Source organism: Theropithecus gelada, chromosome 11, assembly GCF_003255815.1.
Source record: "Theropithecus gelada isolate Dixy chromosome 11, Tgel_1.0, whole genome shotgun sequence".
NCBI lineage: Eukaryota > Metazoa > Chordata > Mammalia > Primates > Cercopithecidae > Theropithecus > Theropithecus gelada.
Window position 1 is genome coordinate 83,998,870 of NC_037679.1, and position 128,997 is coordinate 84,127,866.

Here is a 128,997-nt window from a genome sequence, read left to right on the forward strand (position 1 = left end):
ATCATGGCCAGTGTTGCTTAAACATCTGTTCCTGAAAGAGGAGAAGAAAAAGAAAAAAGCTCCCTCTTAAAAGCCTCCCTCTGCCTCAGTCGAGGACTTCTAAATGCTATCAAGTTTGCTAGGGCTAAGGCTTCATGCAAACGTGTTGTGAAATCTGGAAATATTCATGACTCCAGAGATATTTGGCCTTCACCCTCAGATCTCCAGCCAGCCTGGCTCCTAAGACTTCAGAGAGGAAAATCAGAGAAACAACCGCCACCAGGGCAGTGCACCTTATTCTTCCCTCAGCCAAACCTCCAGGCTTCTCCCTCCCAGTTCTCCTGCCCTCTCTTTCCTGTTTTGTTGTGGGTTTCAGAGATCCAAGCACTATTTTTAGACATGTTTATTCTTACTCCTCTTCTTTCCCTTCCATTCTCGACCTCTCTGGAATGAGCCTGGATGCTCCCCTGCCAGGGGCTTTTCTGGAGTGATTGGACATATGCTTGGTATGTGGGACCTTTTTCTAGATGGAGCTGGGATTGGATTTGGGGGAAATGGGCCTTGCAACCTCCTTTCCTCTCCCAGGCTCCTCAGAAGCTCCAGAGCCAGGACCTGTGCGCATTAATTGCCATTGCTTGGAGATGATGTTTCTTGAAGCTGGGTTCCCAAGTTCAGTTTCACTTGGGATAAGGAGTAAGATAAAGTGGGATACCTCAGCCAGCACCCACAGCAAGCTCTGGTTCCCCGTCAATGAGGAGGTATGCAAAGTAGCTGATAAGCATGCATGCCCCCCAACCAGTGGCCAATATTCATATCCAGACTCTGACCCTTTCCAGCCATAAGACCTTGGACAATGACCTCGCCTCTCTGTGCCTCAGTTTCCTCATCTGTAAAATGAAGATGATGATGATAACAGCACTCACCTGGGTTATGATGAAAACTAAGTGAGCATATGCCAAGGGTTTAAAATAGTGCATGGCACTTAGAAAGGTTCGATGAATGCTAGCAACAGTCTGTTCCAGGAGAGCAAGCCAGGATGCCAGAGCTGAGCTTGCCTGACTGGGCTGGGAGTGGCCAGCATTGAGATTTTTTTTTTCCCCCCTTTTTTTTTTTTTTTTGAGACAGAGTCTCACTCTGTTGCCCAGGCTGGAGTATAGTGGCACAGTCTCAGCTCACTGCAACCTCCACCTCCCAGGTTCCAGTGATTCTCCTGCCTCAGCCTCCCCTGTATCTGGGATTACAGGTGCTCACCACCATGCCCAGCTAATTTTTGTATTTTTGGTAGAGACGAAGTTTCACCATGTTGGCCAGGCTGGTCTTGAACTCCTGGCCTCAGGTGATCCGCCCACCTCGGCCTCCCAAAGTGCCGGGATTAGGGGTGTGAGCCGCCACCCCTGGCCCCGTGTTGAGATTTTATATCTTCTGGGCATCTGAGGTTTGGATCAGGATTGCCCATCCCTGGGAGACCACAATCAGCCATTTGGTCCGGACTGTGCGTTCACAAGAACACCACAAATCAGATTTTGGAGAAGATCTTGAATGTACTGTCCTAAGGCCCCACACCGCCAAGATTAAAAGAACTGTGATAATTTCCCCTTTTTAAATCTTGCCCTCTCTGGACAGGGTTCATTAAGAATTTTGCAAGCCCTGTAACTTAACAAAAATATATTGCAGGACTATTTCATGTACGGAAGCTGTTAAATTTTTACATGTAAACATACAAGAGAACATAGTTCTTGCAGCCCTAGTTCATTAGTTTGTCATTTTTTATCTTTGCTACGTACAGACCCTGAAACAACAGACGTTTCCCACCCCTGGGACCGCCAGAGAGACCCGGATTGCTGGGGCCTCTGCACCTGGATCGGGGCCGCCCTGCGAGGCTGGACCCACAGCGCCCCCTGGCGGCCATAGTCAGCACGTGCGGCCTCTGGCTGGCCCTGGGCAGGTCTGCAGAACTCCCCTCCCGCAACCACCTCCCCAATCTCGCTACACCCCAGATCATTTATTCTTTAACTCAGCAAAGACTGATTTGCATGCATGCCCCATGAACCACGAAGCCCACATAACTCCGGTGGCTGCCTTCAGCAGCGTAAAGTCTAAAGAGGGAGACAGCGCGATCAAATGCTCCCACACAAATAAAGATCCACCTTGCAAATATAGCCCCACCCCTCAGCCTCCGTCTTCCCATCTGTGAAATGGTCCCCTCAAGACTCCCTGCTGCACAGGCCATTGGAAGCTCCATGAAACATGTGCTCCCTTGAGCATCAAAGGGGCCTGCTGTTATTGGTGCTGTAGCTATGTTGGGATTCCTGGTGGTGCTTTCTCTCTCTGGCCTTTCACATTCCAGACGCCCTGGGGGTGGGTGGATTGGGATAGAGGACGAATCCGGTGTGGGTGACACAAGAAACTCAAGGTGCTGACTCCTCCCTCTGCAGCCCCCACAGGGAGTTCACAGTCATTCAATCCATGCTGAGCTAAGCCTGGGTCTGCACTGGGGGATGGCGACCCTACTTGCTCCCAGCCCCACCTTCTTGCCTCCTTCCTCAGTTAGTGGCACCTCCCTCTGGCTCACACCTGTAATCTCAGCACTTTGGGAGGCTAAGGTGGGCCGATCTCTTGAGGCCAGGAGTTTGAGACCAGCCTGGGCAACACAGTGGGACCCTCTTTCTAAAAATAATAATAATAATAATTAATTTTACAATTAGCCAGGTGTCCTGGCATGTGCCTGTAGACCCAGCTACTCCGAAGGCTGAGGCAGGAGGATCACTTGAGCCCAGGAGTTCGAGGCTACAGTGAACTATGATCACACCACTGCATTCCAGCCTGGGTGACAGAGACCCTGTCTCAAAAACAAATGAAAATGGCCAGGCGTGGTGGCTCACGCCTATAATCCCAAAACTTTGAGAGGCCAAGGCAGGCAGATCACAAGGTCAGGAGTTTGAGACCAGCCTGGCCAACAAGGCAAAACCCCATCTCAACTAAAACTACAAAAATTAGCTGGGCGTGGGTGGTAGGCACCTGTGATTCCAGCTACTTGGGAGGCTGAGGCAGGAGAATCGCTTGAACCCGGGAGGCGGAGGTTGCAGTGAACCGCGATCGCGCCACTGCACTCCAGCCTACGCGACAGAGCAAGACTCTGTCTCAAAAAATAAAACAAACAACAAACAAACAAAAACAAATGAAAACTAACAAACAAAAAGCGGCCCCTCCCTCCCCTTGGCTGTCAGGCTCAGACACTGGAGAGTCTCACTGGGCGCCTCCTCGCCCCTCACTTCCCACATCCAGTTTAGCACCATGTTCTATGAGCTCCAGCCCCTAAAAATACACCCCGCATCTATCCCCTCTTCATCCACTGCCCCACCCTGGCCCAGGCCACCACCACCACCTGTCACCAGGAGGAGGGCCACTGCCTCCAGCCGGACCTCCAGCGTCCACGCCTGCCCCCACAGCCTCTCCCACAGCAGAAACAGCAGCCCTCCCCGACTGAAAAATCTCCAGTGGTTTCCCACTGTACTTAAAATCCTAACTGCAAGACTCCCCGGCTCCCCACCTCCATCTCCCTCCAACCCCTCCCACTGTGACAGTGGAAAATATTTATTTGGTCTTCTGCCCCTAAAATCCTTGGAATCTCCAAAGTGATGTCCTTTTGTTTGCCAGTGACTCACTGGTGGCTGGCAACCCCTAGGCAGCTTCAGGATGGGGACTGGCCTCAGAAAAAACCAAGTCAGTGCTAGAGGGCTGGGACTTTCAGCCCCACCCCAACCTCCAGTGAGGGGAGAGGGGCTGAAGGTCAAACTGATCACCAAGGGCCCGTGGTTTAATCCATCACACCCACGTATACAAAAAACATACACAGAGAGAAAGAATGAATAAGACCTACTATTTGATCACACAACAGGGTGACTATAGTCAAGAAAAACTTGATTGCGTATTTTTAAGTAACTGAAGGAGTGTAATTGGATTGTTTGTAACACAAAGGCTAAATCCTTGAAGGGGTGGATATGCCCTTCCCATAATGTGATTATGTCACATTGCATGCCAGTGTCAACACATCTCATGCACCCCACAAATGTATAACACTTACTATGAACCCACAAAAATTAAAAATTTAAAATAATTTAAAAAATTATGCCCACCTAATGAAACCTCCATAAAAACTGAAGAGGACAGAGTTTTTGAGCATGGGAAGGCTCCTGGAGGGTGGTGCCCTGGAGAGCATAGCAGCTCCACGCCCCTCCCCGTGCCCCTCCCCCGTGCCCCTCCCCATGCCCCTCCCCCGTGCCCCTCCCCCGTGCCGCTCCCTAGCATCTCTTCATCTGTCTCCTTGTGACATCCTTTATAATAAATAAGCTCAGTGCTTCCCTGAGCCCTGTGAGCTGCTCTAGCAAATTAATTGAACTCCAAGACAGGGTCGTGGGAGCCTCCATTTACAGCTGGTCTGTCAGAAGGACAGGTGACGCAACCCAGGGCTTGAGACGGGCATCGGGAGTGAGGGGTCGCCCTGGGGTCTGAACCCTCGACCTGTGGGGTCTGACACTGCCTCCAGGTAGACAGCGGCAGAATTGAGTTGAATCAGAGGGCCCCTGGCTGGCGTCCACTGCAGAATTAGTTGTTCATTTCATCTGTGGTGGGGGAGGCCCCCATATTTGGTCACAGAAGTCTTCTGTGTTGATTGTTTCAGGGCAAACAGAGGAGGAAAAGCAGTTTGCGTTTCTCTCACCCAGGCCCACCCTCTGGGCTCCAGTCACAGCGCACTGTTTCTGTTCTGCATGTCACTACCCCAGGCCCTTTGCACATATACTTCCCGGTTCCTGGAGCGCTCTTCTCCAGATTCCCATGAAGCCTTCAGGAGTCGGCACTTCTCAGAGGAAACTTCTGGAAATGCGCTCTCATCTAAGTAGGCCTCCTGCACAGCACCTCTTCTCCAGCGCACCCCCTGCTTTTCTTTCTGTCCTGGCATTGTTGCTTCCCAGAGTGACCTTACTCATACGTGACCTTACTCATGAGTGACCTTACTCATGCATGACCTCACTCATGCATTTACTTGCCAGCTGTCTCTCCCACTAGAAGGCAAGTTTGTGAGGGCAAGGAGCTTTCTGTCTTTGTCCAACTTTGTTGTTGTTGTTTTTCTTTTCTTTTTTTCTTTTTTTTTTTTTGAGATGAAGTCTCGCTCTGTCGCCCAGGCTGGAGTGCAGTGGTGAGATCTCGGCTCACTGCAACCTCCGCCTCCCAGGTTCAAGCGATTCTTGTGGCTCAGATTACATAGCTGGGATTACAGGCACACACCACCACACCTGGCTAATTTTTGTATTTTCAGTAGAGACGGGGTTTTGCTATGTTGCCCAGGCTGGTCTCAAACTCCTGACCTCAAGCAATCCACCCACCTTGGCCTCCCAAAGTGCTGGGATTACAGGGGTGAGCCACCGCACCCTGTCACCTCTGTAATTCTGAAGCGGATACCCTTGGTGTTTTAAGCAGATTCAAATGAATACTCTTTTAACTGTATTTGCACACCCCTGACTTTGGAGCATTTTTGCATCCAAAACCCAAGACCTGTTGGTCTGCCTTTGAGAGCTGTCCATGACCCTGGGCTGCTAGAGTCCCCTTTGCCCTCCTGGGACACTCCCTGGCCAGGAATCTTGGTCTCAGCGTCTGCTTCTGGGGAACGTAACTGAAGCTGATTCGCAATACATATGAGGGTGTGTGGCGCACAGTGAGCACCCAAACAACGTTTGCTGAATGAAGGAATGAATGAATTGACACAGACTTCTCAGAGTTTGACTCTCTCTCAGAGCCCTTGAGCAAGTGCTCTGCACACAGTAGGTGTCTAATAAATACTTGCTGGAGGTTCAGCATTTGAGAGCTTTCATAATCGTCCCAGGCTCTGTACAGAATGCTCACACACCCATTTCTTTTCTTTTTTTTTTTTTTTTCTTCGAGATGGAGTCTCACTCTGTCACTCAGGCTGGAGTACAGTGGGATGATCTTGGCTCTCCGCAACCTCCACCTCCTGGGTTCAAGCGATTCTCGTGCCTCACCCTCCCGCGTAGCTGGGATTACATATGCCTGCCACTACATCCAGCTAATTTGTGTATTTTTAGTAGAGACGGTGTTTCACCATGCTGCCCAGGCTGGTCTCGAACTCCTGGCCTCCCACAGTACTGGGATTATAGGCGAGAGCCACCGCACCCAGCCCTCACACGTCCATTTCGAGTCCACCCTCACAGGGGTTCTCAGAGATTTGTGTAGCAGCAATCTTCACTCCCATCTCATGGGAGGCTCAGTGAGGTTATGAATTGCTTCAAGGCACCCAGCAACTTGAGCAGAGCAGGCAGTAGCACGCAGGTGCTGGGAGCAGGGAGTAGCATGCTAAGGAGAAGCAGACATCGTGTGACCCCGGTCACTCTGTTATAGGGGTGTCACTCTTGTTCCCAAGATCCCAGAGAGAAAGGGTTAAGATCCCTTTGAAAATCTGAAGACTATTGAGGAAACGCTTCCCAGAATAAAACGCCCAGACACACACGTAAAATACAATATCTGGGGGTCACGGGTTCCCGACGCCAGACTGTGGACCACAGCCTTCCCAGTCTAAAATCAATCCACTCCGTTCTAGGAACCGGGTGATCCGCAGCGTCTCCTAGGCAGCAGCCTCTGGACCACCTGTGTGCACAGCTCGCCCCCCAGTGGCCGAGCTCGGAATCGTCCTGAAGTCTCGCGTCGGCAGCCAGATTGTGGGGGATCGCAGATGGAGAGACAAGTGGGGAGACTTTACCGCCAGGATGGGGAAAAGTCACCCACGATTCAAGCAAAGGTGACCTTTGTGACAGATTAACATTTCAGGGTCGCCGCCTGGAGAATGGACGGCTCAGGACACGCGTGGGAGCCGGGAGGCCAGTGGACCAGACTGGCAGAGCCTCAGTGGCTCAGACACAGGGTCCCTGGCCCTGGACCCACCCACGGTGCCGCCACCTCGAGCCCCACGCTGACCCCAAGAGGCATTGTTTTCAGCTGAGGACCCCTGCCCCGGCCCACTCCATTCACACTATCCACTTCACCCATCTCTCCTGGCACATCCCTGCAAAGCAGGTCTGAGTCACCTGCTTTAAAGGGGAGAACACTGGGTCTCCAGACAGGCTGTGTGACTTGTCCAGGGTCCCACAGCTAGTGAGTGGCAGAATTGTCAAGTTGTTTGAGAGGAAGGGCCGCCTCTGCCTGGTCTACAGTTGCACCCCCCGCGCCTAGCACGTAGTGGGCAGTGGCTAAATATGTTGAAAGAATGGGTGTCTGCGTGAGCCAAGGAGTGCTAATGAATGTGAGTAACTACCCTGGGTAAGAATATTCGTTTCCAGCACAGGGGCAGGTACCGGGATTATGTCGCAGGTCCTTGGGGTTTGGGGTTACAGCAACTGGAATTAGGACTTCTTGTATTCTAGAACATTCTAGTATCAACTGAGATACAAAGTGCCCCAGGAGTCCTGAGACAGGGAAAAAGAGCAAGCAGGAGTGATGGGGGAGGGGTGCCTCCTGGAGGAGGGGGTACGGCTGGAATTGCACCTTCGATGATGGCGAAGACTAAGCGAGGCAGAGAAGTGGGGAAAGGCCATGCAGGGGCGACATAGGCCGAGCAGGACGAAGGGCGCATGGGAGACAATCATGGGATGGTACCGAGATCGCAGGTAGCAGGCCGCTTTGAGGTACAGGGAGGAACATCCTTAGTAGTTAGGTATTTATTTTAATGGAGACGGGAAAAATATTACTTGCCCAAATGACCCATAATTTCACAGATATAACTGCCTTCCTTTTAAAATAAAATTCTTTAAGAAAAAAAGTAAGCCAAATTCAAGCAACATAGTAAGTAGTAGAGTCCCGTCACTGGCGGGGGCTGGGGCCTACAGTGAGAGCATGAAAAGAAAGTCTCGCAGAGTCAAAGATGCTCAGAGTCAGAGACACTGAAGCTGGACCGGGTGTCCCGAAGCACAGCCCTCCAGCTGTGGGGCAGGCGGTGCTTCCCTTCCCTGAGCCCTGGCTAAGGTCGTTGGCTGGGCTTAAGACCAAGGATGTGTCCAAACATACACCCTACAAAAAAAATCAAACCTCACTCAGAAGCAAGGTGTTCACCCAGTGAGACACACAGGAGGCTAAGTCCCTCAGAAACACACACACACACACACACACACACACACCCCACACAAGAATGACTTAAGGGCCAGGGCAGTGGCTCATGCCTGTTATCCCAGCACTTTGGGAGGCCGAGGTGGATGGATCGCTTGAGCCTGGGAGTTGGAGATCAGCCTGGGCAACATGGCAAAACCCCATCTCTACAAAAAAAATACAAAACATTAGCTGGGTGTAGTGGCACAGGCCTATAATCGCAGCTACTTGGGAGGCTGAGGTGAGAGGATCGCCTGAGGCTGGGAGGTCGAGGCTGCAGTGAGCAGTGATTGTGCCAGCCTAGGTGACCAAGTGAGACCCTGTCTCAAAAAAAAAAAAAAAAAGAATGCCTTCTGGGGACTGTCTTTTTTTCTGTTTTATGAGCTTATGAGCAGGTAGACCTGAATGCAAGGGTTAAAAGTGTCTGTGATGTGTCGCATGTGCAGGTTAAGTCAAAATCCTCATCGTGGCTATCAAATAACCAAAGCTGGGCTCAGCTTCCCAGAGGATCAGACACAGGGAATTTGAAGGGACCGTTCTCGGGGCCTGGACTCTCTCCTGAGCTTGTCACTTGCTTGCCAGTCCCCCAGGCAGGTCACAAGACCCCCGACCCCTCCACTCTACAGCCAACGGGCAAAGCCTGCCTGACCTCCAGCCCCAGTCAGAGGGAACTTCCCGGACACGGGTTTTCGAGAACCCGTCTAAAGATTGGGTAAGAAACGCTTTTGCAAGCCGGTGGTTTCCACTTTGCTGCTTTCTACAAATCTGAAGAAAGGTCAAACGGACCTGTCAGCTGGGAGATCAGTGAAAATCGCTTCCAATGACAGATGGCTGCGTGACATTCGCATACTAACCAGGAGTATAAGAATTCCACTCCCGGCGACTTCCTTATGAAAACAAGGCTTCTCTGCACTTGCAGCGACGAAGAATTGATGGTAAAAATTGGTTTCATTCTAGCAATACGTGACAGTCATTCACAGATACATGAATTAATCGGGGGTGGAGAGGAAGTCCCACTCATCTCAGGACAAGAAGTATTTCTAAGCAAATAAAAGCCACAGTGAGAAACCACTATGAAGGGCTGAAGGTTTTTAAAATTGAAAATACCAAGATGCTGGTGAGGATGCAGAGCTGCTGGGAAAGCAGGCTGGTACAGCGACTGTGAAACTGGCAGTCCCCCTTAAGTGAAATGCAGAGCTCCGGTTTGACTCGGCAGCCCCACTCCGAGGTGTACACCCGAGGGACATGAATGTATGCCTTCACACACAGATCTGTACATGAACGTTCACAGCAGATTTGTTCATAGTGGCTGATACGGTCTGGCTGTGTCCCCGCCCAAATCTCATCTCGAATTGTAGTTCCCATAATTCCCATGTTGTGGGAGGGATCCAGTGGGAGATAATTGAATCCTAGGGGCGGTTTCCCCCATACTGTTCTCCTGGTAGTGAGTAAGTCTCACAAGATCTAATGGTCTGATCGGGGGTTTTCCCTTTCACTTGGCTGTCACTCTCTCTTGTCTGGTCCCATGTAAGACATGACTTTGCTTCTCCGTTGCCTTCCACCATGATTGTGAGGCCTCCCCAGCCATGTGAACTGTGAGTTCATTAAACCTTTTTTCTTTAAAAGTTACCCAGTCTTGGGTATGACTTTATCAGCGGCGTGAAAACCGACTACTACAATTGCCAAAGGCTGGAACCACTCTACATGTCCCTCAATAAGTGAACGGCTGAAAATCATTGGTGTGTGCACCCCATGGAGTTCTGCTCAGCAGCGAAAAGAAATGAACTATTGCTACACACGACAACACGCATGCATCTAGAGACGGTGCTGAGTGAAAGAAGCCAGGCTCAGAGGGTTACAGGTTGTAGATGTAATTTAGAACATTCTGGAAAGGTAAAAATAGCTAGTGGCCAAGGGCTAAGCATGGGGGCAAGGGACTTCCCTACAAAGTGGGAGGAAGGCAGCACAGGACACAGGCTGGGTGCAGTGGCTCACGCCTGTAATCCCAGCACTTTGGTAGGTTGAGGTGGGAGTAATGCTTGAAGCCAAAAGTTCAAGACCAGCCTGGGCGACACAGCCAGACCCCCATCTCTACAAAAAAAAATTAGCCAGGTGTGGTGGTACACATCTGTGGTCCCAGCTACTTGGGAGGCTAAGTCAGGAGGCTCTCTTGAGCCTGGGAGGTGCAATGAGTAGGCTGCAGTGAGTCAAGATTGAACCATTGCACTCCAGCCTGGGCAACAGAGCGAAACCCTGTTTCAAAAAAAAAAAAAAAAAAAATTATGGGAGCCCACTGTAAAACAAATAAACAAACAAAAAAGAGAAGGCACGAGGAAATCTTGGGGAATAATGAAATTGTTCTGTGTCTTGATTGTAGGGGTAATGACTCAACTCTATCCACGTGTCAAAATTCATGGAACTGTACACACACACAACTCTAATCTGTAAATGAAAAATATATATAAAATGCATACCAAAATGCATACCAAAAGGACATGCATTCCTATAAAATTTTGCTTCGTTGATATGTAACATAAAACATAGTGATATAGTTTTGACCAATCGTGTCCTGAGAGTTGAAAGGCAATCCAGATGGTATAGGCTAAATGTTGTGTTGACCCAGAATTCCTATGTTGAAGCCCTGACCCCCAGTGTGGCTGTGTCTGGAGATGGGGCCTCTAAGAAAATAATTAAATGAGGTCCTGATCCGATAGCATCAGTGTCCTTATAAAAGATACCACAGAGCTCTTGCTGTCCCTCTCTCTTCCCTGCTCCACACCGAGGAAAGGCCGTGTGAGGACACAGAAGGCGGCCGTCTGCAAGCCAGGAAGAGACGCCTCACCAGAACCCAACCCTGCTGGTACCCTGGTCTCAGCCTTCCAGCCTCCAGAGCTGTGAGAAATATAAATGGTTTAAGTGACCTACTGATGGTATTTTTTCTTTTGGAGACAGTGTCTTGCTCTGTCTCACAGGCTGGAGTGCAGTAGCATAATCACAGCTCACTGCAGCCTCAACCTCTTGGCTTCTAGCAGTCCTCCTACCTCAGCCTCCTGAGTAGTTGGGACCACAGGCGCCCACCACCATGCCTGGCTAATTTTTGTATGTTTTTGTAGAGATGAAGGTCTCACCATTTCACCCAGACTAGTCTTGAACTCCTGGCCTCAAGCAATCCTCCAGTCTTGGCCTCCCACAGGGCTGGGATTACAGGTGTGTGCCACCATGCCCGGCCTTGACGGTATTTTGTTATGGCAGTCCCAGACCTAAAAGAATTTACCCTTGATGGTCACAAGAAAAAAAAAAGCATCAAATATACATATCATTTAGATAACACTTTAGGAGGGAAGAAGAAAGGAAATACAAGTTTAAGGGGAAAGGGGGCATAACATTTCTGATCATAAAAGAGCTTGTTCGTGTATTCCTTGAAATGTTTGGCAGTGAATATCCTCTCCTGTCCTAGTTCGATCCAGAGTACACTTAAATACTGATGAACTGGTCTCATATTCAAACATCAATGATGATGACAATCCGAGAAAATTCCATCCTTTGCAATGATCTACACTTAAAATGAAAACTTTTAGATGCCTCCAAGCTGTTCTCTTACCCACTTCTCTTCTTCACCATTTATGTAACAAGCAAAAAGCAAAGGCCTAGAACAACACGGGGCATGTCCCACGGGCACCAGAATTTGTAGATAAAGGCACAGAAACACATCCAGGGGCCCCACGCAAAAGTGGCAAAGGCGTCTGCACTGGGGGCTGTGGGCATGGCCGGGGGAGGGGGGAAGACGGAACTCAGCCCTGCTGCTTCTAAACAAGGGCGTACTCATGCAGTATTTCTATGAAACTCAACATTGCACAAGGTTGAAATTTAAAAACAACAGGAAGGTAAGCCAGCGGCCTAGCCCTGGGAGAGACGCTCTTGGCAGCCACCAGAAAGGAGCTATTGACCAAGAGAAGAAGAGCCCAGGACTTCCCAGAGGCCCCCACTGCTCCCCCAACCCCAGCAAACAAGGCTGTCACAGAGGCCAGCATCAAATTTTTTTAAAGGTTTATTACTTCAATAGTGAATTATTTTTCAAAGATGATAAAACTCATTTCCAGTAGAAAAGGGTCACAGGCTGGCCCCAGGGTCCAGGAGCGCCCGGGAGGCAGGGCCCCAAGGCCTCTTCACCTCAGCCTGGGCACCTAAAATCTGAGGGGCCCTGTGAGGGGGTGGGGGCAGCTCAGGGGCACAGCCTGCTGCCACTTCGGCCAGGGAGTGGCCGGCTCAGTCCGTAGGATGATGTCAGTTTAGGCTGGAGGAAACGGGCAGCAGACACCCTGATGCAGTGCCTATGAAGACTTCGGGGAGATCAAGGTCCGGCCAGGGTGGGCGGGGAGCCTCAGGCAGCTGCACGGGGCATCTCGTGCTCACCCCGTTGTTTTCTGAGGCCTGTGTAAAGGCGCTTTGCCTGGCCTGGCAGCTATTTGGCACAGGAAGCCAGCACTCCCAGCCTGGCCAGTCCTGCCTGGGGAGTCACTACGCCGGGACTGCAGTGTTTCACCCTGAAGGGGAGGAAGCCTGGGCCCAATGGCTGAATGGGACAGGCCAGGCTCACCCAAGGAAGGGGACACAGTACCCACAGCCCCTGTGGTCAGGCCTGTGGGCCACGTGGAGAGAAGGTTCCAGAACAGTGCTTGTCGACGAGCCTCTCCCTGCAAGTCCCTTCAGCAGCAGCTCCGTCCCTGAGTGTCTGCACAGGCCTGCATGCATGTATGCAACAGGCACATGGCAGCTGGGAGGTTCAGGCTGTGGGGCTGGGGGGCTGTCCGCTGGGAGAGTCCGGGAGAAGTGGGGTGTAGGGGCTGGGGGGCTGGTCAGGCCCAGCGGCCAGGCCTGGCTGGCTCATGGTGTCCTCAGGACCCTGTGGAGAAAGGCAAAGCTGGGTGACCACCCACGCCCTGTCACCAAACCCCACCCTCAGCCCCGCCCACCCAGGCCCTGTACCCACATCCCCAGCACAGACACCACCCCCGCCACCAGGCTGTCAGAGGTGAGAAGAGGCTGGAGTCGCCTACAGACTCCTGGAACGTCTCCCAGAGGGCCTCTTCATCTCACTCAACACCTGCCTGGCCTCCCCGACCTCCTTTAGGGATGGAGAAACTGAGGCCCAAAGAGGCTTAATACAGTGAGGGGCAGAGCAAGCTGGGGGGGGCCTGTGTGCAGCACAGTCAACACGGAACAACCGGGGCAAGCTCCGTCCCTCAGGAAGAGAACATATGTTCACGTGTTGATTTATTTTTTATTTTTTAGAGACAGCGTCTCTCTCTGTCGCCCAGGCTGGAGTACGGTGGTGCCATCATGGCTCACCACAGCCTTCAATTCCTGGGCTCAAGTGATCCTCCCACCTTGGCCTGCCGAGTGGCTGGGACAATGACACGTGCCACCACCATGCCCGGCTCATTTTTTTATTTTTTGTAGAGACCAGGTCTCACTATGTTGCCCAGGCTGGTCTCAAACTCTTGGGCTCAGGCGATCCTCTCACCTCAGCCTCCCAAAGTGCTGGGATTCCAGGCGTGAGCCACCGCGCCTGGCCTGCATTTTTAAACCAACGTCACAGGACGTATTCAGCTTGAACAGCACTCATGAACAGAAGACAGGGAGGAAAGCCGGCCACACAGCGACACACGCAGCAGGATGCAGCTTCGGCCACATTCAAAAAGTGACCTGTTGCTCATGGCTGGGCACATGCAGATTCAGAGTAAACAAACCCACAGGCCAAGTTCCTGGCAATGGCTACTCAGGGCGCGCAGGACATGGGGAGAGGGACGAGGGCCACACAGGGAACGAGTGAAACCAAGGGCACGAGATGCTGACCATCTTCAACACTGACAGCTGTTAGCAATGGCTGAGTCTGGGTGAGGAGAACTGGCTGCTGTCATTTGTCTAGTTTGACAGTTGTAGAAAATTTCTCAACTTAAAAATTAAAAATACAGATAATGCTAATGATAAGAGTGTGGGGTGAGCCTTTGTCCCGCTAAGTCCCCACCTCCCATGCCTTGAGCAACAGAGGTCTCCCTACCCCGGCAGCTGGGGCTGGAAACCCCTGCCCACCTCCGCACACCTGTGCTTGCTTCACCAAAGGGTAGGAAAATAAAACTCCTGCTCAGGGCAGAGAGCGGGCACAAGGGCCAGGGTGTGCTGTACTGAGCCAGGCATGGGGGAGGTCAGCCCCGCCCCCCACGCCACCCACTGAGGCAGCATGAGACACCCACAGGTGGCTAGACCTTAGCCATGTGGGCCCAAAGAGCCGTGACTTGAGAGAGTCTCACTCAAAAGTAGAAAGGTGAAACCGCCCCCAGGCTGTATAGAACCCTGGTCTTTCCCAAGGAAGACACGTGGAACAACGCCCCCAGGTGCGGAGGGTGAAGCAGGTTCCTCCTCCTCCCTCTCCTCCTCCTCCTCCCTGACACTTGTTTGACTGAGGAACACAGACTTGGAGTGGGAGAAAGGTCAGTGAGAAGCTAAGAAAGGTCCAGGAACATATCCCTGGAGGGCCACCCGGACAGTTGTCCAGGCCGTTCACTGCACAAAAGGATCCAGCTGAAGGGTTGCAGACCCGTGGACACAGTTTGCCAAGCCCCCTGGCCTACAGCAGGCCTCATCTGCCCAGAGGGGCTGTCTTTTCCTTATTTATATAAAAATATCCTTTTTCCCCTTTCTCCCAAGCAAGGCTGCCCCTCAGGGCCATCCCCATACCCAGGTACAGGGCAAGGTGTGGGGCCTTCCCCAGGGACTCAGGCCTGAGACTCAGAACAGGACCCAAGAGGGGACAGCAGTGGCCTGCAGGGGAACCACTGGCCACCACCCAGGTGCCCACTCCAAGCTGAAGCTGGCCACTGGAGGACACTGCATTCCCCGTTTCACATGCCAAGGGCATCCAGGGCGCTGGGCTGGGCTCCAGACCTTCCAGAAGGCTGGGCAGGAGGGTCTTTTTAAGTCAAACACTTGTCTCATCACCTAAAAATTGGATTCTGTTGGCAAAATAAAGGGGAGACCCCAGTTTTGTTTGGGGGGCGGATGACAGGACATCCTGGTTATGTCCAGGGAGGTGCAGCCATGGGGCCCTGGCCACTGTATCTGTGCTAAAAGTGAAAAGCTCCCTGCTCTACACTGACCAGGCCCTGACCAGCCCCCACCCCTGTACCCTGGGAATCCCAGGCAAGTTTCTGCAGAAGGGAGCAGTGGCTGGAAGGAGCAGGGACACCGAGGGGGCCAAACAGTGCACAGCACAATAGTGTCCTGGGGGAATCCTGGGAGACAGGAAGGGAAGAGGGGCCCGGCCAGAAGGCCTTGTCTGCAAAGCCTGGGGACCCTGTCCCGGGGAGGTTCCTCTCCAAATATTAACACTCTACCCGAACACAGTCAGACTCTACCCCCTACTCCCAGATGGACAGGAAATCCCGTTAGGCAGATGAATAAAAGCTTAATATGTATATAATTGGAATTCAGTGGACCCTTTCAAACAGTGCTGAGATATTATCACAGTAATTTGAGTCACTAGCAATTTAATATATTTATCTAGTTGGTGTTCTGGGGGAATATGTGTCTCTATTTCATTGGTAGTTCAGTGGTTATGCAGAGTCCGTCCTTCCTTCCTTCCTTCCTTCCTTCCTTCCTTCCTCCCTTCCTCCCTTCCTCCCTTCCTCCCTTCCTTCCTTCCTTCCTTCCTCCCTCCCTCCCTCCCTTCTCTTTGTTTCTTTTTTTGAGATGGAGTCTTACTCTGTTGCCCAGCATGGAGTGCACCCCAGAGCTTGAGTGGGGCACGGGGCTGGCAGCACCTGCCAACGCCAACAGGCTCCTGCCCACCCCTTGGCATTTTCTTTTTCATTTCCTTGTCCAGCCCTGGCAAGTGAGATGAGCTAGAGACAGCCAAGTAGCCCCAAAGAGTGGGGCTGCTGCTTCACGTCCCCACAGTGTGGCTGCCTGAAAAGCTATTTTCACCCAAGTAGGCCCAGCCTCAGAAGCTCTCGAGGGCAGCACATTTTTCAGAAACTAAAATAACAGCTCTCATCAGAGGCACCACTTTAGAGCGATTCATCCCTGCCCAACCCCAAGCTGTAGGGCCTGCAGCTCTGCCTGTCTCCTCCCCTGGCAAGGACACCATCCCTGGCCACGGCTCCCCCACGACCTCAGCCCTACAGAAACCTGGCCAAGGAAATGGAGAACCCCCAGGGGCATCAGCCTACTTCCCCGGCAGATAGGGTGGCCACATAAAATCAGGACGCCTAGTTAAATGTGAATTTCAGGTGAACAACAGATAGGTTTTCAGGATACGTGCGTCCTATCATTGCACGGACACAATAAAAATTACTTATTGCGTACCAAAAATTCATATTTACCAGGCACCCTTCTGTTGTTTCTTGTGTTCCGTTTGTTCGTTTGTGCTCAATCTGGCAATCCTACCCTCAGATCCAGTCCTAGGTATACAGTTGGTGTTCAATTGATGTCTACATTATTTGTTCTTGGTCAGTCATCCCAGATTTATTTATTTATTTATTTTAGTTTTATTTTTTTAAGACGGAGTCTTGCTTTGTCACCCAGGTTGGAGTGCAGTGGCATGATCTTGGCTCACCGCAACCTCCATCTCCCAGGTTCAAGCGATTCTCCTGCCTCAGCCTCCCGAGTAGCTGGGATTACAGGCATGCGCCACCATGCCCAGCTAATTTTTTTGTATTTTTAGTAGAGACAGGGTTTCACCATGTTGGCCAGGCTGGTCTCGAACTCCTGACCTCAAATGATCCACCCACTTCGGCCTCCCAAACTGCTGGATTACAGGTGTGAGCCACTGCACCTGGCCAGTCATCCCAGATTTAGATCAATGTTTCTCAAACATGTTTCTACATCAGAATCTCATTAGGGTCCATTAAAATACAGATTCCTGGGTCCCAACAAGATTCTATTTCAGAAGGCTAGAAGGCTGCCCAGGGATCTGCATTTCTAGCAGACTTCCCCAGGGGAGTCTATTGCACAAGAGATTCCAGAAGCAGCAGGCCTAAGCCTTGCTCCTGCCTTTCTAAAGTAACTTGCAAATAGGCACCAGCCCACAGAACACAATTTGCCGTCTGGGATCAAAAAAACTGCTATTCACTCAGAACATAGGAAGGGCAGTTTCTCTAAAAGCAAAATACACAAATATGCATCTTCAGACTGTAGACACTCCAGGTGAAGTTGAGGCTGAAGGAATGAGCCGGACCCCAAATGTTTTAAGCCGCCAGCATTCTGCTTGATATGGGAGGGGGCAGGGAGGCGCACGGTGTTACCTGGTACCCACCTACAGTTTTGCTTCCTGCAGCACAGAGCCCTTGGGAGCTGATGTCATCAGGGATTCAGAATAGGCCTGAATGGCCTCCTTATCCTTTGAGCCCTTTTTACTACTACTCCAAAATAAATAGCATTTCTCCTAGAAGATAACCAAGCTAATTTATAGTTGACGTTGAAGCCACATAAAAATGGTTTTACACGGTTCTTTGATTTGCAAAAGGCAAAGAGGAAACAGGAAAGCTACAGAAGTTTAGAGTCCAATAACCCTCAACAATTGCAGGTGGCTGAGATGTGGGGAGCTGCTGCTCTTAGACGGAAGTACAAGCATCTTCGGGAAACACACCTGGGAGGTGGACAAGTCAAGCTGAAAAGGGCTCGTCCACTTGAAAATTTAAACCAGCGAGGAAACAAAGTGGGGAGATGGGCCATGGAAACTGATGACCAGTATACTAGCTGGGGGGCTGTTGAAAATCAACCAGGAACAGACTGTTCTGTTAAAATACTTTTGATTTTTTTTTTTTTAAAGAATGACTTGAGAAGAAAAAAGTATTGCTTTTTAAAATTTTTGAGACAGGATCTCACTCTGTTGTCCAGGCTGGAGTGCAATGGCGCAATCATGGCTCACTGCAGCCTCCAACTCCTGGGCTCAAGTGATCCTCCCACCTCAGCCTCCCGAGTATCTCAGATTACAGGCAAGAGCCACCAAACCTGGCTCAGGAAGAAAAATTTCTCTAAAGAGAAATTAAAATATGTTGAGTTTACCCACATGTGATTTTTTTTTTTAATCAGGACAAATTACATAAAAACTGATAAGGCCAGTCAGGCACAGTGGCTCACACCTGTAATCCCAGAACTTTGGGAGGCCGAGGCGGGCAGATCACAAGGTCAGGAGTTCAAGACCAGCGTGGCCAACATGGTAAAACCCTGCATCTATTAAATATACAAAAATTAGCCAGCCAGGGTGGCGGGCTTTTGTAATCCCAGCTACTCGGGAGGCTGAGGCTGAGGCTCCCGCTTGAACCCAGGAAGCGAAGGTTGCAGTGAGCCAAGATTGCACCACTGCACTCCAGCCTGGGCAACAGAGCGAGACTCCATCTCAAAAAAAAAAAAAAAAAAAAACCTCAAAAAAACAAAAGCAAACAAACAAAAATCTGGTAAGGCTCTGCTAAATCAGATAAATGGGATAGATTTCACTTATGTGGCCTCTAGTGAAACCTGCAGGGAGGGGAGCCACACTGCCAATCATAGCATTCTTACTGGATTTGAGGGTGGGATGCTGATTTGGGGGCTACGGCAGGGAAGGGGACCCTAGCCAGAGCCTAGACATTCTGTGCTTCCTGACCCTCCTTCCCTGTTCCCATTCTGATGGACAGAGAGACAGAAGGAGACAGAGGGTTAAGGCTGTCGCGGCCTCCTCTGGCCCAGCCCCTCAGCCAGTCCTCAGGGACCCCCTCACATGGCTGTGCGTCCTCGCCTGTGGACACCCACAGTGATGCTCTGCCACAGGGAGGTATTCATGGTCTGGGAGTGTGGGTTCTGATTCCTTCTCTCCTCTCTACATAATTCAGTCTAATAACTGGAGGGAGTTCCCTTTTGCTCGCTGGAGTCACAGCCCTGCTGGGTCCTGGCTGCCCCGGGGCAGTAACAGAGAAGAGGGCTCCCAAAAGGGCTGGTTGGACCCAATGATCATTGATCATCGGGAGCTCAAACGCTACAGCAGCAACATGATGACAGCTGGTGTCCAGGCTACCACCTCACATTGTGGAAACCTTTTCCCCCGAGGACAGGAATTTTGAAAGGAAGTCGGGTTTCAGGTCTGAAAGCCAAGGTGAAGAACCAAGAAGCTTTATTCTCACCCAGCAGGCAAGCAAGGAAGCAGTCAAGCGTTCCCTGAGAGAGGGGAAGAGGAAGAAGCATTCACCAGTGCTAAAGGAAGCAGGTACTGCAGAGGAGTCAGGACCAGCAGAGCAGTGGGGCGGCCCCAAGGCCCCCAGAAGGCCTCGGCCTGTGGCCCTAGGAAGATGCAGGTGGGGGCCACCTCAGAGAGTGGCTTTCTGCTCCATGCATCCAAAAACAGCCTTTCCTGATGCCTGCCAGTGGGCAGCATCCCCTCCCCTGCCATGGCAGCTGCTCGCCCATCTCCACTGCCCCTTGAGCTCTGCGATCACAGCTCTCCTGTCCTTCGTGTGACTGTAGTAACTTGCCTAAAGGTCTGCCTTGCCCATCTCTGCTGCTGATCTCATGTTCTGGTCATTTCTGCATCCCCTGACCTGTGCAAAGGACCTTGCAGTGAATGCCATGAACGAATAAATAAATGACCCCGAAGCAAGGAGGTCTCCCCTCTTCTTGCTGCTTCTGGAGGTCTGAAGCCCAGGGCTGGAGCTCTTCCCCCCATTTCCATTCCCTCCTGATAGCAGCTGCCCCATCCTGTTCGAGCCACTGACTTCCTCACCTACTGGGGCCTCCCTGCTGGGCCCAGGCTTCCATCCCTCCCAGCCCAGGGCCCACTTGCCAGCCAGCAGCTGACCTAGTGATTCCCCTCTTTAAAAGCCCCCAATGGCTCTGTCACTCCCAGAGTCAGTTCCAGACTGCTCACTCTGCGCCACAAGGCCCTGGGTGGCCTGCCCTGTCCACTCTCAGACACCACCCCCTACCTACGTCCCTGCCCTCTCTCCCCTCCAGCCACCCTGGCCCTGCCTGACCCTCCGATGTACCTTGCCTGTCCCTGCCGCAGGGCCTTTACAGTGGCCGCTCCAGGCAGCATTCCTCCTGTGGCTGTGTGCTGAACGCCTCCCTGGCCTCCACTTCAAAGCTCACTATCTACCTCTTCAGAGAGGCCTTTCTGGAGCTCCATCTGTCCTTGTCCCCACTTGCCCCAGACGTGCACTGTCCAGTCTGGGAGCTGCATTTGGCTGGTGAGCCCTTGAAACGGAGCCAGTCCAAATTGAGACCTGCTGCACATGTACCATACACACAGGATTTCAAAGACTTCATGCAAAAAAACTGCAAAAATATTGACATCCTTTATACTGATTACATGTTGAAGTGATAATATTTTGCATATATTTGGGTTAAATAAAATTAAAATTAATTCCACCTGTTCCCTTGGACTGTTAAATGGCTATTAGAAAATTTAATCTGAAAACTTCACACGTGGCTCACGCTGTATTTCTATTTGACACCATGGCTCTAGCCCCTCACATTTCCTATCATGGGTGTAATTATCTTTTTTGCTGATTTATTGGTTTTCATCTGTCTCCCTGGCTGGAATGCCAGCCCCCCTTAATCCCCCTGAGCAGGCTCCTCAGCTGTCTCCTCCACTGCTGTGCATCCCCTTGCCCCTAACAGAACCTGGCATCCTGGGTGCTGACTTGATGACTGAACGATGCAAATACCAGGTCTCATTACTCAAAGCCCACCTGCACCCCCTCCAAGGGAGGGTCCCAGGCCTTCCAGAACAGGCAGAGTAGTGGCAACGCGGCATGCAAAAGACGCAAGCCTGCAGCGCAGCCCCCAGCGGTGATCGCTCCCACTCCAGCACAGAAGCAGGACTGCTGCTGGAGGTGGGCTCCAGGCTGCGGTTGGCCAGAGGGTCCGATCTGAGGCCCCCTTCCCCCAGCAGGCAAGCGAATAGCTGTCAGCCCGGGCCACACTCTGGCCAGCACCTACTTTGCTCCGGATTTGGCAGATGACAGGGACCAGCAGCAGGACGCAGCCCAGCGCCAGGAGGACGTACTGGGCATAGTGCATCACCTTGGGCATCAACACCAGCTGGGTGTAGAATGTGTGAAGCGTCTCCCCCTCCATGGCCCCGCTCTGAGGAGGCAGAATGACAAACACATGAGCTGGAGCCACAGGCTGTGGGCTACAGCGCAGATGCCACCCAACACCCTCCTCTGTGCCCGCCTCAGCCTTTCCCCATCTCAAGCTCCCTAGCTAAAGCATGTGTCGGAGCCTGCCAGGGACCGCCTCCCTCCAGGACACAAGGTGAGACTACAATTCCCAGAATCCCTTGCAGTTGGGCAGGGCCATTTGATCGTCTTCTGACCAATGGGAGGTGGGCCTGGCCTCACGTGACTCCCCATCGCTTTGCCTGCCACTGAAAGGAGGATCTACAGGAGGGCGGGGCCCCCGGGGACCTGGAACCCTAAATTACTGGAGGGAGCAGAGCTCTGCTTCCCCATCAACCCACTTCAGACTGGGCTGTGAGCAGGAAGTGAACTTGACATTCGGAGGCTTGTTTGTCCTGGCCATTAGCTAGCCCTGATTTAAAACGAGGTAGGCAAGAAATAATAAATAAAATTTTAAAAAAGATAAAATTAAAAAATAAAATAAAATAGGCCAGAATGAATTCTAAAAAGATGCGAGAGAAGTAAGTTTAAGTAAAAAGCTGACACCTTGGAAACCAACTTCCCCACTTTCAGGAGAAGAGGTTATATGCCTCAACAAAATCATTTTACACCCAGGGCCAGGGACTTGACCGCTTCATGCAGCTTCTGTCTTCCCCATCTCAAGGGATCCCTTTCAACTTGGTGGGATAACTGACATAGGGTGCTTGGACAGTGTGAAATTTCTGATACACTGGTCCACGTCACAGTCCGGTTACCCTGGCCCAGCCCTCTCCCTTTCTACAAGCCGCTCCCCACCCCCTGCCTCAAATGCCCACATTGGCTCTTAACAAAAGCCCCTGACACTGTGCCCAACGCACCCTTACCTCTGCAAACCAAAGCAGCGGCAGGACCACCGGCTCAATCTTCCCAGTTTGTCTGGAAATAAGCAAGGCATAGCTGTGTGAAACAAAGTCTTACACCCAAACCTTGATATAATTCTGCTTGAATACAACATCTAAACGGGTTTAGTATAATTTTGCACACACTAAACCCTCACCACCAAATATAAACAATGAGCTGAAACACTTTAGGAGCCATGTGACAAAACTGTCCCCCGGCTGAAGGTCTCAGTCTACAGCCCTCAATACTACTTGTAAATAAGACTTTAATTCTTTTTATTTTTTATTTTATTATACTTTATGTTCTAGGGTACATGTGCACAATGTGCAGGTTTGTTACATATGTATACATGTGCTATGTTGGTGTGCTGCCCATCTTTAATTCTTTAAAAGGCATTTTTTTGGTTGTTTTTTGTTTTGTTTTGTTTTCTTTAGTTGACAAGATGAGATGTTTTCCCAAAGGGCTGTTTGTCATCACACACCTTTGAACCTGTGATCATAAGTTCTGGGGCCAGGAGGGACTTGATTCTGCAGTCTCAGTCATCCCTCCTTATCCATGGTTTTGATTTCTGCCATTTCTTACCCTCAGTACAGTACAATAAGATATTTTGAGAGAGAGACCACATGCACATAACTTTTATTATAGTATTTGTTATAATTACTCTATTCTTAGTTATTGTTAAGTGCGGCTATACCTAATTTATAAATTAACTTTATCATAGATGTGTGTGTATAGGAAGAAGCAGAGTATATGCTATACAGGGTTCAGTACTATCCCCAGCTTCAGGCATCCACTGGGGGTCTTGGAATATACCCCCGGGGATGAGGGGGCCACGGTACTTGACTGGTGCAGGCTTAGGGAACCAGTGTTTTGATGTGCTGCTAGAAGGAATCTCCCCTGGCAAAGAGCTTGATAATTTGACAATAATCTTTTTATATTAAAAACTCACATCTCCTGCAGGGCAAAGCCCACCAGTGACCCAGCCAAAATCCATTGGTCCCTTTTAGAAACAGAACCCAAATTTTACTCAGGATGGCAATGCACCCAGTGAAACACTCCACCTCAGCCTCTCTTGTGGCAAGTGAGGCTCTGTAACCAAGTTCTGGTTAATGAGATGTTTGCAGAAGCGTTATGTGGGATGGCCGGGAAGGCTGCTTAAAAAGAAGCTTTCACAGCTGAGACGTGAACCTTTTTTCCCTCCTCCCTTTCAGATGCCTGGAACGCAGATGCAAGGGCTGGAACTCTGCAGCTAGTGGGACCAGAGGTGACCTTGAGGATGGAAGCCATGTGTTGGGAAAATGGAACAGAAAGATGAGTGGAACTTGAACCATGAATGTCTCTTGCCATACTCTGACTGTCTGCCTCCAGACATCCTCTAAAAGAAGATTTTTTAAATAACAATATACCTTTGTCCCATTTGGGCAACAACTGTTGAGTTTTCTGATCTATACTGCCAAACCTAATTCCACCAATATACCTCACGACCCAGCAATTACGCTCTTCAGAAACTGCCCTAGAGATGCTCACACATGCACACAGAGGCACAAAGATGTTCAGTGTTGCTTGGACTAGCAAAGACAAACAAACAGACAAATGACAACCTGTATCTTCTCTATGGTGACATATATATGAATGTAAAGAAGTAGGAAAAGGCCTGGAAGGAAGCACAGCAAATTAATGATGGTGGGTACGGCTGGGGATGGCGGGGAGTCACAGGAAACTCTCTTTATTCTTCCCCTCAAGAAGATATGTTCATATTACCTGTGACATTAAAACTTACACGCCAAGTTAAAAAGATAATAAAATCCGAAGGGAGAATAAAAGTTAACTCGATGCTGGAGAAACGTGACAGGCATGACCTCGTCCAGGCTATCAAGGTCAACATCAACAGTGATACAGTATGTTGACGGAATGTACCCTAGATGCTCTGAAACTGGAACTTTCTCTCTGTGGTCTTCCTCCTCCCAAAACCCATCACCCCAGTCTAATCATGAGAAAAGCACCAGACCAATCCCAGGAGAGGGGCATCCTACAAAATACCTGACCAGTGCTTCTCAAAAGTGTCACTGTCATCAAAACGAAGGAGAAATGAGAGACTGTCACAGCCAAGAGCTGCCTAAGGAGACCAGAAGACCAATGCGACACCTGGGATACGGTGACCTGCCACGACAAAGGGGGACCATGCAGATGTGACTACATCAAGGCTCTGAGATGGGGAGAGTGTCCTGGAATATCTAGGCGGGTCCATGCAGATATGGGTACATCAAGGTTCTGAGATGGGGAGACTGTCCTGATATCTAGGTAGGTCCCAGGGAATCACAAAAGTCCTTAAAGAGAAAAGTGGGAAGTCCTCGCCAGAGCAATCAGGCAAGAGAAAGAAAAAAGAAAAAACAAAAACAAATTGTAAAACACCTAAAAAAAGAAAAAAAAATTTTTTTTTTTTTTTTTTTTTTTGAGAAGGAGTCTGGCTCTGTCACCCAGGCTGGAGTACAGTGGTGCGATCTCGGCTCACTGCAAGCTCCACCTCCCGGGTTCATGCCATTCTCCTGCCTCCGCCTCCTGAGTAGCTGCGACTACAGGCGCCCGCCACCACGCCCGGCTAATTTTTTTGTATTTTTAGTAGAGACGGGGTTTCACCGTGTTAGCCAGGATGGTCTCGATCTCCTGACCTTGTGATCCACCCGCCTCAGCCTCCCAAAGTGCTGGGATTACAGGCGTGAGCCCCTGCGCCCAGCCAGAAAAATTAATTTTTAAAAAGAGGGTCTGGGGCGTGGTGGCTCGCGCCTGTAATCCCAGCACTTTGGGAGGCCGAGGCAGGCGGATCACAAGGTCAGGAAATCAAAGCCATCCTGGCCAACATGGTGAAACCTCTCATCTCTACTAAAAATATAAAAATTATCCAGGCATGGTGGCACATGCCTGTAATCCCAGCTACTCAGGAGGCTGAGGCAGGAGACTCGCTTGAACCAGGGAGGCGGAGGTTGCAGTCAGAGGGGAGATCGCACCACTGCACTCCAGCCTGGCGACAGAGTGAGACTCCATCTCAAAAAAAAAAAAAAAAAAAGGCTCAAATCCCCCAATCACAATTATTGGAGGTCTCTCGGGCCACTTAAATAGGGTATTACACAGTGAAATGGGCTCACACTATCACCCTACAGAGGACGAAACACAATGGAAAGACAACAGATGGTACCATTCACTTTGGCTGCTTTTCTCCAAAAGACTTTGTAAGAACCAGTGGGAACTGTATGCAAGTAACATGCAACCCCACTGCCTTTACCTAGTGAGCAAGGAGCACAGAAGCTCCCCCGACAGGTCACGAGACAGCTCTGCTTCCGGCAGCTGTGTCTCTAGACTTTTCCCACGCCATCCCTCGTGGCCCTCAATATCTGCTGTTGAGACCACTTTCCTGGAGTGCCTTATTCCCAGTCTGCAGGGAGGTCAGCAGCTGTGCGGCCCAGAGAGGTTGGGTGAGTCCCCAGAGAGGTTGGGTGAGTGGCCCACAGCAACCGGTCCACAGGTTACTGGCAGGCACAATCCAGCTGCCCGCGTGAACTGTTTGTCAAGAATGTAAATTAGGCCCCGTGCGGTGGCTCATGCCTGTAATCCCAGCACTCTGGGAGGCGAATCATCTGAGGTCACAAGTTCAAGAACAGCCTGGCCAACATGGTGAAATCCTGTCTCCACTAAAAATACAAAAATTAGCTGGGTGTAGTGGTGAGTGCCTGTAATCCCAGCTACTTGAGAGGCTGAGGCAGGAGAATCGCTGGAACCTGGGAGGCAGAGGTTGCACTCTAGTCTGGGCAACACAGCAAGACTTTGCCTCAAAAAAAAAAAAAAAAAAAAGAATGTGAATTACCTCCCAGGAAGTAAAAATTGACAGAGCTCCTGTTAAAATTCAGATTTGGAGGTCCTTTTGAAAAATGCAGAGGATGTGGCCACAGTGAGCCCACATTTCCATGGGGCCACAGTCAGCTGGTGCTGGGAAGGGGCTGTATCCTCGGCCCCAGGTCTCCTCTTCTATCTGGGTCACCCACTTGGCCCCAGTTGCATCCCAGTTAGCAGCCCAGGTGCCACGCGGTGGAACCAGAGGGAGGACTTAGGCTGCAATCGCCTCTTCCATGCCTGGTGCTGTTTCCCCACCCACAAATCCATCAAGAACAAATTCCCTAAGTGGCCTCAAAATATAAAAATAAAATGCAAGGGGGGCAGTGAAGGAAGCGAGCTGACAGTTATTACTCGCTGCCGTGCTCTGACAAAGTGTTATTCTTTCCAGCCGAGAGGCATTTGACAAAGCTGAATAGATGCTTACATTCCTGCAACCCAGGGATTTTTCTAAGAGAATTTTTTTTAATGAAACTATTTCAGATATGCTAAGAAGTACAGACACTGACATAGCAACAAATCAGTGTAATCCCTCACCAAGTCCTAGCAACGTGTAATGCTACAGCAAGTGCTGGTGCGCGTGGGGAGGAACTGGAACCCTGCTGCGCTGCTGCTAAGAATGGGGACAGGGTAGAGGCTGTGCAAAAGTCTGACAGTTCCTCAAACAGTTAAACAAAGAGCTAACATAGGACCCAGCGATTCCACCCCTTGGTACTACCTAAGGAAAATGAGAACAGATGTCCACACTGGGACTGACACAGGAACATTTACAGCTACATTACGCATAATGGCCAAGGCGTGGAAACAACTCAGACATCCATCAACTGATAAATAAATGTGGTCTATCCAGACAATGGGATATTATCCAGCCATAAAATATACTGATCCATGCTACGACATGGATGAACCTTGAAAACATGATGCTAAATGACAGAGGCCAGTCGCAAAAGACCAAAGACCACATAGTATGTGATTCCATTTATATGAAATGCCCAGAATAGGCAAGTCCACAGAGACAGGAAGAGGAAGAGCAGTTGCCTGGGGCTGAGCGGACAGGGAAGTAAGTGTTAAGGAGTGTGGGGTTTCTTTTGGGGGTGATGAAAATGTTCCAAAATTGATTGTGGTGATAGATGCACAATTCTGTGAATACACTACAAGTCACTGAATTCTGCATTTTATTTGAGGGGGGGATTGTTGTTTTTTATTTTTTTATTTTGAATTGTGCATTTTAAAGGGGTGAGTTTTATGGTACATGAATTGTATTTCCATAAAGCTGTTTTATTTTAAAAATCAAAAAGAGGAAATCAGTGGTCGAAAAATTCTTGTAAAATGAATAGTGAAACTAGAGAACGCTGTTTGGTAAGTTTCCATTTTCAAACATTTGGTTTTGCCAGGCTTTAATTTTTGTCACTCTGTCATGTAGGAAACAGCTTGTATTGAAGCTCTGGCTAATTGGCAGGGAGGGGGTGAATGTTAAGAAAGGAAAGTGGAGGCCGGGCGCGGTGGCTCATGCCTGTAATCCCAGCACTTTGGGAGGCCCAGGTGGGCGGATCACTTGAGGCCAGGAGTTTGAGACCAGCCTGATCAACATGGTGAAACCTCGTCTCTACTAAAAATACAAAATTAGCCAGGCGTGGTGGTGCATGCCTGTAATCCCAGCTACTCAGGAGGCTGAGTTAGGAGAATCGCTTGAACCTGGGAGGCGGAGGTTGTGGTGAGCCAATATCCCACCCTTGCACTCCAGCCTGGGCAACAAGAGCAAGACTCCATCTAAAAAGAAAAAAAAACAAAAACAGAAAAGGGAAAGAAAAGTGGCCTTCTGGGGAAGGAATATCAGGATGCAGGTCAGGACTTGGCTCAAAACCAAGACCCCTCAGGGAGAAGATCAGCAGGGAATGGATTCATCCTCAATAGGACCCTCTCCCCTCCCCATGCCTGGTTCCTGGGGTATGTCACTGGAGTCTGGGACCACTGGAGCACTGAGCCCCTCATCTCTCAATGAGCAATGCAGCCCCAGCTCCCAGTCCGCACTCACCCAATGCCTGCGATAGATTTCATGTAGAGGCTCAGCTGCAGTTTCACAGAGCAGTTCATGGGGATTCCTGTGACCTGCGGCAACAAACACAGTGAGGAGACTGGCCACCCCCAGCTCCAGGGACACCACCAAGCCCTCCTCTCCCTGGTCTCAGTCAAGAAGGTGGGCGTCCCAGCTAACTGCCCAGTGGAGCTTGCTTGTATCTGACCTGAAACAAGCCACAGGCTGGGGGAGGGTCCATGGTTCTAGAAATGCTGGGCAGGTGCATTGGGATCTCCTCTCCTGGTTCTAACCCCTTATAGGGAAACAAGTGCTTCCCACACGGTTATGTTACAGCCTCAAGAGGTCCCTTCTATAAAGCAAGCATGTCCCACGGTGGAAAAAACCTAATCACTTTCACCTGTCCTCCTAAGATGGTGTTTCCCCAAGTGCAGAATGGCAATTTGTCGATGCTCCCTCTCAACCTCCACATTCAATAAAACAGACAAGAATCCCTTCTCAATTCACTCCCAACTCCTCCGGATCATTTTCAAGAGTAGTCTCAACCAGGTGTTTGCATGGTCTTTAATGCCCCTGTAATACACCTACACAAAATCTCCACTTTTAACACTGGCGCAGAGAGTTGGCCCCAGGTTCACCCCTGCTGGCAGACAACAATATTTTACATTAGAGCCTAATATTTTTTTCCTTGTTCATTTTTATGGTTGTCTTCTTTCTTTGGAGAATTTTGTAATTTCCTATTTGAGGTAGTAATAAAAACCTTCCCTTGTGCAGAAATTTATTTTTATTTTTGTTTGTTTTTGAGACAGAGTCTCAGTCATCTAGGCTGGAGTGCAGGCAACCTCTGCCTCCTGAGTTCAAGCCATTGCCCTGCCTCAGCCTCCCCAGTAGCTGGGACTACAGGTGTGCGCCATCACATTTGGCTAATTTTTGTATTTTTAGTAAAGACAGGTTTCACCATGTTGACCAGGCTGGTCTCAAACTCCTGACCGCAAGCGATCTGCCCACCTTGGCCGCCCAAGGCGGGATTATAGGCGTGAGCCACCACGCCCAGCCTATTTATCATTATTATTATTGTAGAGACAGAGTTTTACTAGGTTGCCCAGGCTAGTCTCAAACTAGCCTTAAGTGATCTTCCTGCCTCAGCCTCCCACAGCACTGGAATTACAGCCATGAGCCACTACACTCAGCTCTTTTTTTATGACTTTTTTTTTAAGTAAATAACAGAAGTGACACACATGTGTCATCAAAAACAACAGGAAGGTGGTTCCAGAATGAAGTCAGGAAATGATAGTGGAAATAAAACTAGATTTGAGGTCAGAGAACTGTATTTGGTTCTTCTTTACTGAGAGTTGCTTCCTCATCTGTAAAACAGAGGGAATTCTCCCCACCTGACAGAATATTTGCAAGGGCAAAAGTAAGGTATGCAAGATAGCCACACTCGGGGCCATAAATGCCTGGGTTATTATCACATACACTGTAAGGAAAGGATGTTTTCTTCATTATGGCCCAGGATGCTGAGGCCCTTCCAGGCCCCTGTGGTAAAAAAGAGCTCATCAAAGACCTCACTTATGCTCACAACTGGGGAGCACTTGCCCTTGAGAGCCTGGTGGGATGGGCGTGAGTTCACCCATGAGTAGAACAGAGTTCACATCGCAGGCCTGAAGCTGCTCTCCCTAGGAATTCTGCTGGCATCTGGGAGCCCAGATTTCAGGGGGGTTCCCACCATCCCCTAACTGATGAGAGTAGTTCACTGGGCCGAAATTATCTGTACAAACAGTATGGTTCTTGCTCAGCACCTGCTTTCCTTCCCAGAGTCTAGAATTTTGGTACCTGCCAGGCAGAGGTGCCCATGTGACTGGCCCCTAGCAAAACACTGTGGGCACTGAATTTCTAACGAGCTTCCCTGCTAGACAACATCTCCTACATGTTGTCATAACTCATTGCTGAAGACATTAAGTGCATCCTGTAGGACTCCCTTGGAAGAGGACTCTGGAAGCCCCAGCCTGACCTCCCCCGACTTCACCCAAGGTGCTTTTTCCCTTTGCTAATTTTGCTTTGAATTCTGTCGTTATAATAGGTCTCAGCTGTGATACCACCATAGCGGCGTCCTGTTGCGTCCCCTGTCCCCATGCCCTCCCCCAGTTTCAGGAGCAGAAAAGTGGCCACATGGAAGCAGCTTCCAACATGCATTTGGTTTTCAAGGCTAATGGCCAACAGGCAGCAAGCTGATCTCATGATCCCCTCCCCAACGTGCCCAGCTCAAAAAACAAAGAAATAAAGGCCACTTCCTCTCCCTTCGGCCTCAAGCTGATCTGGAGGTAGAATTGGACGCAGCAGCTAAAGTGGCTGCAGCAAAACAGCTCTGTGCCTCTCTCTGGGCTCCCAAAGTTAACCCCCTCTTTCTTGATGTGAGGGGGAGAAAAGAAAATCCCTGCCCTGAAAGGAAAGCAATCAGTGAGAGCACACAGGAGACGGTGTGCATGGCGGAATTCTCCGGAAGCCAGCAGAGCAAGAGAGGCCGGAGGAGAAATTAACTAAAAGACGGAAGGCAGAGACCAGGCCTGCGGCCGGGGCCGAGAGGGTCTAGTCAGTGGCTAAGGAGGCCTGGGAGGACAAAGGAAAATGGTGCAGAACAGCGTCTGCCGCAGAGCTTCCGGAAGGGCCTGAGATGCGCAGCACTGTGGCAAACGCATGGAGCTTCCTCAGACAACGAAAACCAGAACTACCATCGGATCAGTGATCCACTGCCGGGCATCTGCCCAGAGGAAATGAAATCAGTGTGTCAAAGAGACAGGGGCACTCCCATGTACACTGCAGCCAAGATACAGAATCAAGCGAAGTGTCTCAGTGAATGAATGGGCACCGCAAACATGGTGCACACACAGTGGGATACTGTTCAGCGTTTAAAAAGAGGGAAATCTGGCCGGGTGCGGTGGCTCACACCTGTAATCCCAGCACTGTGGGAGGCCGAGGTAGGCGGATCACTTGAGGCCAGGAGTTCGAGACCAGCTTGGCCAAGATGGTGAAATCCCATCTCTACTAAAAATACAAAAATTAGCTAGGCATGGTGGTGTGTGCGTTTAATCCCAGCTACTCTGCAGGCTGAGGCAGGAGACTCACTTGAACCCAGGAGGCGGAGGTTGCAGAGAGCCGAGATCATGCCACTGCACTCCAGCCTGGGTGACAGAGCAAGACTCTGCCTCAAAAAAATAAATAAATACATAAAAACAGGGAAATCCTGTCATTTGTGACAACATGATGAACTTGGGGGACACTGTGCTAAGTAAAATAGGCCGGGCACAGAAAGGCAAATACTGCATGACCTCACTTGTATGTGGAATCTTAAAAAGTTGAATTCAGGCCAAGCGCAGTGGCTCACGCCTATATTCCCAGCAATCTGGGAGTCCGAGGCGGGTGGATCACCTGAGGTCACGAGTTCAAGACCAGCCTGGCCAACGTGGCAAAACCCTGTCTCTACTAAAAATACAAAAATTAGCCAGGTGTGGTGGTGTGTGCCTATAATCCCAGCTACTCGAGAGGCTGAGGCAAGAGAATTGCTTGAACCCAGAAGGCGGAGGTTGCAGCGAGCCGAGATTGTGCCACTGCACTCCAGCCTGGGTAACCAGAGTGAAACTCCATCTCAAAAAAAAAAAAAAAGTTGAATTCATGGAAGCAGAGGGTAGAATACTGGCTAGCAGGGGCTGGGAAGGCAGGGAGGGGGAAGTCAGTCAAAGGATACAAAATTTCAGTTAGACAGGAGGAATAACTTTAGGAGATCTGCTGGACAATACAGCAACAGTCAGTGTATTGTATTATACAATACAACACAGTGACTATAGTGAATAGCAATGTATTGTATACTTGAAAGTTGCTGACCGTAGATTTTAAATGTTCTCACCACTAATACATAATCAGTATGTGAGGTAATACATATGTTAATTGGCTTGATTTAGGCATTCCACAAGGTATATGCATATATCATAACATCATGTTGTACACCTCAAAAATAGACAGCTTTTCTTTTTCAAGTTAGAAAACTAATTTTGGCTGGGCATGGTGGCTTATGCCTGTAATCCCAGTACTTTGGGTGGCCGAGACAGGAGGATTGCTTGAGCCCAAGAGTTCAAGACCAGACTGGGCAACATGGCGAAACTGCATCTCCACAAAAAATACAAAAATTAGCCAGGCATGGTGGCACATGTCTGTAGTCTGGGCTACTAGGGAGGCTGAGGTGGGAGGATCACCTGAACCCAGGGAGATCGAGGCTGCAGTGAGCCATGATCATGCCACTACACTCCAGCCTGGGCAACAGAGTGAGACCCTGTCTCAAAAATAATAATAATAATTTTGTTAAAGGCCCATGGGAGAGACCACAAGTGCCCACTCAGGAAACAGAAAACCACAGATTTCTGAATCAATGGTAGCAGCCACCAAGCCCAACTGGGCATATTTTACAGAGAACAGAGGCGCCAAGAGAAGAGGCTACAGGCTGAAGGCATGTCCTTGGGAGGGCCACATGTCCAGCTCTCTGCTTGTAGACAGAACTTCACACGGGACAAATTCTCTGTGTGATTTATCTGCAAGATATTCCAGGCTTTTCTTGGTACCTGATCTTTATGGTATCTTGACACATCCAGAGGGCTGCCTCCAGCTCACATGTAGGAGACACCCCAGCTGATAAGTTCTAATTAATTTACTGTCTTAGGGCCCATTTATAGAACCCGGTACAGGGATCATAAAACCCGTGAACTATGGGGTCGGGGTGAAGGAAGGAACTTCAGTGGCTTGAGATTCTAGAAGCCAGGCTTCCACCACCCCAGCCCACAGCAGCTCTGTGCTTGGGAAGAGAGGAGGCAGCCAGGTGTGCTCCGACCAGGAATCGCCCACCCCCCACAGAGGATGGCAGGGGCTCACCGGGTGGATGTCCAGGAACAAGGAGTGTGCCTCCTGGTTAGGGTGCAGGCCAGTCACCGCTTCTGCCAGGACCGGGTCGGCGTTGAGGAAGTGAGGATGGGAGAGAAACAAGGGGGCACCTAGAAGACAGAGGGGTGGGGAAGGGACATCAGACAAGGACAGTGCATTGGCAGGTCCTGCCAGGCCGTAGGTCTGCACAGAGCTGTGGTCTGCAGAGCACCCCCGTGGCAATGACAAGATAACCAGACAGAGAGGATCCCTTTCTCCATTCTGTAAAAAGCCCCAGGCCCTACCATGAGGGACAAGCTCTGTGCCAGAGAAGGGGTGAGGCAGGAGCCGCTGATTCTGACAGGAGAGACCAAAAGAAGGAAGAGGCTCTTAACAGGAGCCAGGTGAAGGAGGCCCAGGAAGCACATTGCAGATGGAAGGGAAGGCGGAAGCAAGTGCGGGGAGGGGGAAATGCATGGTGCACGAGGGTGCTAGGGAGGCAGGGATGGACAAGGCATTGCCAGATTTGAACTTGGGTGTAGGGAGGGGAGTCTCGAGCACAAGTCAAGGAACCCACACTGGCCCTTGCAGGCCACGCAGCAACAATCAGAGCTCAGGTGGTCAGGTCTCCCTGCAGCCACAGGAGTGTGTCCTGTAGACACACCTGCTACAAACATGAGCTCAACCTCACCACTGACCAACCAAACCAGGCAAACACTAGCTCACCCTCCGGACAATGGACAACAGGCCTGAAGGACAAGTTAACAAGGAACAGCGAGCGGGCCTCTCTCAAAAGCTCACAAGGGCCAGGCGCCATGGCTTATGCCTGTAATCCCAACGCTTTGGGAGGCCTCAGCAGGCAGATCACTTGCACCCAGGAATTGGAGACTAGCCTGGGCAATATGGCAAGACCCCATCTCTACAAAAAAAAAAAAACACAAAAATTAGCTGGGCATGGTGGCACATGCATGTAGTCCCAGTTACTCAGGAGGCTGAGGCAGGAGGATCGCTTCAGCCTCGGAGGCTGAGGCTGCAGTGAGCCATGACCGTGCCACTGCACTCCAGCCTGGGCAGCAGAGCAAGATCCTGTCTCAAAAGAAAAAAAAATTTTTTTTTTAAAAGCTCACGAGGATCCAGATGGTGCTAATCCACTGACAGAGCCGACAGGTGACCAGGGGCTGGGGAGGGGGCGGGGAGTAACTTCTGATGAGTCTGGGTCTCCTTTTGGGGTGATAGAAATGTTCTGGAACGAGATACAGGTGATGGCTGCACAACCTTGTGACCCTGCTAAATGCCACTGAATCATTCACTTTAAAATGGTTAATTTTATGTTACAAGAATTTTGCCTCAATAAGAAAGGAAAACAAGACAAAACAAAAAACCCGAATCAGAGGCCAGGCATGGTGGCTCACGCCTGTAATCCCAGCACTTTGGGAGGCTGAGGTGGGTGGATCACCTGAGGTCAGAAGTTCAAGACCAGCCTGGTCAACATGGTGAAACCCCATCTCTACTAAATATACAAAAATTAACCAGGCGTGGTGGTGGGTGCCTGAAATCTCAGCTACTTGGGAGGCTGAGGCAGGAGAATCGCTTGAACACAGGCAGCAGAGGCTGCAGTGAGCCGAGATCGCGCCTTGCGCACCAGCCTGGGCAACAAGAGCGAAACTTCATTCCAAAAAAAAGACCAGGCGCAGTGGCTCATGTCTGTAATCCCAACACTTTGGGAGGCTGAGGCGGGCCGATCATGAGGTCAGGAGTTTGAGACCAGCCTGGCCAACATGGTGAAACCCCATCTCTACTATCTCTGCTTTTCTTAGCAAAGCCAGGCACTGGTTTGAAATAAAAGCTGGCATTATCGATGTCGGGCTTCCTCTTTCTCAGTCCTTGTGCATCCCTGCCCTTCAGGTTTCTCAAGCATCATTCATCCCAGTACCTTTTCAATTTCATCACATCTGAATGCCCCCTGCACTGTTATATAACGTGCTGCTCTGAAACAACTGCCAGTGCCTTCCTTAAATCTCTGTATTTTAAAGGGAAGCTTTACAGCTGTGCAAACACTTGCCGCAATTAGAAAGTACATATTTGGGCCAGGCACTGTGGCTCACACCTATAATCCCAGCACTTTGGGAGGCCAAGGCAGGCAGATCATTTGAGGTCAGAAGTTCAAGACCAGCCTGGGCAACATGGTGAGACCCCCATCTCTACTAAAAATACAAAAATTAGCCGAGCATGGTATGGGCCTATAATACCAGCTACTCGGGAGGCTGAGGCAGGAGAATTGCTTGAACCCGGGAGGCAGGGGTTGTAGAGGCTGCAGTGAGCTGAGATCGCATCACTGCACTCCAGCCTGGACGATAGTTTCCAGAGGTTGCAGTAAGCCAAGACTGCACCAATACAATCCAGCCTCAGCGACAGAGCAAGACTGTGTCTCAAAAAAAAAAAAAAAAGGACATATTTGAATAAACACTGTGAAAAATATTGATGTTGTAAGTTCTAACTAGAACCTGTTACTGCACAAGGCTTTAACTGGGAGCCCTGCTCTTTTTCTGTTAAAAGAAAAAATAAAAAAGGTTGATGAGTGTAGAAGGCTCTTCAAGTCCTCAGCATCAACAGAGACCTTCTCCTGCACGTGATGGCAAGGAGGAAAAGAGGATGGACCCAGAAGCTCTCTCTCACCTCCTTGGACCTTCTGAAGCCATCCCAAGCACCTGCAGGGACAGTGTCTTCCACAATTTGGAAAACGCTGCTTCTCATGCCTCCTCCGTGGAGGAGGCAGCCACGGAGCCGGACTCTGGAGGAATCTCAAGCAAGCCCTGGCCTACCCGCAGCCCCAGGTGGAGACTGAGGTGGGATGAGGCAACTTGTCAGCCCCCACCCTTACTTCAGAGGCTGAGCCTGCATGGACCCACGCACATGTTTCTTCCAATTTTATTACCAAACACACCGAGAGAGATCTTCCCAGCAATAAGTGGTAATTAATTTATAGCTTTATGGCATACCTAGCCAGATATAATTGCCCAGGATTACCACGGATGATAATTAGTTGGCTCTATGAGGCAAGTCGGACGCCCTCACGCAACAGGGAGGTTTGAGATGAGGGAGTTGTCTGAGTCCAACAGATTTCAAGGCCCAGAAAGGCAAAGCCATGGGTACCTTTACTCTTTAGATAACATGCCACAGAAACACAGACATAGGTGACCAAATGACACGTGTGCACCCACGAATGCCCACGATGGAACACCACGCAGCAATGAAGACGAGGAGCTGCAACCACTCACAACGTCACAGACAAATCGCACCAGGGTGCTAAGGGGTGCACAGGCCAGAAAAGGAGGGAAAGGAATCCAGGTTTATGGGCTATTCACGTGAAGATGCAAACCAGCTGAGCTCTGGGGCTGGACGCCAGGGCGGTGGGAGGACCGCGAGGGGCATCCAGGGCCTGTCATGTCTGTTTCTCGGTCAGGGTGCTGGCCAAGAAATGGTGCATTCACTTTGTGAAGTTTCAAACCGCACACGTCAGCCAGGCGCAGCAGTTCATGCCTGTAATCCCAGCACTTTGGGCGGGAGGATCGCCTCAGCCCAGGACTTCAAGACTAGCCTGGGCAATATGGTGAGACCCCATCTCTAAGGAAAATTTAAAAATCAGCTGGGCATGGTAGCAACCACCTGTAGTCCCAGCTACTCGGGAGGCTGAGGTAAGAGGATCATTTGAGTGATGGAAGTCAGGCTGCTGTGAGCTGTGATGGCACCACTGCACTCCAGCCTGGGTGACAGTGATACCCTGTCTCAAAAAAAAACAAAGCAAAAAACCCCCAAAACTGCATGAGTCATCTGGGAACTTATTTGTATCTATGTATATTTTATTTAGAAGCAAAAACTAAGCCCAGGCAAGACGGCACAACACCATCTCTACAAAAAAATTTTAAAATAAGATAAAATAAATTAGCCAGGTGTGGTGGTGTGTACCTGTGCTCCCAGCTACCTGGGAGGCTGAGGTCAGAGAATCATTTGTGCCCAGGAGGTCAAGGCTGCTGTGAGCTGTGATTGCACTACTGCACTTGAGCCTGGGCAACAGAGTGAAACCCTATCTCAAACATGTAAATAAAGAAAAGAAAAAACTTTATTGAAATAAGTATTGTAAAATTCCCTTGTGCTTTTGAAATTCTTTTGGCAGATGTGCTAAGAGAAGGCAGGGCACACCTCGTCCCAAGCCCTTGGAGGGGATGGGCATGTCATTTCTCTCCCTTCTCCTGGTACCTACACCCCTACTTACTACACCTTCCCTACTTTCAGCCTTGTGCTTCGAGTGGGGCCAGCTCACCCAGGAGCCCGCTGATCATGTGACACATGCCTGGCCAATCAGCATAGTCCACCTCAGCTACCGTGATTGGTTTACAGCTGGGCATGGGTGCCAGGCAGACCAATTAGAGCAAACCCTGGAACTTCTGCTGGAGCGAAGGAAACATAGGTGGCCCCTTTCTGCAGGACTCGGAGCTGGGCAGAGGTGAGCCTGGAGCCTCCACAGGCAGCCAGGAGGGAGAGCCTGCTTGGCAGCAAAGCCAGTCCGGCAGAAAACTGAGCTGGGACTTGGCAGAGGCAGCTTCCAGGCAACATCTAAGTTCTGGATTTGTGCCTAATACAGGGATCTGCCCTGGAATTTTTCATTACGCAAACCAAGAAGTGCCCTTTTGGCCTAAATCAAGTGGAGTCCAGCATCTGCCACTGCGACAGTTGCTGTAGCACACCTACTGGGTGTGTAACATACTCAACCTTACTAGCAGAAATCCCCACTGATACCAGCAAAGAATGAAGCAAGCAGAGGCCATTGCCCAGGCGGGCCAGACAGGACCAGGAGACAGCAGCGGGCGACCCAGGCCCCAGCTCCAAACCGTTTGCTCACAGGTTGCTCCATTCTGCCTGAAATGGGGGAAAGCATCCAATCTGTTTACAGTCCCTCCTCCTGACCCCCGCTGCAGACCAGTCCTTTCGAGTCACTGTCTCCAGCTGGAGGACGGGGCTTCAACCAAAAAGGCTCCCAGAAGGCAAGACACAGTCAAATAGAGGGCCGCTTCCGGTCCTACCAACCCTGTGACCTTGGTCGCATCCAGCCTCAGGCCTCGATTTCCTAAGTACAGAACACACTCACCATCCCTATATTCAAATACTGTATGAGTATCCATTACATGCGGGGCACAGTTCTAGAAGCTAAGAATAAAACCAAGAAGAGGAGCTTGGGGCCCTGACTACAGGGATGACAGTGAATGGAAAGGGCAATGAGTAAGAAGATAAAATCCACAGTCCATGATTTCAGGGAGCAATGAGCACCAAGAAGACAAGAGGAAGCCATAGGGAGCAGCGGGCAGGAGAGGGGGCAACTTTAGAACAGGAAATCAGAGGAGGCCTCCTGGAGGAGGTGGCATTTGCATGCAGACCAAAAGAAGGTGAGGGAGGATCCACTCAGAAGTCCAGATAAAGAGCTCTCCAAGCAGGGGAAGCAGCCCACGCAAAGGCCCTGAGGCAGCACTGACCTTGGTATATTTTAGAAAAAGGGTGAAGCCATCAGGGCTGGAGAATAATGAACAGGGGACGTGTCGGGAGAAATGAAGTCAGAGAGGCCGGTAGGGGCTGGATCCTGCAGGGCCCAGGGCCATGGTAGGAGTTTGGACTTCACTCTGAATACAGACAGAGCTGCCAGACATTTTGAGAGTACAGTGGCAATCTCCATATTTTTTGAGATGGGTCTTGCTCTGTTGCCCAGGCTGGAGTGCAGTGGGGTGATCACAGCTCACTGCAGCCTCGACCTCTGGGCTTAGGCCATCCTTCCATCCCAGCCTTCTACGTAGCTAGGACTACAGGCGTGCACCACTATGCTTAATTTTTTTTTTTTCTAGAAAGAGGTCTTGCTGTATTGCCCAGGCTGGTCTTGAACTCTTGGCCTGAAGTGATCCTCCCACCTTGGCCTCTCACAGGGTTGTGATTACGGATGTGAGCCACCATACCCGGCCGGCATTGTTAAAAGATCCCTTGGCTGCTGTCGGGAGTGCTACAGAACTTCCTATGATGATGGAAATGTTCTCTATGTGTGCTATCCAAGACACTAGCTGCTAGACACACATAGCATATGAGCATTTAACTTCCGGCCACTGCAACCAAGGAACTGCCTTTTAATTTGATTTTGTTTAAATCAATTTCAATTTAAACAGCCGCAAGAGGCCAGCAGTGACCGCACTGGATGGTCTAGGGGATGGATGGTACAGCGGCAATGCTGCGTTGAGGGATGGGCTGCTGAAAGGACTGGATCACCAGGAAGGACGTGTCCGTGGGCTGGACAATGAGGCGGGGGGTTGGAGTGGGTGGCAAGAGAGAGGAAGGAGTGAGGACTCAACCTGGAGGTCAAGCCATCTGGGCTTGTTGACACACTGGAAGAGCCGGGTGAGAACAGGGAATCAAACTGACACCCGAGGGTCCAAATTGAGCAACTTGAGGCGGGGGTGCCTCAGGGACTGGCACATAATTGAGACACACCAACAATGTCAGGGGACACAACTCTAGCAGCAATCATCACATCTGCCTAGCCGCCCACACCGCAGAACAAGAGGATGTTATGTAACACACAGACCCTCGCCAGCCTCTTTTCATCTCAGAATGGGTGAAGGGTCCTTCCCACCAAGCCTCACTCTCAAGTTCCAAATCACGGTGTGGGAGGGCAGAGGAACAGCCCCCTAGACACGTCCATGCCCTAAGCCCCAGAACCCATGGCTATGCCAGGTCACAGGGCAAAGGGGCACTGGGCCTGCTCAGCAGCTGCCTTGAAGGTTCAGAAATTGGGCCAGACACAGTGGCTCATACCTGTAATCCCACTGCTTTAACAGGCAGAGGCAGGTGGATCACTTGAGGCCAGGTGTTTGAAACCAGCCTGGGCAGCATGGTGAGACAACATCGCTACAAAGAGTTTACAAAAATAAAATGAGCTAGGTATCGTGGCCCACACCTGCGATCCCAGTTACTCAGGAGGCTGAGGCAGGAGGATCGCTTGAGCCCATGAGGCCGAGGCTGCAGTGAGCTATAATTGCACCACTGTACTCCAGCTCTAGGCTACAGAGTGATACCTTGTCTCAAAAAATAAAAATAGGCCAGGCGCAGTGGCTCACACCTGCAATCCCAGCACCTTGGGAGGCCGAGGCAGGCGGATCACTTGAGGTCAGGAGTTCAAGACCAGCCTGGACAACATGGTGAATCCCCGTCTCTACCAAAAATACAAAAAATTAGCCAGGTATGGTGGCGCACACCTGTGGTCCCAGATACTCGGGAGGCTGAGGTGGGAGGATCACTTGAGCCTGGGAGGAGGAGGTTGCAGTGAGCTGAAATGGCACCACTGCATCCAACCTGGGTGACAGAGTGAGAGTCTGTCTCAAAAAAAATAAATAAATAAACAAGATGGGGAGATTGTCCTGGGGTATCCAGGAGAGCACGATGTGGTCTTAAGGGTTCTTAGAACTGGAAGAGGGGCAGAAGAGGGCACAGAGGAAGAGATTTGAGGACACAGTGGATCAGAAGGATGCTGTGTTGCTGGCCTCAAAGGTGGAAGAAGGGCCCAGGAGCCAAGACACACAGAGAGGCCTCTAGAAGCCAGAAAAGGCTGATGCAGATTCTCCGAGAGCCTCCAGAAGGAACACAGCCTCCTTGATCTGAGTGCAGTGAGACCCACACGGACTTCTGAACTACAGAACTGCAAGATAACCAGTGCGTGTTGTTCTAAGCCATGAAGTTCATGGCAATTTATTGTGGTAGCAACTAATAGACCTGGCATTTCTTCCTTTTCAAATCATCTTCCTGCGGCCTCGTTATCTTCAGCCTAATGGGATTATCAAGAGTACAGAGGCCAGAGATTCAGCAGACAGCACGGGGCAGGTAAACCCTCAGCTGGCCCCACCCTCGCGCCCTCCCGCCATCCCAGCACAGGGGACAGCACGTACTGAACCTGCAGGTGCTGACGTTCTGAATTCCAGACTCCAGGCACGGGCAGAAGCCTTCGTTGGGTGGGTAGATGGACCCATTGGCAAACAGGGTTTTGGGAGCCACGAAGCGATAGGTGGGGATGCCTTCAAATACCCCTGGCTCCTTGTACATTAGCTTCATGGACCTGCAGGGGACAGACACAGTGAGAGGGGACACTCAAACCCGGCAGCCAGAGCCAGGCCCTGCCGAAGGCTGCCAAGATCCAGTCACTTCTCCCCACAGGCGCTACCACCTCCCAGGTCCAAACCGCCCCCATCTCTCACCCAGGTAGCTGCAGCGACCTCCTAACGGGCCTCTCTGCTCCGACTCTGCCTCCCTACCCACACCAATGTATTAGCCACAGCCAGAAGGAGTTTTACAAAAGAACAGAGGCCAGGCATTATGGCTCACACCTGTAATCCCAGCACTTTGGGAGGCCAAGGTGGGAGGATCACCTGAGCCCAGGAGTTCGAGACCAGCCTGGGGAACATGGTGAGACCCAGTCTCTAAAAAACAAAAATTGTTTTTGAAAGTTATGAAATCAAAAAAAAGAACAGAATCTATCATGCCCCTGCTGAAAATCTGTGGCCCTTTCTAGTCTAACCTACCGTTAGGATTCATTGTCCTTATCTAGCCCCCGCAGCGGCTCTACTCAGCCCTGCCTCACCTTCCTGTGCCCAGGGCCTCCCTGCAGTTCCTAAGCACACTCACTCCTGCCCCAGGCCCTTTGCATCGCTGCTCCCTCTGCCTAAGACCAGTCTCCTCTCGCATCTTCATCCACCAGACTTCAGCCCTTCAGTCAGATCTCAGTTCAGCTGTCACTTCCTCGGGTGGCAGCACCGTCCCCCACACCCACTCCATCCATCCTCCACCCGTTTATGCTCTTGCACTTTCTCAAAAGCACTTCTGAACTAGAACATGCACTGTGCCACCCACTCTGTCCACGGCAGCCACTCAGCACACGTGGCTGTCCATCCCACCCTTGACATGGGGCGAGTCCAAATTGGGATGCAAGTGTAGAACACATTCCAGATTTCTAACACTTGCTAGCAAAAAAAAAAAAAGAAAAAAAACTCATCAATAACACTTGAAATTATCCTATTTTTGATGTATGAGGTCAAACAAAATACATTATTAAAAATAATTTCACCAATTTCTTGTTACTTGTATTAATGTAGCCACTAAAAAATTTTAAATTGCATGTGTGCCTTGCATATTTTGATTTATAGGAAAGTGCCAGCTTAGATAATAGTATTATGTCAATGTCAAATTTCCTCATTTCAATAACAGCATTGTGGTTATGTAAGAAAATGTCCTCATTTCTGGAAAACACCCACTAAGTATTTGGATGTAAGGGGGCACACAGCCTCCAACCTACTCTCAGATGGTTCAGGAAAACGACACTCAGCGAGAGGAGGGGACGGGGGGCTTGACACAGCTAGTGAACCTGGGTGAAGGGGACATGGGGGCCACTTGTATTTCTCATGCAACTTTTCTTTAAGTTTAAAATTCAGCTTTTAAAAAGTCAGTTGGGTCCGGTGGCTCACACCTGCAATCCCAGCACTTTGGGAGGCTGAAGCAGGAGGATCCCTTGAGGCCAGGAGTTCAAGACTAGCCTGGGCAACACAGCGAGACCCTCATCTCTAAAAAATAAAATAAATAAATAATAACTTAAAACAGTAAAAAGTGGCCACACAGAGCAAAAGCACTGTCACTCTCTGACACTCTAGTGTTTGTGCATTTGCCTGAGTTGCCCTGATGGGACACAACCTCCTGGGGAACAGAGACTTGGCCCACCCTCTCACTGCCAGGCACCTGGCACACAGGGTTTGCTGGAAGGGCAGATAAGTCAAGATCCACATGAGTGAATTCCCAAGTACAGGACTTTTCCAGAGTGACCAGAATGGAACAAGACATAGCAAGGCCTCCAGAAAAGGGCTGCAGGAGCCACCCACTGTCTACTCTTACCTCACAACAGGGACCACGGGACACAGAGCTGAGCCTGAAGGGGCCAAGCAGAGCCAGCTATGTCTCAGCACCCAGATGGTCACGGGGGCCACCAGCCAGACGCCAGGGGGAGCCCACCTCTCGCCTCCATTTCATGGCCCCCTGTGACCTTGACATGTCCTGCCCCCTCCTCCCAGCCCAGCACCACCTGGCTCCAAACCACCAGCAGCAGCCTGTCTTTGGGCCGTGCAGAGGCACTGGCAGCTGGAGTTTGGCTCTTGGTGGTGTGGCCAAAGAGAATTCAAGCTGGTACCAAGGGCTACTGAGTCAAATTCACGATGAGTCAAATGCTTTCCAAGTGCACAGCCAGCACCACAGAATTTGCCCATGAGCTGCCCAGGAAACCCAGGAGGCCCTGCGTCCCAGTGATTACCGGCAGGCCTCAGGGCTGTAGAACTCCAGCGAGGACTCAGGAGTCATGAAGGGCGGCCACATTTGCCCAGCAGTTCCATTGATCATGTTGCACTGATCGGAATGCCAGAAGTCAACCTGGGGGGAAGCATCCAGACCAGACCCCTCAGTGGGGCCAAGGCCCCTTAATAAGGCCTCTCAGGTGCCGCACACCTAACCCACCCTGGTGCACACACAGCCACTCAATTCGCAATACCGGCACGGTGGGAAGCTGGCAGGCTGTGTAGACAGACAGACAGAATGCCTCCCACAGCTTCCCACTCCCACACCTCTGAATGTGTCACTTTGCTGGGGACTCAATTCTTTCATCTGCAAAATAGGCCTATCACCCACATCTCCAGCCTCAATCTGGAAAGAAGTGCAGTGAGCAGGTGGGGTGAGAGGTGGGGCGCGGCTGTGCTCAGCCCTCAGAGCGGAAGTCAACAGGCCCCTCCTAAAAAAAAACAATCGGCACACAGGCAAACTACTTAAAATCATAACGGTGGCCACCACCGGGCAACCCCGAAACAGCACCCATCAGGTTAACTGCTTCTGGGGAGCGAGACCCAGACTCGACAAGTCCAACTGCTCACTTTCCAATCTTCCGCAGGATGAGAAGGTTTCAAATCACGTGTACATGTACAGTATATTGGAATATACAAGCCACAATGAAGGTGAACTCCATCTATCATGAATGGCTACTGCTGGTCGCAGATGGTGATTCTGGCCACTCTGGGCACTGGTTGGGGTACGATTTGTCCCCAGCCCTCAGGGTCTTTGCAGTAACTACCACGGGGAGCAGGTAGTGGGAAATCGCACAATCATTTTCACACATATTGAGAAAAGGTCACGAAGGTGAAAAAAGCAAGTTGCAAAACAATGCACGTAGTATGATTTCTTGATGTTTAAAGAAGAAACAATTCCATATTTCTCTGTGTAAATACAGACGTGCACATGGGTAAAAACAGACGGGAAGAATATATCCCAAACTGGTAACTGTGGGTTTCCTCTGGGGCGAGGGGTAGGGATGGGAGGTGATACTGAGGGCACTTGTCTCTCTCTCGTATTATTTTGAAAGGTGAATCTCCTTTCTTTTTTTTTTTTTTTTTTGGAGACTTAGTTTCACTCTTCTCACCGAGGCTGAAGTGCAATGGCACAATCTCGGCTCACTGCAACCTTCACCTCCCGGCTTCGAGCGATTCTCCTGCCTCAGCTCATGAGTAGCTGAGATTACAGTCATGCACCACCAAGCCCGGCTAATTGTTTGTATTTTAGTAGAGACAGGGTTTTGTCATGTTGGTCAGGCTGGTCTCGAACTCCTGACCTCAGGTGATCCGCCCGCCTTGGCCTCCCAAAGTGCTGGGATTACAGGCATGAGCCATGGCGCCCGGCTTTCAAAACATTTTTGTAAGTAAAGAACCGAAAAGAAGAAAGCACTCCATTCCCAGCAGACACCAGGTGCTCAGTAAGAAGTCACTAACCCCGCCTGCCCCTCTGGCTGGTCAAGATTTAACCAGAGGTAAAATCCCTTCTCCAACTTTGAGAGTGTTCATCCTCCCAGCACCCTCTTCATGACAAAGGAAGAAGAAGCCCTGTGGTCCCTGCCATTCCCGAGCAGCCACGGCCTGGCCCACCCTCCCCTCTCCAGGGGCCCTCGCCTCTCACCCCTCACCTTGCTCAGCCCGTTCCACTTGTCCACGAGGTGGATCCTGCTGATGTTCTGGACCCCCGTGAACACCGTGAAGAGCCCAGAGTCGGAGTTGTTGAGCTGCAGACACAGCAGGGAACAGCATCGTTAAAGCTCGGGCCTACCATTGAGCTCGCCTGGTCTGAACATTCTGGGCTGAGCCCTCCTCCCCCTCCACCAGAAGGAAAGGGCTCCCGGCATCTGGTTCACTGCCACATGCCCAGTGTCTGGGGACTGAGAGGAGGCTTGGGAGCTTTCTAGGAGGAACGGTCCCAGGTTCTATGGCTGCAGTGTTCCACCTTCCCTTCCTAACTCCGGGAGAGCCTAGCTTTCCTCCCAGGTGAATGGCAGATCACCCCCACCATACCCTACTCCAGCATAAAATAAAACGGGGCCAGGTCAGCTCCCTGAGCAATGAAAAAGCAGAAGTGGCATGTCACTTGGGGGGACGCTTTAAGGACTGTGCACACGCCTTTCACCAGGCTCTCTGCTATAGCAGCCATATCTCTGCTATAGCAGCCAAGGAGGTGTGTGTCAAGACAGCCTCCCTTGGCCTGGGTCCCCAAGTGACTACCACAAGCGAGGGTGCCCCAGTCACCCACACTGGACGTGGAGTGCAAGCAAAGGAGTAAGTCCTGGTTGCTCTAAGTCATGGAGATTCTGGGACTGCCTATCACAGCAGCACAACCTGGCCTGTCCTGACCGTCACGGTTTGTGGAACATTTCTTGATGGGGGCCCAGGCTTTGGTGCTTCGAGAGCATTTCCCAGAAGCTGGTTTCTAATCCCAAAGACATGCAAAGCACAAAATGGTCTGAGTGACTAAAGGAAATATCTGGAAGTGCTTTGCAGGGTGAAGCACACTGAGGAGCTCCAAGGTTGCCCAGCCAAGTGGCTGCACCCATCACAGACCTCCAGGGCAGGACCCAGCACAAGTCCCTGGCCCAGCCTCCCATGTGTGTCTGTCACCTGCTCATGTGGAGCCAAGAATAACCAGAGCCACTACATAGGGGAGAATTAAAGGGGCTCATGTGCAAAAAGGGCTAGGTACGGTGCCCCAGGCACAGTAAGAGCTCAAAATGCTGGTCTTTATTTCCATTATTATTGTTATTATTAATAAATCATCACTCAACAGGATCCCTAAATGATATGATAATGGACAGAGAGCATCAGAAACTGCGAGTTACTACCCAAAGCCCACTCTCTCCTTACTCCTTCATAACAAAACCCAAACCATACTCAGAGTATCAGCACACCCAGCTAAAAGGCTACCTTTCCAGCTTCCCCTGGAGCTAGGTGTGGCCACGTGACTCAGTTCTGGCCAATAGAAAGGAAGTGGACGTTGGTTTTCTTCCTCCCTAAGAGGGAGGCAACTGGGACATGCTGTTTTACCCCCGATTCCTCCATCTGCTCCCCAAAGCCCCACCAATTCTTCCTTCCCGCTGTGCTACCTGGAATGTGATGTGATCGCTGACACTCTAGCAGCCAAGTTGGACGATGAGGTTATCTTGAGGATGAAAACCACATGCCAAGGATGGCAGAGCAGAGGAGTAGAAGGCTTCCAGATCACTTAAGACCATGAAGCCACCACACCAACACTGAATAGCCTACCACTAGACTGTTCTTGTGAGGTTTTCATCATATGTGGTCAAACGTAGATTATACTAAACTAGGGACTTTGTAATAACTTTCATTTGCAAAGCACTTCAGGATTTACAAGATGCTTTTACAGAATCATGCCACTTAGCCCAAACTTGCTAATTTACCCACACAACAGGAGCCCGTCACCCTTGACAAAAACATACTATCTATCACATGTAGCACCACAATATCCCCCCCAGCACTCTACTCTGATCAACAGAGACCAGAGAGATGGCTGAGGCTGAAGCAGTCCCAAGAACTCATTGAAACCTGCAGTGAGGGAGCCAAGGTCAGGGTCAGACCCTCCACGGACGAGATGTTGGCTCCAAAGCCCAATCAGTGACCCTACCAGGTTGCCAGGAGTCAAGATTAAGAGTCAGCTTGTGATCTTACTCCCAAGCAGCCATGCCCCCTTCTTCCGGCAAAGCCTCCAATTTGCTAAGCTAAGGCCCAATCACATCATTTGAGCCTGGATCAAGCTGTACCTGAATCCAATCCTAGCATTTTCAGTTCCATGAGCCCCAACATTCCCCATTTCACTTAAGCCGGTTTGAGTCAGGTTCTCGGCCACTTACAACCCACAGCTGCTAGACCCCCAGCCAGCTACAAAGTAAGCTGGTGACCAGTGTCCAGGCTGTGTGAGGGGAAGACAGGACACAGGCCTGAATCTTTGGCTTCTCACCAGGCCACACGTACCTCAGCAAATAATCCGAACTTGTCCTTGAAGGGGAACATGCCTGGAAAGTACTTGTTGATGAGGTTCACAAGGGGGTCCTGGTAGCCCCACATGATCTCCCCCACAGTGCGGTTCATGAAGGCACGTTCGCCGAGGGTGGTGAATGCCAAGGTCATGATGAGCTTCAGGGTCATGGGCTTATTCTCCATCATCACCGCCGCACCCTGCAAGGCGAAGGGACACTAGTGTCAGAGGCTGGAGGTGGCTGGCCCATCCTCCCTCGGCCCCAGCTGGGCCTCACGGCAAAGAGCCCATGAAACAAAATGCTGGGGTGCAGGAGGCCCCTGGAGTGGCCACGTGGGGCGTCCGAGACACCAGAACCACCCTCTGCTCCTCCAGTGCCAAGGCCACATGTGCTCCCAAGGACCCCTTCTCCCCCTTGCACCCCACTGGATTCAGGCTGAGTGAACTCCAGCCCCAGTCCCAGAGGTGGGCCTGTGGCTGAGCCCCCAACAAGACAGCCCCTTTTGGAGATCTCAGAAATGTAAATTGAAAAGGAAAAAAAAATACTTTGGCCAGGACTTCCAAACCAAGACAGGTGGACCCACCTGGGAAACTGAGAACCCACGGAGGGTGGTGGAGACAGCACAGGGCTGAGAGCCACCCACCAGGAGTGAGTCCTCACGCTCCGACCACCTCAGGGACTGCTCTCTGCACAACGGGCAGGCGGGAGGAGAGACAGGGGACGAGGCCAGGGGCGAGGTGGCGGGGGCCACAGGGCAGCCTCACCAAGACCAGGATGTTGGGCATGACGATGTAGTCACTCTCCGAGCCTTGGGACTTGGAGGGCTCAAACTGGAAGGTGCGGTACTCGAGGAAGGACACGGTGTCATTGTTGTTGAAGGTGATGTTGGTCTTGTGCCTGAACTCCCTGTGGGGGAAGCCGGTGGGTCAGACGCCTCGCCCTGCTATGTGGGATGTTTCCCTTGTACTCGCCTGCAGTGCCTGCCTGGGAAGCAGGGGCCCTGGATGTCTGTGCACACCTCCAGCCCCACAGCCAAAGCTGAGCTCGGCCCCTCCGCCAAATCTGTCCCTTCCTGCGCCTGCCCACAGCAGGACATGGTGTTGCCACCCAGCCGGCCTCGTTCTGCTCTCCCTCACCCAACACGGCCATTGCCTCTCCATATACAGAGGGAAGTAATCACAAGCCCTACTTCATGGGGCAGCTGTGGGGATTAAACATCCCCACAGTAAAGCAATCAGATACCCGGAAAGCAATCAACACAGCCGCCGGGTGCAGAGAAAGCACGAGGTAAACATTGACTGCCGTGACTGTTGCCGCTGCTGTCATTATGATCTCTCATCTCTCCAAGCCATTCTCCACCATCCAGAAGAATCTTTGAAAAATGGAAATCAGGTCGGGAGTGGTGGCTCATGCCTAAAATCCCAGCACTTTGGGAGGCCAAGGTGGGCGGATCACCTGATGTCAGGAGTTCAAGACCAGCCTGGCCAACATGGTGAAACCCTGTCTCTACTAAAAATACAAAAATGGCGGGGCGCAGTGGCTCAAGCCTGTAATCCCAGCACTTTGGGAGGCTGAGACGGTCAGGAGATCAAGACCATCCTGGCTAACACAGTGAAACCCCGTCTCTACTAAAAAATACAAAAAACTAGCCGGGCGAGGTGGCGGGCGCCTGTAGTCCCAGCTACTCGGGAGGCTGAGGCAGGAGAATGGCGTAAACCTGGGAGGCGGAGCTTGCAGTGAGCCGAGATCACGCCACTGCACTCCAGCCTGGGCGACAGAGCAAGACTCCGTCTCAAAAAAAAAAAAGTACAAAAATTAGCTGGGCATGGTGGCAGATGCCTGTAATCCCAGTTACTCGGGAGGCTAAGGCAGGAGAATCGCTTGAACCTGGGGGGCGGAGGTTGCAGTGAGCCGAGACCGCGCCACTGCACTCCAACCTGGGTGAGAGAGAGACTCCATCTCAAAAAAAAAAAAAAAAGTGGAAATCAGATCATGCCACGCTCTGGACCACAACCCCACTTTGCATGCAGGTTAAAATCAGGCTCCTAACGAGACCTCTGAGGACCTCAGCAAGGCTCAGGCCTCGTCTCTCCACTGTCTCCCTCCCTCGTAACCCCAGCCGCACAGGCTCTGTTTCCAGCCTTCAGACCTCTGGACATGCTCTGGCTGGGACTCTCTCTCCCCAGGGCTTCTTCCCACCATGCGGGTCCAGTGAGTGTCCCTTTGCAGAGGTGCTCCAGTCAGACCGAGTCCCATGGCCGCCCTCCCTCCTGCACTCCGGCTTCACAGTTTTGTCTGCACAACACTGATGGATGCCTGATTTCCCCTTATTTGTCCACTTCTTTACTCTCTCCCCATCAGAATGTCAGCTTGGTGAGGCAGGGCCTTGGTCTGCCTGCACCCCCAGCACACAGAAGGTGCTCAATCAGTGCTCACAGAATGAAGGAGTATAGAGAGCTTTGGCATTTTTACCCATTCTGTCCGCTGCTGGGTCCCCTGTGCTTAGAATGGCAGCCAACACCTAGTAGGTGCTCAATAAACATTTGTTAAATGAAAGAGCAAATGAGTGAATGAGTGAACGGAATGCAGGAGCTGACTCATGTTTCCTACTCCCAAACCTCACGCACATTTGCTAGGTTTTCATCTTGGCTTTCCTAGAACCAAACTGTGGGTCTCCAACAGCGGGAACACCCTCTGCCCACCCCATCCCTGGAACACCGTGCGCCGGGAGCAAGTCAGCTCTCCTCTCGGAGCCCCTACTCCTCCGCCTGTGAACTGGGAAGCGGGGGTGTGGAGGAGGGGAGGTGCTGTGAAGACTCCAAGAGGTAAGGGCGTTGTAACAGGCACATCCCCCAGCCGTCTCAGAGCTCCACGTGCATCCTGAGTGTCCCGATGACCCCATGAAGGGGCTCTTGTGTCTCTCCAGCCTGCAGACGGGCAAGCTGAGGTTCAGAGGGTTAAGTCACTTCCCCTAGGCCACAGCCAGGGATAGGGCAAGCAGAAAGCAAAGGCACCACTCTGTGGTCCCTGGGCCAACATGTTCCACAAACAGCCGACCCCTTCCCGTGCTGACTTACCCGGTCCTCTGGCCCAGACAGGGTGCGGGGGGTAGGTGTGCTCCTGGTTGTGCGTGTGTGTGTGTGCACGTGTGTGTGTGTGTATGTACGTATGTATGTGTGTATATGTATGTGTGTGTATGTGTGTATGTGTATGTGTATGTACGTATGTATGTGTGTATGTGTATGTATGTGTGTATGTGTGTATGCATGTATGTATGTGTGTATATGTATGTGTATGTATGTATGTGTGTATATGTATGTGTATGTATGTATGTGTGTATGTGTGCGTCTCTGTCTCTCACATATGCACCCTCCAGCCAGACCCGCACCATTGGTCCCTCCCTGCTCCATAAAGAACCTCTCTAGGTAAGGTCTGGTGACTCACACCTGTAATCCCAGCACTTTGAGAGGCTGAGGCAGAGGATCACTTGAGCCCAGGACTTAAAACCAGCCTAGGCAACATAGCAAGATCCCATCTCTACAAAAAAAAAAACGAAAACAAAAACTTCTCTGGGACTAGCACTTCCCCCGAGTATGCCTTGCCTGCTTCTGGAAAAATCTCTGGGGCTCAGTCAGCACCCTCCCCATCCTGTCCACTCTGAGACCCCGCCCCTGCCCAGCCTCAGCCGGCCCCTCCACCCTCACCTGGACACAGCCTCACCTGTACACGTAGGGCCCGCGCTCCTGCACCTGCGGCTTCTCGCCCTTCAGGATCTCGCTGGGGTTCATGACGTCAAAGAAGTAGACGGAGAGATAGAAGGGGATTGGGATCTCCTTCCACATGTTAAAGGACAGGCTGCTGGGGTCGATGCGCACGTTCTGCAGGGGAAGGGACAAGCATGCCTATGAGGAGAGTGACGAGGGCCCCACGCCCCACCACGAGGCTCCAGAACAGCTGCCTGAGCCCGGCCAGGGAAGGGGCTCCTCGGCGGTGGCTCGGGGTAGGAGGTGTGGGAAAGGCCTTCACACATGAGGCTGTCGCACCTGGAGCTTATGGAATTAAACAGGCAACCTATCCATGCTGTCATGATGCTTCTTAAAATACGTCGTGACAGCAATATGTGACACCAGTCAAGGGACTGTGGTAAACAGGGGCCTATGCACCATCTAAAGGGGGTGCCGGAGCTGAGGGTAGTGGATGGGCTCAGGGCAGGGATAGTCCGCTGCAGGAACATGGGCTCCATGTGGCCAGGTGAATCATTCATTCATTCAACAAGCACGCACTGAGCACTACCACGTGCCAGGCAGGTTCTAAGAGCTGGGGATGGGAGAGCGACCAGGACAGACCAAAAGCCCAGCTCTGTAGCGGGGGAAAGGGAGGCACCAAACAACTCAGGTAAAACGCATGCTACGTGACAGAGCACAGAGAAAACACAGCAGGGACTGGGGAGAGGTCGGGATTTGAGACAGAGTCATCACGTAAGTGAAATGTAGGCCAGGTGCCGTGGCTCATGCCTGTAATCCCAGAACTTTGGAAGGTCGAGGTAGGAGGATCTCTGGAGTCCAGGAGTTTGAGACCAGCCTGGGCAACATAGCAAGACCCTATCTCTATAAAGAATAATTTTATTTATTTCTTTTTATTTCTTTTTTTTTTTGAGATGGAGTCTCACTCTGTTGCTAAGGCTGGAGTGCAGTGGCATGATCTTGGCTCACTGCAACCTCCGCCTCTGGGTTCAAGTGATTCTCCTGCCTCAGCCTCCTGGGTAGCTGGGACTACAGGTCCCCACTACCACGCCTGGCTAATTTTTGTATTTTTATTTGTTTTTACTTTATTTTATTTTTTGAGAGGGAGTCTCACTCTGTTGCCCAGGTTGGAGTGCAGTGGTACAATCTCGGCTCACTGCAACCTTCACCTCCCAGGTTCAAGCAATTCTCCTCCCTTGGCCTCCCAAGTAGCTGGGTTTACAAGTTCCCACCACCACACCTGGCTAATTTTTTTTTTTTTCAATAGAGGTGAGGTTTCACCATGTTAGCCAGGATGGTCTCCTGACCTCAAGTGATCCGCCTGCCTCGGCTTCTCAAAGTGCTGGGATTAAAGGCATGAGCCACCTTGCCCAGCCTATAAAAAATAATTGTTTAAAAATTAGCTGGGCGTGGTGCTGCACACCTGTAGTCCCAGCTACTTGGGAGGCTGAGGTGGGAGGGTCACTTGAGCCAAGGAGGTCGAGGTTGCAGTGAGCTGTGATGGCAGGACTGTACTCCAGCCTGGGTATCCAAGAAATACCCTGTCTCAAAAAAGGAGAAGGAGAAGGAAAAGGAGAAGAAGAAGGAGGAGGAGGAGGAGGAGAAGAAGAGGAGGAGGAGGAGGAGGAGAGGAGGAGGAGGAGGAGGAGGAGGAAAAGGAAGGAAGGAAGGAAGGAAGGAAGGAAGGAAGGAAGGAAGGAAGGAAGGAAGGAAGGAAGGGAGGGGAACACACGCAAACACAACCTACACCCAACAGAAGGTAGTGAGGAAGGGAGCTCACGAGTCTAGAAGGTGGGGGTTAGGGGGCATTCCACAGCAGCCACAGCCTGTGCAAATGCCCTGTGGTAGGGAGATGCTGGGAGAGAGCCTGCCTGTGCGGCTGAGTGAGCCATTCAGGGAGGAGTCAGAGGAAGATGAGAACACAGAAGTTTTCCATGAAAACCAGAAATACAGAAATATATACGAAATCTCCTGATTTAAAAACTTTGCAAAAACATGATTTTCTTAAAGGGACTATAGGAAACATGCCTGGGGTCCGTTTGGACTCCTCTCCCAGCTTTGCTCCTCTAGATCTATAATTCGCTGCCCCAGTGTCACAGGGAGGTCCCCCTCAGTCCACCTGACCCCCACCCTCAACCCAGCCAGGATCTCGGGCCCCTCAGTGCCCACACCATGTCAGAGCCCAGGAGGAGTGACCCAGCCCATCAGATTAGAGCTGATGTTGCAAAGCCAGGCAGCCAGGCGGCTGCATCACCTTCCACCCTCTTTCGAACATGGTCTTCTAAGACAAGGACAGCTGCCCCCATTGTCCCCAGACAGCCAGAAGCAATACGCAGAGTCTTTATAGGAGGCAGACAGCTGAGCTGGCCAGTAGAGCCAGCCCCACGTCCCCTGGAAGGAGCAGACTTGGAGGTAGCCAGACCCTGGGTCGCACTCCATGGGGCCACTTGGGCAAGTCAGCCCCTGTGAACCTCAAGTTTCTCATCTGTATGATGGAGCTGGTGACACTGTGTCTAGTTTGACCTACGTGGTGTGTAAATGAAGAAGCTGAATTCATTGTCAAGAAGCTGGAAGATGTAATGTAATACCTGGATTTCACTGGAAGATGTAATGTAATACCTGGATTTCACTGGAAGATGTAATGTAATACCTGGATTTCACTGGAAGATGTAATGTAATACCTGGATTTCACTGGAAGATGTAATGTAATACCTGGATTTCACTGGAGGATGTAATGTAATACCTGGATTTCAGAGTTCTCTTGGAAAAACCAGGAGATCAGAGACTTGCCTTCAAGTGCCATAACTGTTTATTGATAAACGCGTCTTCCTACCCAGCTGCGAGCACCAGAAGGAGCATCTTATGACCTGAGCACCCCATAGGTGCAAACGAAGGCGCATAAACTCAATATTAAAGAGGTAACAGAAGCAAGCATTTCCGGGGTACGCCACGCGCCTGGTGATGCTGTTCACTGTGTTCTCATCCTCTTAACAGCACCATGACTCTGTGAGGCAGCCACCTCCACTATTATTACTCCCATGTTACAGATTAGGAAACTGAGGCACAACTAAGGCTGGAGAGAGATACAACCAATAGTTGGAGGGCACTGAGGAGTCCAGGAGGTCTTCCTGGAGGAAGTGGTATGTGAGCTGGGTCAAAGAGCAGTCCTGCCCCCTCAGTAACACCCTCCCCACCCCATGGCAGCTCCCACCACCCCATGCGACCACAGCTCACAGGCACCAGCTCCAGCCCCTCCCAACTCTCAGGCCCCGATCACCCAGCCCTTCCTTCAGTCCTGGCCTTCACCCAGCCTCCAAGCCCGTGCACTGCAGGTCCCTCTGTCTGGGACAGACCCTGCAGCCCTGGGGACCCTGCTCACCACAGGCCAGGCCCCTTCTCCAGCCTGGGGGACACATCCAGCTGCTGGTGCTCCCTCCATAGAAAACACAGCATCAAAACCCAGAACCCTGGAAAATGTGTTCAGGGAGTAGAGCGCGAACTGTATGTTCTCGCCACAGAAAACAGTGGGGGGCAGGAGGGAACCGTAGCGGTGACAGGTGTGTTCAGCACCTGCATCTCAGGGGCAGGTTTCCCGGTGTGCACACACCAGCCCATCAAACTGCATACATTAAACATGTGCCATTGTTTTATATCAATCACACCTTAATAAAACTGCTTTTTTAAAAAAGCAAAACAAGGCCCAGTGCGGTGGCTCACACCTGTAATCCCAGCACTTCGAGGGGCCAAGGCAGGCAGATCACTTGAGCCCAGGAGTTCAAGACCAGCCTGAGCATGGAGACCCCATCTCTACAAAAAACACAAAAATCAGTCATCCATGATGGCAGGTGCCTATAGTCCCAGCTGCTTGGGAGGCTGAGGTGGGAGGATGACTTGAGCCCAGGAAGCAGAGCTTGCAGTGATCTGTGATCACACCACTGCAGTCCAGCCTGGGCGACAGAGCAAGACTCCATCACACACACAGCCTCAATTTCCCTTTGCGGCCTTCCTCTCCCACCCGGTTTCTCAGCAGAGTCTGCTGGGCTGGAGATGCCTTTCTCCTTTGGAATCTCACCATGCTTTCCTCCTCCCCTGGCCTGCTCGGCCTGGTTCTGAAGATGAATCAGGGCTAAACCACGAATTCCTGGGATCCGGCCGCGTGTCCATGTTTCTCTCTCTCTCTCTCTCTCTCTCTCTCTCTGTCTGTCTCCAACAGAAGAGGCTTTCGGGCCCTGGGTTTCAGTCCATTCATTCAACATTACCCAAAGGGAATCTTCAGAGACCCAGTGCAGCCCCGTCCAACTGGGTGACCAGGGGAGGGTCGCTGACCTTCTCCCAGCCTCAGTTTCCTCAACCATACAACGGGCATAAGGAGAGTGTCGCCTTGTGGGCTGCTGTGAGGTTTGAACGAGTCCATGGAGGTAAAGTGCTTAGAACAAGGTCTGAAGACCCCGGGCACCGGAGGGTCAGCCCTGGAGTCACTAAGTGACCCTCCCTTCTCTGCCCCACCTCCACCTGGGTTAAGGGATGGACTCTGCCCTGCTTTTGATCAGCAGGATGACTTTTTTCCACCACACTAGACCAGGCAGCTGATTAGATAACAGTGGTGGGGACACTGTGGCCTTTTGCCTAACATGGCTGATTCTGTGATTCTGTCCCCACCACCCCCAAGGTCAAAGACCATGGCCCTGGAACACAAAGTTGGGACAGAATGCCAAGATGAGCCTTTGTTGGACACCACTCCCTCCCATCTGGCGAAATAGACCCTTTGAGCCCAGGAAGGCTGCCTGGAGGAGGGGACATCTGAGCTGGGAATTTTAAAATGAGCTGGGCTTTGCTAGTTAAAGAAGATGGTGGAGGAGTGCCTGGCAGAAGACACAGCCTGTGCAAAGGCTGGCAAGGCTTTAAGAGCGTGACTTGCCTGAATGTTCACCAAAAACAAACATGGAATGATATGTCCATATTTGATCGATGGAAACTCAAATATTCATCAACAGATAAATGAATTGCCACACACATCCACACAATGGAATGCTACTTGGCAATCAAAAAGAACCGACCATGGATAAACGCCACAACAACGGGTGAGCTTCAGAAGCACTACCCCAAGTAAAAAAAAAGAAAAGAAGAATCATAAGAATCATACTACACAACACCATTTCCGCGACATCAGGGAAAGGGAAAACTCTAGAGAGAGAAGCCAGACCAGTGGCTGCCGTGGACCAGGATGGAGGACTGATATGAACTGGCCCAGCTATCTTGATTTTGGTTGACATATAGGTGAAGTATATATATCCAATACAACCCATCAAATTAGGCCAGTCATAGTGGCTCATGCCTGTAATCCGAGGACTTTGGGAGGCAAAGCCAGGAGAATTTCTTGAGGCCAGGAGTTCAAGACCAACCTGGGCAACATGGTGAAACCCTGTCTCCACTAAAAATACAAAAAATATTAGCCAGGCATGGTGGTGTGCACCTGTGGTCCCAGCTACTCAGGAGACTGAGCTGGGAGGATCGCTTGAGCCCAGGAGTTCAAGGCTACAGTGAGCTGTGATCATGCCCCCTGCACTCCAGTCTGGGCCACAAAGCAAGACCCTGTCTGAAAAAAAAAAAACAACAGCAACAAGAACACCCATGACATGCTAAATTTACCACTATGGAACAACCTCCAGTATATTTTAAGTAAAAATAAATAAATAAATGAATACTATTACTACCTTTAAAATATAATGCAATCATGTTGATCAAAAGGCAGATATGTGCATACACATATAATCCCATTTATGTGACGTTCTAGAACAGGCAAGACTGACATATCAATAGAAGCCAGAATGGGGTCACCTGGGAGGATGGGGGATAAGGGGGTGAAAATTCTGTTTCCTGATCTGGTTGCTGGTTACCCATGACTGTGTTTACTGAAAAATGTATGGTGTTGTTCCCTTTATATGTGGGCTTTTCTATACGTATGCTACACTTCACTAAAACCCTTTTGAAACTATAATGTGAAATTAAAAAAAATAAAAGGTTAACTGCAAATGGTCAAAGGACTTGAAAAGACCTTTCTCCGAAGAAAATACACAAATGGCCAACAAGCTCATGAAAAGGTGCTTGACATCATCAGGGAAATGCAAATCAAAGTCACAATGGGCCACCACTTCTCACCCTAGGATGGCTAGAATTTTTTTTCATGGAAAATAACAAGTGTTGGCAAGGGTGTGGGAACTGAAACCTTTGGGCATTGCCGGCAGAAGTGTAATGTGGAACAGCCACTGTGGACACCAGTCTGGCTGTTCCTCAAACAGTCAAACACAAAGTTACCGTATGACCCTGCAACTCCACTCCCCAGAACAGACCCAAAAAGAACTGAAAATGGGTATTCAAACAACACGTACAAGAATGTGCACAGAAGCACTGCTCGCAATGGGCGAAAACGACCCAAGTATCTGTCAACACATGAGTGGCTGAACACAGGCTGATCTGTCCAGACGCGGCATCTGACTCATTCAGAAAAGGGACTGCATGCGTTGGTTGTTTACTATTGTGTAAAAAAGAAACGTATTTAAAGAGTCAAAAATATAATTTTAGAGAAAGGAATGTGGCCGGGCGTGGTGGCTCACACCTGTAATCCCAGCACTTTGGGAGGCTGAGGCAGGTGGATGACCTGAGGTCAGGAGTTCAAGACCAGCCTGGCCAACATGGTGAAACCCCACCTCTACTAAAAAAAAAAAAAAAAAAAAAATTAGCTGGGCATGGTGGCAGCCATCTATAATCCCAGCTACTCGGGAGGCTGAGGCAGGAGATTCACTTGAACCTGGGAGACAGAGGTTGCAGTGAGAGCCGAGATCGCGCCACTGCACTACAGCCTGGGTAACAGACCGAGATTCCATCTCAAAAAACAGAAAGAAAGGAATGCGACACTGACACATGCCACCACATGGACAAACCTCAAAAACATGACACAGAGTGAAAGAAGCCAGTCGAAAGGCCACGCATAGTGTCTGACCACACTTAGTGAAATACCCAGAATAGGCAAATCCAGAGACAGCAGATTGGTGGTTGCCAGGGGCTAGGGGAGAAAGGAATGGCGGGTGACTGCTTAATGGGTGCACGGTATGAGAATGCTTTGGAATTAGGTCGTGGTCATGGCTGCGCAACCTTGCAAATGCACTAAATGTCACTGAACTGTACATCTGTAAATGGTTTTGGTGAATTTTATGTTAGCTGGATCTTAATCACAACTTCAAAAAGAAAGATTAACTCCAAATTAAAATGAGATATCATTTCCCAGTAGATGAGAAAAAATTAGGACATCCAAGAAAACAACTACAGGCAAAACTGTTTGGAAACAGGACGACTGTGCACAGTGGGGGTCTGGCCACCAGGGAGTTGCGGACAGTTTCTAACTGGGTCAGGTGTGAGCAAAGTCCCATAGTCTGTGGGTTCCCTGTTCAGACATGGCACAGAGCACCAGCTTCCCAGCTCCTGCCACGCTACGCCCACAACCTGCACACCCACCAGAAGCTTCACGAAGGAACACTCACCTTCCCAGCATGATGCAACTTGCGTTACGGCTCCATTATTCACCCCTCTGATATTCTATCTTATTCCATTCTGTTTTCAAAATGCTCATCCCAGGCCAGGCGCGGTGGCTCATGCCTGTAATCCCAGCACTTTGGGAGGCCGGGGAGGGCGAATTGTGAGGTCAGGAGATCGAGACCATCCTGGCTAACACAGTGAAACCCTGTCTCTACTAAAAATATAAAAAATTAGCTGGGCATGGTGGCATGTTCCTGTAGTCCCAGCTACTTGGGCGGCTGAGGCAGGAGAATTGCTTGAACCCAGGAGGCGGAGGTTGCAGCGAGCCAAAATTGCGCCACTGCACTCCAGCCTACAGAGACGGAGCAAGATTCCGTCTCAAAAAAAAAAAAAAAAAAAAAAAGCTGATCCCTACCCACTCCACTTATTTCACAACCCACAATCTGATCACATCTGACAGTTTGAAAACTCTGCCCTAGAAAGATTCTCATATGTGTGCAAGAGAGCGCCAGAAGAATTGTCAGACCTGAAAAAAAGAACAGAGGGCCAGGCACATGGCTCACGCCTGTGATCTCAGGCCTTGGGAGGCCGAGGCGGGTGGATCACTTGAGGTCAGGAGTTCCAGACCAGCCTGGCCAACATGGTGAAACCCCGTCTCTACTAAAACTACAAAAATTACCCAAGCACAGTGACATGCAACTGTAGTCCCAGCTACTCGGGAGGCTGAGGTGGGAGAATTGCTTGAGCCCAGGAGGCGGAGGTTGCAGTGAGCCGAGATCACACCATTGCACTCCAGCCTGGGTGACAGAGCGAGATCCTGCCTTGAAAAACAACAGGGAGCCCAGCCAGGTTCTCAGTCAAAGATAAGCTGGGCTTCTGCACACACGGTGGCTGCACGGTGAGTAAATGTCATCAACTTGGAGATACCTCAACGGCAGAATCTTGACAGAAAGACAAATACTGCAGGACAAATACTTTTAGATTTGTCTTTTAGAGGCCGGGCGCGGTGGCTCAAGCCTGTAATCCCAGCACTTTGGGAGGCCGAGACGGGCGGATCATGAGGTCAGGAGATCGAGACCATCCTGGCTAATACGGTGAAACCCCGTCTCTACTAAAAAATACAAAAAAATAGCCGGGCGAGGTGGCAGGCGCCTGTGGTCCCAGCTACTCGGGAGGCTGAGGCAGGAGAATGGCATAGACCCGGGAGTCAGAGCTTGCAGTGAGCTGAGATCCGGCCACTGCACTCCAGCCTGGGCAACAGAGCAAGACTCCGTCTCAAAAAAAAAAAAAAAAAAAAAAAAAAAAGATTTGTCTTTTAGAGATTAGGAACCTGAAGGCATTGAACACACAGAGAGTTGAATGGTGCTTCCAGCGCGGAGGCTGGGGAAGGTGGGGAGATGCAGGTCACAGGGCACAAAGCTGCAGTCACATGGGACGGGTGGTCTGGAGGTTGGATGCACAGCACGAGGACTGTAATTAATACTGTACTGTATACTGGAAGTAGATTTCAGGTGCTCTCACCACTAAAAACAAAGAGGTGGCTGGGCCTCATGCCTGTAATCCCAGCACTTTGGGAGGCCGAGGTGGGAGGATGGCTTGAGGTCAGGAGTTTGAGAACCACCTGGGCAACATAGGCAGCCCGTCTCTATAAGAAATACAAAAACGGCCAGGCGCGGTGGCTCACGCCTGTAATCCCAGCACTTTGGGAGGCCAAGACAGGCAGATCACGAGGTCAGGAAATCGAGACCATCCTGGCTAACACGGTGAAACCCCGTCTCTACTAAAAATACAAAAAAAAATAGCCAGGTGTAGTGGCGGGCACCTGTAGTCCCAGCTACTTGGGAGGCTGAGGCAGGAGAATGGCGTGAACCCGGGAGGCGGAGCTTGCAGTGAGCCGAGATTGCACCACTGCACTCCAGCCTGGGCGACTGAGCAAGACTCCATCTCAACAAAAAGAAGAAAAAAATAATAATTCAAAAACTAGCCAGGCACAGTGGCACGCACCTGTGGTCCCAGCTACTCAGGAGGCTGAAGTGGGAGGATCACTTGAGCCTGAGAGTTCAAGGCTACAGTGAGCCGTGATCACCCCACTGCACTCCAGCCTGGGTGACAGAGCAAGACTCTGTCTCAAAAAAGAAAAAAAAACAAAAAGAGGTAACTATATGAGGAGATACATATGTTAATCTGCTTAACTGTAGTAATCATTTCACTATGTGTATATATATAGCAAAACAGCATGTTGGATGCCTTAAATATATATAATTTTTATTATTTATTTAATTTGAGACAGAGTCTCGCTCAGTTGTCCAGGCTGGAGAGCCTTGACCTCCCGATCTCCCCAGATCAAGCGATCCTCTCACCTCAGCCTCCTGAGTAGCTGAGACTACAAGGCACGCACCACCACATCCGGCTATTTTTTTCTATTCTTTATTTTTTTGTTTTTAGTAGAGACAAGGTCTCACTATGTTGCACAGGCTGGTCTTGAACTCCTGAGCTCAAGCGATCCACTCGCTTCAGCCTCCCAAAGTCCTGGGATTACAGGCATCAGCCACTGCACCTGGCCTCAATTTTTATTTTAAAAGAAAAAAAAAATCGAGTGAAGAAAAGGCTAAAGAAAGAAACAATTGACATTGGCCTCTTGATGTGAATTTTCCAAACACGTGAAATAATACTCGATATTTTTTCTGAAGACAAACCCACGTGGAAATGTAGAAAACCATTCAGGGAAATGGAACTTGCAAACAATCTCAGGAGAGGGCCGGGGGCTGGGGATGTGGGAAGCTTTAACTGTCATTGTGAACATGTTATTTCTTGAAAATAACATACGAGCCACCGTCTGAACATTGGCGTACAAGTCCCTCTGCCTGATCTGGCCCCTGTGTTCTCTCTGACCCCACATCCAGCCACTGTCTGCTACTCAGCTCAGCCCCACTGCCTCCTTGCTGTCCTGTCTAAGCAGCCATGCTTCTGCCCCAGGGCCTCTGCACCTGCTGCTCCCTCCTAACCACGTGGTCAAATCCCTCACACCTTCGAATCTCTATTCACATGCCCCCTTCTCAGAAGGCTCATCCGACCTGCCCCTAAAACTCCTGATCTCCCGACCCGCTGTGTTGTTTCCATGCTGAGTGTGGCCATCAAGCGCGTGGCACAACTAGCTTATCAGGTTTATCGTCCATCTGTCTCCCCTGCCAGGCCATAAACCCACAAGGGTAAGATCCTCAGCTGCTTTGTTTGGTGATGTGTCCTCAGGGCCTGGGACAGTGCTTGGCACCTTGCAGGAGCTCTGTAAATATTTTCTGAGTGAATGAGCAAAAGTGAGACCAGAAACCACATAATCAACATGGAAATGTCTACCAGGTGGTAATGCTAGTCCTCCTTTGTGTGTTTTAAATTTAAGAAGGGATTATCTTTTTTTAAATACACAGAGAGTACCTCCTGTTTAGGCCGAGGCAACAGCTCGGTAAATGTGTGATGGATGAGATGAAGATTTCATAGACATTAATTTTTAGCTCTCTCTTCCCACCACCCACAGCACTTTCCCCTGTACCTGGAGAGGCCCCTGACCTCCAAACCTAAAACCCCACTCGCCCAGGTGCCGCCTCCTCCATGAAGCCCGCTGGAATGACCTCGGCCTACAGTGAGCCTGCTCTGACCTCATTGGGATTGCAGTTCATCCCCTGCACAATCACCCGCCCAGGCTAGATGCTATGCTAGGAATTTAAAGACACAAGGATGAACACGATGGGGCCCCTGCCCTGAGGCGCCCCTGCCCTGAGACACCAGGGGAGCAGAATTGTATGGACAATCTGTCCAGCACTGTTCAGGTAGCAAAACACTTCCACCTGCTTCACCTCTTAAATCCTCAATGACTCATCTCACAGAAGCAGACACTGAGGCTCCAAAGCCAAATGCCTGACCAAGGTCACAGGAGCAGGGACAGACAGAGCCCCAGGCTCCATATCCACGTCTAGGCCTGTGCCCTCACACTTCTCTCCTAGGCCATCCCCGCTGGGCTCCTTGCACGGGAGCTTCACAAATGAATCATTAACTTGACCTGGCCACTGAATTGCAGGCCTAATTCCTCCTGTGAGAAGAGAAAACAGGCTTCCAAGAAAGACACCTCTGACCAAATGAGCCAAGAAGCCAATTTGCCGAGACGAAGTCTAGTTCTGGGGCAAGGCCAGGCCCTGCCCACACTGGACCAGCCAGTCAGTCACTGACTACACCCTGAATCCCAGGGCCCCTGGCATCCCCAGCCCCGTGGGGCCTGTAAATGCAGGAATGATCGACGACACAGGCTAATCCAATCTGGGACTTGGGAACACCACACCCTTGGCTCACGTTCCAACTTCTTTTGATTTTTAAAGGACTAAGGTAAGAAGAGTAAAATAAAGGGTTTTTACAAGAAACCCACGCGTGTGAGTTGCTTAAGCAAAGAGGTTGAGTCATTCCTGAGTCCTCCATTTCCCTCCCACCTAGCACCCATCCAGCAGCAAGGCTGGGCTGCTCTCACTTTAAAGCATGCCTCAAATCCATCCACTTCTCTCCAGCACCATCGTGGCCCCCATCCTGGCTTGTGCGGACGGCTGCCGTAGTCTCCTCACTGTTGTCCTGCCTCTGCTCTTGCCCCCCGCCCCATTCTCCCCACAGAATCCAAGTTATCCTTTTAAGATTAAAGTCAGAGCATGTCATTCTTCTGCTCAAACCTCCCCTATGCCTTCCTGTTTATCTCAGAAGAGAATCTAAATTCCTGACAGTGACTGATGAGGCCTTGCACAACCCAGCTCCCTGTAGTCACTCCAGTCTCCTCCCCCCCTTTCCTATCTGCCTCGCTCACTCTGCTCCAGCCACACTGGCCTTGCTGTGCTCCTGAGCCACCAGGCAAGTTTCTGCCACAGGGCCTTTGCACTGACTGTTTGCTCCTCCAGGGCCAATCCTTCCCCTGATGCCCACAAAAGTGAGCCCCTCACTTCTCAAGTCTAAAGTCACCTTCTCAGTGAGACCTTCCCTGAGCACTCTTCAATTCCTCAACTGTCTCTTTTGAGCCCCCACTGTATGGCAGGCTCGGCTCTAGGCCTGGGCACTTCAATAGTGAACAAAATGGACGAAAAGACCATTCGTCCTAAAGCAGCCCTTCCCCCATCACATTGTATTCACCACCCTCTTTTATCTCCCTGACATTATCAACATCTGAAATTCCTATGTATTTGTTGGTAAGTCCCCCTTCCTGCTGCCTGGAATTCAGTCACAATGGAGGGAGCTAGAGCAGCCATTTTGAATCGTGAGACCCCCTTAAGAATGGAAGCCACACATGAAGAAGGGTGGAGCAGAATAGGAGATAGAAGAAAGGATCCCTGTGATTTCCTGGAGCCACACACCAGCCCTGGGTGACTTAGTCATCAGAGAAATGTCCACTAGACTCACAGTGAGATCCCATGCCACACACCAGAACGGCTAAAATGAAAAAGACTGACAATAACAAGTGTTGACGAGGATGTGGAGCAGTCAGAGTGCTCACACATTGCTGGTGGAAGTGTGCATTGGTGCAATCACTGTGGAATATACTTTTTCTACCAAAGCTGGACATTCACCCTACAATATAGCAATCCCACCCCCAGTATTTATCGCAGAGAAATGAAAGCATGCAACCACACAAAGATTATCCACAAATGCTCATAGCAGCCGTACCCATAACAGCCCCAAACTGGAAACAACACAAATGTCTACAAGCAAGTGAATGCATGACAAATGGGGACACACTCATACCATGGAATGCTACCCAGCGACAAAAGGGAATGACCAACTGAGACACACAATGACAGGGTAAATCCCACACAGGGACCACGTGCATGAGTCCATGTATGTGATGTCCCAGGGGATAGCAAAACCAACCCATGGGGATAGAGGTGGGGGCAGCAGGACCTCAGGGGTGGATACTGACAGGGAGGGGTGCGGGGAAGCCGTTTACACTCCGTACAGGGGGTCATTATAAGCATGCATACCTAGGTAAAAATCCATCAACCTCTAACTGAAATTGTGCACTTTTCTTTATGTATTTGATACTTCCATTTTTTTAAGGAAAAAAATTAAAGCAAAAAAAAATTTTTTTTTTTTCAGACAGTCTCACTCTGTCACTCAGGCTGGAGTGCAGTGGTGTGATCTCAGCTAACTGCAACCTCTGTCTGCCAGGTTCAAGTAATTCTCCTGCCTCAGCATCCCGAATAGCTGGGACTACAGGCACGTGCCGCCATACCCAGCTGATGTTTTTTTTTGTTGCTGTTGTTGTTGTTGTTCTTGTTGTTGTTGTTTTTAGACAGAGTTTTGCTCTGTCGCCCAGGCTGGAGTGCAGTGGTGCGATCTCGGCTCACTGCAACCTCCACCTCCCGGGTTCAACCAATTCTCCTGCCCCAGCCTCCCAAGTAGCTGGGATTACAGGTGCCTGCCACCACACCCAGCTAATTTTTGTATTTTTTTTTTAGTAGAGACGGGGTTTCGCCATGTTGGCCAGGGTGGTCTCAAACTCCTGACCTCAGGTGATCCCAAAGTGGATCCCAAAGTGATCCCAAAGTGATCCCAAAGTGGATCCCAAAGTGATCCCAAAGTGGATCCCAAAGTGGATACCCAGCTGATGTTTTTTTTTGTTGCTGTTGTTGTTGTTGTTCTTGTTGTTGTTGTTTTTAGACAGAGTTTTGCTCTGTCGCCCAGGCTGGAGTGCAGTGGTGCGATCTCGGCTCACTGCAACCTCCACCTCCCGGGTTCAACTGATTCTCCTGCCCCAGGCCTCCCGAAGTGCTGGGATTACAGGCGTGAGCCACCGCGCCTGGCCTGATTTTTGTACTTTTGACAGAGATGGGGTTTTACCATGTTGGCCAGGCTGAGATCTCCAACTCCTGACCTCAGGTGATCAGCCCACCTCGGCCTCCCAAAGTGCTGGGATTACAGGCGTGAGCCACCATGCCTGACCTAAAGCAAAAAATTCTTGATCCAGAGATGGGTACTCTTCAGATGTTCCATACATCCTCAAGTGGTGTCTCTAATAAGACAGCACCTGCAGCCACCAAGGCCCAATCAGGGTCGCAGTCCCCCGTCAAGTCTGATTTCTGAAGCAGAGCAGCAAGGCCAGCCAGGAGACCGCCAGGGGCCCTGGAGAGATGTGAGAGGTCTGGGGTCCCCTCCTTACTAGCAAAGGGACTCTGACCACTCCCTGTCCCCTCAACCCCCTGCCCATCCTCCACCTACCAGCAGGCGCCTGATACAACTTCCTGTGCCTCAGTTTCTTTACCTGTAACAAGGAATAAAGAATAGGACCCATGCAGCAGGGACAGGTCATGTGGACATAATGTGTTGAGAACGGCCCTTCGCCGCTGCGATCTTCCTTCCAAAACCCGGAACTAGGGTCTAATCAATAGAAGAACAACGGACAAATCCCGGCAGAGGGGCGTCCCGCCAAATCCCTAGCCGGTGCTCATCAACGCAATCCAGGCCATCCAAAGCCAGGAAAGTCTGAGCACCTGCAGGGACCAGAAGAGCCTAAGGCAACGTGAGGGACAAACGTGATTTGGGGCCCTGGGTGGGGTCCTGAGACAGAAAAGGATACGAAGGAAACCCGAATCCTGTCTGGATGTTAGTTATTACTGATGTATCAACACTGGTTCATTCATAGCAATAAATGTATCCCATTCCATTAAGATGTTAATAGCAGGGGACACTGGCTGTGGGATATGTGGGAACTCAGCACTATCTTCCCAATTTTTCTGAAAGTCAAACTGTTCTAGGCTGAGCGCAGTGGCTCACGCCTGTGGAATCCCAGCACTTTGGGAGGCCAAGGCAGGTGGATCACTGAAGGTCAGGAGTTGGAGACCAGTCTGGCCAACATAGTGAAATCTCGTCTCTACTAAAAATACAAAAATTAGCCAGGTGCGGTGTCAGGCACCTGTGGTCCCAGCTACTTGGGAGTCTGAGGAAGGAGAATCACTTGAACCTGGGAGGCGGAGGTTGTAGTGAGCCGAGATTGTGCCACCGCACTCCAACCTGGGCGACAGAGTGGGACTTCGTCTCAAAAAAAAAAAGTTCTAAAATAGAAAGTTATTTTAAAACAAGCAGGCTCTGTCGCAGCAATACAGGGAGGGCCAAATCAGTGCCTCACCGAATCATATTACAGCTTCAAGCAAAAGGAAAAATGTGCACTTCATATTTATATTTTTCCAAGACATTAAAGTCTTTTTTTAAAAACATTGAAAATTTCAAAAGTTCATATATTAAAACTTACAACATTATTTTAAGCTTAAATATTTTATTTAAGCCCACCCAAACCAGACTATACTATCATGTTAATGGCCTGGCTTTAATGGAAGCATTTCCATTGTATTAGCTTCCCACTGCTGCTGTAAGAATTGACAATTGACACTGGCTCAGATCAATACAAAGTTATTATCTTACTATCTTATAGTTCTGCGGGGGAGAAGTCCAAACTGGGACTCCCCCTGAGACGGGATGAAAGTCATGGTGCAGACACGGTGCTTCCTTCCAGAGGCTCAGGGAGGAATCCATTTCCTTCCCTTTCCCAGCTTCTACGAGGCCTCCACATTCCTTGTCTCCTGTCCCCTCATCACTCCAACCCCTGCTTCTGCAGTCACATCTCCTACTCTGACCCTCCTGCCTCCCTCTGACAAAGATCCTTGTGAAAGCATCGTGGCCCATTGGACAATCCAGGTTCATCTCCCATCTCAAGATCCTTAACTTTTTTTTTTTTTTTTTTTTTTTGAGACAGGGTCTCACTCTGTTGCCTAGGCTGGAATGCAGTGGCGTAATCACGGCTTACTGCAGCCTCAAACTCCCAGGCTCAAGCAGTCCTCCTTCCTCAGCCTCCCACATAACTGGGACCACAGGCACACACCACCACGCCTGGCTAATTTTTAAATTTTTTGTAGAGATGGAGTCTCACTATGTTGCCCGAGCTGGTCTTAAACTCCTGGGCTCAAGAAATCTCCCACCTTGGACTCCCAAAGTGCTGGGATTACAGGTGTGAGCCATAATGCCTGGTGTGAGATCCTCAACTTAATCACACCTACAAAGCCACTTTTGCCGAGGAAGGTCACATATTCACAGGTCCTGGGGATTAAGATACCAGCATCTTTTGGGGACATTGTTCAGCCTGCTACATCCACCCAGAGACCCCAGAGCATTTTCCCACACAGCCACACCTACAGGGAACACCCCTGCACCAGGGAGTGTGACATTTGCCCCGTGCACCCTTTCCTCCCCCCGCAGCCCTATCTCGGCCAGAAGGCAGGCTTCGCTACAGACAAGGTGGGCCCGGCAGGAAACCCAGTGTCCTCTTCAATGGGAAGCTCCACGCCCAGGATGCTCACACATCGCCCCCGCTGTTGCACCCTGCTGTGTTTCGGCCTGAGCTGTCCTAAGAGAAACCCGGGCCAGGGATGATCCGTGGAGCAGGACACTCTCCTGTGGCTGCTTTCAAGCAGCTCAACGGGGCGCTTTGTTCTTGCAGCTGAGATCTGAAAACCGAGCCCTTCGGGGCTGCGGACATGCCCACACTGCCTGCACTGCCTCCTTGTGACTCCTGAGGCCGCCTACCAGTGACACGAGGGTGTCCAGAAACATGAACTGAGGCTCGCCCTGAAAAGGGGGAAGCCAGCTTCATCCTCAGCCACACGGGAGGGAGAATGCAGGCAACAGCCAGCAGGGGCCTGAGGGGCCCTGCAAAGCCAGAGCCCCCTCCCCTGCGCTACATCAGAGCCAGAGGGCTTGTCAAAAGCAGGCCTTCAAAGCCAGTGAGCTCCCACGGGACGCACAGGGGGACAGGGAGGCAGCCAGAGGTCAGAGCCACTCCAGGGTCCTCAGGTTCCCAGACACTTCCAGGCGGGGCCGGGACCAGAAACAGACTGTCACCGGTGCTGATCCCTTTTGCTGGTCCCTGAGCCACACCTCCTGAGGCCCCAAAAGGGGCCCAACCAACAAGGGGCTGAGGGTCCAGGCAGAGCCTCCCGCTCCAGGCATGAGGCCTTGGGCAATTTCCGAACATTCGAGCAGGTCCACCTTTCAAAGCTCATTACTGCCCTACAGAATGAGTTCTGGTGTGAGCATAGTACTGTGGTCATGTTCAGGAATTTTCTTTTGCTTTGTCGTAGTGGTGGTGTTTACCAGGTACCCATTCAGGCAGCGGTTCTTGAAGTGTGGTCCCTGGCTGAGCATGGTGGCTCACGCCTGTAATCCCAGCACTTTGGAAGGCCAAGATGGGAGGATCACTTGAGCCCAGCAGTTCAACAGCCTGAGCAACATAGCAAGATCTCATCTCTACAACAAAATTTTTTTACAATAGCCAGGCATGGTGGCATGTACTTGTAGTCCCAGCTACTTGGGAGGCTGAGGCAGGAGGATTGCTTGGGCCCAGGAGGTCGAGGCTGCAGTGAGCTGTGATCACACCACTACACTCCAGGCTGCACAACAGAGCAAGACCCTATCCCCCCCAGAAACAACAGGTGGTCCCTGAACCAGCAGCATCAGCATCACCTGGGAACTCGATAAAAAAACAGGTTCCCAGGCTCCATGCCAGGTCTGCCGACTCAGACACTCAGGGGGCCTGGTGATCTGTGTTTTAGCCAGCCCTCCAGCGTCCGGACTCCAATGCACCATGAAGAGCCATGGCTGTATTAGAGACACTGATGGATGAGGCAATGTCTGGCATGAGCCCCGGAACAATGTGGAAAAGGGGGAACTGTATGGAGGCACGTGCAGAAGGCAGGACTTGGTATCTCCTCAGCAAGTTACAGGGCGCATGACCATCACACCGGTCTATTTTTATGTATGTTTTAATTTTTTTTTTTTAAAAGACGGTCTCGCTCTGTCACCCTGGCTGGAGTACACTGGCGCAGTCCTAGCTCACTGTAGCCTTGAACTCCTGGGCCCAAACCATCCTCCTGCCTCAGCCTCCTTGTAGCTGGGACCACAGCAGCTTCCGTCACTACACTCAGCTAATTTTTTTATTTTTTGTAGGGGTCTCACTATGTTGCCCAGGCTGGTCTGAAACTCCTGGCCTCAAGCAATTCTCCTACTTCAACCTCCCAAAGAGCTGGGATTACGAACGTGAGACACTGCACCCAGCCCTTGAAATTTTTCATAAGTTTTTTTTAATTCACTCAAAATTTCTTATACACCCCATCCTCCCCACCCCCACTAAAAAAAACACAGACTAGGTCTTATCTCTTCTTGAACCAGATGCCACAATCTGGGCCCATGGGCCAGATTTGACCAGTAGATGGGTTTTGGATCACAAGATATTTCAAAATATTTGAATCTGTCGACAGTATCTTAAACCAGCAGGTAAATTCCAGCCTTTTGGCTTCTTTTGGGAACCTGCGTGATGTCCAGCTCCAGACCTGCATGCCACGTGGCCCAGCCTGCTGGAGCAGAGCAGCAGCCGCTTCACAGATGGGGTATGCCCTCCAGCTTGCAACAGACCCCACCACTCCCTATGACCTCATGCCAGGGCCCTTCCCCTATGTATGTTCCTGCAGAGTTTGCAATCCCTGTCCTATAGTAACACATGATGAGAACGCGGCATTCCTTCATTCATTCACTCAATCATTCATTCATTCCAATCCTGCCTGAGCACCTAAAGCAAGCAATCAGTGCTACAGGGGTAAAGTTAATCCAACAGGATTCCTGCCCTTGTGGACTGAGCAGCAAGTGGGGAAAAGGACATGCAATTCACAAGTGACTCAGGTACACAGTAGGAAGAGCTCAGGGACATCATACATATTCACTGGCACGCACTGACAAGCACCAGAGTTCTCACGCGTGCGTCACTGGCCAGAGTGTCCGTCAATACACCCACCTCGGAGAGCCACTGGGCAAACTCTACTGAGGCAGAGCACGATGTCCTGAACTGCTGAAGGCGTCTGTAAACCACCACCTCCCGTCTCTCAGGAAGCACAATAGTAAACATCTGCATTAGAGAAGCCACTGGAGGCAAGTTTTATGCTGTTTCTAGCTCAAAGCATCCCATCTAAAGCAACGCGTTCATTTATTTAAACCTAACAATTAGGCCGGGTGTGGTGGCTCACACCTGTAATCCCAGGACTTTGGAAGGCCAAGGCAGGAGGATCGCTTGAGCCCAGGAGGTCGAGTGAGCCCCATCTCTACAAAATATTTTTTAAAATTTGCCAAATGTGGGCCTCGCGTGGTGGCTCACACCTGTAATCCCAGCACTTTGGGAGGCCGAGGCGGGCAGATCACAAGGTCAGGAGATCAAGACCATGCTGGCTAACACGGTGAAACCCCGTCTCTACTAAAAATACCAAAAAAATTAGCTGGGTTTGGTGATGGGCGCCTGTAGTTCCAGTTACTCGGGAGGCTAAGGCAGGAGAATGGCGTGAACCTGGGAGGCGGAGCTTGCAGTGAGCCGAGATCACACCACTGCACTCCAGCCTGGGCGACAGAGTGAGACTCTGTCTCAAAAAAAAAATTTGCCAAGTGTGGTAGTGTATGCCTGTAGACCCAGGTACGTGGAAGGCTGAGGCAGGAGGATCCCTTGAGCCCAGGAGATCGAGTCTGCAGTGAGCCATGATCGTGCCACTGTACTCCAGCCTGGGTGACAGAGCAAGACCCTGTCTCAAAATAAAATGAAATAAAATAAAATAGAATAAAGCTAACAATTCATCTGTGAGGCAGGTAGTTATTCTCCATTTTACTGATGAAGAAGGTGAAGTACAGGGAGATTAAACCACTTGCTTACCCAAGAGCACAAACCTGATAGTGGCACAGTCTCGACCTCGGGTCTGACACCAAAGCCTGGGCACTGCCTTGGTAAAGGCCCAGCGCAGGTGTGGCAATAAGGAGCTTGGAACAGCGAAGAGAATGCTGGAAGGCGCACACAGTCCTGGTCCCCGGGCACAGAGACGAATCAAGCACAACCTCTCCTTCCTCACCAAATCAGGGCCTCGTCCTGCTCCCCAGTTGCACTTCCGTGATGGGAACTCCAGGCAGCCCACCTCTACTTGCTTTTTCGGACAAGAACAGTTTCCACCAGGGCTGATCCCAGCCCCACTGTTTCCACACAAGTCAGATAGCGAATATGCCTTCTTTCAAACACCTCAACCTCAATAAAGCTGGCTGTTTTCAAGCAAAAGCATTATTCCTGTCTATTCTTTTTTTTTTTTTTTTTTTTGAGACAGAGTCTCGCTCTGTCGCCCAGGCTGGAGTGCAGTGGCGCGATCTCGGCTCACTGCAAGCTCCGCCTCCCGGGTTCACGCCATTCTCCTGCCTCAGCCTCCCGAGTAGCTGGGACTACAGGCGCCCACAACCGCGCCCGGCTAATTTTTTGTATTTTTAGTAGAGACGGGGTTTCACCGTGGTCTCGATCTCCTGACCTTGTGATCCGCCCGCCTCGGCCTCCCAAAGTGCTGGGATTACAGGCGTGAGCCACCGCGCCCGGCCTTTCCTGTCTATTCTTAGCAAGATTTCAACAAGCTACGGCCTGTGGACCAAAGCCAGCCTGATGTCTATTTCTACTCACCCCACAAGCTAACAATCATTTTACCTTTTGAAATGGAAAGAAGGGAAAGAAAGGAAAGAAAGAAAAGAAAGAAAGAAAGTCAGCCAGCCGGGTGCAGTGCTGCACGCCTGTAATCCCAGCACTTTGGGAGACCAAGGTGGGAGGATCACTTGAGGCCAGGAGTTCAAGACCAGCCTGGGCAACATAGTGAGGGCCCCCCCCACACCCGCCCACCAATCTAAAAAAAAAAAAAAAAATTAGCCAGGCATGGTGGCACATGCCTGTTGTCCCAGCTACTCAGGAGAGTAAGGTGGGAGGATAACAAGCCCTGGAGGTCTAGGCTGCAGTGAGCCATGATGATGCCCTTGCACCCCAGCCTGGGTGACACAGTGAGACCCTGTCTCCAAAAAATATATTAAAAATAAAGAAATAAATAATTGAAAGAAAAATGCCATTTCATGACATGTGAAAGTTATATGAAATTCACATTTCAGTGTTCATAAATGCAGTGGCACTGGCCCACAGCAGCCACTTTGACTTGTATCTGTATCATCAATGGCCGCCTCAGCAATGTAGCAGCAGGGCTGAGCAGCTGAGACACAACCCGTGCAGCCTGCAGAGCTGAACATATTGACTATCTGTCTCTGTACAGAAAAGCACGCCAACCCCAGCCTAGACCACACAGAAATTCAGGAAGGGCCGTCCCTTGCCAGGCCAGCTTCATGGGTGAAGCCGGATCTGGCCATCAGGGAGAGGGCCAGGGCTGCAGACCTAGTTCTGGCCTCCGCTCAGTCAGCCCCTCCCACCCGGTCCCCTGATGTGCCACACGGAGACGTGAGTGCCTCCCCATCCTCCCCGGTAACAGTGCAGAGAGAATGAGATGACCTAGGACATGTGCCTGTTGTAAAGAGGGCACCCGGGTGTAAACATGCCTCAGTGAACTATTGTTACAGGAGCCTCCCTGAGCTCACCACTGGCTCCAGTTCAAGAACACATCATGAAGCCAGCCAAGGTCGTGTAAAATAGGGCAACGGTGGTTTGGGCCTGGAGGAATCAGAATCTCAGAGCTGCCTGCTTCAAAGGCTAAGTCTCTTGCAACAGGCTCAGCATGTTGGAATTCCACCCTGGCCAACAAGCTGGTGGGCCGTCTGGTCTACCATCTACAAACCAATAGCCCAATCCATTCAAGCAGGAGGGGCCGGTACCATTTCTCCCTCCAGGTTAAACCTTGCCACAGTTCTTTTTTAATTTTAATTGGGGTAAACATAAAATTTACCAGCTTAGCCTTTTTTTTTTTTTTTGAGATGGAGTCTCACTCTGTCGCCCAGGCTGGAGTGCGCTGGTGCGATCTCGGCTCACTGCAACCTCTGCCTCCCAGGTTCATGCAATTCTCTGCCTCAGCCTCCCGAGTAGCTGGGATTACAGGCGTCCACCACCATGCCAGGCTAATTTTTGTATTTTTAGTAGAGATGGGGTTTCACCATCTTGGCCAGGCTGGTCTTGAACTCCTGACCTCATGATACACCCACCTCGGGCTCCAAAAGTGCTGGGATTACAGGCTTGAGCCACCGCACGCCTAGCCCAACTTAGCCATTTTTAAGCGTACAGTTCAGTGGTATTAAGGACATTTGCAATGTTGTGCAATCATCAACAACATCCATCCAAAGAACTCTTTCATCTTGCAAAACTGAAACCCTGTACCCACTGAATAAGAGCTCCCCACCCCCTCTCCCCCCAGCCCCTGGCACCCACCATTCTCCTTCCTATCTCTGTGAATCTGGCTACTCTAGGGAGCTCATGCAAATGTAATCGGACGGTATTTGTCCTGTCGTGGCTGGTTTATTTCATTCGCATAACTTCCTCAAGGCCCATGCATGTTGCAGCATGCATCAGAACATCCTTCCTTTTGCAGGCTGAATCCTATTCCAACGTGTGGATGGGCCCCAGCTCATTACACCCACCAGTGGACACTTGGGTTGCTCCCACCATTTGGTCATCGTGAACAGCACTGCAATCAACACAGTGGCCAGATTCCTCTTCAAGTTCCCACTTTCCATTTCTTTAATACATAGAAGTGGGGTTGCCCCACCATATGGTAATTCTATGTTAAATTTTGGGGGGCCTCCACACAGCAGCTGCACCATTCTACATTCCCGCCAGCAGCACACATGGGCCCTGATTTCTCCGCACCCTCACCAATACGTGAGATTTTCTGTTTTCTCAAGTGGCCATCCTAACGGGTATGAGTGTGTCTCACTGATTCTCATTTCCCCAACGATGAGCAAGTGCCGCTGAGTACAATTCCATGTCCCCGTTGGCTATCTGCGTGTCTTTTTTTTTTTTTTTTTTTTTTTTGAGACGGAGTCTCGCTGTCTCCCCCAGGCTAGAGTGCAGTGGCACGATCTTGGCTCACTGCAACCTCCGCCTCCCGGGTCCAAATAATTCTCCTGCCTCAGCCTCCTGAGTAGCTGGGACTACAGGTGTCCGCCACCACACCTGGCTAATTTTTGTATTTTTAGCAGAGACAGGGTTTCACCATCTTGGTCAGGCTTGTCTCGAACTCCTGACCTTGTGATCCACCCACTTCGGCCTCCCACAGTGCTGGGATTACAGGTGTGAGCCACGTGCCCAGCCGCCTGCATGTCTTCTTTGCAAGTGCTTGGCCGGTGTTTTAATGGGGTTGTCTGGCTTTTGTTTTTGAGTTGTCCTAGCATGATTTTAGGACCAGAGTTAAGGCCCAAACTCCATCTGCTCTCAACCTCCCTCCCCTGATCTTCTCATCTTAGAAAACTGCTCTACCATCTACCACGCTCCTCAAAAGGGAAGTCTAAGAACCACCCTTGATTCCTCTCCTTCCCTCGCACCCCAGTCCACTGACCAAACTTGTTGACTCTCCCTGAAAAAAGAAGAAAAACTCGAATCTGTTCCCTTCTTTCCATTTTGAAAACTATCCCCACCCTGGCTCAAATCACCATCCTCTCTGCCTCCCCACTTCCAGCCTGGCCCCCAACACCCCCTTCTCCCGAGAGCAGCCAGAGGGCTCTTCAAGACTGAGTCAGGCCAGGTATGGTGGTTCACACCTGTAATCCCAGCCCTTTGGGAGGCCGGGGCAGGTGCATCACCTGAGGTCAGGAGTTCAAGACCAGCCTGCCCAACATGGTGAAACCCTATCTCTACTAAAAATACAAAAATTAGCCGGGTATGGTGGCACGCACCTGTAATCCCAACTATTCGGGAGGCTGAGGCAGGAGAACTGCTTGAACTCGGGAGGTGGAAGTTGCAGTGAGCTGAGACAGTGCCACTGCACTCCAGCTTGGGCAACAGAGCAAGACTCTGTCTCCAAAAAAAAAAAGACTGAGTCAGATCATGGCTCTTCCCTGCTTAGAACCCTCCAAAGAATTGAAAACCAAATCTGAACTCCTCCAGGTGTCCTACAAGGCCCCGCATGCCTGTCCCCTCTCACCCCCTCCACTCACTTCTCCCAACCCCACTGGCCTGCTCCCTCTTCCTCCAACACAGCGGGCTCCTTCCCACCTCCGGTCTTTACACCTGCGGGCTCCTTCCCACCTCCGGTCTTTACACCTGCGTACTCTCTGCTGGCTGCTCTCCAGCTCATATAGCCCCTCCTCTGAGAGGCCCTCCTGACCCCCACGTCAGAAGGAGTCCCCTCCCCTACCATTGCTCCATGTCAGCTCACCTGCCTTGTCCCCTTCCTAGCTCTTCTCGCCACCCTAGCTCTTCCATGTGCTTCTCCGTGGCCCGTCCCTCCTGCTAAAGCGTAGCTGCTGCGAGCAGGACCAGGTCTCTTTTGTCCACGGCTGTAGCTCCAACACTTGGCACAAGGCCTGGCCTACAATTCACAAGCAGTAAACATGGGCCGAAAGGATGAGTACCCTGCCCTGCCACGTCAGCCCTGTGGGTCCCTCCTCATCCTCCCGCAGTCCTATGTGTCCCATTCGGCTGGTTCATAAACAGCTGCCCGGAGCGGATTCTCCACTGGGTTTTGTCCCATCTGTAAAATGAGGGTTGTAAATGTGTCCAAACAGCCGGGGATGAATGCAAAGCGCTCCATGCCCCGTGTCACTCCCGGCCAGGAGCAAAAGGGCACCATGCCAGTGTTGCATCTGGCCCAGGCAGTCACCTGTCCAGGGGAAACAGGCCTCTAAGGCTCCAATGGCCTCATGCACTGGGGTTCATCATCAACACAAGCTGAGAAAGCCCCAGGAAAGCTGGAGACGCTGCTGGAAATGCAAAGCTGCTCATTCTTCCATCTGTCCCAGCTAAGGGGGTTCAAGGAAGCTCTTCCCCACACACCTCCCAGGGTGGAAGGGGACCTCCTGTCTCAGCGGGGCTCTCTCCCTGGCCCCTGTCTCTTCTCCCTCCCCCCACCAAGGACACTGATGCCCAGGCCTGCTGGCAGCTCCATCACACTTATCTGCACTCCCAGGCCACAGATCACAGCTGTCAGGGCCAGAGGGAGCATGGAGGTCACATCAACCCTGACTCTGGTGTCTTGCAGGAGAAGGGGGAGAGGGTTGTCTGCCCCGAGGACAGACTCTGCCCCACAGCCACGGCTCCCACCAGCATCGCCTGCCCGTCCCAGCACAGCCGCCTCCTGCCCCCCGCCTCCCCAGGTCAGCATGGGATCGTCCCCGCTGGTTCAAGGCTCCCTTGGCACACCACACACCACCATCATCACCACCACAAACGCTGCATGGTTCTCTCTACCAGCACCACTCCCTGAACCCTCATGACAGCTCAGCAAAGTAGATGTTAATGCTATCCCATCTTACAGATGGGGAAACTGAGGCTCGGGAAGGCTAGGGCACTGCCCGAACCCACAACAATCTGGGAGGTCAACACTAACATCATCAACATTACAGATGGAGAAATTGAGGCTCAGAGAAGAGCCTCAATTTCTTGAAATCTGAACCCCTTGAAGATGCCCTCCTGATCACCCTATCCAAAGGGTTCCCTCACCAGCAGTCCCTTGATATCAACTCCGGCCAGCATCACAGTGGCTTAATGGGTAAGCTATTGTCTGGGGTCATGAAAATCTGTGAACACTAATCCTGCCTTACAGATGGGGAAACTGAGGCTCAATGTGGTTAGGGTACTGCCAGAAACAATGGCTAGAATCTGGACCTGTTTTCTTTTTTTTTTTTTTTTTTTTTTTTTTTTTTTGAGACAGAGTCTTGCTCTGTTGCCCAGGCTGGAGCGCAGTGGCCAGATCTCAGCTCACTGCAAGCTCCGCCTCCCGGGTTCACGCCATTCTCCTGCCTCAGCCTCCCGAGTAGCTGGGACTACAGGCGCCCGCCACCTCGCCCGGCTAGTTTTTTGTATTTTTTTAGTAGAGACGGGGTTTCACCGTGTTAGCCAGGATGGTCTCGATCTCCTGACCTCGTGATCCACCCGTCTCGGCCTCCCAAAGTGCTGGGATTACAGGCTTGAGCCACCGCGCCCGGCCTGTTTTCTTTTTTTTTGAGGCAGAGTCTCGCTCTGTCACCTAGGCTGGAATGCAGTGGCCCGATCTCAGCTCACTACAACCTCTGCCTCTCAGGTTCAAGCAATTCTCCTGCCTCAGCTTCCCAAGTAGCTGGGATTACAGGTGAGTGCCACATGTAATCGCCCAGCTGGTTTTTGTATTTTTAGCAGAGACAGGGTTTCACCACATTGGCCAGGCTGGTCTCAAACTCCTGACCTCAAGCAATCCAACTGCCTCAGCTTCCCAAGTAGCTGGGATTACAGGTGAGTGCCACATGTAATCGCCCAGCTGGTTTTTGTATTTTTAGCAGAGACACGGTTTCACCACATTGGCCAGGCTGGTCTCAAACTCCTGACCTCAAGCAATCCACCTGTCTCAGCCTCCCAAAGTACTGGGATTACAGGTGTGAGCCACCACGCCCAGACCGGGTCTGTTTTCTTAGCCCCCACTCTATACTGCCGTGTACACTGAGATAATAATCACAGTAATAAGTGGTATTTTTCATTCTTGTCATTATTACCTCACTTGACAAGGTAGAAAGCCCAAGTGCTGTGACAGGTGAGGAAACTGAAGCAAGAGGTTTATAACAGGCCTAAGGCCTTAAGTGGCCTCTGAACGCCACGGGACACCTGATGGCCCAGATTCCCTCTGTGAACTCCTCCATCACCCAGGACCTCAGATGGCCTCTAGGAACTTACTCCAAATTTACACACACACAAAGGCTGGCAATGAACGTCACCGATGTCCCTAACACGGCCACCTCACCACCCATGATGGCAGCTGAGTCGGCCTCAGGCGGCATCGACGCACGTCCCATCCACCAACCCACCTGCCCCTGCAGCAGCAGCTCTTGAAGCAAGGGCCCCCGCTAGCCCCATTTTACAAGGAGGGAGCCAAGACACAGAGAAGCCCACTCACTTGCCCACAACCACACGGCCGGAGAGCACCATGCAGAGGAGGACGAGCTCAGCTCAGGGACGGCACCACCGACAGCTGCCACACAGCTCTCCCAACCGTCACCAGAGCCTCAACACCTAGATTTGGATGTAAAATCCGCCCCTCTGGTTTTTTGGGGGGTTTTTGTTTGTTTGTTTGTTTTGTTTTTGTTGCCCAGGCTGGAGTGCAGTGGCATGATCTTGGCTCACCGTAACCTCCGCCTACCAGGTTCAAGCGATTCTCCTGCCTCAGTCTCCCGAGTAGCTGCGATTACAGGTGCCCACCACCATGCCCGGCTAATTTTTGTATTTTTTAGGAGAGATGGGGTTTCACCATGTTGGCCAGGCTGGTCTTGAACTCCCGACCTCAAGTAATCCACCCACCTCAGCCTCCCAAAGTGCTGGGATTACAGGCGTGAGCCACCGTGCTTGGCCAAAATCTGCCGATCTTTAATGCTGGCAAACAATTTAGGTTTTCTTAGCAGCGGCATGGGGCAAACAAAACACATTGCCAGACAGGCCTGGGCCCATGGGCAGCCAGGGTACAGTGCCCAGATGGTAGCAGGGAACACAGATTCTGATGGAGATATGGCTTCCCTCCATCACCTGCTGTGTGATCTCCGGCAGGTATCTTAACCTCTCTGAGCCTGTGTGGTGTCTGGCACACAGCGAGTACTTGATCAATGCCAGCTATTGTTAACACCATCCTTCCTGTAACGGGTTGAATGGTGGTCCCCAAAGATATGGCCGCTTGGAATCTGTGAATGTAACCAAAAAAGGGGCTTTTCTGCAGATGTTATAATTAAGTTAAAGGTCTAGAGATCAGGCTGTCCTGGATTAGTGTAGGTCCTAAATCCAATGACAAAAATGTCCTTATAAGAGATGACACACAGTTACTCAGGAGGCTGAAGTACGAGGATCACTTGAGCCCAGGGGGTCGAGGCTGCAGTGATCACGCCACTGCACTCCAGCCTGGGCAACAGAGCGAGATTCCCCTCTCTAAAAATATAAAACAAAAGAGAGAGAGAGAAAGAAGACACAGAGGAGAAGGCCAGGTGATGATGGAGGCAGAATTTGGAGTGATACAGCCAGAAACCACAAAACAGCTAGAGTCACAGAAGCTGGAGGAGACAAGGAGAGAGCCTCCCCTACACCCTCTGGAGGCAGTGTGTTCCCAGTGACACCTTGATTCCAGACTGCTGGCCTCCAGGACTGCAGGAGAATCCATGCCTGATATCTGAAGCCACCACATCAGCGGTCATCTGTTACAGCAGCCCAGGAAGCTCATCCACCCCGAGAAAGCCCTGAACCACATGAGGGTGTTTCCAGCAAGGTCTTACTGGAAAGGACCCCCGGACCCCAATGTTCTAGAGGTGTGCCCCACAACCCCACGTGCCCCTCTTCACTGCTCTGGCCTTTGGGAAACACAGCCCTGTCCTTTGCAGGCTCCTATTTGCAAAGCCCGCTGGGAGACAGAGGCCCAGGGCTGGGATGAGGATGGGTTCTGTGTGGGAACGAGAGATGCCAAGATCCACCTAGGTGCCCCAGCCAAGAAGCAGAAAAGCATGGGAATCGTGCGCCCATGTGGGGCGTGTGCCAGGGACGGGAAGGATACGGGTGTGGGTCCCCCTCTGTGGACGCAAACACGTTTATGGCAGGAAGGAAAAACAAGGAACTGTTAACCCAAGTCACCTCTGGAGCAAAGACCAGCTGGGCCCAGGGGAGCAGTGGCGTGCTGTGATCTTTCCAGAAGGCTGACTCTTTTTCGTACACTTTCAATTTGTTTGATCATATCCCTATTTTACCTTCCTTATTTTTAATGCCAGCCAGGGCTTTCTGGGTAAGAGCTGGGCACACCCAGTGAGAGGCAACGTGACCATCCACAGCTGCTCTCCTTGGCCTCCAGTTTGTTTTGTTTGTGTCTTACTTTCTGTGGAGATGGGGGGTCTTGAACTCCTGGCCTCAGGCGATCCTCCCACCTCTGCCTCACTGAGTGCTGGGATTACAGGCATGAGCCCCTGCACCTGGCCTCGACCTCTGGTTTGTGAGATGGAAGAAGTTGGCCCCATGTGCAGAGGTGGAAATCGGCTTTCAGGAGAAAAGTGAGTTGCCACAGGACCCAAGTAGTAGGACCTGGATTTGAGCCCAGAGTTCTGCAGATCTGAGGACTGGGCACCCGCACACACAGTGCTGGCCAGAAGCATGTAGCCCCCCAAATTCATTCCCACGTAGAGCCTCAGAATGTGGCCTTATTTAAAAATAGGGTCTCTGCAGATGTTACCAAGTTAAGATCGCAAGATGCGGTCATCCCGGATTGAGGAAGGGCCCTACATCCATGCTGTAGGCCCTCCAAGCCCAAGCTGGGGGGTCTAGCCCCAGTGTGCTCTGTGACCCTCCAACAAGGCCCTCAAAATCTCTGAGCCTCAGACCTCCACCTGAGGACTTACGAAAGGAAGAAGACCCAAATTCACACCTAAAAAAAGCACATGAGAACAATGCTGCACCACGTACACCCACCGGGACCCCAGACATTCCCAAAGGCTAAAGCGTCTCGGGTGCTGGAGAGGATGTGAGAGCTGGGAGGGTGAACAGCAGTGGCCCTTCTGGAAGGCATGTTGGGTGAAACTCTCTCCCCCTCTGCCCTACAGCAATTCCACTCCTGCGCATCCCCAGGAAATTCTGCAGAAGCACAAGGCAGCAGGGTCCAGCATATTTGCCATTTGTGGAGGCAGGAGTCAGATGTAACCAAGGTACCCCCGTCACTAAGGGAATAAACACAACGGGATGAATATTAATTGGGGGTCCAGGCAGCAGTGGGAAGCAATACATGCACAGGAACACGGACAGATTTTAAACAGGGCAGCACAAGGAATGTTGGCACGAGTTACTGTGCGTGGCATGGAGAAGCCACCCTCTCCTCAGACATGAATGGCCATGTGAGGGGGGCCTCCCTGTGCCACCCCCAGCTCAAAGCACTTCCACCTTTAGCTCCCTCAGTCCTCACTGAATCCTATAGGAAGGCATGGTTTTAGCCCATTTTATAGGTACCCTACTATTATGAGCTGAACTGTGTTCCCCCAAAATTCCCACGTCGCAGCCCTAACCCTTGGTGCATCAGAATGTGACTGTATTGTGGGGGGCAGGGCCTTTAAATCGGTGATTACGTTAAAATGAGGCCAGTGGGGTGAGCCCTAATCCAATCTGACTGACGCCCTTAGAAGAGGAGATTAGGACACGTAGAGAGCCGTTAGGGATGTGCGCACACAGGGAGAAGGTGGCGTCTACGAGGCTGGGAGAGGGGTCTCCAGAGAAGCCAGCCCTACCGACATGTTGATCTTGGACTTCCAGCCTCAGAACTGCACAGGAATACACGGTCTTTCGCACATGCACCTGTTATGGACCTTTCTTCCTTTCTTCCTTCCTTCCTTCCTCCCTTCCTCTCTCTTTTTCTTTTCTTTCTCTCTTTTCTTCCTTTCTTTTCTTTCTTTCTTTTCTTTTTTTTTTTTTTGAGACAGAGTCCTACTCTGTCGCCCAGACTGGAGTGCAGTGGCACAATCTCGGCTCACTGCAACCTCCACCTCCTATGCAGACTCAGACACCCACCAGAGACCAGAGACTTGAGGAGCCTGTCCATGGTCACACAGCAGCAGGAGGCAGGGCCGGGATCTGGACCCACCCCTGGAGGCTCTGGAATCTGTGCTATCGCCCAGGACAGCACGAGGTCCAAGGACACGCTCAGGTTTACAGACGCAGCGACACAGAGGGCAGGCACAGGGGCAGGGAAGACTGAAGAGCGAGAGGGGTGAGGGGAAGGAGGGGATAAAAGGAGACCACTGAAAGCAGAGGCCAAGCGAGTTCCTAAAATGTGCGCTCCCAGCAGTACCGCTCCCAGCAGCCACCAGCCCAGACGCCCATCCACAGAGGTGCGGAAAAGCAACATGCAGTCCATTCGCACCGTGGAGCCCTGCTCAGCCACAAAAAGGAACGCAGCACTCCACATGCCACACCACGATGAACCCCAAAAACGTGACGCTAAGCAGAAGAAGTCGGGCACTTAAGGCCACACATCACATGATTTCATTTATAAAAAATGTCCAGGGCTGGGCACGGCGGCTCAGGCCTGTAATCCCAACACTTTGGGACTGAGGCGGGTAGATCACCTGAGGTCAGGAGTTCGAGACCAGCCTGGCCAACGTGATAAAACCCCTGTCTCTACTAAAAATACAAAAAAAAGTTAGCCAGGTGTGGTGGCGGGCACCTGTAATCCCAGCTACGCGGGAGGCTGAGGCAGGAGAATCGCTTGAACCCGGGAGGCCGGAGGTTGCAGTGAGCCGAGATTGCGCCACTGCACTCCAGCCTGGGTGACAGAGCAGGACTCTGTTGAAAGAAAGAGAGAGAGAGAGAGAGAGAGAGAGAAAGAGAGAAAGAAAGAGAAGAAAGAGAGAAAGAGAGAAAGAGAGAGAGAAAGAGAGAGAGAAAGAAAGAAAGAAAGAAAGAAAGAAAGAAAGAAAGAAAGAAAGAGAGAAAGAGAGAGAAAGAGAGAAAAGAAAGATCCATAACAGGTGCATCTATAGAGACAGAAAGAAAATGAGTGGTTGCCAGGGGCTGGGGAGCTGCAAGGAGCGGAGAATGGGCAATTGTACTTGGGAGGGATGGAAATGTTTTGAAACTAGGTAGAAGTGGTGGTTTCACTGAATTGTTCAATTTACAAGGATTAATTATATGTTATGTGAATTTCACCTCAATAAATTGTTAAATGAAAAACAAGTGATGGGATTGGAAACTGCTGCAACCACTTTGGACAACAGCTTGGCCCTTCTCCATGCAGGTGAAGACATGCACGCCATGACCAGCCCCTCTACTCCGAACGTCGGGCCCTAGAGGGATTCAGGCACATGTCCCGTGCAGGCAGGGACACGAGTGTGTCATAACCCAGAAGTGGACACAGTCACCGGCATCAGGGTTAAAACAGATGAACTGGCTGGGTATGGTGGCTCACGCCTGTAATCCCAGCACTTTGGGAGGCCGAGGCAGGCAGATCATGAGGTGAAGAGGTTGAGACCATCCTGGCCAATGTGAAAGCCTATCTCTACTAAAAATACAAAAATTAGCTGGGCGTGGTGGTGCATGCCTATAATCCTAGGTACTTGGGAGGCTGAGACAGGAGAATTACTTGAACCTGGGAGGCAGAGGTGGGAGTGAGCAGAGATCACGCCACTGCACTCCAGCCTAGCCACAGAGCAAGACTCCATCTCCAAAAAAAAAAAAAAAACAGACAGATGAACTGTGACACTGGCTTCTTCCGATTAGCATCATGAACTGTGATATGACATGGCCACGAAAATGGAGTGCAGCTTATCACAACAATGTGGATGGATCCCACAAATACAGTATGAAGTAACACCAGCAAGACTCAATCAAACAAAAATACAGAGAGTATGCTTGCATTCAAGTAAAGTCCAAAACCAGACCAAACTAATCCCGGTGTTTAGGGCTGGGTATGAGGGAGTGACACTATCAAAAGCAAAGCAAGCCGGGACCAAACACAGTTTCTTCTGCAGGGGCTTCAGGGCAGATGAGCTTTCACTCTTTTTCACGTGGGGTGATCGCACGCATGTTCATCTTAGTTACGTATTTGATTGCATGTGTCTTACACTTTCCTCAAAGTGAGCAATATTTCACAAAAAACAGAAATCAAAGACTCTGGGTGGAAAGTGCAAAGCGAGGGTTGCAGCAGGTGGAGTCCAGGAGCCTGGGAACAGATAGTAGAAGGAAATCCCAAGGACAGGGGAGACTTGGCTGTTCCCAGAGCTGCCAAGGGATCCTGGCTGCAATGGGCTCTCAGCCAAGTAAGGTCAGCATGATCTCCACCTGCCTGCAGGAGGCCAGACAGGCCCAAGATGATCCGGCACAAGAATTTCCACAGGGCTCTGAGGTCTGGGCATCTGGGCTGGTGGCTGCCGGGAGGCCCAGGTAGGGAGAGGCAAAAGAGGAAAAGCCCCCACCTGCCACTCCATCCAGCCTCCCGTTTCCACCTGACCAGCCGTAAGACCCCAGGGTTTCCACAGTCTTTCTGGCCCAGGGGAAGAGGCAGGGATCAGATCCGCCATCCCTTCCCATGTGATGGCACCGGGGTGGGCATAGGCTGGCCGAAGGCCGCTGAAGGATGGACGCATCACTGCTCAAAGGCAAGGAACGAGAGCCAGGAATTTTAGAAAGCAGGTGGAGGAAGGGGCCGGGGGGAATCGCAGGCTTCTTTAACCCAGGAGGTTCAAACTCGCACTGTAACTGCCAGGCTGGGAGCTGGCGGAGGGTCCAGGCACCCACCCCAGCTCATCAGAAACACAATGCTCCAAACTGATTCACACAATGAGGCTTCTGTGTGGGAGACTGTGGGAAGAACACGTGCGCGCCTGAGAAAGCAATCAGACAAATCCAAATCAAGAGCCGTCCTGCCAAAAGCACCCGCCTGGCCCCTTTACAGATGCCAGTGTCCCGAAAGACCGAGCAAAAAGAAAAGGGCTGGAGAGCAGGTCTGGATCAAAGAGGAAAAACACATAAGGCAACCAGATGCAGGATGCAACCTTGGATTCAAAATTATTATTTTTTTTTTTGAGACGGAGACTCACTCTGTTGCCCAGGCTGGAGTGCAGTGGTGTGATCTTGGCTCACTGCAACCTCCCGCCTCCTGGGTTCAAGCGATTCTCCTGCCTCAGCCTCCCAAGTAGCTGGGACTACAGGTGCGCACCACTATGCCCAGCTAATTTTTGTATTTTTAGTAGAGACAGGGTTTCACCATGTTGGCCAGGATGGTCTCAATCTCTTGACCTCGTGATCCACCCGCCTCGGCCTCCCAAAGTGTTATGATTACAGGCATGAGCCACCGTGCCCGGCCAATTCAAAATTTTTTCATGAACAACTACCACAAAAAGTGTTATTGGGACCGTAAGGGAATCTGAACGCAGACTGAGTGTCAGATTAAAGGTGTGGATCCTCGTGGCCTTCCTGAGTGGGGTCATGGTCTGCAGTCATGGAGAAGGAAGTCCTTGTCCTCAGAATGCACCCAAAAGGCTCAGAAACGAGAGAGAGAGAGAGAGAGAGAGAGAACGTACATGCAGCAACTTGTACTTTTCTTGCCATTTTTACAAAATAAAATTTTTGAAAATAGAACCTCGGGTGATGGGGTGGTGGAAGAACACACTGGGCTGCTTTATTTTAAAAGCTGGTGCCTCCCTCATGAGAACGGCAGAACGAGCCGGGGTACATCCGCACCGTGGAACGTTTCCAGGCATCTAGAGAATCAGAGCGTGATCATCACCAGAAAATCCCGGCTGACTGAGGAAAACATGGACAAGCGATGACAGCGTGAGAAACCCACGGCACAGCAAAGCGTGCAGAGTATGGTCCCATTTCAGCAAACTGCTGACAGATGGATCCCTCTCTATGTCTGTGTCTATCAGGTTAAGATGTGGGAAACAGCAAGCCCTTACGTGACACTTGCCAAGCTGCTATTCGAAGTGTCTGACATGAGCCAATTCTGCCACCTTAAAAGCCCTATGTAGGACATGCTTTTATTAACTTCATTTTACAGAAAAGTAAAAAAGGCACAGAGAGGGTGAGTCACTTGGCTGAGGCACCCAACTGGGAAGTGGCCAAGCCAGGATTTGAACCTGGGCTGCCTGCCTCCAAAGTCCATACACTGGGGTCCACCTGAGCTGCTGGAAGCTGAAGCCCTGCCAAAGGCTGGAGGGAAGCCTGGGACTGATGCTGGGACACACTGCAGGGTACACCTGGTGGCTAGGATTCCAGATCCACTCCTCCGCAGCTGCATCTGGGCAGCTCATCCCTCCCACCCCTACCGCATCCTCTCTCTGCCCACGGCACACCCCTGCAGCCTCTCACCTCGGGTGGACAAAGCCTGAACTTTGGCACACCAGCCCTGACATCTCTCCCACTTTTTAAAAAACGCCTCGTCCCAGTCCTGCCGCCAGGATGTGAACAGGCAGGGGTATCAATGGCACCCTGGGAACTTCCTGTCTGAAGGACATTCGTTAATGACTTCCTCCTGCACCCACCCAGGCCCCTTCCACCCCTGCTGCCCGGGCCCTCCTGGCCTCCATCCAGCTAGCCTGGGACAGTCAGCCCCACCCAGCACTCGCTGCTAACTATCTCCGTGGCCTTGAGTATCCTACAGAATTTGGTTCCCAAAAGAAAAATTAAAAGATGGAACTGAGCTTCGGAACCCAAGTCAGTCCAGATCTAACACTCTGACAGCTGATGAAACTTTCCCCGTTAAAGCGATTAGGCCAGGTACAGTGACTCATGAGTGTAATCCCGGCACTTTGTAAGACCAAGGTGGGAGGATTGCTTAAGGCCAGGAGTTCAAGGCCAACCTGGGCAACATAGCAAGACTCCTGTCTCTACAAAAAGTTTAAAAATTAGCTGGGCATGGTGCACACCTGTAGTCCCAGTTACTCAGGAGGCCAAGGTAGGAGGATCGATTGAGCCTGAGTAGTTGAAGCTGCAATGAGCTGTAATCATATCACTGCATTCCAGCTTGGGTGACAGAGTGAGACCCTGTCTCAAAAAATCTAAATAAATAAATAATAAAGGCCGGGCACTGTGGCATATGCCTATAATTCCAGCACTTTGGGAGGCCAAAGTGGGTGGATCATTTGAGGTCAAGAGTTCCAGACTAGCCTGGCCAACCTGGCAAAACCCCGCCTCTACTAAAAATACAAAAATTAGCCAGGTGTGGTGGAGGGCACCTCTAATCCCAACTACTCAGGAGGATGAGGCAGGAGAATCTCTTAAACCCGGGAGGTGGAGGTTGCTGTGAACCAAGATCATGCCACTACACTCCAGCCCAGGTGACAGACCGAGACCATGTCTCAAAAAAATAAATAAGTAGGCCGGGCGTGGTGGCTCACACCTGTGATCCCAGCACTTTGGGAAGTCAAGGCGGGAGGATCACCTGAGGTCAGGAGTTCGAGACCGGCATGGCCAACATGGAGAAACCCCGTCTCTACTAAAAATGCAAAATTAGCTGGGCATAGTGGTGCACGCCTGTAATCCCAGCTACTTGGGAGGCTGAGGCAGGAGAATCGCTTGAACCTGGGAGGCAAAGGTTGCAGTGAGCTGAGATCGCACCATTGCACTCCAGCCTGGGCAACAAGAGAGAAACTCCGTCTCAAAATAAACAAATAAATAAATAATAAATAAACAGCTAGTAAGCTACTACCTCCTCAAGAGGCCTTGGTAAACAAAATAATCAGCCAAACAAAATAATCTCTAATACTCTAACAGCCAAAGACAGTGAAAGGCAATGCGGGGATGAAGTGGGAAGCTACTTGGGGGCAAAGGAGCCCGGCCCCATTTTTGCTGCCTATGGCTCTCTCATCTCCCTGCCAACGGCCCCTCCTTTTTACCTTTAGGGAACCACCCCACTCCTACATGAGTCTGTATGGACAAGAACAACTTCCCTCCCTGGCTCCAAATGGCCAGGTGACCCAAGGCTGACCAATCACAGCAGTCCATTACTCGAGCCACAGCAATTGGTCCAAGGATGCACATGTGATCCCAGCCCAGCCAATCACAGCCAATGAGCATTGACAGCATAACCTGTCCCAGTCACTGAGAAAATTATTTAATTCTCCTTCAATATCCCTCAGGAAGGTTCCCTTCCAGGAGCTTCTGGGAATTCCAAAGCAGTCAGTTTCTCCGTGACGTGGTGCAGATGCCATTTATTTTCTAAGTATCCGAGGAAGCCACTGGCAAGTGAGACTGAGACGTACATACAAAAACATAGGAATCTAATTTCAGAATCGCATCCAGCCTGTCCGGATGCCCTGTCACGGGACTCAGGAGGAACAGCAGGGTCACAAGAAACTCACTCCCTACATTGACACTAACCAAGTCTACTTACGAGGGTCACTGCTGTTTTCCTTTTTTTAAATTGAGTGCATGTAGATGATTTTGCATAAATGGCATGTTTATGGGCCACACCTCCACATTCCTGCACAGAGCGAAATCACCAGCAGAATGGACCTCGGTCTCCTGACTCAGCCTCGCACAGTCCTGCTAATGAGAACAAAGTGAAACATAAAGGACTCCATTCCTTTTTTTTTTTTTTTTTTTTTGAGATGGAATCTCACTGTCACCCAGGCTAGAGTGCAGTGGCGCAATCTCAGCTCACTGCAACCTCCACCTCCCGAGTTCAAGCAGTCCTCTGCCTCAGCCTCCCAAGTAGCTGGGACTACAGGTGTGTGCCACCATGCCCAGCTAATTTTTGTGTTTTTAGTAGAGATGAGGTTTCACCATGTTGGCCAGGCTGGTCTCGAACTCCTGATCTCAAGTGATCCACCCACCTCAGCCTCCTAGAGTGCTGGGATTACAGGCATAACACCGCGCCTGGCCCATAAATGGTTCCATTCTAAATAATGAACCTCGGTTTAAATGCTCAGGGAGAGAAACACTCCCAACCCCAGCCCCATCCAAGAGACTTGATGGGACCAAGATGCCAACAGGAGGATCCCTGCTTCCTCTTGGAGGCAGGAGGTGGCCCCAGAAACAGCCTCCACGCTTCCTGTGGCCCCTCCACCAGGACAGGTGCTGTCTCTTTATCCACCATCCACAGACAGCCTTGATGACATCTTTATACCCCCGTATCCCTTCCTTCTGGCCACTCCACCTTCATGCTGGGGCAGGAAAGGGGTCAATCAGAAGCCACCAAAGCTCAGACAGGGAAACACCCCAGCACTGGAACCAGGCAGAAGTCACCAAAATCCAGATGGAGTGTGTTAAGACTCAGGCCTAGGCCGGGCGCGGTGGCTCAAGCCTGTAATCCCAGCACTTTGGGAGGCTGAGACGGGCGGATCACGAGGTCAGGAGATCGAGACCATCCTGGCTAACATGGTGAAACCCCATCTCTACTAAAAAATACAAAAAACTAGCCGGGCGCGGTGGCGGGCGCCTGTAGTCCCAGCTACTCGGGAGGCTGAGGCAGGAGAATGGCGTGAACCCGGGAGGCGGAGCTTGCAGTGAGCTGAGATCCGGCCACTGCACTCCAGCCTGGGCGGCAGAGCGAGACCCCGTCTCAAAAAAAAAAAAAAAAAAAAAAAAGACTCAGGCCTACAATCTGTGGAGGCATCCCAGCGATCCAGGCTTCGGGATGCTCGCCAGGGCATATGACCTCGCTTACCCCTGGCTACAGCCCGAGGAGGGAGGCCCGGGGAAACAAACCCGGCAGGGTTATGCAACTCACCCACAGCCCCAGAGATAGGCAGTGCAAGAGCCACTGCTAAACTCAGGGAACCTGGCTCCAAAGTCCACGCTGTGGAGGACCCCCACTGGGGCCTCTCTCTGCCTTAGCCCAAGGTCCTACCCTAAGCAGTCCTCTGACATGGACAAAGGTCTCCAACTATGGAATGCAGCCATGAACGAGACAGATATAGTCTCTGTCCTCATGGAACTCACACAAGTGGATGAGATACTTTCAGAGACTGTTAAGGGCTCAGAAGGGAATAGCATGGAGTGGTTATAACACAGATGGCACAAGCCAGGCACGGTGGCTCACGCCTGTAATCCCAGCACTTTGGGAAGCTGAGACAGATGGATCACCTGAAGTCAGGAGTTCGAGACCAGCTTGACTAACACGGTGAGACCCCATCTCTACTAAAAATACAATATTAGCTGGGCATGGTGGCGCATGCCTGTAATCCCAGCTACTCAAGAGGCAAAGCTGGAGAGTCGCTTGAACCAGGGAGGAGGAGGTTGCAGTGAGCCAAGATGGGGCCATTGCCCTCCAGCTTAAAAACCACACAGATGGCACAGACAGTGGACATGGGGGGCAACTGTCCATTGAGTGTGGTGGGCAGTCAGGGGGTGTCTTCTTCAAAAGGTTACATTTAAGCTTCAAAAGTTTACGTTTAAACATAAAAGAGGAACCAAGCATAAGAGCCAGGGGGACAAAAAGATGGTCCAGGCAAAAGGAAAAGCAAGTCCAAAAGCCCTGAGCCAGGACAGCGCGTGACATGTTGGAGGAAAAGGAAGGCCTGTGAGGTTGCAGTGGGGTGAGAATGCTGAGTTGAGATGGGCAGGGCCCGTGAAAATGAGGCCTACAGCTTTGATACCAAATGCAGGAAGATTTTATTCAGCTTCGTGAAATGATCCGATTTGCATAGGGTTTGTTTTGTTTTGTTTTGTTTTGTTTTGTTTTGTTTTGGAGATGGAGTCTTGCTCTGTCTCCCAGGCTGGATTGCAATGGTGCAATCTCGGCTCACTGCAACCCCTGCGTAGCTGGAATTACAGGCACATGCCACCATGCCTGGCTAATTTTTGTATTTTTAGTAGAGACGAGGTTTCACCATGTTGGCCAGGCTGGTCTTGAACTCCTGACCTCAGGTGATCCACCCACTTCGGCCTCCCTAAGTTCTGGGATTACAGGCATGAGCCACTGTGCCTGGCCCAATTTGCATGTTTTAAAGAGCATCCTGGCTTTGATGGGGAGAAGTGACAACAGTGTGGTATGAATCAGCAGAGCAAACAGCCCCATGAGGACACTCCAGCACCCACTGGGAAATGATGGTGGCAGCTCAGTCTGGGGCGATGGCTGTGGCAGGTGGAGGAGTAGGTCCCATCCCCCTGCACAGGACCACAACCTGCGACTGGTCACGAACCATCCTTTGAAACAACCCTTGTCTTTTAAACATCCTTTCAATAAATATTTGAGAACCTGAGATTATGTGCTAGGCATCGTTCCAGGGGCTTCAGTCATGGCAACAAACAACACAAAGCTCCCTGCTCTCATGGTCCAACATTCTCATGGGGAGAAATAGACAATAAACAATCAACATGAGACACAGGGAAGTTCCAGGGTATCTCGGTGGCTGACAGGGCCACAGAGAAGCAGAGCGAGTAAGAAGGGCTGGGAGCACAGGGGGATGAGGGGGAATCTGCATGATGCACAAACAGAGTTGGGGGGGTCTCCATGAGCAAGTCAGAGCTGAACAGAGACCTACAGGAGATGAGAGGGCTTGTGTCACGAGAGAGCTAAGGCGATTGGACCTGTGGGGCTGAGGAATGGCCAGGAGGCCATTGTGCAAGGGAAAAGGGAATGGGGACGTTGCCAGAAAAGTGGCAGGGGTGGATTGCACAGGTCCTGGGCTAGTTTAGGACCTGGCTGTGACTCCTAGGGGATGGGTCTGGCCATGTCAGGGCTTTGAGCGGAGGAGGTAAGTTAAGTGCAGTTTTGATGGGCTCCTGTGGCTGTTTATTGAGAAACCCCACTGGGGAGCAACGGTGAACACAGAGAGGCCAGTGAGGAGGCGGATGCAGGAATCCAGGGGAAAGGTGATGGTGCCTTGGACCAGAGGTGATGGCGCCTCGGGCGTGGTAAGAAGTGGTTGGAATCTGGGTATATTTAGATGAAGCCATAAAACTTTCTGACGCGTTCGTTGAAGGAAGTGGAGAGAACAGTCAAGGCTGAGTGCAAGATGTTGGCCCAGGCAACTGGAAGATGAGGGGGGAGGCTCCTGATGGAGTGGGAAGCTGGTGGGAGCCACAGGTGTGGCCGGGGGTGTTGAGGAGCCAGCCGGGGCAAGCGTGAGCTGCCTTTGACCCCAAGTTGAGATATGGATGCCATTGGATGCTCAGGGGTGGGATTCAGGGGAAAGGTCTGGGCCCAGGGATACCAATTTGGGAGTAGTCAGGACAGAGGTGCCATTCAGACGCGAGGCTGGAGGAGCTCACCCCAAGGATGAGGGATGAGGACGCACAGAAAGGATGCCCAGGGCTCCACCAGTAGGAGGCAGGAGGCCAAGGAAATGAGGAGGCATCAGCAGGCAAGACGAGAGCAGCCAGGAAGGCAGGAGGAAAACCCAGATAATGGAGATTTAAAGAGCCTCAAGGGTCCTTCTAGAAGCTTCCAGAGAAGGTGGAAGGAACTTCACGCAAAATGTCAGGAAGCGAACAAGGTCAGGCCCCTCCTGTTCCTTCCCCCTCCCCAGCACAGGCAATCAGTGAACAGGAAGAAACAATGGAGTGGAGGGAAAGAAAACAAGAAAATTAAGATGGCCATGCCTTGGGCCACGAGGCTTCCTGGAACCCTGGGCCTGGGGAGCTTCTGAGCAGGCAGAGTGGCTCCATATCTCACCCAGGCTTTGGGAGGAAAATCGCCGGACACCTGCAGGGAGCCAGCCCCTGGGCCGTTTAAGGGGGCCAGCGGAGCCCAAAGTCACATTCAAACAGGGGGAGGGAGACGAGGTGAATAAAAGGGATTCTCTTTTTGTTTTGTGTTTTTGATTTTTGACCAAGCCCTAGTGTTGAATTCTCCGCACAATTAATGTGTTTGTGGTATCAGAGCTGCCAGCACCTCCCGGAGCAGAAGGCCTGCACAGAACACTCCTCCACAGACTCCTCCAGGCCCAAGACGTAAACCACAAACTCCCTGGGCTCAGCCTCGGGGGGAGTGGCTATGGCCTCGGGGCCTCTCTTCTGCTGACCACAGGCATGGAATCACCCTCTGGACACTAAGGAACCTCCATGCAGGACCCACGGATGACAGTGCCAACGAGCCCGCAGCAAATTGCCACCAGGACCAAGACTCATCCAGGAAAAGCACCTTCATGGAGCAAGCCCTCCACGCGGGGGGACTCACTTCCATCGCATTTGCTAGAAACCGAAAGCCAGGGTAAGGCGATTCCAGGTGGCTGAGCTTCACCACGTTCTAATTAATCAGGGTGCGTCTCCCGGTGGAGGTACAGCAAGTACCGGCCATTCCAGGAAGGGACAGGGAATATTTCCTGGAAACCCCGGGTGCCGGGCCTGGCCCTGGAAAGGCCAGACAACAGCAGGACACATCAACATGTATGTGCAGACATCAACACACACGGACATGCATAAACACGTGTGTTCATGTGTGTCCGTGTGCGTGTACAGACACACCATGTGCACCTGCGTCAACACATGTGGGCACATACCAACACAGGTGTCTGCACACACATCATGTGGTCACACATCAAGGCAGGTGTGTGCATGCCTACACAGGTGTGTGTCACTGTTTTCACCATCAACACGTACGTACACGCACCAACACACATGTGTGCAAACACACACTCATGAAGACAGGGAGAGGCCAATCTACCACGAGCAAATAAACTAGACTCAGGCAAACTAAAAATAGCCCCTGTTTTTCAGCCGTCGCCAGGGAGTAAGTTGAAGTTGTCTCTCACATGCCAGGAGTAGGAAGTTCAATGGCAGGAAAGAGGAAGAAAAACAAAACAGAACTGGCACACACCTGTGATCCGAGCTCTCCTCTGAGGAGCCACCTCCCCACCCGTGACCAGTGATCAGTTCAAGGGCTTTGTCCCATGCGTCCAGACATGGGGGTCCTACAGGAAACGCCCGGTAGCTAGAGACACTGGACCTCCCTCCCCGGTTCCACTGGGGGGCTGATAAAGGCGCAGAGCGGACCGCCCCTGCAGGACGGGTGGGAGTCCAGCCCCCAGGGTCACTGGGAGCCCTGGGCTAGGAAGAGATGGCCTCCCTGGGAGCCTCACTTGGTGCCTGTGATTGAAGAACACGTCCCTGGTCTCAGACTCCCCCCAGAAGGGAGAGGCCAGGGTGCACTCTGCACCAGCAATGTTTGGCGGGGTGATTATCAGGACAAAGGCCTCGAAGGGACCCTGCTGTTCCCTGGTGATACACAGAAAAGGAAGGGGCAGCCCAGGAAGACATTATAAGAAGGGCCCCCCCCACCGCCCACATTAAGCATGCAGTCGACCTGCTCAGACACGCGGAGAACCGGGAGGACGCAGTCTGCAGAGGCCGCCAGGACCGGCTGTGGAGTCGAGCCCCCCAACTTGAAATCCTGATTCAACCACTTGGAGCTGTGTGACATGGCGCAAGTTACTTTCCGGCTCTTTGCATCCATTTCCCTCAATAAAACAAGACACAATAGTACCTATTTTAGATACTAAAAGAAATAATGTACATAAACACTTAGAACAGTGTGCAGCCACAGCGAGTGCCCATTGACTGTTATCTCTCACGAACCCCCACCTTTTAACTGATTGACAAAGATTTCCCAAAAGGCACAAACTCAGGGACAGTCGGTGCCCTCCCTGGCTGGCCCTGGTGCCTGGGCTCCCTGAGGCTCACTGTGTGGCTCTGGCTGAGGGAGGCAGGGGTGAGACAAAGAGCCTGAGGCCAGGGCTGGGGGGTCGCACACGCCTCATTCATTCTGTAACCTGACTGGTGAAGGGTTGGCAAGGAGCTCAGATGCTGCTCTGGCCCTCGGGGACGCTGCAGTGACAGTGATGGGAAAGCCCCTGTCTCCACAGATACAGGGGTATCAGAAAAAAAGCATGCAGGCAAAGATGACCTAAGGTTTTTGCCTCTGCCCCTGGGGAAACAAATGGGGGTGCCGTTTATTGAGACAGGGACCATAGGCGGGGGCAGCCCAGCAGCGGGATAAGGCAACTGAGGTTGAGTCCAACTAGAAAACCAACTTAAAGACAGCAGAGGGGACCCAGGTTCTCTCCTGGACATGGAAGAAGGCCATAAGGCCTATCATTGAAGATGGTGGCCTTGGAAGAAGGCCCACGTCCACCAGCTGGGCCTTCCTTGGAGGACCAGAACTTGGATGTGTGCCCCCCAGGACCTGAAATGGGCCTTCATTACTCACCCACATACTTGAGCACAGCTGCACGCCAGGCTCAGATCCAGGGAATGAGAGCAAGAGTCCCCGTTCTCATGGCATCTGCCTCTGGGACAGAGACAGACACCTTTTCACACACACACACACACACACACACACACACACACACCAGTGAGGTCACTTGGGGCAAATTACTCCCTTCATCTTGTCTCCTTAATGGACACTGATGACAATAAGTCGTATGTCATGGCCCTCTGCAGGGACTAAACGAGACGATTTTCACAAAGGTGCTTTGAACCCTGCCTGGTGCACAGTAAGCCGCCCGTGAGTGGATGCCATGAAGTTCACAATCGCGGCCCTTAGTGTGTCCGTCCAAACACCTGTCTCCAATCCTCCCGACTGGTGGAAGGGAGAAGAAATGCGTCGCACTTCCCCAAAGCCTCTCCAAGCAACCTCGACCACGGGGCCCCTTTGCAGTGTGCCTCCTCGGTCCGTGTGGCACATTCATCTGGCCAGTCTTTGGGGAAAGCTATGTGTCTATTCATTTGTAATTTCTTTTTAAGAGATGGGATTTCACTCTGTTGCCCAGGTTGGAGTACAGTGGCAAACACAGCTCACTGCAGCCTCGAGCTCCTGGGCTCAAGAGATCCTCCCACCTCAGCCTCTCGAGTAGCTAGGACTACAGGTGCATGCCACCATGTGCCAGCTTAGTTTTTTTATTATTATTATTTTTGTAGAGATGGGGTCTCACTATGTTGCCCAGGATAGTCTTGAACTCATGGTTTCAAGTGACCCTTCCACCTCAGCCCCATAAAGTGCTGGGATTGCAAGCGTGAGCCACCATGCTTGGCCTTGTAATTTTTAATCAAATATGTAGCATGTGGATACATTTTCTTTGTTAAAACAAAAAATAGGAGCATTACAGATAAAGTATTAGGTTTCCTTTGTCCACACCCCCAGTGTCCTGCCTTCTCTCATGAGAGTATCCACTTCTGTTAGTCTCACCTTTCCCAAACTTCAACATTTACATATTCTAATATTAAGCCATTGAAAATAATGGCAGGGCACTGTGGCTCACACCTACAATCCCAGTGCTTTGGAAGGCCAAGGCAGGAGGATCACTTAAGGCCAGGAGTACAAGACCAGCCTGGGTAACACAGTGAGACCTTGTCTCTACAAAAATAAAAATAAAAACTGAAAGAAAATATAGAATATTGTTTGGTGGGTTTTTTTTTTTAACATAAATAGTACCAGAGCTTTTTTCAATTAGTAATTAGTAAAAAAGTAATTACTTTTTTTGATTAGTAATTAGCTTTTTTCAATTATGGCCTACCCATGCTGAGACATATATCTAAGTTTCTTCTTTTTTTTTTTTTTTTGAGACAGAGTCTCACTCCATCACCCAGACTGGAAGGCAGTGGTGCAATCTTGGTTCACTGCAACCTCAGCCTTCCAGGTTCAAGCTATTCTCCTGCTTCAGCCTCCCGAGTAGCTGGGATTACAGGCATGCACCACCATGTCCAGCTAATTTTTGTATTTTTTAGTAGAGACGCGGTTTAGCCATGTTGGCCAGGCTGGTCTCAAACTCCTGACCTCGGGTGATCTGGTGAATAACGAAGACATGGTTCAGATCCCTGGGGGCACACATCCAAGTTCTGTGACAAGGACGAAGACATGAAATGTAGACAAGAAGTCATTCTTAAGAAATTCAGTCTAAAGAAGCAGGCCAAGGGGGAAAAGATGTCAACTAGTGTGACAATATCCACATCTTCACTCCAGCTCATCATTGAAGATGGAGGCCTTGGAAGATGACCATCCCTTTTTTGCAACCCAGTGAGGGGCCTCTCCCCATGTCCACCAGCTGGGCCTTCCTTGGAGGACCAGAGACACACGGGAACTTGGCTACCAAAAAATGGTAATGATAAATCAGTAATCACCAGTGATGGCAGAGATAGGGGAAGTGGCACCGTCCCATACCTTGTAGGTGGATGTAGCAACAGAGCTGTGCAGAGGGCAATTTGGCCATAATCTTCAAAACTCAAACTGAGCACACCTGCTCCCAAGGCCCCACTTCTAGAAATCCACCCTATGGAAATGTTCATGAACCACACGAAGAGGGATGGGTCGGGATATCGCTGTCATTTGTGACAGAGAAAATGATCAGTCAGGCCGGGCGCGGTGGCTCAAGCCTGTAATCCCAGCACTTTGGGAGGCCGAGACGGGCGGATCATGAGGTCAGGAGATCGAGACCATCCTGGCTAACACGGTGAAACCCCGTCTCTACTAAAAAATACAAAAAACTAGCCGGGCGACGTGGTGGGTGCCTGTAGTCCCACCTACTCGGAAGGCTGAGGCAGGAGAATGGCGTGAACCCGAGAGGAGGAGCTTGCAGTGAGCTGAGATCCGGCCACTGCACTCCAGCCTGGGTGACAGAGCAAGACTCCGTCTCAAAAAAAAAAAAAAAGAAAGAAAATGATCAGTCAGTGGAGAAACAGGTAAACAAGTCTATAACCATTCAAAGGAAAACCAGCAGTGATGAAGGAAAACGCGGGGTACATTTATTGCTGAGACATGGAAAATTTTTCAGATAATATCTTTGAATTGAAAAGCAAATTGCAAGATAATTACACATGTTCAAGTTCATTTGCACTTAGTTCAAGTTATGTAAAATATATGTATTGATATGTATACATACAGGCTCTTGGTACACAGAAAAGGGTCTAGAAAGATCCACACCAATGATGGTGATAATAGCTGAGGAGGGGAATAAAATGGGGGAAACTTTCTCTTTCTCCTCCATTTGAACTTTTTTTACGAGCAAGTATTCATATATTTTATATAAAGTCGTCCCTCAGTGTCAGAGGGGAATTGGTTCCAGGACCCCCATAGATACCGAGACCTGCAGATGCTCAAGTCTCTGACATAAAATGCTGTGATATTTGCATATCACCTATGCACATCCTCCCGTATTCTTTAAATCATCTCTAGGTTACTTATAATACCTAATACGATGTAAATGCTATGTCAATAGTTGTTATACAGTATTGTTTTTATGTCTATTTTTTTGCTGTATCGTTATTTTGGGGGGATTTTTTCTGAATACTTTCAATCTGCAGTTGATTGAATCCATGGATGCAGAACCTGCAGACACAGAGGGCCAACTGTAGGGACTCCTGTCACTAACCAAAAAGCATATTAAAAAAAATCAAAGCACAAGGCCTCCCATTCAAGTTGCACACAGACTCATGCAGCCAAAGAAAACACCAGCGGGCAATCTCTGCTTATGCGCGTGTCTCTCCCGCCCTGTCCCCTGAACACAGGCTCTCTTCTTCCATGCTAAGGCACTTGGCCGCTGCTCCAGCCTGGGCGGTTCCAGAAGTGGCCGTCTTGGGCTGGGCGTGTCTTCCTGCCTTCACGCCACTCAGCCCCAGACCAATAGCCTTTGGGATATCTACAGAAGGATGCTGGGAGGCTCCTGCTCAACTTTAAGCCAGATGCTCCTAGCTCCAGGACAATTGAGGACAATGTGGTTTTCCTCTTTAGAAGCCCGGGAGAGGAGTGGGGAAATTTGGTGGTGCATGCGTGTGTGGTACACGCACACACATCCTACTGGCATCCTTAACCTGATGACATCCTGAGAAAGAAAACACCTTGAAATCAGCCCCCGAATAACTGAGTTGGCGAGACTCTTTACCTGGCATAAATCCCACCACCCCCACACTCCCAAAGCAAGAGACTAGGTGCTCACTCACAGCACAAGGTCACATGCTCGCACTGCCTGAGTGACAGCCCCTCCAGGGACCCTGCATACACACTGTGGGGTCCTGGCACTGCAGCAGCCACAAGGCTGTCACTGACACACACGTTTCAGTATGAGTAGGCCACAGAAATAAAACTCCCAAAGTGTAACAGAGAAAGACTCTGAGCTGTCATGGGGAGGAAGAGGCCATTCTGTTGCTTTTCCTGCCATCCCCAGAGACAGTGTCACCCTCCACCGGGACCTCTGTGCAATCAGACTACAGGCTTGACAGGATAAGATTTGAAAAATCAAAAATAGACACAACATGGCCAAGATGCTCTAGACAACTGCTCACCCAGAGACCTTGAGAGAGGCCACATGTTGCTCCGTATTTAAAGCCAGCTAGCTGGGTCCCAAGAAGTGGCAGCCAGATCTAAGCAGACGTATGCTTCATTCATTCACTCATTCATTCGCTCTGTAAATGAGGGAACAGACATGAAATGTGGACAACGAGCCGTTCTTAAGAAACTCAGTCTAAAGAGGCAGGCCAAGGGGAAAAGATGTCCATTAGCGTGACAATGTCCACATCTTCACCCCAGCTCAGCATCTGGCTGGAACTTTGATAACAGTGAGCCCCAGTTTCCCCTTCCCTCCACTGCAGGTGCTGGCTCCAGGGCTTCAAAACTCTAAATGACTTTTAGCTCAAATGTGATACTCTGCAGTCTCCAAGTCCTTCCCCAACTCCAGGCTCATTCAAACATTGGCACCCAGGACAGAGTCTGTCCATCTGCAGACCAGCTGACCGCCTAATCTGTCTCCCTGGTTGAAAGGGCAATAGTGTGGATCAGAGGAAAGACCTCAGGCTGCGTGCACTCAGAGGACCTTGGGCTGGTGCCTGTCTCTGCATGAATCTGGGGAGAAAAGCGGCTTATAGTTTCCAGACTGAATCATGAAGGCAGTGAGCAGCGAGAACAGGGTCCCGCATTCTACCTCCTGGAAAGGGTTCTTATGGGGGGATTCTGGGCAGCGGAGGATGCTCAGCTGAGCACCTACCATGTGAGCTGGGCACCCACGTGGGCCTCACAGAGGGTTCCTGTCCTCCCGGGCTCACAGGATACAAGCAAAGTGCAGCTCTAATTTTACCGGACCCTGCTACTGGCTTCTGTGAAAGCAGGCGTCGCACTCCTGGGCTCCTTCGGGAGGCACCACGGAAGCAACCCGTCCACACTCCTGATTTGTCGTGGGCGCCCAGACCCTCTGGGGGGGTCAGGCCTCCGGGTGGGCTCCCATCCAGGGCTCCCCAACCCTGGCCTGCGCCTCCAGCAAAGCCCCTGGGTTCCCCTTTTGCCCTCCAGCCTTAGTCTGGGGCGATGAGGGTGGTGGAGAGGCGGGCAGCGGCCCCCTCCCGATGCACCTGGCCTCCCTCGTGCTCTGCGGAGCCGGTGGGCGCCGATCCCGCTGCGGTCGCCCACCCACCGCAATGCTTATGCGCGTGTCTCTCCCCCGCGGCCCCTGAACACAGGCTCTCTTCTTCCATGCTAAGGCACTTGGCCGCAATGCGCGGGTCCTCCTCGGCGCCCAGAGCTCAACAGCCCGGGTCCGTGCGCGGACACCCCCGGGGGTACCTCACCCACCTTGAGGACCTGCTGCTTGATGAGCGAGGGCACCATCACGATCATGACAGCGCCCAGCACCGCGCACAGCAGCCCCGCGACGCCCAGCGCCGCGGCAGCCCAGCGCGCTTTGGTGGGGCCGCCCATGTCTGCGCGCCTGGGGCCCACCAGCGGCTCGCAGGGCTCCGCGCCCGGCAGGAGACGGGGACGGCGACAGAAACGACACAGGCGGGGACTCCGGGCCGCAGAGGCACGGTGGATCCGGGACGGCAGCGCACGCAGGAGCAGCCCAGCAGGTGGCCAGTGGTTTTATGCCCCATCGCCGGCGCCGCCAGACCGCCCCCGGGCCTCCTTGGGCTCCAGAATTCCGGCGGCAGGGGCGGGGCCTGAGCGGTCCGGGGGCGGGGGAGAGGCGGGGACGGGGCGGGGCGCTGATCGGACGGGCAGGGGGCGGGGCCATGGCCGCCAAGACACGCCCCGCTATGCTGCGGCTGACCCCACGGCCTCGCTTCCGTTTTGGGGCGGGAGCGGAGGAGGCCTCGTGGCCGCTGTGCCAAAATGTCTATGGGGCCTGAGTCCCTCACCCTCTTGCTCCCTTCCCCTTCCTCCTCCCCTTCCCCCACCTATGTCTCCCCTCCTCCCAGCTCTCCCCTCTGAGCCTCTCACCCTTCCCTTTCCCTCCTCCTCCCCCTCCTGTATCGGGACCATCATCAAGGTTGGTCACAGTGATTAGGACTTAGCCAGCCCACCCTTACAACGATCCACATGCCCCGCCACCACCCCATGGACCCTCATCTCCCCAGTCCATCTCCAGCCTCACTGTCCCTGGAAGAAGCCCCGCAGGCTTCAACCCCAGGGCCTTCATACACCCTGCACAGGCAATTCTGTTCTCCCAGGTATCCGCCTGGCCCTATCCTTCATAACGTTGGTGCCACCATCACCCTATGACTGAGCACCCCCTGGCAGGTTCACATTCATTTGCATCCTTGCATTCTGACCATGTGCTCCAACTGGGATGCCAGCCCCTGAGGTAGGGCCCCCCACTCGTCCTCAACTCTAGAACGTGGCCTGGCAGGGAATGCCTGCCCACAGTAAATATTCTAGAATGAATGACTGAGGAGTCTTCTAGGTGCTGGCCCCTTCCTTAGTGCTTTGCACACAATGGCTCCATTTTACAGATAAGAAAACTGGGTGGTGGCTCACGCCTGTAATCCCAGCATTTTGGGAGGCCGAGGCGGGTGGATCACCTGAGGTTGGGAGTTGGAGACTAGCCTGACCAACATGAAGAAACCCCGTCTCTACTAAAAATACGAAATTAGCCAGGCGTAGTGACGCGTGCCTGTAATCCCAGCTATTCGGGAGGCTGAGGCAGGAGAATCGCTTGAACCCGGGAGGCAGAGGTTGCAGTGAGCCGAGATAGCACCATTGCACTCCAGCCTGGGCAACAAGAGCGAAACTCCACCTCAAAAAAAAAAGAAAAGAAAAGAAAACTGACCCACAGGGAAGCTTAGTTAACCCAAACCCAGTTCCCCGGTTTCTAATGAAGAGGGAAATCAATGATAAGCACGTGAGCAAATGAGTGAAGGATAATTGCAGGCAATTGCTTCAAGAAAACAGAATAGGCCCGGTGCATGGTGGCCCACAACTGTAATCCCAGCACTTTGGAAGGTCCAGGTGAGGGATCGCTTGAGGCCACTAGTTGGAGACCAGCCTGGGCAACATAGTGAGACCAGTCTCTACAGAAAATTAAAAGATTAGCCAGGCATAGTGGCATGCGCCTGTGGTCCCAGCTACTCAGGAGGCTGAAGCAGAAGGATCCCTTGAGTCCCGAAGTTCAAGGCTGCAGTGAGCCCTGATCTTACCATCACACTCCAGCCTGGGTGACAAGAAGACCCTGGGAAAAAGAAAAGAAAAAAAGAAAGGAGAGAGAGGGAGGAAAAGAAAACAGAAGAAGATGCACAGCAGCGGGCTGGCACTAAGTGGCAGTTGCCCTTAGATGGGTGAGTGTGTCCCTGAAGCCCTCCACAACCCCCTGAAGTCCTTCCCCACACCCCACCTGGCCTGCCTTCTGGTCCTGCAACACTGGCCCCACCTTGAGTTTTGGGCCCCTCACGTAGGCCAGTCCCCTCATTTTCTTTTTTTTTTTTTTTTTTTTTTTGAGACGGAGTCTCGCTGTGTCACCCAGGCTGGAGTGCAGTGGCCCGATCTCGGCTCACTGCAAGCTCCGCCTCCCGGGTTCACGCCATTCTCCCGCCTCAGCCTCCGAGTAGCTGGGACTACAGGCGCCCGCCACCACGCCCGGCTAGTTTTTGTATTTTTAGTAGAGACGGGGTTTCACCATGTTAGCCAGGATGGTCTTGATCTCCTGACCTCGTGATCCACCCGCCTCGGCCTCCCAAAGTGCTGGGATTACAGGCTTGAGCCACCGCGCCCGGCCAGTCCCCTCATTTTCTGAATGAAGTTATTGAGAGGACAAGAGACTTCTGGGTTACACAGGGACAGGAGGGTGGTGTCCCAGCACCTGGGTAAGGCAGGCTCAGTCCTTGAATGCTCTAAACCTCTTACTTAACCCCAGAAGAAAGCAGCCTTCTCCCAGGGCCATCCTTAAGCAACATGTCTTGGCCTGAAGCAATATTTACGGAGCATCTGCTATGTTCTGGTTAGACAGCTTTGCCTGGCACTGCCTTCCTCTAAGGAGGCCGAATATGGTCCAGTGCCCCAAGGGGGAGGGCCCAACTCCTGAGGGAGGTCAGAGTGGCTAGGGTGAGGCTATGGTGGCCCAGGGGGACAGGTTCAGAGAAATCCAGGCTCTGGGGTTTCCCACATTGGAGTCCTAGGGCAAGTGGTGTGGACCTTTCTGTGCCTCAGTCTCCTCATCTATGAAACAGGGATTAGAAGAGCCGCTTTCCAAGGGTTACCGTGAGGATTAAACAAGTCAAAAAACGTGCCAGTGCTTAGAACAGTGCCTGGAATGTGTCAGTGCAACTGAGTTGGGGGCTGTCATTGTTATTTCCAGGACCTACATGACCTGGCTCCTGCCCATCTCTCTGCCTCCATCTCCTGCCATCTCCCCCATTGTTTCTGTTCATTGAGCGTCCCCAGCTTTTTCTTGTGTCAGGACCTTTGCACTTACAGTTCCTCTGTCTAGGATACACTTTCCCTAGATCCTTCCACGGCTCCCCACTCTCCTCTTCCGGGCTCAGCTGAAACCTACTCCTCAGAGAAGCCTTTTCCGTTGCATCTGTCGAAAACGGGAGTCCTAGCCCACTGTGAGGCCACCTTGTTTTGTGTGAAATGGTCTCATCTGTTTACTTGTTCATCTCCTCCAACTCCTGAGAGACAGAAGCTGACCCTGTTTCGCTTATCGATGTATCTCCAGCACCTGGAAAAATGCCTGGCACATAGCAGGTACTTAATAAATACTTTACTCAATCAGCTAATTAACTCATTTATTAATCAAGTAACTGATCAATTGATTAATTAATATCACTTCATTGAATTCCTTAAGGCCTTAACAGCCTTCAGCTGTGCAGTTGCCTTTTCTTAAATGACTTTTGTAGTTCTCAGAAATTAGCCAGTTAACTAAAATCTGTGGTCTGCCTGGCCCTGACACCCTCCCCCACTTCCTTGATACTGACCTGCCTTGACCATCTCACTCAGTCTAACTCTGATTCATGACCAAGTCTTCAAGGTCCAAATGTACGTGGTGCTTACCCAGGAAGGCTGCAAGGCCATGGTTGGAGAGCCCTCATGTCACGCCATGCTGTCACTCAACGAGAGAGAAGGGCAGAGATGACAGGGTGCTGAGACACGTGAGCCACCTTGGCCTTGCTGAGGGGAGTCACTTCCGGCAGCAGGGAGGGCAGCTGAAGGAGGGAAAAAAAGACTTCGTCATGTTTGAGGGAGAGGTCCTGCCCTGGGGAAAGTCAAAGATACAGAAGAAAAGAAAGAGTACTGATAACAAAACATGATCAACATGGTGTCACGGGGCTCCTGGAAAATCAAGTCAGATGCTTTTCCTCCTCTGCTCAGCATCCTCTCGTGATCAAAGATGGAGAATGAGTGTAGGCAAAGACCTGGAGGGGTTGGAAGCTTCATGAGGTGCTCGTGGGATTGTAAAATGGTGCAGCCTCAAAAGGTAAACATAGGGGTCCCCTAAGACCCAGCAGTTCCACTCCTGCGTGTGTGCCCAGGAGAGAGGAAAGCGCGTGTCCACATGGAAGCCTGGATGCAAATGTTCACAGCAGCCAAGCAGCGAAAACAACCGCCACCCCTATCAGCTGGTGAACAGGCAAATAAAATGTGGCATAACCACACACTGGAATATGACTCAGCATGAAAGGGAATGAAGTGCTGACGCATGCTACACCATGGATGAACCTTGAAAACACTGATAAGTGAAAGAAGCCAGACACAAAGGCCACATATATGATTCCGCTTATATAAAAATGTCCACAGTAGGTAGATCTATGCAGACAAAAAGTAGACCAGTGGTTGCCAGGGGCTGGGGAAAATGAGGAGTGACTGTTACAGGTTTGGGTTTCATTTTGGAGTGGTGAAAATGTTCCAAAAGTGATGGTAAACGTGGTGGTAATGATGGTTGCACAACTCTGTGAATATACAAAAAGCCATTAAATTGCACACTTTATTTACTTTTATTTTTTAAGAGACAGGGTCGGCCGGGCGCGGTGGCTCAAGCCTGTAATCCCAGCACTTTGGGAGGCCGAGACGGGCGGATCACGAGGTCAGGAGATCGAGACCATCCTGGCTAACATGGTGAAACCCTGTCTCTACTAAAAAATACAAAAAAACTATCCGGGCGAGGTGGCGGGCGCCTATAGTCCCAGCTACTCGGGAGGCTGAGGCAGGAGAATGGCCTGAATCCGGGAGGCAGAACTTGCAGTGAGCTGAGATCCGGCCACTGCACTCCAGCCTGGGCGACAGAGCAAGACTCCGTCTCAAAAAAAAAAAAAAAAAAAAAAGAGACAGGGTCTCACTCTGTCACCCAGGCTGGAGTGCAGTGGTGTAATCTCCCTAAAGCCTTGAAACCATCCTCCCGCCTCAGCCTCCTGACTAGCTTGGATGACAAGTATATGCCACCATGCACACCTGTTTTCATTTTTGTTGGGACAGGGTCTCGCTTTGTTGCCCAGGCTGCTCTCAAAATCCTGGTCATCCTCCCACCCTGGCCTCCCAAAGTGCTGGGATTACAAGTGTGAGCCATCATGCCTGGCCAAATTATATACTCTAAATGGGTGAATGTATGATATGCAAATTATATCTCAATAAAAACTGTTATTTTAAAGAAATGGCCAAGCATGGTGGCTCATGCCTATAATCCCAGTGATTTTGGAGGCTGAGGCAGGAGGATCCCTTGAGGCCAGGAGTTCCAGACCAGCCTGGGCAACATAGCCAGACCCCATCTATATAAAAAAATAAAAAATTAGACAGGTAAGGTGGCACGTACCTCTAGTTTCAGCTACTGAGGAGGCTGAGGTGGGAGAATCATGTGAGCCCAGGAAGTCGAGGCTGCGGTGAGTGAGTTATGATTGTGCCACTGCACTCCAGCCTGGGCAACACAGTGAGATCCTGTCTCTCAAGAAAACAAAAAGAAAGAAACCTTTCTGTGGCTCCCACCTCATTCACTGTAAAAGTCAAAGCCCTCACCATGGCCCACAAGATCACCACATCTCATGCTAGAGAGACAAAGTCAAAACACACCCAGATCGGCACATCTCCCTGACCTCATCCCCCTCCCTCCCGTTGCCCACTCTGCTTCAGCCACACCCTCCTCCCTGGAGCTCCTCCACCTGCCGCCGGGCTCATGCCCCAGAACCTTTGCACTCCCTGGTCCCCTCCTGGAATGCTCCTCTCCCTAACACCCAGGAGGCTTACCCTCCCTTCCTTCAGGTCCATGCTCCAATGTCATCTTCTCAGCAATGACTGCCTTCCTGCCCACCCTTGGAAAGTTACAAACCACCCACAGGACCCTCCCTATCCCCCTTGGCTGCTGCATTTCTCTCTGTGCACCGACCGCCCTCCAGGGCAGGTGTTTGCTTGTTTGATTGGCTTCCTTCCTCTTCTAGGATGAAAAAAGCTCCATTGGGCAGGAATCTGCCTGTTTCACCCCTTGCTGTGCCCCCAGCTCCTGAACATCACGTGGCCCACAGTAGGCCCTTGGTCAGTGTGTGTGGATGAATCACATCTACCAGAGTCCAAGGTAAAAGCTTGCCTCTGCTGCCGGGCCATGCGGCTGCCTGGCGTGGTGGCCTGGGGCAAGTTGCTCAGCCTCTCTGTGCCCCGGCTCCCTTATCAGTGGCTCGGGCATGGTCTGAGTCATGCCTGCACCCTAGGGTGGTCATGAGGATTACATGGGCTCATCCTGGTCATATGCTTCCCGAGGTGACTGTGTGAGGCGGAGCCAACACCCCCTGCAGGCAGCCGCATGCCCTGTGCCCCACCCCAGCCTGGGAAGAATCACTCTCGTCCCCAGGGGCAACAGAACACACTGCAGGGGGCCGGGCGCGGTGGCTCAAGCCTGTAATCCCAGCACTTTGGGAGGCCGAGACGGGAGGATCACGAGGTCAGGAGATCGAGACCATCCTGGCTGACACGGTGAAACCCCGTCTCTACTTAAAATACAAAAAACTAGCCGGGCGAGGTGGCGGGCGCCTGTAGTCCCAGCTACTCGGGAGGCTGAGGCAGGAGAATGGCGTAAACCCAGGAGGCGGAGCTTGCAGTGAGCTGAGATCCGGCCACTGCACTCCAGCCCGGGTGACACAGTGAGACTCCATCTCAAAAAAAAAAAAAAAAAAAGAACACACTGCAGGGAAGCTGAAGGGCTTCCTTAAAGGAGGCACAGCTGGCTCCTGGCGGAGCAGAGAGCAGAGATGTGAACCAGTGACTTGGCACGAACATTACCACTACGCTGTTTGCTGAGGGAAAGGAAAAAGAGGAAGAAAGTAAAGGAAAGTGAAGAGACGGGGGTGAGAAAGGACAAAGTAAAAAGCAAAGGAAGAGGAAACCTTTTTTTTTTTTTTCTTTTGAGATGGAGACTCGCTCTGTGGCCCAGGCTGGAATGCAGTGGTGTGATTTCGGCTCACTGCAACCTCTGCCTCCCGGATTCAAGCAATAATTCTCCCTGTCTCAGCCTCCCGAGAAGATGGGATTACAGGTGCATGCCACACGCCCGGCTAATTTTTTTTTTTTTTTTTCTGAGGAGGAGTCTTACTTTGTTCCCCAGGGTAGAGTGCAATGGTGTGATGTTGGCTCACTGCAATCTTCTCCTTCCAGGTTCAAGCAATTCTCCCGCCTCAGCCTCCCAAGTAGCTGGGATTACAGGCACCTGCCATCATGCCTGGATAATTTTTGTATTTTTGTGGAGACAGGATTTCACCATGTTGGCCAGGCTGGTCTTGAACTCCTGACCTCAGGCGGTCTGCCCACCTCAGTCCCCCAAAGTTCTGGGATTACAGGTGTGAGCCACTGCACCCAACCAATTTTTGTATTTTTAATGGAGATTCGGTTTTACTATGTTGGCCAGGCTGGTCTCAAACTCCTGGGCTCAAGTGATCCACCTGCCACAGCCTTCCTAAGTGCTGGGATTACAGGCGTGAGCCACCGCACCTGGCCAGGAAAGCATTTTAGCCACATTTGCCACCTGGATCGCTGCTGGTGAGGGAGGAAAGAGAGCTCACGTGTGCCTGCTGGATTCATTCAGTTCACACTGAGCTCCTACTCTGTGCTGGGCACTGTGTTGGGGGCTTGGGGACCCAGCAGGGACCATAAGCAAGCCCCTGGCCTCGCAAGTCCTACATGTTAATAGACAAGCAATAACAATGAGTGATAAACATCATCATTGGTGACTTTATAAAACGTTAGAGCTGTGGGCCCGGCATAGTGGCTCATACCTGTAATCCTAGCGCTTTAGGAGGCCGAGGCAGGTGCTTTGCTTGAGCTCAGGAGTTCGAGGCCAGCCTGGCCAACATAGCAAACCCTGTCACTACAATAAATACACACACACACACACAAAGTAGCTGGGCATGGTGGCACGCACCTGTAGTCCCAGACACTCAGGAGGCTAAGGTGGGAGGATCACTTAAGCTCAGGAGGCAGGAGTTGCAGTGATCCAAGATGGCACCACTGCACTCCAGCCTGGACGACAGAGCAAGACCTCATCTGAAAAAACAAAGCAAAATGATATTAGAGCTGTGCAATCCAATATAGTAGCCACCAGCCTTATGTGGCTATGGGCCACTTAACACGGGGCTAGTCTGACATGAGATATGCCGTGTCATATTCATCCCAGATTTCAAAGGCTTTGTATGAAAACAGCATAAAATATCTCAACATTCTTATATTGATCACACATTGAAATGACACTATCTGGTATCAAGGGTTGAATAATAGATACAAGTTAAATTAATTTCACCTGTTTCTTTTTACTTTTAAAATGAGGCCCCTAAAATTCTTTTATATTTTTCTTCTTTCAGAACAGGTTCCTCTGTCATAAAATGTTTCAAATTGTGTGTGTGGTTTGTGCACGCTGCGTTTCCATGGGACAGGCAGTTAGAGGACAATGCATGCTTTAGGAGGAGAAACTCAATAGTGTAAATGCTACTGGGGGAGAGGGGTTGCTATTTAAATGGGGCGTTTGGAGACAGCCTCAGTGAGAAGGTGACATTTGGGCAAAGACCTGCAGGAAGTGCAGGAACATGTTGAGATCCAGGGAAGACCATTCCAGGCAGACGGAATAGCCAGGGCAACGGCTCTGAGGCCGGAGGTGCCTGCATAGATTTTCATCAGAATGTGAATCTCTTATGTTGCTGCAAGTGACTTTTTAGGAACTGTTTCTCTTCAGTAAGTCAAAATGCACCCTGCAATATTGTGAATATCAGAGAAGGTCTCCAGAGCCCCCAAACAGCCCCCTCCAGAAACTTAGCCTCTGCCCCTGGACTTTAGCCCCTGTGCTAGAGTCTGAACGTGTCCCCTGAAATTTGTACATTGAAACCGAATTACCATGTGATGGTATTAGGAGGTGGGGCTTTTGGGAAGTGATGAGGTCATGGGGGAAGAGGCCTCATTGATGGGATTAGGGCCCTTACACACGAGGCTCCAGAGAGCTGCCTCTCCCCTTCCACCAGGCAAGGACGCAGAGAGAAGTTGCCATCCGTGAACCAGGACGCAGGGCCTCACCACCACCAAATCTGCTGGCACCTTGATCTTGGACTTCCCAGCCTCCAGAACTGTGAGAAATAGGTGTCCATTGTCTATGAGCTGCCCCAGTCTATGGTACTCTGTTTTAGAAGCCTGAACAGACTGAGAGAGGCCCTGTAAATCCTGTCTTCCTTCAAAATCACACCTGTCTGAGTCCCCGACCACTGGCTTCCCTCAGGAGCCTTTCCTTTCTGACTCAGGGATAGCAATCAATCATCACCTTTGTCCCTGGCCTTTGGGGACTCTGATATGTCCTCTCTGACAAAGACTAACCCTCCGACACAGACATGCTTTCCAGGACAAAGGTGCAAGTGTGTGGGGAGGACCCAGCTGGCAGCCGTGAGCTAATAGGCCGCTCCATGGGCCAGGCCACCAGAGAAGAGAAGTTTCTATCAGCTCCCACTCTCAACAGCAGCTGGAGGAAGAGGATGACTCCTACCCAGGACCCAGTAGGTTCCTCTGAGACCACCTGGTCCTATCCTAACTACCAGAGAAGGGATGGACATGCTCAATCATTCATTCATTCATGTGGCAAATACTTGCTGAGCACTCACTATGCATCAGGCCTACTGTGTGCTAGGGCCTGGGGGCAGATGGGGAAGAAGGCAGGCAGGTCCTCTCTGCCCTGGCCTTACTTTTTTTGAGACAGGGTCTGGTTCTGACACCCAAGCTGGAGCGCAAAGCTCACTACAGCCTCCATCCCCTGGGCTCAAGCCATCCCCCTACCCTCAACCTCCTACAGGCATGTGCCACTACACCAGCCTTTTTTTTTTTTTTTTTAAGACAAGAGTCTTGCTCTGTCGCCCAGGCTGGAGTGCAGTGGCGTGATCTCAGCTCACTGCAACCTCCGCCTCCTGGGTTCAAGCGATTCTCTTGCCTCGGCCTCCCTCCCAAGTAGCTGGGACTACAGGCGCCCGCCACCACTCCCAGCTAATTTTTGTATTTTTTAGTAGAAATGGGGTTTCACCATGTTGGCCAGGCTGATCTCAAACTCCTGACCTCAAATGATCCACCCACCTCAGCCTCCCAAAGTGCTGGGATTACGGGTGTCAGCCACCACACCCAGCCAAGCTATTTTTTTTTATTTTTATCTTTTTAAATAGAGAATGGGGGGGTCCCACTATGTTGCCCAGGCTGGTTTCAAACTTCTGGACTCAGGCAATCCTCCCTCCTAGACCTCCCAAAGTGCTGGGATTATAGGTGTGAACCACCACATCTGGTCTGCCCAGGCCTTTTTAGTAAGGGGGAGAGAGAGAGAGAGAGCAAGAGAGAGAGATTTATAAATATATTTATAAGCATATTTAAAGGAAATAAATAGATAATGATTATAGATGGTGCTAAGTGCTAATGAGAGAAATAAACAGGTAATGCCACAGGGAGATGGGGGCTGGAGTGGGGAGACCGGAAGGGTGAGAGCTGGGGAGGACATTTCTGGCAAATGAACCGGCAAGTGCAAAGGTGCTGTGTCAGGGAAGTGCTCACTCTGCCCAAGGAACAGATCATCAGGGACCACTGCGCCTTAGACGGTGCAGTCACCCCAGTTTATACCTCTTGCCCCAGTAGTATCATTAACAGCACCTCCAAGTCACTGCATGTTGGGGTGGCCTGTGACACCCCAACTGCAGTGAACTGAAACACACAGGCTGGCTGCAGCTCTCGAGCAAAGGTCACGGTCCCTGGAAGGCAGCCCTCTCTCGACTCCTCTCTCCTCCCGGGTTCCAGGCGACACTCCCTGCCCTCCTCCCCTCAGCCCCAGGGGTGGGAGCAGCTTCACTCTTCGTTTTGTTTTCCCTGCACCTTTGTATATATCCTCGAAGTCTCCAATTTCGAGTGTTCTCTCCACTTCCTGCTCAGACCACTGCAGGAACTGATTCTGTGGTGGGAAAGGAATTAGAGGAGAGAAAGAGAGGCTTAGAGGCAGCGTCCAACTGTTGGGGTAGAAGCCTGGAGGTAACAGCCGGCACAGTGGCTCATGCGTGTAATCCCAGCACTTTGGGAGGCCAACGCGGGAGGATGGCTTGAGGCCAGGAGTTCAAGACCAGTCTGAGCAACATGGTGAAATCCCCTCTCTGCTAAAAATACACAAAATTAGCCGGGCTTGGTGGCATGTGCCTGTAGTCCCAGCTACTCGGGAGGCTGAGGCAGGAGAATCGCTTGAGCCCAGGAAGTAGAGGCTGCGGTAAGACATGATCGTGCCACTGCACTCCAGCCTGGGCAACAAAAGTGAAACCCTGACTCAAAAATAAAGAAAAAAAAAAGTAGGCTGTCTTTAGAAAAAAAAAAAAAAGAAGGTTGACTAGGCCGGGCGCGGTGGCTCAAGCCTGTAATCCCAGCACTTGGGAGGCTGAGACAGGCGGATCACGAGGTCAGGAGATCGAGACCAGCCTTGCCAACATGGTGAAACCCTGTCTCTACTAAAAATACAAAAATTAGCTGGGCGTGGTGGCAAATGCTGGTCAAAAACATGGGCGATCCCAGCACTTTGGGAGGCCGAGACAGGCGGATCATGAGGTCAGGAGATCGAGACCATCCTGGCTAACCCGGTGAAACCCCGTCTCTACTAAAAAATACAAAAAATTAGCCAGGCGAGGTGGCGGGCGCCTGTAGTCCCAGCTACTTGGGAGGCTGAGGCAGGAGAATGGCGTAAACCCGGGAGGCGGAGCCTGCAGTGAGCTGAGATCTGGCCACTGCACTCCAGCCTGGGCGACAGAGCGAGACTCCGTCTCAAAAAAAACAAAACAAACAAACAAACAAAAAACACGAGCACAGGTGAGCTAGGGGAATTCTTGGAAAGGTTTCATTGCTGATAAAAATGGACCAAGGAAGAGATGCTGCCTGTACGTGTCCTGTTGGATGAGATGCCCAGACAAAGGCAGCCACTGTGCCCTGCAGAAAATGCCAGAGCAGAGAGATGCAGAGAACCTGGCTCTTCTGGGATCCCCTTGACTACTGAAACTGAGAGCCGGTCGGGCATGGTGGCTCACGCATGTAATCCCAGCACTTTGGGAGGCCGTGGCGGAAGGATTGCTTGAGGCCAGTCATTCAAGACCAACCTGGCCAACATAGTGAGACCCTGTCTGTATTTTTAAAATAAAAATATAAATAAATAAAATTTACGGGAGGCTGAGGCCGGAGAATGGCGTGAACCCGGGAGGCGGAGCTTGCAGTGAGCTGAGATCCGGCCACTGCATTCTAGCCTGGGCTACAGAGCCAGACTCCGTCTCAAAAAAAAAAAAAAATAAAATAAAATAAATAAAATAAAATTTAAAAAGAAATTGAGAACGCCAGGCCCAGTTGCTCATGCAAGTAATCCCAGCACTTTGGGAGGCCAAGGTGGAAGTATTGCTTGAGGCCAGTAGTTCAAATCCAGTCTGGCCAATATAGTGAGACCCTGTCTCAATTTTAAAACTAAAAAGGCTGGGCACAGTGTCTTATGCCTGTAATCCTAGCACTTTGGGAGGCCAAGACAGGTGAGTTCAGGAGTTCGAGACCAGTCTAGCCAACATGGCTAAACCCCATCTCTACTAAAAATACAAAAATTAGCCGGGTGTGGTGGCACATGCCTGTAATCCCAGCTACTCAGGAGGCTGAGACAGGAGAATGGCTTGAAGCAGGGAGGTGGAGGTTGCAGTGAGCCAAGATCGCACCATTGCACTGCAGCCTGGGCGACAGAGTGAGACCCCGTCTCAAAAAAAATGAAACCGAGAGCCCCAAAGCTGCCCTGCCTCAGGACTTCCCCTTATATGGAAATAATAAATATCTTTATTGTGAAACCACTTGGGTGCTTTCTAGGACTTTCAGCCAAAAGCAGTCTCAATGGCTACAGGTATAAACCCAGCGGAAAAATAGCCAGCAGCCACAATCAACAGCTTGATTGACTTTATCCTTCAGTGAGTATTCACGGACTGCGCCCAGTGCAGCAGCACCGGGGACTGCAGCTCATGAAAAGGGGTTTCTTTCCTAGAGGCACACTCCAGGGGCTGCAGACAGACACCAAAGCAAGTCCAGGAATAAGCCACCAAAACAGCTTCAGATAATGTTCAATGCTGGCAAGAAACAAAACCTAGCGGTTTGAGAGAGAGCGAGTGAGGGTTTGGGTTCTCTGGGAAGGTGACATTTAACGGAGAACTGGATAAAGACCCAACCATGGGAAGACCCAGAGAGAGTATTCCAGGCGGAGGGCATAGCACGCGCAAAGGCCCTGAGGTAGGAGTGAACTTTGTGCGTTGGAGGAACCGAACCAGGGAATGTGAGAGCATCACGATTGTGGCAGCAGCTTTCAAGAAAGTATCTAAAAACAAACAAAAGGTCCACAATCCGAATTTCTTGCCTCCTTTTTTTTTTAGATGCAGCCTCAAACTCCTGGGCTCAGGTAATCCTCCCTAGTAGCTGAGACAACAGGCACCCGCCACCATACCTGGCTCTGTCAGACTGTGACTGACTGAGCACCTCTAATGGACAAGGGGGCACGTTAATCACCTTCTCATAAAGATCACACACCGGTGGGACAAAGAGATTCCTCTCACACCAATGAGTCTGCCGTGACACCTGAGAAAACGCTCTCAGGGAGAGGAATCCGCCTCGGTCAGGGTGCATTCCAGGGGCACAGAGTGGACCTTTTTCAAAGCGAGTGGGATTGTGTTACTTCCTGCTTGAGCTCCGTTGGTTTCCTGTTGCATAAACTCTAGGTCCTCCCCAGGCCGCCTTCCTCTGCCTCCCTCTCCACTCTCTGGAATGCAGCCACCCTCACTTCCTTCAGTTCTTCCTATGGAGTCAGCCCGTGCCCACCGCAGGACCCAGCACAGGCTCTGAGCCCCGCTTCAAACGCTCTTCTAGTTTAAAAGGGCACCATGGAGGCTTTTTCGACAGGCAGCTCCAGCGTCACCTCCTCATAGAGGCCTTCCTCAACCAGCCCTTCTAAAGTAACACTCTTCTCTGGCGCAGTGGCTCACACCTGTAATCACAGCACTTTGGGAGGCTGAGGCGGGCAGATCACTTAAGTTCAGGAGTTTGAGACCCGCCTGGCCAATATGGTGAAACCCCATCTCTACTAAAAATACAAAAATTAGCCAGCTGCGGTGTGCACCTGTAATCCCAGCTACTCGGGAGGCTGAGGCAGGAGAATCACTTGAACCCAGGAGGCAGAGGTTGCAGTGAGGCGAGGTCGCACCACTGCACTCCAGCCTGGGCGACAGAGTGGGACTCTGTCTCAAAAAAAAAAAAAGAAAGAAAGAAAGAAAAAATTAACTGGGCATGATAGGTGTGTCTGTAGTTCCAGCTGCTCTGGAGGCTGAGGCGGGAGGATTGCTTGAGCCTGGGAGTTCAAGGCTGCAGTGAACCATGATTGTGCCACTGTACTCCAGCCTGGCCAACAGAGTGGCCCTGTTAATTAATTAGAGACCCTGTCTCTCCAGGCGGAGGGCATAGCACGCGCAAAGGCCCTGAGGTAGGAGTGAACTTTTTGCGTTGGAGGAACCAAACCATGGAATGTGAGAGCATCACGATTGTGGCAGCAGCTTTCAAGAAAGTATCTAAAAACAAACAAAAGGTCCACAATCCGAATTTCTTGCCTCCTTTTTTTTTTTAGATGCAGCCTCAAACTCCTGGGCTCAGGTAATCCTCCCTAGTAGCTGAGACAACAGGCACCCGCCACCATACCTGGCTCTGTCAGACTGTGACTGTCAGACCCTGTCTCTAATTAATTAATGCTCTTTAGTCCTGTTTTATTTTCATCGTCGTTCTGTTTTATTTTCGTCACACCCTGACATCGTCTGTCCTGACTTTTCACCACTTGTTTCCTCCATGTTTCTGCAGAGAAACACCACGAGGGCAAAAACCTTACCTGGCCTCACAGCTGAATCCCCAGCACCAGCACAGGGCCCGGTGCATGCAAGGGGCATGATGGTTTGTGGAATGAATGAATGAACGAATGAATGAATGAGGGACCTACCCCCACTGGAGGAAGTCAGGAAAGGCTTGCTGAGGAAGTGGTATCTGAAGTGACATTGATGGGTGAGAAGGAGTTCGGCTGTTCACCCCGACTTTGGCCAATGATTAGAACTCCCTGGGGGCCAGCGCTTGTGGCCCGCACTCAGCGGTCTCCCAGGGTCTGGGTCGGGCACAGGGGTTGGTGTGTGTTGAAACTCCCTGTGTGATTCTCATATGCACACTAGGCTGAGAGCCGTTCATCGGGGGTCTTGGTTCTCCTCCAGGTGTTCTCCAGGGCAGCAGCACCAGGCCACCTGGGAATGTGATAGAAATGCAGGTTTTCAGGCCAGTCGTGGTGGCTCACGCCTATAATCCCAGCACTGTGGGAGGCCAAGGCTGGAGGATAACTTGAGCCCAGGAGTTTGAGACCAGCCTGGGTAACATAGTTTGATACCATCTCTACAAAAAAACATTGTTTTAATTAGCCAGTCATGGTGGCAAGTGCCTGTAGCCCCAGCTACTCAGGAGGCTGAGGTGGGAGGATCTCTTGAGCCTGGGAGGTCAAGGCTGCAGTGAGCCATGTCCACACCACTGCACTCCAGCCTGAGCAATAGAGCAATAGCCTCTCTCAAAAAAAAAAAAAAAAAAAGAAATAAAGGAAGAAAGAAAGAGAAAGAGAAAGGAAGGAAGGATGGAAGGATGGAAGGAAGGAAGAAAGGGAGGGAGGGAAGGGAAGGAAGGAAGGAAGGAAGGAGGGAAGGAAGGAAGGAAGGAAGGAAGGAAGGAAGGAAGGAAGGAAGGAAGGAAGGAAGGAAGGAAGGAAGGAAGGGAAGGAAAGAGAGAAAAGAAAAGGGAAAAGAAAAGAAAGAGAAAGAGAAGGAAAGAAATAAAAGAAAGGAAAGAAGGGAGGGAGGGAGGAAGGAAGGAAAGAAGGAAAGAAAGAAAGAAAAGAAAGGAAAGAAGGAAGGAAGGAAGGAAGTCAGGCAAGCAGATTCTGAGTCCTCACCCCAGACCTGTGACTCAGACACTGGGGAGTAAGGCCCAGGAATCTGCATTTTCACAAACCCTTCAGGGGCTTCTGACTCACTCTGGAGTGATGGGTAGAACAGAATCTTCCAGAAGGACAAATGCTTTCAGCCATGCCTGGTGTCAGAGGCAGGAGCTCCCACACTTATGGGCTACCTGGCTCCTCACCAAGACGGGTCCTAGACTGTCTCTTGAGACTATCTTTTCCCTTGAGACAGCTGAGAGCTGGAGCAGCTTCAGATGCCTCTGGATCCTGGGACCTTGAACTTCAACTCGAACTTGGCTCTAAGGTGTCGCCCTCAGTGAGAGTTAGCGCAGTTGTACCCTGGCTCCATGAGTGGGTGGACAGGGGGCCTTGCTCACTCCTTCCTCCCCAACCCGCCCCACAGGGAAGAGAGAGAGGTTGTCAGGTGAGAAGGAGTTTGTTTCAACAGTGTATTTATGGGTCCCAAGAACTGAGGATAAAGTTTCTGAAATATTAGCCGGAGGATGTCCCTCTTCGAGAAAAAGAGAAAAAGAACACCGCAGTTACCCCAGCTTTGTTATTTATGTAACAATAGCAGGGCATTTGAGTTCTTTCTCTTTTCATCCTACTTCTACTCCCCACACTAACATTTCTAATCACTAACATTTCTTTTGTTTTGATGTTTTTTGCACCCTTTCATTCTCCCCATCTGAGGTGGGTAGAATTGTGTCCCTCCAAAAAATGATATGCCCAAGTCCTAGGCCCCTGGTCCCTGTGATTGCAGCCTTATTTGGAAACAGGGTCTTTGCAGATGCAATTAAATCAAGAGGAGGGCCTGCAGGATTCGGGCGGGCCCTGATCCAATAGGAAAGGGGTCCTTATAAGAAGAGGGACATCGGGCTGGACGCGGTGGCTCACGTCTGTAATCCCACACTTTGAGAGGCCGAGTCGGGCGGATCACCTGAGGTCAGGAGTTCGAGACGAGCCTGCCCAACATGGCGAAACCCCGTCTCTACTAAAAATACAACAAATTAGCTGGGCATGGTGGCAGGTGCCTGTAATCGCAGCTACTCAGGAGGCTGAGGCAGGAGAATCATTAGAACCCCGGAGGCGGAGGTTGCAGTGAGCCAAGATTGGGCCATTGCACTCCAGCCTGGGCAACAAGAGCGAAACGGTGTCTCAAAAAAAAAAAAAAAGAAGAAGAAGATCTTGTCACAGAGGCACATACAAAATGTCATGTGCCATCGAGGCAGAGATTGCAGTGCTGTATCTACAAGCCAAGAAATGCCGGGGGCTGCTGGCCCTCAGAGGTTGAAGGAGGCAGCAAGGCTCCTCCCCACCCCAGGCTTCAGAGGGCTCTGCTGACACCTTCGTTTCTGATTTCTGCCCTCCAGAAAGGTAAGAAATGAATTTCTGTTGTTCTAAGCCACCCAGTTGGTGGCACTTTGTCCCGCAGCCCCACAGGACTGACGTACCCTCTCCACCCTCTTCCTTTAGCCCAGCGAGAGTTCTTGCGCTTGGGCAAACAGCAGAGCCACCTGGAGGTTTAGTGGAACCCAGAGGGCTGGCCCCACCCCTGGAGCGCCTGATTCAGTAGGTCTGGGTGGGCCTGATAACTGCATTTTCAGCAAGTTTCCTGAACTCGCTGGTGCTGCTGGTCTGCGGACCACACTTTGAGAACTGCTGATCCAGATCACACCATCTCCTGCCTGGATGACAGCTCCAGTCCCCTAACTGGCCGGAACCCTCTCCCCTCCCCCCTTCCCCCTCCACCGGCAGGCAGGCTGAGCTTCCTAAAACACCTAGGAAATAGTCACTCCCCGATGTAGAACCTCCAGGGGCCTCTCACGGTCTGCAGGACAAAGTCCAAACACCTTCGCAGGCCACTGCAGTTGCCTGGTCTCAGCTGGGGTGCTCAACACAGACTCCCCACCCACCCCCAGGCACAGGAAGGAGGGAGAAAGAGATGCTTTCAAGAATTGTTTTTGTTTTAATTTATCAAACAATTGTGAATAGATATAGTGTTAGTTTGCTAGGGTTGCCATACAAAGCACCACAAACCCGGTAGCTTAAAGCAACAGAAAGCCGGGCACAGTAGCTCATACCTGCAATCCCAGGTCTTGGGGAGGCCGAGGTGGGAGGATCACTTGAGTCCAGGAGTTCAAGAGCAGCCTGGACAACATGGCCAAACCCCATCTCTACAAAAAATGCAAAAATTACCCAGGTGTGGTGGTGCATGGCTGTACTCCCAGCTCCTTGGGAGGCTGAGGTGGGAGGATTACCTGAACCCAGGGAAGTTGAGGCCGCAGTGAGCTGAGATTGTGCCACTGCATTCTAGCCTGGGTGACAGAGTGAGACCGTCTCAAAAAAATAAAAAGATATAAATAAACAGAAAGTTTACTCTCTGGAAGTTCTGGAGGCTGGAAGTCTGAGATGGGGATGTCTGCAGGGCCACGCTCTCTCTGAAGGCTCCGAGGCTCCTTCCTCGCTCTTCCAGCTTCCAGGGGGCTGGCTGGCAATCCTCGGGGCTCCTTGGCTTGCAGACGCCTCTGAGGTCATGGGGCCATCATCCCTGAGTCTGACACCATCTTTCCCGTGTACATCTGTGTTCACAAGATGGCTCTGCTCTTACAAGGACACCAGTCCTGTTGGATTAGGGGCCCAACCTGCTCCAGCAGGATGTCACTCATCTGCAATGACCCTACTTCCAAATGAAGTCACATTCTGAGGTATCAAAGGACAGGGCTTCAGCCTATCTTTTTGGGAACACAATTCAACCCATGACAGATTTTATTTTTCTTTTGAGATAGGGTCTGGTTCTGTCGCCAGGCTGGAGTGCAGTGGCACAATCGCAGCTCACTGCAGCCTTGACCTCCTGGGCTCCAGCAATCCTCCCGCCTCAGCTTCCCGAGTAGCTGGGACCACAGAGATGCACACCATGCCCAGCTTTTTTGTGTTTTTTTTTTTAGATAGAGTTTCACTCTTGCTGCCTAGGCTGGAGTGCAGTGGCGCCATCTCAGCTCACTGCAACCTCCGCCTCCTGGGTTCAAGTGATTCTCCTGCCTCAGCCTCCCAAGTAGCTGGGATTACAGGCACCCACCACTACACCTGGCTAATTTTTGGTATTTTTAGTAGAGACGGGGTTTCACCCTGTCGGCCAGGCTGGTCTCAAACTCCTGACCTCAGGTGATCTGCCCGCCTCGGTCTCCCAAAGTGCTGGGATTACATGAACCGCTGTGCCTGGCCTGTTTTTTTATTATTGTTTGTAGAGACAGGGTCTTCCTATGTTGCCCAGGCTGGTCTCCAGCTCCTGGGCTCAAGTGAACCTCCCACCTCTGCCTCCCAAAATGCTGGGATTATAGGTATGTGCCCCTGCACCTTGTCCCATGGCAGATATTGATCATAATAATAGCTAATATTCATCAAGACTGAACTTCATGCATGGCAGTGTTCTAACTGTTTTACATTTTAATTCATTGAATCCCCACATTCACCTCTGGAGTTAGAACCAATATTATGTCTACTTTTCAGATGAGGAAACTGAGGCACAGAGAAATAAAGTAACTTGTTCAAGGTCACACAGGGACACAGGGAGGGAGTAACCAGGCCCGAATTTGAACCTGAGTTGTCAGATGCTGGAGTCTGAGCTTCACAAAATCCAAGAGAAACAGAAAGAACAGAAAGGCCTATTAGATGAAAGCGAGGCCCTCCCTCACCCCTGACACCTGTTCTCCTCTTGCAAAATTTGGAAAACATTTGGTGATTAATGTTCTGCAAAAGCAAAGACTAGAGAGTACGAGATCATCAAAGCACTGTCAGACTGGCTTTTACCCACCTCACTGTGGAGTGGGCGGATTATTTTGAATTCCAGCGGAGCGGTGGGGTCCTTCCTTATCTTCAGGGGATACGTTCAAAGATCCCTAGTGGACGCCTGAGACCTGAGATAGCACTGAACCCGGTATAGACTGTTTTTCCCCATGATAAAATTTAATTTATAATTTAGGCACAGTAAGAGATTAACAACAATAACTAATAATAAAATAGGCCATGCGCAGTAGCTCACGCCTGTAATCCCAACACTTTGGGAGGCCGAGGCAGGCAGATCACTTGAGGCCAGGAGTTCAAGACCAGTCTGGCCAACATAGCAAAACCCTGTCTCTACTAAAAATATAAAAATTAGCTGGACTTAGTGACACATGCCTATAATCCCAGCTACTCAGGAGGCTGAGGCAGGAGAATAGCTTGAACCCAGGAGGCAGAGATTACAGTGAGCTGAGATCATGCCACTGCACACCAGCCTGGGCAACAGAGTGAGACTCTGTCTCAAAATAAATAAATACATAAATAAAACCAGGTAAAACATTGAAATATATATATACAGTATGTGTGTGTATATATATATACACACACACACAATATATATAATTATATAGATATACATAATTATTTTTAGAGATGGGGCCTCGCTCTGTCACCCAGGCTGGAGTGCAATGATGCGATCATAGCTCACTGTAGCCTCTACATCCTGGGCTCAAGCGATCCTCTCAGTTCAGCCCTCAGAGTAGCTAGGACAGGACTACAGGTGCACGCCTCCATGCCTGGCTGATTTTTTTTTTTTTTTTAAACAGAGTCTTGCTCTGTCACCCAGGCTGGAATGCAGTGGAGCGATCTCTGTTCACTGCAACCTCCACCTCCTGGGTTCAAGTGATCCTCGTGCCTCAATCTCCCAAGTAGCTGGGATTGTAGGCGCCTGCTACCACACCAGCTGACATTTCTTTATATTTGTAGTAGAGACAGGGTGTTGCCATGTTGGCCAGGCTGGTCTCAAACCCCTGGCCTCAAGTGATCTACCTACCTTGGCCTCCCAAAGCACTGAGATTACAGGCATGAGCTGTCATGCCTGGTCTGATTTTTTTTTTTTTAATTTTGTTGAGATGGGGTCTTGCTGTGTTTACCAGGGTGGTCTCGAATTCCTGGCCTCAAGCAATCCTCCCACCTCAGCCTGCCAAAGTGCTGGGATTACTGGCATGAGCCACAGTGCCTGACCCCCTCGTTATTTTTTATTTCTAAAATTTTCCTGGCAATTTTCCGTTATTCACATCTTTTGGTGAACTTGGGCACCATTTTCTCAAACCTCCCAAAATGTTGTGTTGGTATTTTAATGGGGATTGCATGGATTTCTAGTTAAATTTAGCAAGCTCTTGGCATCTTTCCAAAGCTGATTCTTCCTCTCTAAGAAGAAAGACTGTATTCCCATGAATGTAAGTCTCTTTTTATATTTCAACAATAGTATAATTTTTTTAAAGGTTTTTACGTTTGTATCCTCTACACTCCTTGGGAAGTTTGTTGTTAAATATTTTATCATTACAGTTGCGATTGTAAACAAGATCTTTTCTTTCATTAGAAGTAAAGTGGCTGGGCACGGTGGCTCACGCCTGTAATCCTAGCACTTTGGGAGGCTGAGGTGAGCGGATCACAAGGTCAAGAGATTGAGACCATCCTGGCCAATACGGCAAAACCCCGTCTCTACTAAAAATACAAAAATTAGCCGGGTGCAGTGCTGCACACCTGTAATCTCAGCTACTTGGGAGGCTGAGACAGGAGAATCACTTGAACCCAGGAGGCAGAGGTTGCAGTGAGCTGAGATTGTGCCCCTGCACTGCAGCCTAGGCAACAGAGCGAGACTCAGTCTCAAAAAAAAAAAAAAAAAAAAAAGTAAAAATCAAAGTTGTATAAAAAGGGCCAGGTACAGTGGCTCACACCTGTAATCCCAGCACTTCAAGAGGCCGAGGTGGGCAAATCACCTGAGGTCAGGAGTTTGAGACCAGCCTGGCCAACATGGCGAAACCCTGTCTCTACTAAAAATACAAAAATTAGCTGGGCATGGTGGCGGGCACCTGTAGTCCCAGCTACTTGGGAGGCTGAGACAGGAGAATCACTTGAACCTGGGAGGCGGAGGTTGCAGTGAGCCGAGATCACACCACTATACTCCACCTGGGTGACAGAGCAAGACTCTGTCTCAAAAAATAAAAAGTTGTCTAAAAAGGTGAAAGCCACCTGTATTAGGGTATATGTTGAGCTCCTAAGAGACCCCAAATACAGTGGCTCTAACAAATTAGAAACGTATTCCTCTCTCCCTTAACATTGCAGAGGTGGCTACTAGTCTAAGAAGGCAGGAGATTCACCTCCATGTGGTCACCCAGGGACCCAGGGACCCAGCATCCAGCTGCTCCACCATCCCCAGGGACAGAGCTGGCTTCTCGAACCCTGTCCATGTTCCAGCTCAAAGAGAGTGGGAAAGGTTAGAAGGTTAGGAGCTTCCCTTCTAACCATGTGGCCTGGAAGTATTCCCATCACATCATCTACCTGTATCTTATAGGCCAGAACATAATCTCGAGGTCACACCTAGCTTCAGTGGAAGCTGGAAAACATCACCTCTAGCTGGGTGACATATGCCCCTCTGGAACTTTAGGGACTCTAAAACTAAAAAGAAAAGAGAAATATGAGCCAGGCGTCGCGCCTGTAATTCCAGCACTTTGGGAAGGAGTCAGCCTGGCCAAGATGGTGAAACCCCGTTTCTACTAAAAATACAAAAATTAGCCAGGCGTGGTGGCGGGCGCCTGTAATCCCAGCTACTCGGGAGGCTGAGGCAGAAAATTGCTTGAACCCAGGAGGCGGAGGTTGCAGTGAGCCAAGATCACGCTGCTGCACTCTAGCCTGGGCAACAGAGCGAGACTCTGTCTCAAAAAAAAAAAAGAAAAGAAAAAAGGAATATGGTAATTGGGGAGCAATTAAAAAATCTTCCCCACACTGTCCCACTTTCGGCCTCACCCTCATCAATAACTGGCACACTGTAGACACAAACTGCAGATAGAAATTTTATGATGGGTTCTGGATTCTTCCTGTGGTCTCATTTCCATGTTCTTTGGAGTTTCTGAAAAATAAAGAACTGAACTTAGAGTTTTTCCCAGCATCGAGCTGACAGGAGGAACTGAGTTCTTATTAAGTGGAACAAAACAAGAACTCTTGTATTCCCACAGAACAGACGCTAATGCTGTTCAGAGAAAATGGCTTTCTCCTTTAAAAAACAACCTCTTTGGGGCCAGGTTATGGTGGCACATGCCTGTAATCCCAGCACTTTGGGAGGTTGAGACAGGAGGATCACTTGAGCCCAGGAGTTTGAGACCAGCCTGGGCAGCACAGTGAGACCCCTTCTGTACAAAAAATACAAAATACAAAAATAAGCCGGGTGTGGTGGTGCATGCCTGTGGTCCCAGCTACTCAGGAGGCTGAGGTGGGAGGATCACTTGAGCCCGGGAGGTAGAGGTTGCAGCAAGCTATGATCACACCACTGCAATCCAGCCTGGGCGACAGAGCAAGACCCTCTATCAAAGGAACAACAACAACAAAAAGAAATAACCTCTCAAATCAAGACAGAGCTGGCTGGGCACGGTGGCTCACACCTGTAATCCCAGCACTTTGGGAGGCCAAGGCGGGCGGATTACCTGAGGTCGGGAATTTGAGACCAGCCTGGTTAACATGGTGAAACTCCATCTCTACTAAAAATACAAAATTAACCGGGCGTGGTGGCGCATGCCTGTAATCCCAGCTATTCAGGAGGCTGAGGCAGGAGAATCACCTGAACCCGGGAGGCAGAGGTTGCGGTGAGCTGAGATCATGCCGTTGCACTCCAGCCTGGGCAATAAAGAGTGAAACTCCGTCTTAAAAAAAAAAAAATCAAGACAGAGCCTTCATAAACCTTCATGAAAGGAGGGCCGAGGAGCATGGCTGGGATCTTTCCCAGCATGCGGGCTGTGTTCCTCCCAGCAGTCTTTAGGAATTATCCACTCCAACTCCCTTGTCTTACCAATGGGGATACTGAGGCCCCCAGAGACCACTCATAGCCAAGGTTCATTTTGCATAAAAACAAATTGCACAATTGTCTGTGGAAATGTTACATTAGAAAACTCAAAGAAAATCACCGGAAAGCTATACAGCAAACTGGTAATAGAGGTTGCCTCTGGGGAGGGAAGTCAAGGCAGGGCAAGACTTACTTTTTGCCAAAACCCCTTTTATACGTAGTGATGGCTTTCTTTTCTCTCTCTGTCTCCCTGTCTCTCTCTCTCTTTCTCTCTCTCTCCCTCTTTTTATTTTTATTTTTATTTTATTTTTATTGTATTTTTATTTTTATTTTTGAGATGGAGTCTCGCACTGTCGCCTGGGCTGGTGTACAGTGGTGCGATCTCAGCTCACTACAACCTCTGCCTCCCAGGTTCAAACAATTCTCCTGCCTCAGCCTCCTGAGTAGCTGAGACTACAGGCATATGCCACCATGCCCGGCTAATTTTTTGTATTTTTAGTAGAGACGGGGTTTCACTATGTTGGCCAGGCTGGTCTCAAACTCCTGATCTCGTGCCATTTAAAATGGCAAGAAGTTTATTGTGATGGCTCATGCCTACAATCCCAGCATTTTGGGAGGCCAAGGTAGATATAGCACTTGATATGAGTTCAAGACCAGCCTGGGCAACATAGTAAGACTCTTCCTCGGGAAGACCCACCTCGGCCTCCCAAAGTGCTGAGATTACAGGCGTGAGCCACTGTGCCCGGCCCTCTCTCCCTCTCTTGAGATAGGGTCTGGCTCTGTCGCACAGGCTGGAGTGCAGTGGTGTGATCTGGGGCGTCAATGCAACCTCTGCCTCCCGGGTTCAAGAGATCCACCTCAGCCTCCCAGGTAGCTGGGACAACAGGTGTTCGCCACCACACCTGGCTAATTTTTTTAAAACTTTTTATAGAGACAGGGTCTTGCCATGTTGCCCAGACTAGATTCAAACTCCTGGACTCAAGTGATCCTCCTGCTTTGGCCTCCCAAAGTACCGGGATTACAGGCATTAGCCACCATGCCTGGTCAGGGATGGTTTTAAAGCATTTATGAATTCTGTAATCCTACCACTTTGGGAAACTGAGGGGGGTGGATCACTGAGGTCAGGAGTTCGAGACCAGCCTGGCCAACATGGCAAAACCCTGTCTCTACCAAAACTACAAAAAATCAGCCGGGGGTGGTGGCACACACCTGTAGTCTCAGCTACTTGGGAGGCTGAGGCAGGAAAATTGCTTAAACCTGGGAGGCGGAGGCTGCAGTGAGCAAGATCACACCACTGCCCTCCAGTCTGGGCAACAGAGCAAGACTCCAGTTCAAAAAAAAAAAACACTTGTGAATTCTTTAACATTTCTTCATAAAAAGGCAGAGCCTACTATGCATCAAAGGACACAATCAACAGAATTCCTTCTACGGAATGGGAGAAATTATTTGCAAATCATATATCTAACAAAGGATGAATATGCTAAAACTCATCAACAAATAACCTAATTTTTAAAATGGCAAAAAGTTTATTGTGATGGCTCATGCCTACAATCCCAGCACTTTGGGAGGCCAACGTAGATAGAGCACTTGATATGAGTTCAAGACCAGCCTGGGCAACATAGCAAGAATCCATCTTTCCAAAAAATGAAAAAATTAGCCAGGTGTGATGGTGAGTGCTGTAGTCCCAGCTACAGGCTGAGGCAGGAGGATCACTTGAGCCTGGGAGACTGAAGCTGCAGTGAGCCGTGAGCAGCCACTGCACCCCAGCCTGGATGACAAAGCAAGGCCCTATCTCAAAAACAAACAAACAAACAAACAAAAAGCAACATGGCGGGGGCAGGTGTGGTGGCTCATGCCTCTCATCCCAGCACTTTGGGAGGCTGATGTGGGAGGATCGCTTGAGCTCAGGAGTTTGAGACCAGCCTGGCCAACATAGTGAAAGCCCCATCTCTATAAAAATACAAAGAAAATTAGCTGGGTGTGGTGGTGTGTGCCTGTGGTCCCAGCTACCCAGGAGGCTGAGGTGGAGGTTGCAGTGAGCCAAGATCACACCACCGTACTCTAGCCTGGGCGACAGAGCGAGAACCTGACTCACAAAAAAAAAAAAGAAAGAAAGAAAAAGCAGGAGGGGGCAAAATACTTGAATGGTCTTGTCTCCAAAGATGATATACAAATGGCCAATAAGCAAATGAAAAGATGAACATCACTCATAACCAGAAAAATACGAATTGAAACCACAGTAAGATATCATCTCACACCCGTCCACAGGGCTACTTCCAAAAACCAAAAAGTAGGCCGAGTGCAGTGGCTCATGCCTGTAATCCCAGCACTTTGGGAGGCTGAGGTGGGAGGATCACTTGAGGCCAAGAGTTTGAGACCAGCCTGGGCAACATGGCAAGATGCCGTCTGTACCAAAAAAATATAAAAATCAGCCAGGCATGGTGGCATGCACCTGTAGTCTCAAATTCTCTTGAGGCTGAGGCAGGAGGATCACTTGAGCCCGGGAGGTTGAAGCTGCAGTGAACCGAGATGGCGTCACTGCACTCCAGCCTGTGCAACAGAGCAAGACCCTGCCTCAAGAAAAAAAAATAAATTAAATTAAATTACATTACATTAAAAAGTGGCCGAACGCAATGGATCACACCTACAATCCTAGCACTTTGGGAAGCCAAAGTGGGAGGATCACTCAAGCCCAGGAGTTCGACACCAGCCTGGCCAACATGGTGAAACCCGTCTCTACTAAAAATACAAAAGTTAGCTGGGCATGATGGTGGGTGCCTATAATCCCAGCTACTCGGGGGGCTGAGGCAGGAGAATCACTTGAACCTGGGAGGCAGAGGCTTCAGTGAGCCGAGATTATGCCACTGCACTCCAGCCTGGGCAACAGAGCAAGACTCCCTCTCAAAAAAAAAAATTAATTAAAAAGTGGCATTTAGTATATTCACAGTGTTGTATAACCACCACCTCTACCTAGTTTCAGACATTTTTATCACCCCAAAATAAAACCCTGTACCCATTAAACACTCCCTCCTCATTCCCCTCCTCCAGCCTCTGGCAGCCACTCATCTGCTTTCTGTCTCTGTGCGTCTGCCTGTTCTGGATATTTCCCATAAATAAAGTCATACAATATGTGACCTTTTTGTCTCTTCTTGTATTTAAAAAATCAACTATTGTTGACATTTGAAAACTTGTTTATGTTCCCACCCAACTACCATTCCTATTACTCCATCTTGAGAACTAATTAAGAAGGTTTGAAGTTAGGAAGGATGCTTTGGGAAGATAACAAGACTCAAAACTATAACAGAAATAGCTCACCAACATAGAAAAAAATATATTATTATTCATTCATTATTTAGTCTACACGTATTTATTGAGCACCTACTATCGTCAAGCACTGTTCTGGGCACTGGGATACAGCGGTGAAACAGACGAGGCCCCTGCTTGTGGAGAATGCTGGAGACTTAAGTAAATACCAGGGAGCCAAAAGGGCTAAGTAAAGAAGTAAAACAGATAGTAGGATTAGGCAGGACCTGATGGCAACCTTAGGTTGGGAGGCCAGGGAAGGCCTCTCTGAGTTAAACTAACCTGGAAATGACAAAATAGGCCTGCTACTCAAAGCTGGGAAAAGATTTGCAGGCAGAGGAAACAGTACATGAAAATGTCAAGAGCCTGGGAGACTGAGGCTTCATATCCTTTAACTGGTGGTCAAGGGAAGGGGAGGGAGGGAACAGTGCCCTCAGGGAGGACAGCAGTGTTTTCTGTAGCCATGATGCCAACAGTAGAGGGAAGCGACCTCTCCCTTGGTGTGGGTAAAGCTGGGAATTGGCAACATGTTTCTGGAGGACAGATTGGCAACAGTCAGAAAGTTTTAAAATTTGCAAACTGCTGGGTGTGGTGGCTCTTGCCTATAATCCCAACACTTTGGGAGGCTGATGTGTGGGTGGATTGCTTGAGCCCAGGAGTTTGAGACCAGCCTGGACAACATGGTGAGACCCTCATCTCTATAAAATAGTTAAAAATTAGCCAGGTGTGATGGTGCGTGCTTGTGGTCCCAGCCACTGGGGAGGCTGAGGCTGGAGAGTCACTTGAGCCCAGGGCAGTTGAGGCTGCAGTGAGCTGTGATCGCACCACTGCACTCCAGCTTGGGGGACAGAGTGGAACCTTATCTCAAAAAAAAAAAAAAAAAATATATATATATATATATACATGCTCTGAACTAGCTCTGAGCTTCCATTTGTAGGATACTCAAGCAACAATGAAATGAGGACAATAAGGGAACAGCTAAGAAAGGAGCGGCTTAGACTCTGCCTGGGGTGGGGCCTGGGTTGGTCAAGAAGCTTTCTGTTAGCTACTGTAACAAATCATGAACA

The 128,997-nt window shown here is 50.9% G+C and overlaps 1 protein-coding gene across 5 annotated transcripts; it reads right to left on the bottom strand.

Moving 5' to 3' along the window:
• Positions 1-12,164: 12,164 nt before the first annotated feature.
• Positions 12,165-101,023, bottom strand: SCARB1 (scavenger receptor class B member 1). 5 transcript variants are annotated; one of them, XM_025401899.1, is made up of 13 exons: positions 100,653-101,023; positions 51,131-51,288; positions 48,175-48,316; positions 47,406-47,609; positions 45,056-45,151; positions 43,367-43,482; positions 40,965-41,131; positions 33,001-33,119; positions 28,084-28,157; positions 22,148-22,199; positions 21,187-21,249; positions 17,444-17,572; positions 12,165-13,033 (listed from the first exon to the last, which is right to left on the bottom strand). In XM_025401899.1, exons 1-12 carry the CDS (start codon positions 100,776-100,778, stop codon positions 17,444-17,446), a joined length of 1,446 nt encoding a protein of 481 aa, XP_025257684.1. In that variant the 5' UTR covers positions 100,779-101,023; the 3' UTR covers positions 12,165-13,033. The 5 variants fall into 5 exon arrangements, with proteins under 5 accessions (XP_025257684.1, XP_025257680.1, XP_025257683.1 ...); XM_025401895.1 differs by having other exon boundaries at positions 21,103-21,249; XM_025401898.1 differs by lacking the exon at positions 17,444-17,572 and having other exon boundaries at positions 21,103-21,249.
• Between the last annotated feature and the right edge of the window lie 27,974 nt (positions 101,024-128,997).

Excerpts from the sequence above, each read along its gene's own strand:
- SCARB1 (XM_025401894.1), bottom strand. Across the intron at positions 48,317-51,130 it reads CGCGGGCCCTACGTGTACAG|GGAGTTCAGGCACAAGACCA; the intron begins GTGAGGCTGTGT and ends CTTCCCCCACAG. Across the intron at positions 47,610-48,174 it reads TGCCCAACATCCTGGTCTTG|GGTGCGGCGGTGATGATGGA; the intron begins GTGAGGCTGCCC and ends TTCGCCTTGCAG.